Source organism: Lithobates pipiens, unplaced genomic scaffold, assembly GCF_037356315.1.
Source record: "Lithobates pipiens isolate NorthernLeopardFrog02 unplaced genomic scaffold, aLitPip1_a1.2 Scaffold_30, whole genome shotgun sequence".
In the NCBI taxonomy this organism is placed as follows: domain Eukaryota; kingdom Metazoa; phylum Chordata; class Amphibia; order Anura; family Ranidae; genus Lithobates; species Lithobates pipiens.
The window spans coordinates 150,548,387-150,692,565 of record NW_027507791.1 but is presented as its reverse complement, the minus strand read 5'-3'; the positions used below and the strand labels follow the sequence as shown (position 1 = coordinate 150,692,565).

The 144,179-nt window shown below is 43.6% G+C and overlaps 2 protein-coding genes across 2 annotated transcripts; one reads left to right on the top strand and one right to left on the bottom strand.

Annotated features, from left to right (window-relative positions):
* Window positions 1-32,431: 32,431 nt before the first annotated feature.
* On the top strand, window positions 32,432-97,338 carry STX7 (syntaxin 7). Its single transcript, XM_077464947.1, has 10 exons — window positions 32,432-32,581; window positions 44,371-44,505; window positions 47,901-47,970; window positions 51,280-51,370; window positions 61,754-61,891; window positions 66,497-66,549; window positions 70,352-70,445; window positions 72,965-73,037; window positions 85,918-86,000; window positions 92,177-97,338. Exons 2-10 carry the CDS (start codon window positions 44,430-44,432, stop codon window positions 92,270-92,272), a joined length of 774 nt encoding a protein of 257 aa, XP_077321073.1. The 5' UTR covers window positions 32,432-32,581; window positions 44,371-44,429; the 3' UTR covers window positions 92,273-97,338.
* A 32,242-nt stretch (window positions 97,339-129,580) lies between these two features.
* On the bottom strand, window positions 129,581-138,303 carry LOC143943295 (olfactory receptor 11L1-like). Its single transcript, XM_077464945.1, has 2 exons — window positions 138,182-138,303; window positions 129,581-131,747 (listed from the first exon to the last, which is right to left on the bottom strand). Exon 2 carries the CDS (start codon window positions 131,737-131,739, stop codon window positions 130,801-130,803), a length of 939 nt encoding a protein of 312 aa, XP_077321071.1. The 5' UTR covers window positions 131,740-131,747; window positions 138,182-138,303; the 3' UTR covers window positions 129,581-130,800.
* Window positions 138,304-144,179: the final 5,876 nt, after the last annotated feature.

The window sequence follows — 144,179 nt, the reverse complement described above, 5'->3', positions numbered from 1 at the left end:
ACAAGCATTTTTTTTTTATTTGGGAAATTGTTCTGACAATTCAGGACTATGGAGCTAATGAAGGCAATGGAGGAGAGGGAAGGTCAGGGACCAGGGTAGGCAAACAAGAGGGTGCAGGAGATACAGAGCACTGACAGCAGCACCGTAATACAGAGCACTGACATCAGCACCGTGACATACAGCGCTGACAGCAGCTCCGTGACATACAGCGCTGACAGCAGCTCCGTGACATACAGCGCTGACAGCAGCTCCGTGACATACAGCGCTGACAGCAGCTCCGTGACATACAGCGCTGACAGCAGCTCCGTGACATACAGCGCTGACAGCAGCACCGTGACATACAGCGCTGACAGCAGCTCCGTGACATACAGCGCTGACAGCAGCTCCGTGACATACAGCGCTGACAGCAGCTCCGTGACATACAGCACTGACAGCAGCTCCGTGACATACAGCGCTGACAGCAGCTCCGTGACATACAGCGCTGACAGCAGCACCGTGACATACAGCGCTGACAGCAGCTCCGTGACATACAGCGCTGACAGCAGCTCCGTGACATACAGCGCTGACAGCAGCTCCGTGACATACAGCACTGACAGCAGCTCCGTGACATACAGCGCTGACAGCAGCTCCGTGACATACAGCGCTGACAGCAGCACCGTGACATACAGCGCTGACAGCAGCTCCGTGACATACAGCGCTGACAGCAGCTCCGTGACATACAGCGCTGACAGCAGCTCCGTGACATACAGCGCTGACAGCAGCTCCGTGACATACAGCGCTGACAGCAGCTCCGTGACATACAGCGCTGACAGCAGCTCCGTGACATACAGCGCTGACAGCAGCTCCGTGACATACAGCGCTGACAGCAGCACCGTAAGCAGCCCCAGGAGGAAGTCAGCACAGCACAGGGATGGTGTGATCCCCTCATAATAAGAACCCCCAGGAGGAAGTCAGCACAGCACAGGGATGGTGGGAGCCCCTCATAATAAGAACACCCAGGAGGAAGTCAGCACAGCACAGGGATGGTGGGAACCCCTCATAATAAGCAGCCCCAGTAGAAATATGACACCGCTCAACCTCTTCAAAGAGGAGGGTAGGGGCATATAGTACGGTGTGCTTTTTTGGGTCAGGGAAGTGAGCCAAATGAATTAAGAAGGTCTGTGTGCTTGATTCCAAAAATTGTTTATAGACATATACATGGTCTACTGATCACATGTGTTGAATTCCTCCGAGATCCATGCCTCATTCATTTTTAGAAATGTGAGGTAGTTAACACTGTGGTGAGCTAGGCGAGTACGCTTATCGGTCACAATCCCCCCTGCTGCGCTGAACGTCCTTTCGGACAGGACACTGGATGAGGGGCAAGCCAACAGTTCGATTGCAAATTGGGCAAGCTCTGGCCAGAGGTCAAGCCTGCCCACCCAGTAGTCTAGGGGTTCATCACTCCTCAGAGCGTCCACATCGGCCGTTAACCCAATGTAGTCGGACACCTGACGGTCTAGGCGTTCCCTGATGCTGGATCCGGATGACACCTGTCGATGGGTCGGCTGAAAGAATGACCTCATATCCGAAGTCACCAACACATCTTCAAACCGGCCTCTTCTTGCAGGCGCTGTTGGATTGGTACCCGCAAATCCTTCTCTGGGAGTGGGAATTGCTCCTCTGCCAGCGCACGCAAAAGCAGAATGCAGCATTTCTCGAAGCAAGGCCTGGAAGTGCTGCATTCTGACAGCCCTCTGCGACGGCGGTAACATTTCCGCCATTTTGTGTTTGTACCGGGGGTCTAAGTACGTTGCCACCCAGTACTGGTCCTTGACCCTCATGCTTTTTATACGGGGGTCCCTATTAAAACACTGGAGCATGAAGGCCCCCATTTGCACTAAAGTGGAAGCGGTGTGGTGGCCTGGCTCCTGCTCATCATCCAGGATAATGTCGTCCTCTTCATTCTCCTCTCCCCATCCTCGCACAACAGGGATCCCAGAAAGGTTTAAAGCATGCTCTTCTTGCTCCTGCTCATCCGCCCCGGCACCATCCTCCTCTGACTCCTCATCAGACTCCTGTTGTTGACTTGTCTCAGATAGAGTAGCCCCCCCTGGGAATTCATCCAGCATTGCGACTTCCTCATCTTCCCGCTCCTGCTCCTCCACAGCCTGATCAATGACACGACGCAATGCACGCTCCAGAAAGAAGGCATAAGGTACCATGTCACTGATGGCGCCATGGCTGCGACTGACCAGTTTGGTGATCTCCTCAAATGGCCGCAGAAGTCTGCATGTGTCGCGCATGAGCAGCCACTGGCGCGGTGAAAAAAAACCCAGCTCCCCAGAACCGTTTCTTTCGCAGAGTTCATACAGGTAGACGTTAACTGCACGTTTCTGCTGGAGCAGCCTATCAAGCATATAGAAGGTTGAGTTCCATCGCGTCGGGCAATCGCAAATAAGACGTCTGACCGGCAGATGGTGTCGCCGCTGAATGTCAGCAAGGCGAGCCATGGCCGTGTAAGATCTTCTGAAATGGGCCGAGATTTTCCTTGCCTGCCGCAAGATGTCCTGGACCCCAGGGTATTTGACAAGGAATCGCTGCACGACCAAGTTTAAGACGTGTGCCATGCACGGCACGTGCGTGATTTTGCCCTGTTTCAATGCGCTAAGCAGATTGGCACCGTTGTCACACACCACTTTACCAACTGTCAAATTGAGCGGTGTTAGCCACTCATCTGCCTGTGAACGCAAAGCTGAAAGGAGTGCCGGGCCAGTGTGGCTCTTTGCTTCCAGGCACAACAGACGCAGCACGGCATGGCAACGTCTCACCTGGCATGTGGAATAGGTTCTGGGGAGCTTGGGCGGTGCAGTGGAAGAGACGCTAGCAGCGGAAAAGGAGGAGGCAGCTGAGGAGGAGAGGGAGGAGGATGGAGTAGGAGGAGGAGAAGAAGAGTCAGGCCTGCATGCAATCCGTGGCGGTAAAACCAAATCTACACGGGTGCCACGGGTTACATGCTTGACGGCCGTCAGAAGGTTCACCCAGTGGGCAGTAAAACTGATATACCTTCCCTGCCCGTGTTTGCTAGACCACGTGTCTGTGGTCAGATGTATCTTGGCACCGACACTGTGTGCCAGAGATACATTCACTTGCCGCTGAACATGGCCATATAGCTCTGGGATGCCCTTCTCTGAGAAATACTTCCTTCCTGGGACCTTCCATTGTGGTGTTCCAATGGCCACAAATTTGCGAAAGGCCTCCGAGTCCACCAGTTTATATGGCAGTAGTTGGCGGGCTATGAGTTCTGACAAGCCAGCCGCCAACCGTTGGGCAAGAGGGTTATCCGGCGTCATCATTTTTTTACGCTCAAACATTAGGCCCACGGAAGCCTGCCTTTTTGCAGAAAAATGTGAGCTTGGCGTGATGGAAGGTGGAGTGGAGGACAATTGTGAGGAGAGAGGAGAAGGAGAAGTAGAAGACGAGGCTGGACGGTGAGAGCCTGCAGTGTGGCTTTGTGTGTTCCGTTGCTCCCACTGGGCTCGGTGATGGCTGCTCATGTGCCTTCTTAAGGCGGTCGTCCCTAGGTGAGTATTGGGCTTACCGCGACTAACGCGTTGACTGCAAAGATTGCAGATGGCAACGCTATTGTCAGCAGCGGACACGTTAAAAAAAGCCCACACTGCGGAGCCATGTGCCGGTGTCCTGGGAGCGCCAGATGTGACCGTACATGGTCGATGACTCGCTCCTGATACATTTGCAGTCTGCTTTGTCCCTGCTGTGCAATGTAAGTCATTGCTGCTTCTCCTCCCTATCTGCTGGTCCATATCTCCCTCTGAACTCCCCTCCTCTTCCTCTCTTGTGGGCACCCACGTGACATCACTAGACACGTCATCATCAACGTCACCTTCCCCACCGCTATAAGTAGAGATCTCGGAGTAGGCAGCAACACCGGGGACCAACCTCCTCCTTGGGCTGATCTGGGTACTGGCGTCAGACTGCTGAGTAGCGCTTGTTGCTACCTCCTCTTCCTGATCCAATACCAAGAGTGGCTGCGCATCAGAAATGTCCTCTTGATATGGATCGGAAAATAATTCCAGTGACTCAAGCGGAAGGTATGTGGTGGTGGTGGTGGTGGTCGTGTTGTTGGTGGTAGTGTCTTTGGGGGTGCACATAGCAGAGAGTGAAGAAGAGGGTGCAGATCGAGAGGATGAGGAGGGTGCAGAAGAGTAAGGCTGAGCGAGCCACTCAACCAAGTCTGGTGCATCCTTTAAAGTAATTGAACGCACCTTCTGCAACTTCCCACTTTGGCTCAAGCCTGTTGCTCCTGCCCTACCCCTACCACCCCTGCGGAAGGGCCTGCCTCTTCCTCTGCATGTCATTTTTTAAATGACCCTGTGACAAAACTCTTAGTCCCTATACCGCTGAAGGACTGCTGCAGTATAGGTGAGCGGTCAGCAGTGGTGCACGTCAACCCTATCTATTGTGGACCTATAGCGGTCCTTACAGAACAGCAGACTGTACCGCACTCAAGCCTATGTACCGTAGCACCCTATACCAAGTTACCAGTCCTTATAAGAACTTTTGTGGACCAAGCAGGTTGTGTATTAGTGTTTAGCAGACTGTACGTCAGTCCCTATACCAATGAAGGACTGCTGCAGTATAGGGCAGCGGTCAGCAGTAGTGCACGGCAACCCTATGTATTGTGGACCGATAGCGGTCCTTACAGAACAGCAGACTGTACTGCACTCAGGCCTATGTACCGTAGCACCCTATACCAAGTTACCAGTCCTTATAAAAACTTTTGTGGACCAAGCAGGTTGTGTGTTAGTGATTAGCAGACTGTACGTCAGTCCCTATACCAATGAAGGACTGCTGCAGTATAGGGCAGCGGTCAGCAGTAGTGCACGGCAACCCTATGTATTGTGGACCGATAGCGGTCCTTACAGAACAGCAGACTGTACTGCACTCAGGCCTATGTACCGTAGCACCCTATACCAAGTTACCAGTCCTTATAAGAACTTTTGTGGACCAAGCAGGTTGTGTGTTAGTGATTAGCAGACTGTACGTCAGTCCCTATACCAATGAAGGACTGCTGCAGTATAGGGCAGCGGTCAGCAGTAGTGCACGTCAACCCTATGTATTGTGGACCGATAGCGGTCCTTACAGAACAGCAGACTGTACTGCACTCAGGCCTATGTACCGTAGCACCCTATACCAAGTTACCAGTCCTTATAAGAACTTTTGTGGACCAAGCAGGTTGTGTGTTAGTGATTAGCAGACTGTACGTCAGTCCCTATACCAATGAAGGACTGCTGCAGTATAGGGCAGCGGTCAGCAGTAGTGCACGTCAACCCTATGTATTGTGGACCGATAGCGGTCCTTACAGAACAGCAGACTGTACTGCACTCAGGCCTATGTACCGTAGCACCCTATACCAAGTTACCAGTCCTTATAAGAACTTTTGTGGACCAAGCAGGTTGTGTGTTAGTGTTTAGCAGACTGTGCGTCAGTCCCTATACCGCTGAAGGACTGCTGCAGTATAGGGCAGCGGTCAGCAGTAGTGCACGGCAACCCTATGTATTGTGGACCGATAGCGGTCCTTACAGAACAGCAGACTGTACTGCACTCAGGCCTATGTACCGTAGCACCCTATACCAAGTTACCAGTCCTTATAAGAACTTTTGTGGACCAAGCAGGTTGTGTGTTAGTGTTTAGCAGACTGTGCGTCAGTCCCTATACCGCTGAAGGACTGCTGCAGTATAGGGCAGCGGTCAGCAGTAGTGCACGTCAACCCTATGTATTGTGGACCGATAGCGGTCCTTACAGAACAGCAGACTGTAACGCACTCAGGCCTATGTACCGTAGCACCCTATACCAAGTTACCAGTCCTTATAAGAACTTTTGTGGACCAAGCAGGTTGTGTATTAGTGTTTAGCAGACTGTGCGTCAGTCCCTATACCGCTGAAGGACTGCTGCAGTATAGGGCAGCGGTCAGCAGTAGTGCACGGCAACCCTATCTATTGTGGACCGATAGCGGTCCTTACAGAACAGCAGACTGTACCGCACCCAAGCCTATGTACCGTAGCACCCTAGACAGACCAAGTTACCAGTCCTTATAAGAACTTTTGTGGAACAAGTGAGTTGTGAATGATTAGCAGACTGCAGCAGAAGGGCAGCAGTCAAGTATAATATTCTTTCTATATTTGGAAGAAAGAATATTATACGTGTACAAGCCTATTACCGTACCACTGATACCAGTCCTGAAAAGAACCTTTGTGGAACTAATAGTAACAGCAAGTCTTTAAAATTATCCTCACTGCCTGACACACTGCTTCCTGCCTGTCCCTATACAAATTGGCAAAAAAGAGTAGGCTGGAACGATTAGCTGGAACAGCTCTTTTGTGGACCTGATAGTAACAGCTAATGATGATGATGATGATGATGATGAAGAAAGACTAATCTGGCTGAGCTGTCCCTAAAATAGCAGCATACAGCGCTCTGTCCCTTTATCTAAACTGACAAAAGAAACTCAGGCTGCTGACCTAACACCTATACCAGTCCTGAAAAGAACTTTTGTGTACCAAATAGCTAGCGTTTTCTCTGTCCCTACTCCACACAGGATCCTTTCCCTACAGTGACAGAAGAAAGAATGTAAAATGGCCACCGGATCGGGTGTATTTATAGGTTAGGGGGAATGTCCAAGTGTCCATGAGCTGTCATGTCTCAATTGGTTGTCCTGTAACACATGATAAACGTGTCACGAAAGGTTAAAGTTCTTGTATACATTAAACACGTAAGTCCGCCGGGGCGAACGACGGAAAAAGGCGTTCGAACCCGCGGACGGCGAAAGTCGGAAATTCGCCGCGAAACGACCGCCGGGCGAACCGTTCGGCCATCACTACTTATAATACGCATTTACCCCCCAAAAAAGGTAGGGGCCAACATGAGAGGGGTAATAACTCCACTAATCGCCAATATAGAGGGCCACCAAACAGAAATGGGCCCAACAACCAGAGGACACCCAGTTATAATACTGGATCTCATAATAGGGATATTAGTTATCAACATACCACCCCAATACATACTGCAAATCGTTATGCAGCTCTCCAAGATGAGGACTTTCGAAATGTACAATATGAACAAGCATACTGGAACAGAGAGGAGGAATACATGCAGACTCCGTATAATCATGGATTTGCGGGTCCTGCTTACCCCTCGGGTTTTCACGACCCCAGGCAAAGTTACATTCGAAGTCCAAAACCAAAAGAGGGTGCAGAGGGGGGTGGCGCCTCCAATGGAGGAAAACGCAAAAGAGTTCAGTAGGTAAAGGCATTTTCAATTTGAGTCAAGTTGTCCTATCAGAGAACGAAAAACGTATCTTGGAGAAGGGACTCAAATTTGTGCCTCCCCGACAATTGAATAAATTCCACACATTTGTTGATATACACAAATATGTTCGGAAACTCAACATACAAAGACATTTTCTATCAAACCCTTCTAATGGTTCGAATAGAGACCAATCACCTGATGTTTTACACTCTGGACTTTCGAATCCATCTCTTTTTAACCCCCCCCAATGTTTCTGCACATTCTATTTATGTATTTAAGAATCTGGTCCTTCAGGACTTAGATTCATTGCCTAAAAAACGTATCCATCAAGATCCAGCTATCCAATCGGGTCTTCGGTCCCTTTGTGATAAGAAGGACCTTATTATTCGCCCTGCAGACAATGGTGGGGGAATAGTTGTCCTAGATAAAATAGATTATATTACCGAGATGAAATCCCTGTTAAGCGATCGTGCTACATATAGGGTCCTTTCCAAAGATCCTACATCAGAATACAAATCAGCTTTAGTTGAATTGGTCAATGAGGGCTTTTCTTTGAAGATTCTTAACAAGAAGGAACAGGAACATTTAGTACCGCTAGCTCCTAGGATCCCAGTTATATATTACCTTCCTAAAGTACATAAGGACCCCGTCCACCCGCCAGGTAGACCAATTGTGAGCGGGATTGACTCGGTTACTTCAAGGATTGGAAAATATATTGACTTTTATTTACAGCCTTTAGTTAGAGATATACCTTCTTATTTGAAGGATACTCGAGATACTATCAATAGGTTAGAACAAGTTGAATATCACGATGACCTTCTTCTAGTAACAGCAGATGTGTCATCTTTATATACATCTATTCCGCTAGATTTAGGTTTAGCTGCAGTGGAATCCTTTCTTTTTAGGAAATCCGCCTTGTCATTGATCCATAAGAATTATATTATGGAATTATTAAAATTCGCAACTGACCATAATTATTTTTGGTTTCAGGGCGAGTTTTATTTTCAAACCAAGGGCGTGGCTATGGGGGCGAAATATGCCCCCAGCCTAGCCAATTTATTTATGGCCCAGTGGGAGGAGGATGTCGTCTATGCCCATGAGAGACTGGAGCTGGTCCTATGGGCCAGGTATATAGATGACATCCTCCTCCTATGGAGGGGTGATAACTTGTCACTTTCCAATTTCATAGCCGAATTGAATGCTAATGATCGAGGGATCTCACTTACTTTTGAAATGAGTACTGACACCATACATTTCTTAGATTTAGAGATTTCAATTTTGAATAGACAACTGGTGTTGCGGACCCATTTTAAATCCACCGACCGTAACGGATTTATTCCGGTAGATAGCTGCCACCACCAGCAATGGTTGAAGTCTATTCCCAAAGGACAGTTTCTACGTTTGCGGCGTAATTGCTCGAATATAGAGGACTATCCGTCACAATCTACAATCTTGAGACAGAAGTTTCTAGAAAAAGGTTATAAACCAGACACCCTGGACAGGGATATTGCTGCCGTACAACAGGTGGACAGAAAATCATTGCTGGTCCCCAAACAAAAAATTAGAGAAGTTGACCATTGCAAATGGTCTTTTTTTACTTCCTTTTCTGTTCAGCATCGAGAAATTACTAAGATATTGAACAGACATTGGAAGGTTTTACGTAATGATAAAATATTGGGACCAGCTCTACCAGAACGAGCTGGAGTTATTTTTAGGGGAGCACGTTCAGTGAGGGGAGAATTGGCTCCTAATGTTATCGATCCTCCTAGGAAGCCAATTTTCTTCCCAGAGTGTAAGGGGTATTTCCCTTGTAAAAGGTGTAATGTGTGCTCACACAATGTTCTGAAGCGTAAATCGGATTCTTTTACATCAAGCACCACATCACGTGTGTATGATATGAGACATTTTGCTACCTGCACCACCAAATATGTGGTGTATTTAATCACTTGTCCGTGTAAAATGCAGTATGTCGGTCGCACCAAAAGAGAGTTTTCTGTTCGCATTAACGAACATATTGCGAAGATCAAGAAAGGATGTGACAAACATACTGTACCTCGTCATTACCTGGAACATCATCAAAAAGACCCTAAAGGGACTATGTTCCAGATAATTGATAAGTTTACCCCCCATTGGAGAGGTGAACCACGAGTTAGAGGTATATCTCGCCTTGAAACCTACTGGATACACGAGTTGAGGTGCTACTCACCCCACGGTATGAATGTTGAATGGGACATTAATTGTTTCATTGACCGGGGGTGAGTGGCACCTCAAGAGCCCCCTTTTCTTTCTTTCTATTCTTTAATTAATAAAAATATATATATATAAGTCTTTATTTTTATTTTATTTATTTTTATTTTTATATTTATTTTTATTTTCACATTTATTTTTATTTTCATTTTTATTTTTATTTATTTTATTTTCATTTTCATTCTTCTTTATTTTATATTTTAAATTTCATTTTTATTTTATTTTCATATTTATTTATTTTTATTTTATTTTATTTTTATATTCATTTCTATTTCATTTATTTTTATTCGTATTATTTATTTTTATTTATATTTATATTTTTAATTTTATTTTCATTTATTTTTATTTTATTTTATTTTATTATTTTCATATTCTTCTTTTTCTTTTGAGAGAATTCTTTTCGATATTATAGCAATAATATATTGTTGGCATGCCGATTTCAATATCAGGTTGATTCCCTCCTTTGTGGGCATATTATGGCAGCCGATCATAGGAAATGGACGTCTATTGTTTACTATGGACGTCATTTCCTTTGAAATGAAAACGAGGCTTGGGTTGTTTTAGGATATGGCGTCGCTGGCTGTATTCGCTGGCGACGTCATTTCCGCTGATGAAAACGAGGCTTAGAGCGCTTGCGGATATGGCGTCGTTGGTTGTGTTTACCTGCGACGCCATTTCCGTTATTGCGGACGCCCGCGTTGAAAGTTGAGGGCGACGTCACTTCCGCAATTGGATGTGAGGCTTGAAACGCAAACCGGAGGTTTCAGCCTCGTAAATACATCCATTTAGATTATATGGGGATAATTTCTCTGTATATGTTGGAGGAGACAAGTAGAGACAGCTGAGTGGTGCAGTCTGTAGGTGTGTGATGACGCCGGTTAATGTATATACCGGCGTCACCTTATGAGTATACTGATACACTTCCTGCTTCCGGTTTCAAGCTGGAACGCAGGAAATGCGGGAATTTTGTAACATTTTGGTCCCGAGTCAGTTTGCTGGAGAATGTCATATAAGTATCATGCGCTGGGTCATTGGGTATGTGATCTGAGTGTACTGAGATGTATTTGGAGTCCTGTTTGTTCGCGCCCTTAACATTGTGTAAACACATATGGGGTTAATTCTGGGGGGGTGTCTTTTTCCCATGAGCCTCTGGTATTTTTAATTAATTATTTAGTTTATATATTGCAGCAATGTGGGGGAGTCAGGCTATGCCCCTGTTGAAGACTTTGAGGTCGAAACGCGTAGGGCCAGCAGTTGTTTGCTCCCCACATTGCTATTGTTTTTATGTATCACGTGATTTTATAATTTTAAGTTCTGTTTATCAGAATTTTTTCAATAAACCATCATTGGTTGTATTTCACCATGCGAGGCATTTTTTATGCTTTGTTCCTTTTATGGTGAACCCTCACGAGACTTCTGGCACCAAGCTCTACAGTAGTTTATGGTACGGAAACCCTACTCACCTTCCCCATCCGGATACCGTAAGGAACCCTGAGAGGAAAATAACATCTGGTCGGTGTACTGGGGTGAGTGGCTGGAGCCCCCCCATAAGCTTGCAAGACACACTACTATACGGTGGATGTGTCCAACCCATCTGGTAAGAGTATCTACTTTCTCTAATTGCCTATAACCCATTTTCAAGAGTTTTTGAGATCTGAGAACGTGACAAGATATTTTACCTTGAATGCCATCTGAGGACTTTTAACCAAGCTCTAGATGCACCAGAGTGATTAATTTTGGGACTGTTCTTAAATATTTCATGGACTTTCCATTCACTTGTTTGTTCGTTAGTTATGCACATTTTTTTCACCTATTTAAATAGGTGCCTTTAAGCGCAGCACTAATTTATATTTGTTATGTGAACTTGGTTTGTTTGTCTGCTAGCAGCTGGGCTGTGTTTCCCACAGAAATTTTGTAGTTTCACTACTTTTCCTCACTTTTTAAATTTTGAAATAGCGCGGTGTTTTTTCCTTTTTGTTCTGTAATACATACATTGAACTTAAGGGTGATCCAACTAGGGAATATAAAGAGGAATTACGTGGACTAGTACTAAGAGGCAGTATGAGGAATATTCTAACAAAAAAAGGAAGAAAAGTATTTGGTACCTGATGTTTGTTGGGTGGCCATTATATATACGGTACTGAAAATACATAAAAACCCTATAACACCAGGGAGACCTATAATAAATGGGATTCAGTCAATAAATTCAAGACTTGGCCAATATGTTGATAACTTTATACAGCCACTAGTGCCCCAAACACGGGCATTCTTACGATACACCAAACATCTGATTCAGATATTAAATTCAATGGAGTTAGGATTGCAACAAAAGTATCTGATAGCGACAGCAGATCTATCATCGATTTACATAGTTACATAGTTACATAGTTACATAGTTAGTCAGGTTGAAAAAAGACGCAAGTCCAACCAGTTCAACCTTAAAAACAAATAAATAAAATAAAAAAATAATCGTACAATCCAAATACCCAATTTTCTGCCCACAAGGCATTGATGTACGTTTCACTAGGTGTCCATATTTGCACTTTAGTATTTTTTTAGCAGTTAATAACACACCATTCTTTTCACTAACTCTGGGTCAGGCAAAGGGGAACGAAGGTAAGGCACACATGGCTCCAGGGATGGTGGTATCTACCTGTCCAAGTCAAAAATTTGATTTGCACACGAGATCCCTTTGGGCCGGTCTTGAGAGTGCATGGCTTGTGGGACCATTGGGGTCTCATCGGGGGGGGGGGGGGGCAGTCCAACAAGGGAGGGATCCGTAAATCCAGCAATGGAGAATCCAGAAGAGCAACAGTGTCAGAAACCATGAATCAGACTGAGACAGAAATGCAGTAAAAATTACATCTTTTAATGTAATGGTAAAAATGGTACAGATCATAAATGTAGTCAAAACTTAAACCAGGGACCGGTAACCAAAGTGGGTAGTTAGACAAGCCAGTAATCAGGAAACCAGTGATCAGCATAGTTGGAGGCAGAAGAACAGGATCAGCAACCAGAAAGGATGTCAGTTAGGCAAAGTCTTTCACAGGAACACAGCAGAGAAACTGCTATGTTCACAAGCTGAAGACAGCAAAGGAATGAACCAGGCAGTTTAAATAGCCAGAAGGGGCTGACTGTAGGCAGGACTGACGAGCAGATAAGGATATCCAGATGAGCCACTGAGGAATCAATGAGTGCTGACAATTGTCCAACAGCTGAGTAGCCTGAGCACAGAAAAGGAAGCTGCTAAGAGCCCAGCCATGACAGCACCCCCTCTTCAACGACCCCTCACCCTCGGGGGTGGCACCAGGTTTGAGGGGAAAACATCCATGGAAAGCACAGAGGACAGGAGCATATACGTCTGAGGATAAGACCCAAGAGCGTTCTTCCGGAACGTACTCTCTCTAATGGTACTTGTCACATACCTGGTGGTAGAGCCTGATATGCAGAGGATGACCTCTCTTACACCTCTGACTCGAGGCCCCTGGTAGAGCAGACAGGAGGCACAGGAGTGCAGAGTGGCATAAGTGCCTGGCAAGATTGCGGACAGTGGAGCTGGGTTGGAACATCTAGCGGGGTTGTGGAAGAACACAGCTGAAGACCAGGAACAGTGGGTGGCTGGAAGCTGGAACAGACTGATACTGGAACACCACAGGCTGAGAAGCAGATGCAGCTGCAGGTGGGATGGATGCTCCCAGAGGGCTGAAAAGGAGGCAGGCTGGGTCATACACAGGCAGGCAAGTCAGTAGCTGATGCAGAGGCTGGAGCAAAGTCAGGGTACAGGCCGGGTTGGTAACAGGCTGGCAGCGGGGTAGCAGAAGGAGCAAGCCAGGGTCGGATGCAGGCAGAAAGCAGGGAACATCAGGAACAAGCCGGGTCAAACAACTGGAACAAGTATCAGGCAACGGATAGCAGGAACACGGAGGGAACACTGTAGACTAGACAGCATTGATTCTTAGTGCTGACCCAGTTTAAATAGCACATTTGGCACCATGAACTGTCACCGGCGCGCACAGGCACACACTTTGAATATGTGAGATATGAGATATCATCGAGATTAACCACCACACATTGCTGCAACATATCTCAGAGGACATCGTTGATGAATTCCTGAGAAAAGCTGCAGGAACATTGCAGAGACCAAATAGCATTACGAGGTATTCATAATGTCCACCTACTATTATTAAACTCCGTTTTCCATTTGCCGCCCTCCTAATGTCGCCCCTCTCAAATCGAACTTTGTGAAAACCGTTCCTTCCTTGAGTCTGTCAAATAATTCCATAATCAATGGAATCGGATAAGCTTTCTTAATCGTGATGCGATTGACGATACAAGGTCTCAGTTCACCACTCTTCTTTTTCACAAAGAAGAAGCCAGCACCGGCAGGATATGAGGATTTGCGGACGAACCCTCGAGAAAGTGAATCAGCAACATAGTCCTCCATGGCTTAATCCTCCGACACAGACAAAAGGTAGACTCGGCCACGAGGGGGCGTGGCACTAGGTTGAAGGTCAATTGCGCAATCATACGGCCGGTTTGGAGGCAATATACCTTCTTGAACTCTATCAAAGACATTGCTAAATTTGCGGTACTCCTCTGGCAAAGAGGAGAGTGAAGACGTGCACAGGACCTTAACCACTTTCTGAAAACATGTTTTGCTGCATTGTGGCAACCAGGAAAGAACCTCAGCATGATGCCAATCCAAAGAGGGAGTGTGCCTCTATCACCAAGAATTACCAATGACCACTGGGTAATGAGGTGAGGAAATAACTTGAAATTGGATTATCTCATGGTGAAGAGCCCCTATGGCCATAGTCAATGGAGCAGTCTCATGAGTCACATGGGAAGGTTGTAAAGGTCTCCCATCAATAGCCTCAATGGCAAGTGGAGTACGGGGACGCAACAACGCCACCTAAGGTCCTGTAGGGGACAGACCTTAGGCGTTTCCTGGGACGGGTAAGACAACACTTCAAAAAGTGACCTGCCTGGCCACAATAAAGGCACGATCTCTCCCTCCTCCTAAAGGTCCTCTCCCCTGCAGCGATATGTGTGAAGCTCAACTGTATGGGTTCTGCTTCACTGGCGGACTCAGTACCAGGAGGCATGGCAGGTGAGGGAGGCAATGGTGGGAATACAAAGCTCGGAGCCAAACATACAGGAGGCTTCCGCAAGCGCCCCTTAAAGGAAGGTCTCTCTCTGCGTCTGGAGTCAATGAGAATGGCAAACATAATTAACCTCTCCAGAGCCATATGTATGTCTCGGGCTGTTATCTCATCTTATGTTATCTAAGAAGCCATGAGAAAAAGCAGTCACAAGGGGCTCGTTGTTCCAAGCTACCTCTGCTGCCAGAGTTTTCAATTCAATGGTATAATCAGCAACAGTTCTCGTACTCTGATGGACATGAGGCTCCTGGCAGCAGAAGTGGAGTGAGCAGGAACGTCAAATACTTTTAAAACTTTTTTTTTTAAAGGAAGCCACAAACTCTGGGTAACACAGGACTATGGGTTTTTGCATCTCCCATAGAGGATTTGCCCAGGCCAAGGCTCTATCAGAAAGAAATAATGAAGCTTACTTTGTTTCTGTCTGTGGGGAATGCCTATTCGAGATGGGTGCCTGCACAGAGACTGGAGCAGCAGTATGGCCTGCAACACTGATTGTACCGGAACAGCCACAGTGGGAGGATCCAGGTGAGCAGTGCGAATCAGGAGCATCTGTAATGCTATGGCAAACTGATCCATGCGGTGGTCCTGCTCATTCAATCTGGAAAAATATTACTACTTGGTGGATTGCCTGGATCTTCAAAATTCATGGCAGTCGCCTACCATTCAGGAACAGTAAAAAAATCACACCTTTTCATGTAATGGTAAAAATGGTAAAGATCAGTAAACATTGTCAAAACATAAGCTAGGAATTGGAAGCCAATGTGGGTAGTCAGACAAGCCAGTAATCAGGAAACCAGAGATCATAGTTACATAGTGAGGTTGAAAAAATACATAAGTCCATCTAGTTAAAAAAAAAAACACAATCCCATATACACAATCCTTCACCCACAGTTGATCCCAAGGAAGGCGAAAAACCCCAGCTTAGCATGCTCCAATTTGCTACAGCATGGGAGAAAATTTCTTCCTTATCCCCTGGGAGGCAATCGGATTTTCCCTGGATCAACCTTACCTATAAAGGTTAGTACCCAGTTATATTATGGACATTTGGGAAATAATCCAGGCTTTTTTAAAGCAATCTACTGAGCTGGTCAGAACCACCTCTGGAGGGAATCTATTCCACATTTTCACAGCTCTGTGAAAGAAAGAAAAGAAATACTGTGAAGAAACCGTTCTATATTTGGAGATGAAATCTTTTTTCCTCTAGATGTAAATAGTGCCCCCTTGTCCTCTGTGATGACCTTAAAGTGAATAACTCAAACACCAAGTTCACTATATGGAGCACTTATGTATTTGTACATGTTGTTCATACCCCTTAATCTCCTCTTCTCAAGAGGGAATGGATTCAGTTCCTCTAATCTTTCCTCTCCTCCATGCCTCTTATCAGTTTAGTTGCCCTTCTCTGCACTTTCACCAGTTCCCCGATATATCCTTTTTATAAACTGGTGCCCAAAACCGAACTGCATATTCCAGATGAGGTCTTAGTAATGATTTGTACAGGGCCAAAATGACATCCCGCTCTCTGGAGTCCATACCTCTCTTAATACAAGAAATGACTTTGTCCGCTTTGGAAACTGCAGCTTGGCATTGCATTCTATTATTGAGCTTGTGATCCCCAGTTCCTTCTCCACTATGGATTTCCCCAGTTGTACTCCCCCTAATATGTATTCTTTGCCCCCAAGTGCATAACTTTACATTTATCAACATTAAACCTCATTTGCCAATTAGTTGCCCAATTAGACAGTGCATTGAGGTTGGTTTGTAAATTGGAGACATCCTATAAGGACGTTATTCCACTGCATAGCTTAGTGCCATCTGCAAAGACAGAAATGTTCATTTTAAGTCTCAGACCCTATATCATTTATAAAGATATTAAAAAGTAAGAGTCCCATCACTGAACCTTGGGATACACCACTGATAGACCATTCAGAATAATGCCGCGTACACACGAGCGGATTTTCCGTCTGAAAAATCTTGGATGGTTTTTCAGATGGAATTCCGCTCAAGCTTGGCATGCATACACACGGTCACACAAAAGTTTGCTGAACCTTCGACCATCAAGAACGTACAACACGACGACATGCTGAGAAAATGAAGTTCAATGATTCCGAGCATGTGTCGAATTGTTTTCGAGCGTAGGAATATTGCATGTCGGAATTGCTACAGACGATAGGAATTTCCGATCAATACTTTTTCTGACTGAAAAATTGAGAACCTGCTCTCAATCTTTTGCTGGCGGGAATTCGGCCAGCAAAAATCCGATGGAACAAACACACGGTCGCATTTTCCGACCAAAAGCTCTCATCGGTCTTTTGCTTGAAGAATTTCCGATCGTGTGTACGCGGCATAAAAATCATTAACCACTACTCTCTGAATTCTGTTTTTTAGCCAGTTTTCTATCCATTTACAAATTGATCTTTCCAAGCCTGTAGACTTTACCTTACACATGAGGCATGTGTGGGGAACTGTGTCAAATAGTTTTGCAAAATGCAGGTATACCACGTTCACAACTACCCCTCTGTCCAAGGTTTTACTTGCCTCCTCATGAAAAGAAATCAGGTTTGTTTGACAACGTCTGTCTTTCATGAATCCATGCTGTCTGTTGCTTAAAATATTTTTTTCCCAGCAAAAACTCGTCTATGTGGTCTTTTAATAAACTCCCCAGTACCTTCCTGACTATAGAAGTTAAACTAAAAGGTCTATAGTTACTTGGTAAAGACTTTGATCCCTTTTAAAATATGGGCACCACATTGGCATTGCGCCAATCCAGTGGTATCATTTCAGTCATTAATGAGTCCCTAAATATTAGAAACAATGGCCTTGAAATGACCAAGCTAAATTATTTTAGGATCTGTGGGTGGATGCCATCTGGTCCAGGTGCTTTATCCACCTTTATTCTTTGTAAAAATCAGCATAGTCGGAGGCAGAAGAACAGAATCAGAAACCAGAAAGGACATCAGTCGGGCAAAGTCTTTCACAGGAACCCAGCAGAGAAACTCCAGATATGTTGACCAAGGCAAAGGCACAAAAGAAATGAACAAGGCAGTTTAACTAGCCAGAAGGGGCTGGCTATAGGCGGGACTGACTAGCAGGTAATGATCACCAGACGCATCTCCCCTTGTCCTACATCTACATGTAGGACAAGTTTAATAACACTTTAAATACAGTTAACTTACATTTGTGAAGTCATAAGTAAGCATTTTTTAAATCCCAGCATGGGGGTAGTCATCAGTTCGTCAGTCTGTTCCTGCTTAATGGGCACACTGTGCTCGATACAACACCGCTGGATGGTAAGAAGCCAGCTGCAGTGGAGAATGCTCAGAACGAGGCTAGTCTATTATTCCACGCAGTGTGTGCTCCAATAGGTGGACAAGAGGTACAGTGTCACTGATGCATGCACTGTCACTGCTCACCATTCCCGTGGCCTCCTCAGATGGTGACAGGACAGTGCATGCATCCCTGATCATGGCCCACTGGCGTGGTGAAAAAAAGAAGGCTGCCCTGACCCTGTCCTGGTGCCGTAGTTGCACAGGTACTCATTGATGGCCATCTGCTGCATGTGCAGCCGCTGCAGCATGGCCAACGTTGAAGTTCCACCTGGTGGGCATGTCACAGATAAGGCGGTTCTTGGGCAGGTTCAACTCCTTTTGGAGCTCAGCCAGCCGAACACTGGATTTATATTACAGCTTTCCTGGCCTGCCTCAGACATCCTGTAAGTCCGGGTACCTGCCCAAGAACTGCTGCACCACCAAGTTAAGGACGTGAGCCACACAGAGCATATGGGTCAGTTGTCCCTGTCGGAGGGCAGAGAGGAGGTTGGTGCCATTGTCGTAAACCACCATTCTTGGCTTAAGCTGGCGTGGCATCAATCACCTCTCAGCCTGCTCCTGCAGAGCTGACAGAATATCTGCCCCAGTGTGGCTCCTGTCCACCAAGCACACCAGTGCAAGCACGGCATGGCATCTTTTTGCCTGCGTACTTGCGTAGCCCCTTGAACGTCTACGGAGAACTGCTGGTTCCAAGGACAAAGCACAGGAAGAGGCCATGTAGGAAGAAGAAGAGGGGGGGGGGTGGAGGAGAGAGGTGTGTCACAACCACTAGTAGCATTTTGGAGGCGTGGTGGAGGAACAACCTCCAACACTACTGCACCTTGTCCTGCATCCTTCCCAGTTGCCAGAAGAGTGACAAAATGCACCGTGAAAGATAGGTAACATCCCTGTCCATGCCTGCTGGACCATGAGTCAGCGGTAATATGCACCTTACCGCTGACCGCATGAACATTGCCTTCCATGTGACGGTAGAGAGCCAGAATCGCCTTCCACAAGAAAAAGTGGCGTTTGGGAACCTGCCACTGAGGAACCGCACATTGTACAAACTCACGGAAGGGGGCCGAGTCTACCAACTGAAAAGGCAGCAGTTGAAGTGCTTGCAATTTAGCCAAGCTAGCATTCAACTGCTGGACATGTGGATGGCTGGGAGTGAACTTCTTTCGACGGTCCAGCAGCTGGGGCAGGGAAATTTGCCTGCTACAATCGGATGTCCGTGTACTGCTAGCAGAGTGCCCGCAAGTACTTGACTGTGACACACCTAATTCTACACCTTCATTCCTCTCGGTGTAGGTTTGGTCATTGTAATATTAAGATGAGCATACTACCAAAATGTATGTATTTGTTCCAGACATTACCCACTGACATTCCAGCAGCTTTCTTCCACCAAATAATTTTTACTTTTCACTAAGTTCATATGGGCCCAGAAACAACCCAGGCTGTCCAGACAACTTTTGACGATGCTGAAATGCTATGGTGCTAGGTACCAGATGCACTTAAATATTATCAAGCTCCTCACCTTGGTAGAGTGGTCGATTGGTGCAGACACAGAGATTTTAAATTATGGACGGCTCTTGAGCAACAGTCTAGACTAGCCTTTCTCAACCTTTTCAACACAGAGGAACCCCTAAAATAGTTCCCTGGTCTCTGGGAACCCCTGCTAAAAATTTGATATCTACAACTCATGATACATTAGTGTGATGGTCAGTGGGAAGAATAGTCTTTACACTTGTGGTCATTGGGAAGAATTACCTCCTTACAGATAGCTAAAAAGATCAATGGTGTCTGTGGGAACTTATCTGAGATTCAGAAATTTCCCAATGCTGAAGGAACCCCTGGCAACCTCTGGAGGAACCCTGGTTGAGGATCACTGGTCTAGACCGATCCTGCTATACAGGGCAATGTGGTGTTACATGGATTTACCAGCCTCCCTTAAAGAGGAAGTAAACCCTGATGGGTTTACTTCTTCTTTGTCTCCCTGCAAAGGTAAAGCATAATGGGCTACTAGGCATTGCCTAGTAGCCCATTATGTGTCACTTACCTGACACAGGAGCCAGCGATGTCACCGCTGTCCCCTGTAGTATCATCTTCTTCAGGGTATCGCTGCTCCGGCCACTCACAGCGCTGGAGCAGCAATGACATCACTTAATCCTTAATCTAGGTTTACCTGTAGGTCAAAGTGGTTTGTAAGGGTTTATAACCACTTTAAGATATATCCTACTATAGGCCCTACTCTTAGAATAGGATTTATGGTGTAAGACTTCCAGACTCTCTTCTATACAATCACCATTGTTTCCTATATTGGGAAACTCAAGTTTCCCTCCAGGTGTAGAGACAGGCCCTTTTCGTAGCTTATTAGAGAGGGGACTTTTTCAAGCCTCCCACTTTTTGGAGGCTGACAACTGGCCCACGATCGCTATATTGATACAACCAGAGGGTCGATACAGATTGAAATTCTGGCAAGCATTGCAGCTATGTCATTATTTTCGATCATTAGGACGGCTGGAGAACTACAGATGACAGCAGACACAGTATGGAATATACTACTGCGTTTTTAGGACTGCTCTAACATGATTTTAGGGCATTCAGACAACAGCCCATAAATTCCCCTGCTGAGAAACGTTCAAAAACTTCCATGTGTGCATATACACATAGGGAAACAGAGGAAAGTTTAAGAGCTGTTGGAAAAAACGGGGCTTGCTATGGGAGGACCCGAGCAGATCAGCAGCTTCCTGTGTCCATTCAGGCCCAGCCCCGTCCCCTATCGCTCCTCAAATAAAATAAAAAATAAATCGCATTAAGCGTATATTGATTGGTTTGTGCAAAAGTTATGGCATCTACAAAATAGGGGATACATTTATTGCATTTTTATTATAATTGTTTTTTTTTTTTTTTTTTTTACTAGTGATGGCGGTGATCAGCGACTATTAGCAGAACTGCAACAATGTGGCAGATACTTTTTGGAACCATTGACATTTATACAACAATCAGTGCTATAAATAGCCACTGATTACTGTATACTGTATGTCACTGGCAGGGAAGGGGTTAATACTAGGGGCGATCAAGGGTTTACGTGTTCCCTAGGGAGGTGTTTCTAATGCCCGGTACACACGATGAGATTATCAGACAATTGATCGTCTGTGTTTGTTTTTTTTTTTTGGTTTTTTTTTTTTTGCATGCTAATCTCAGATCGAATCTGATGAGTTTACTAAAGTCACGAAAATTTGTGTACAACAGATTAAAAATTCGGAAGTGATGTAATGTATTGTAATGCCTTTTTGAACGACCGTTGTACTGATTAAACGAAAATTGTGCGATCTGGCATCGTATGAAAAAAAAATTTGTGCATGTCCGATCAAATAATATCGGAATGACCTGTTCTGATCGGCTCTCAAAGCTCTGTACTAACGATCAGATTATCATACGATCGAACTGAAATCTGTATTTTTCCATACGATTTTCTGAACGTGTGTACCGGACATAACTGTGGGGCAGTGTACTGACAGACAATAGTGAGAGAGCACCGTTCCTAATCCATAGGAACAGCAGATCTCTCATTACCTCCCTGACAGAAGGGGGGTCTGTCTATTTACATTGCCAGATCCCCGTTCTTGCTCTCTGAGGAGCGATCGCGGGTTGCCAGCTACCGCCGTACACTCGCATCGGCTCCAGTGTCGCACGCGTGCCCCCTATAGCTCTTAAAGCGGCTGACGTACACCTAGTGTTGCCACCTGTCCAGGATTCACCCGGACGGTTCGGGTTTGTAATTATGCATCCGGGTTTCAGACTGCCTGAAACCCAGACACATTATTCAGACTGGACTATGGCTTCCCAGCAGGGTTGTTGGTGTGACGGACTGGGGTTTATATGGTCACAAAACAGACACCCCAAAGCAAAGTACATATTCATTTTTTTTTATATTTCTAAACATCGCCCTTCTATTCTATTAATAACCAGTAGATGGCAGAAAAGGTACACAAACAGAGTCTATATAAGGCCACACACCATGTGACTGGAAATTAAACTACTTCCAGCCATAAAGTCAGTGGTCATATCTCATGCTGTTTGTGTGATTCTTTGCAGTCCACGCCAAGCTGATCACCTTATCTCATCGCGTCTACAATCATCGGCTCTCTTAATTCACATTTTGAGGCCGGTAACATTTTGGGGGCTCGTGTGCCGGGATTCGTTGTGTTACCAGTGAGAAGGAAGTGCGAGACAAGCGTGAGCCTGCTACAGAGCTACAAGGAGAGTCGTGAGAGTCGCCTGCCTCGTGAGTGCAAGTCTTCAGATTGCAACAGAGATGGCGTCTCCTCGTCGTGCGCTGATGTGGGATATCCAGAAACAAATTCATCTGCTTAATGAAGAACAGCTGCATAGCCTCGCTATTACGCTGGAAGATGAAAGAGACGTGGACGTTCCATCAGTGACTGGTACCAACGAAATGGAACTTGTTGAATTTATTAAAGGCTACTTGAGAAGTGATCAGCTGGAAAAGTTGGAAGATCAAGGTATGTCTTACCTACTCATTATCCAAGACAAGATCAATGAACTAAAACTTAACAAGGAAAGTACACCAACTGTGGACATTGCAACCGCTGCAAAAAAAATAAGTAGTGGGACTGCAAGGACTGAACAGGTATTGGAGGTGGTGAGATTAACTGATGTTGTTGCTTTATTGCCACGTAGAGAATTTAAAATGCATGGTGGTGTAATTTCAGATCATGGTTCGGACATGAGTTACAGTAGCGTGTGCAGACAAATTGACGAGGGTCTAACAGAAAAATTCCCTGAATCTGAAATTATACGCACAGTGTTGAGAATAATCAAACCTGGTAATTTTAAAGATATGTTGACTGACAAAGATGATCTTACTGTTGCTGAATTGAAAAGGTTTTTGAAGTCACATATGAGAGAACGAAGTGGTAATGAGTTATTTCAGGACCTTAGCAATGCTGCCCAGCAAGAAAGAGAAACAGCACAACAATTTGTTTACAGGCTAGTGGGGTTAAAACAAAAAGTTCTGTCTACATCACAACATGATAGGCAAGAGTTTAACTATGACAAAAAACTGGTGCAAGGCATATTCCTTCATACACTGTATCAGGGACTAAATGAGAAAAATTCTAATGTTAGACGAGATATCAAGCCTTATGTGTCTGATTTGACAGTAACGGATGACTTTATCATAGAGCAAGTCACCAGATCAGTTGATGAGGAAACAGAAAGGCAGAGACGCTTAAACAGTGCTCCTAAACATAAACCTCTTACAGTTCATTCATCACAGACACCAGGGAATAGTGAAAAAGACACCTTGCAAAAGAGAGTTGAGGGAGATGTTAGAGCAAATCACACTGCATTAATGGAACTAACAACACAGGTCTCTGTTCTCACAAAGAACCTGGAAAAGATGATGAAGCTAACTCCTCTTGTTGGAAACCAAATGACTAAGCCACTAACCAATGTTCAAGTTCCAGATACAACTCACTGCAAGCCCAGGTGTGATGATTGCATTAAACGAGAGAGTCAGAACTGCTACCATTGTTTCTACTGTGGTTGGACAGGACACAGAGCGGTTGATTGCTTGAAGAAAAGAAGGCAGTTGGGAAACGACAGACGGTCACTGGAAAAGGGACAACCAGTGACCACCTCAAATGATCTGTCCCATGCTAAGGTAAACAGGGTATTCACCCACCGGTCAACTAGAACACTCCCAAAAGAGAATGGATTCTCCAAACAACACGTAGCACAATTAATTGGAGGAAAATGCCTACTGTCATGTCAGATGAATGGTGTTCCGGTTGACATGTTGATGGATACAGGAGCTCAGGTCAGCATTGTCGGGAAGGCATGGTTAGAAAAGTTTCTACCCAGCGTCTCCATTAGGCACATACAAGATTTACTTTGTGATGACAACTTATCCATTACAGCTGCAAATGGTTCTATCATTCCATTCATCGGGTGGATTGAAGTCTGCCTGGAATTCGAAAGTAGTGGACATGGAAACTCAACCATTTATGTGCCAATGCTGGTGAGTGACTGCTGTAATGACAATCCAATTCTTGGGTTTAATGTTATCGAAGAATTGATCAGAGAAAACTGTGACCGACCAAACAGCACCCAAAACCTGACTATCTTGCTGAGTGAAGCTATGAAAGTAAGACAGAGTGTAGCGAATAACATTGTCAATGCTGTCAGTCAAGCAACTGACCCAGGAGAAATATTCGATAGTCGTATGGTCAAAGTGGGGAAGAAGGGACTCCAGATTAAAGGAGGCGAGCTCTGTGAAGTCAAATGTAGAATTAGAGCGTGGCCAAAAGGAGGAATCATGCCATTTGAACCACTTCCCGAATATCCAGTCGAGGAAGGACTTGAACTATTTCCTTCAGTGGTAGATGTGCCAAATGGGTTCTCTAAACTGGTGAAGATACCTATACTGAACCGTGCTCAACATGACATCTACCTTCCACCCAGAACAGTATTGGGTACCATTTCTCCAGCAGCTGAGATTCTGCCATTGTCTCCAAACAAAGACGATGGAAAGGGAATTGACCAGAAGAAAAGGGTGTTTCATGTAAACCAGTTGAATCAAGTGGACACTGGAAATCAGCTACCCACTAACAAATCTGTTAAGTGGCACCCACCTGTCAATTTGGAAGGTCTCTCAGAAGAAGAACAGGAGATAGCGAGACAAATGTTATATGATGAATCAGATGTCTTTGCTCGAGATGAGGGAGACATAGGATGCATCCCTAACCTGAAACTGAGGATAAATCTGAAAGATGAAACTCCTGTCCAGAAACGCTACAATTCGATACCGAAACCCCTATACAAAGAAGTGAAAGAATATATCCAAAACCTTCTTGACCGAGGTTGGGTAACAAAATCTTCTTCCGCATACTCATCACCAGTTGTTTGTGTTCGAAAGAAGGACAGTAGCCTACGACTATGTGTTGACTTTAGGGAGTTAAACCGAAAGACTATCCCAGATAGACATCCACTACCCAGAATACAAGATCTGTTGGATAGCTTAGGAGGATTTACGTGGTTCTCAATCCTGGACCAGGGTAGTGCGTATCATCAAGGCTTTGTGCATGAAGATTCCAGACATCTGACGGCTTTCAGCACCCCCTGGGGACTCCTGGAGTGGAACCGTATTCCATTTGGATTAACGAATGCCCCAGCAGCTTTTCAGAGATGCATGAAGAATGTATTAGAGGGCATCAGAGACAAATGTTGTTCTCCATACTTGGATGACGTACTTTGCTACTCCAAAACTTTTCAGGAGCATGTCAATGATATTAGGCAAGTGCTTAGTCGAATGCGTGAGCATGGTATCAAACTTAGACCGAAGAAGTGTGAACTCTTTAAACGACAGATTCGATACCTTGGACGAATGGTGTCAGAAGAAGGCATAAAAATTGACCCAAAAGATCTTGAAGCGGTATTACATTTGAAAAGGAAAGAACCCAAAACAGTGGGAGGGGTCAGATCTTTGTTAGGATTCCTGAGCTACTACAGGTCCTTCATTCAAGATTTCTCTCGACTTGCTAAACCACTGTATGAACTTTTGCAGAACACTGAGAAAGAATCTGCTACATCCATCCCCAAAAACAATAGGATGGAATCTATGAAGAAAAACGGGAACAAAGCACAAGTGCCATCTAAAACACTGATTCAATGGACACCCAAACATCAAGTTGTAGTATCCAGACTGGTGGACATGCTAACCAATCCACCAATTCTAGCATACCCTGATTTTGATTTACCCTTCGTCTTACACACTGATGCTTCCAATGAAGGCCTAGGTGCTGTACTATACCAACGACAAGGAGAAAAACTTTGTGTTATTGGGTTTGGCTCCAGAACATTGACACCAGCAGAGCGCAATTACCATCTTCACTCTGGTAAACTTGAGTTTTTAGCTCTCAAGTGGGCAGTCTGTGACAAATTCAGAGATTACTTGTACTACGCTCCAACATTCACCGTTTACACAGACAACAACCCATTGACATATGTATTGAGTACTGCCAGACTGAATGCTGTGGGTCATCGCTGGGTTGGCGAGTTGGCTGATTTCCACTTCGATATCAAGTACAGGCCAGGTAAACAGAATGCAGACGCAGATACACTGTCACGATTTCCGGTGGAACTCACAAAGAATCTGAGTGAGTACACAGAGCTTGTACCATCTGAGGTTGTGTCAGCTATGTGGCAAGGGAGCAAAGCTGTTGACGAAGAAGAGGCATTATGGGTGGCTTCATTGACTCTTCACTCAGAAAGTGATGTGGCCGAAGAATTGCTGAAAGGACAGACAATCTGCCCAATGACTCAGGAGAATATCAGAGCATTACAACAAGACAATACCAACATTAGAAAAGTGGTCTGGCTTAAGGAGAACGACTGGATTCCAAACCACAAAGAAAAGGAGAGTATGACCAGCAAAACAAGACGTTTGATACATGAATGGAATAAACTCAGAGTCGATGAAGGAATCCTCTACCGACACTCTGGAACCCGAAAACAGCTAGTTCTACCAGAAAAGTTAAAACCATTGGTCTTAAGAAATCTTCATGATGACATGGGTCACATTGGTACTGACAAGGTAACCCACCTAGCACGTGAACGATTTTACTGGCCATTTATGCAAAAAGACATTGATGAATATGTGCTGAAGAAGTGCAGCTGCATCAAACAAAAGCGTCCAAATATCACCGAAAGAGCACCTATGGGTTCGATTACTACCAGTTCACCTTTGGAGTTAGTATCCATTGATTATCTTCACTTGGAGAAAAGCAAAGGAGGATATGAGTATATACTTGTAATAGTTGACCATTTCACACGCTTTGCACAAGCGTATCCAACTAAGAACAAATCTGGAAAAACGGTGGCAGAAAAGATCTTTCAAGATTTCATACCACGTTTTGGCTATCCAGAGAAACTCCACCATGACCAAGGAAGAGAATTTGAAAACAACTTATTTCAGACATTGCAACGATTGGCAGGGATTTCTCATTCAAGAACTACTCCATACCATCCACAGGGTAACCCAGTGGAGAGACTGAACCGTACTTTGTTACAGATGCTTCGCACCTTAGAGGAAGAGAAAAAGTCAGATTGGAAAGAACATCTTCCACATATGGTTCATGCATACAATTGCACCAGGCATGAAGCCACAGGATACTCGCCATTCTTTCTATTGTATGGAAGATCTCCTCGTTTGCCAATTGACCTAATGCTCAACCTAAATTTGGAAAAGGAATCAGAAAGTCAACCAACATTTACTCAGAAATGGGCATCTAGAATGCAAGAAGCTTACAAAATCGCATCCGAGAATAGCAAAAAATCATCTGCTAAAGGGAAGAAGTACTATGACAAAAAGATAAAAGGAGCACCTCTTCAACCGGGTGATCGGGTCTTAGTACGAAATCTCTCTGAAAGAGGAGGACCTGGTAAACTTCGTTCATACTGGGAAGAATCAGTACACAAAGTGGTAGAAAGAATCAAAGATGGGCCTGTGTACAAAATTCAGCCTGAAAGTGGTAAAAGGACTATTCGAGTACTGCACAGAAATCTTTTACTACCAGTAAATGACCTACCAATTGAAGGACACATTCCAAGAGTACCGATGAAACAAAGACAATCAAGTAACAGAAAGGATACCAGAATGGATGTGGACCAGGAGGAGGAATGTTCAGATGAAGAAAGATGGTATTATCCTTATATACCAGAGACTACAGAAAGTCATGATTGTGTTGTGTCTCAACCAAACTCTCAAAACGTACAGAAAATCCCATTAAGAGTTTCTGCTGAGGAGTTCTATCCTACAACTACCACACCCAATCTTGAACAAGAACAAAATGATGGAACAGTAGTTGGCGACCAAATCTGGGCTACAGACATGGTGGGACTAGACACTGCAGAATTACCCTCATTAAGTCAAGACTTACCTGTGAACCAAGATATGCAAATGAAGAATGATGTTGATGGAGAAGACTCAACTCCTGTCAGAAGATCTACCAGACAAGTTAAGCCTAAAGAGATCTTTACATATGACACACTAGGTCAGCCAAGATACAGACCAAGTCAGGTTCACACCATACAAACTCATACAATGCTAGCTACTCCCATGACATGCCAGGTAGTTAACGTAGCTCCTTGGTGGCAACAAGTACCTATTTGGGTTACTTAAATCACTAAATAGTGTTCAGATACCAATTGAGTTTAATGTCGGGAGCCATTAACTGAAGGAGGGGAGAGTGTGACGGACTGGGGTTTATATGGTCACAAAACAGACACCCCAAAGCAAAGTACATATTCATTTTTTTTTATATTTCTAAACATCGCCCTTCTATTCTATTAATAACCAGTAGATGGCAGAAAAGGTACACAAACAGAGTCTATATAAGGCCACACACCATGTGACTGGAAATTAAACTACTTCCAGCCATAAAGTCAGTGGTCATATCTCATGCTGTTTGTGTGATTCTTTGCAGTCCACGCCAAGCTGATCACCTTATCTCATCGCGTCTACAATCATCGGCTCTCTTAATTCACATTTTGAGGCCGGTAACATTGGCTGCAGTTGGCTAAGCTGAGAGTGTCTGTTACAGTCTTTTTTAGACTGCCCAAAGCCAGCACAAACAAAACTAACAATTCTCCCACCCTGATAGGAGATAAGAGAGGGGTCAATCTGCACCTCTTCCTCCTACTCCTACCCCTCTGTGTCTGCCCACCCTCCAATCCCCAGCACTATGCCTCAGAAAAGGAAAGTGGGAGCTGGAAATTGGAAGTCTAGTAGCCTCAGATACATCTGAATGAGTGGTGCTGACTGCCAAGGGGTGAGTGAGCTCACCATCCATCCTTGTCTGTGACTGAAGTCTCCCTCCTTCCCTCTCCTGCCTCTGAGTGCGTACACCAAGGTAAATCAGGGTTCTCAGAGCACCCCTTACATCAGAGTTCACCAGAGGCCACAGTGTTCACGCTTACAACAGAGTCCACTCCTTACATCAGGGTGCTCAGTGTTCCCCCATAAATCAGGGTTTTCAGAACATTCCTTAGAGTCTGGGAAAAAATACTGCGCTAAAGAAATCTCTCAAAAATCAGTCTAAATATCTAAAGGCTGCGATTGATACGATGTGATACACATCTATAAAGCATATAAGTCAGGAATTTCAACCGCGCTCGCAATTACAAAAATCTAAAAAAGTATATATAAAACCTATAACAGAATAATATGTGTACACTATAACTAGTCAAAAATTATAATGCAAAAACCCAACTAAGTGAATAATAAAAATATACTCTATAATTCATACAATAATCAAGTGTACAAAAAAAAATATATATATATATATATATATATATATATATATATATATATATATATATATATATATATAAATATATAAATATAAAAATTATATATAAGAAACAGTTCTTCATCAAGATGTAATCGTGGGCATAGCAGTCCAATGATCATAAGTGTTTCTTCTCAAGAAATCCTATGGGGGTGCAAGAGAGAGAATTTCCTTCACCAACACCGTGCTGATAAATGGTAAAAATGCGCGCTTACCAAATCCCAGAGTCAGAAAGGCATTTGATATCAGAAATCTTAGGGGTCATCACACAGGGACATCAACTCCTTTTCACGTGGTTGGACCATTCATAAAAGGCAAGCAAAGACTCCCATAGCGTAAAACCATAAACCAAAATCACAAACATAAAGGTCAAATCAGCGTTAAGAAAAGCCGGCCGGCAAAGCGGACGCCCAAATGTCACGTGATTTGCGTCAAGCACGTCAAGACCACCCTACGTACGTTTCGCCATATGTGGCGTCGTCTGGGGCATGGGCGACGCTCTGACGCATCACGTTTTATATACACAAACTAGAACCAAGCCTCGTTCTGAGCTGAGGGGAGGAAACCGGAAATGATGGAAAACGGGAAGTACATCACACCAACATGGCCGCCACGTGACACCACAGGCTCCATATTGGGTGAGAGCAAAAATTAACTGATACAAAAAAAAAAAAAAAATGTTAATGATATTGTTTTTGTGGCCATTACGATATTTTAGCATTTTTTAATCATTTTCATATTTACTTTTATTTTTACGGTTGCCCTTAGACAATGTGGGGCTTTTGGTGTTTCGTGGCCGCCATGTTGATGTGGTGCACTTCCGGGTCTGTGTGACCTTTGACGTGCGGCTGTGAAGTCGGTCTGGTTTACTACCAGGTTGATATGATGCACTTCCCAATTCTCTCTCTTGCACCCGCATAGGATTTCTTGAGAAGAAACACTTATGATCATTGGACTGCTATGCCCACGATTACATCTTGATGAAGAACTGTTTCTTATATATAATTTTTGAACACTCTATTCATAATATCTCTGATTGTTCACAAAAATTCTGTGCACTTTACCACTGTATGCTCATTACTACGTCTTTATGAGGAACTGTTGCTTATATATAATTTTTGAGCACTTTATATATATATATATATTTTTTTTGTACACTTGATTATTGTATGAATTATAGAGTATATTTTTATTATTCACTTAGTTGGGTTTTTGCATTATAATTTTTGACTAGTTATAGTGTACACATATTATTCTGTTATAGGTTTTAGATATACTTTTTTAGATTTTTGTAATTGCGAGCGCGGTTGAAATTCCTGACTTACATTCCTTAGAGTCCCCAGAGTTCTCCCTTACATCAGAGTCTGCAGAGCCCCCCCTTACAGTGAAAGGGAACTCTGCGAGTTCAGATGTTAAAGGGAAACCCTGTGTATTCAGATATAAAAGGGGAACTCTTGTTATTAATGCCATATGATTAGAAATGTTATTTAATAGTATAAACTATACATATATCTATTTTGCTATTAAAAAAAAAAATTGCTGTGCGCCGCTAAAGTGTTCGGGTTTGATTTGAAGAAAAGTTGGCAACCCTATGTACAACCAGGGCTTTTTTTCAGCGGGAATGCAGTTCCAGCACCTTCACCACTGGCAGCAAGTGGTGCTGGGGTGTGCTACAGGGTCTAGTGATAGTCACTGCTAGGGGATCCATTCTAGCTGGAGGGTATCTATTTTTGCATGGGGGTCTTTTGTTTCTGAGGAAGTCTATTGTTGCTGGTGGAAGACCTACTGTTGCTGGGAGAGATCTACTGTTGAGGGAGGGGTCTATTTTTGCTGGCTGCCGGAGAATCTATTGATGTTGGCTGTGGGGAGATCTGCTGTTGCTGCTGGGAGTCTATTGTTGCTGGGGGGGATTTTTTGTGGTGGGGTGGTCTATTGTTGCTGGCGGGGGCTTTATTTTACTGCTTTTCTTGTTATAATTATCAAATTCCTTACGGATTACTTGGCACCACAAATTGATACTTGCTTCTGTGTTGTCTAAAAGGGCAGTACTGGGAGGTGGGTAGGGGATGGAACCAAGGAATGGTGCTTGGTGGTGGGTAGGGTGGAGAAAAGGGGTGTCTCAGAAAAGGGGAATTCCTGCACCTATGAGAAAAAAAGCCCTGCGTACACCTACGGCGGTTAGCGCAGCTGTGCCAACCTGCCGCAGTATAATGACGGTGGCTGGTCGACAAGAAGTTAAAGGGGTTGTAAAGGTAAATATTTTTTCACCTTAATGCATTCTATGCATTAAGGTGAAAAAACATCTGACAGTGCCAGCCCCCCAGTTTTACCTACCTGACCCCACGAAAGTCCCGCGCTCGCCTCCGACATCCTCTTCGCTGCTCAGCCTGGCCGTTGATTGCCTAGAGTGGATGGATTAAAGCAGCGCAGCCATTGCTGTCAATCACATCCAAAGGGGCGGGGCTAAGTGATACAGTGAGCGCCTATAGTCGCCGGCTGTATCATGGGAGCGCACCCACAAGCACTTCCCACCATGCGAGGGAGCTCGCATGAACGTGAGAAGTACTTGCGGGGGGAGCCAAGAGAGCCGCCGAAGGACCCCAGAAGACCAGGTTCGGGGCCACTCTGTGCAAAACGAGCTGCATGGTGGGAGGTAAGTATAACATGTTTTTTTTTTTTTTTTTTTATTAAATAATTCCCTTTACAATCCCTTTAATCTGCCCCCCCCCCCCCCCCCCCCAAAAAAAGCATAAAAAAAATGCAAAACGTGTCAAAAACGTGTGTCTAAAAACGCAGAAAGCACAGCTAAAACGCTCAAAAGCAAAATGCATAGGTGTGAATCGAGCCTAAAAACGCATTGATGTGCATCTAGCCTAAAACAAAGCTAGACGGAAGAAGAAATAAAAAGAAGAAAAAAAAAAAACCTAGGCGTATAAACAGTTGTATACCAACACAAGACAATGTGTTTTCGCTTCTGCCCTGAGAAAACCCCCACCAGGAAGAAGCAGCAGGCTTGTTGTGCTGACAGCGAGAATGAAATGAGTTGCTTAATGCAGAGCACACTTCCTAAAGTGTGACACTGGAGATCAGCAGGCTGAGCCCCTCCTTCCCACTCACACTGAGTATGCGCTGCCTGTCACTGGGGTGTGTGGAGCAGACTGAGGCCGCAGGACACAGGCAGGTATGACATTGCTTTGTATTAAAGGGGGAAGGCAGGCAGTGATCAGCATGGAGGGATCACTTGATCCAGCAACCATTGATCTGATTGTTGTGTTGTGATCTCAGCCCAGCACTCAGATTATCACAAGGAAGCTGTCACCTGATCACACAAGAAGGGATCACATCTACACACTGGGGACATTCTGATTTATGTAATCGCAGGCGATCCATTGTAATCTATTGGTTCTGGATCTATAGAGGGTCTATTAGACCACATGACCATCCATTGTTAACTCTTCTAAAGCTGCACATTCCATTGATGTGGCGGAGAGGGAGTCTCCCTGTTGTTGCTCGGGAAATCCAGACTGAACTCTGATCATGTGATGGCAGGAGGAGGCAATGTGAGTGTTTTCCTGTTCACACACTTCTGGTGACACGCCGGCCTGCTGGGACTTCTGGTTCCACCGCAGAGGGTCGGTGATATGGCAAAAAATCTGTATGAAAGATCCCAGCGTTGTTTACCAATGGCGTGTTTCATAAATTCATGTAATCGCTGGCGAGGCCATTGCTGCTGTTTGCATTATGGGTGGACAGTAAGGATGAGGTCAGGCGTGTCCGCATGGTCCACGTGCAGAGCCCACCAGGAAGTTGGCGCAGTGCTGCGCTAATCACAGGCAGTGAGACATTGCCCCGATGTGTAGCTGCAGAGATCAGCAATGTCTCACTGCCTGTGATTAGCGCAGCGCTGCGCCAACTTCCTGGCGGGCTCTGCACATGAAGCATGCGGACACGCCTGAGCTCATCCTTAGTGGACAGGTGAACCTGGAGTTCAGAGCCAGTGTGTCCATTCTAGGAGTCAGATATTTGTTAGGAGCCTGCAACATTGAAAACTAAAGAAAAACGCCAACGTTAGGGACCACCTGTCATTTTAAAGGTTTAGTTCGGCTTTAGCGCCCAATCACAGCGGTTGCGACTTGTTATGTGATTTGACAGCTTTAAATCACATGACAAGTGGCACCCCATTGCCGACAATAGAAGGTTCCTGCACTACAATTTACTGATTTTCATTGTGACTTCCATAGACTTGTAGCATTTCAAAGCCACACCAGTGTGACCCAGGGCTTACAGAAAGAATGTAAACCGCACGCCGGACACCTTCACCATCCCCTGTACTTACCTCCGGGGTTGCTGAGCTGTCAGCACCCCCGCAGTCGATTTGGCAATTTAAAACCCTCCGCTCTTCTCCGTGCAGCATTTCCAGGATGGACCAGACCAACTCTTTTTTGTTTCATAAAGCAGATCAACTCTGATTGGTCAGCACCATCACATGAATCGATCTGATCGGTCTCTAAAGTGGTGCATGAAGAAAAGTGGGGATTGCTGCAGGTGTGCTGATAGTTCAGCACCCCCAGAGGTAAGTACAGTGGGGACCAGGGGAGTTGGAAGGTTGTCCGGTGTTAGTTCCCCTTTAAATTTTTTCTGGAAAGGTGAACTAACTCTTTAGGGTCAGTTCACACCAGAATGCAGTGCTTGAAACCCATGTACAACGCACGCTTCCGCACTGCGTTCAAAACGCAATGCATTTGGATTCTGCAGCGGGTGCTAACTTAAAGGGGTTTGTGTTTTTTCACCTTAATGCATCCTATGCATTAAGGTGAAAAAACACCTGTCAGTGACTGGCCCCCCGTTTACTTACCTGAACCCTCAAACTTGTCCCACAGGAACGTGCCGTCTCTCTGCTAGGGCGCTCTCGGCTGTTGATTGGATAGATTGATAGCAGCGCAGCCATTGGCTCCCGTTGCTGCCAATCAAATCCAATGACATGGCTCCTGGGGGGGCTGGACTCGGGAGCGTGCCCGCAAGGTAACCCCCCAGCGGGAGGTTATCTGATGCGGAGAGGAGCCGAGAGACCCCAGAAGACCAGGTTTGGGGCCACTCTGTGCAAAACGAGCCGCACAGTGGAGGTACGTACATATGAAATGTTTGTTATTTAAAAAAATAAATAAATTAACCTTTAATGTCACTTTAAATATACCCCAAATACATTATAAACAGAGTGTTTGCCAGCACCGGATCGCATGGTACAGTACAGTAGTACCATGCGCTCCGTTTGCTGTGCGTTTTCTAAAGTAGTGCATGCACTACTGTACATTTGGTGCGGTCCGGTGCAATTTCTGCCCATTCAAATGAATAGGCAGAAATTGCACTGCACCCAGATTGCATGTGAATTGCACACTTGCCTGCATCCAGTTTGCATATATGTGAACCCAGCTTAAAGGCCTGTCCACATGTAGTGTGGTGATCTGTGCTTCTCTGCAATGGACCTCCGCCGGTCACAGCCGAGGCTGGGAGGTACGGTGAGCTGCACTAAAATGCAGACATGACGCATTTTACCATAGCACTAGAATGCATGTCACTGCACTGTTGTGCAGACAGATGAAATAAAAATGTAAGCAATGTATGCGCTGAAACATGTATCACTCTGCAGTAGGGATAAGCTCAGGCGTGTTCGTACACTCCACGTACAGAGCCCGCCAGGAAGTCGGCTCAGCGCTGTGCTAATCACAGGCAGTGAGACATTTTCCCGATGCGCGGCTGCAGAGATCGGGCAATGTCTCACTGCCTGTGATTAGCGTAGCTCTCTGCCGACTTCCTGGAGGGCTGTGCACGTGGAGTGTGCAAACACGCCTGAGCTCATCCCTACTCTGCAGCATTGCTGCCCCTGAACTGACAGCAACCCGTACGCTAAGTGTGGTTATTTTAGCTTGCAGTACTGTGTGAATGATCCCTCTGCATTCACACTTTGAGGCTGGGTTCACACTGCTTCACAGAGCGGCTCACAGCCAGGGTCCAGTATGTCCCTGTTCACCATTTCAGATCTGATTTCAATCCACATTTTTTTTGTTGAATTTGGACCTGAAACAGATCAGAAGACGCATGGGACCTCTGTGCAATTCGCTCCGTAGATATGTTAAGCGGCTGCACAGAGCCAGTCACAATCTCCTGTCATGCGAATTGGATACGGAGAAAATCTGCATCTAATTCGCAATAAATAGTGTGAAGCGAGCCTTAAGAACCAAAAGCATTTTAATGCTTGACACTGAATTTCGATTATAGTTAATGAGCCCATTCACACCTGAGTGTGGTATCGCTTGATACTCGAGGTACAAAAAGTATACAAGCTTCTTTTGGGCAGAATCGGTTATTTTAGCTGCCATAGGCTTTGATGGGAGCATGGTTTCCTGCATAGTAACTAGCTAAAAATAACATAAAAAACACAGAAGCCTGAAACATATGTGCAAACGTTCCTAAAAATGGCCAAAGACTCTCAACTCAAGTGTGACTGGGGGCTTAAAGAGGAAGTAAACCCTGGTGGGTTTTACTTCCTCTTTATTTCCCTGCAAAGGTAAAGTATAATGGGCTACTATGCATCGCACAGTAGCCCATTATTAAGGATGATTTCCGGTGTGTTTACACGCTGCACCTGCAGAGCCCGCCAGGAAGTTGGGACGGCGCTGCGCTAATCACAGGCAGTGAGACATTTCCCGATCTCTGCAGCCGCACACCGGGAAAATGTCTCACTGCCTGTGATTAGCGCAGAGCCGTGCCAACTTCCTGGCGGGCTCTGCACGTGGAGTGTGCAAACACGCCTGAGCTCATCCTTACCCATTATGTGTCACTTGCCTGAACCTGATGCCCGCAATGTCACTGCTGAACCCACTAGCAGTGAATGTTCATCTTCACCCCTCTCCCTTCCAGGGCTGCGAACTCCGGCTCTGTGACTGGCCGGAGTCACGTGACATCACAGGAACCACCAGTCACAGCATGACCCCTATTAGAACGATGTGCCCTTTCTAAAGTGCGCATGTGCTGTAGACATCGGTGACCACCTTTTTTGTAAATATCTCCTAAACCATGATACCTAGAGGTAAGCCTTAATATAGGCTTACCTGTAGGTAAAAGTGCTTGTACAGGGTGTACAACCACTTTAATGCCCTGTACACACAGTTGGAAAAGGTCCGATCGGATTATGTTGTTGGGAAATCTGATCGTATGCGGGCTCTATTGGACTTTTTCTGTCAGATTTTCCAGTGCCCAATGTTTGAGAGCAGGATCTAAAATTTTCCGACAACAAAATCCAATTGTAGACAATTCCGACGGACAAAGTGCCACGCATGCCCATAATAAACTAAGAGACGAAAGATATTGACTACTGGCCCGTTTATAGTCCCGACGTACGTGTTTGACATCACGTCGTTCAGAACAATCGGATTTTCCGACAACTTTGTGCGATCGTGTGTATGCAACACAAGTAGCGACCGTGTGTGCAGGGCATTAGAAGCATTGACTTGTGAATGGGATTAGCCCAGCCCTGCATCATGGATGTCAATATTGGGCCTCATGGGTGGTTTGTAAGGTTGCCACCTCATCCCTTTAAACCCGAACACATATTCATTACACAGGTTCTGAAGCTAATTTAATGCAGATAAGGCATTAAGTGCATTTAATTACCACCTTAATCAGCCACAGAACCTGTGTAATGAATATGTGTTCGGGTTTAAATGGATGAGGTGGCAACCCTGGCAGTTTGGCTTGCATCAAATCCTGGAGTTTTTGGGTGTCCAGGAGGCACAGGTGTAGCCTCCCACCCTGCTGGCAGTAGTCTGTCCAAGTCTATGACAAGCAAATGGACACAGCTGGACAATGAATGAGCAGTACTTGGGCCTCATTCATACCTGGGCTTAGCAGGAACTCATGCAACAATGAGAGTTTCTGCAAACGTGCGAAATGCATGCCAAAGCATGCATTTGCTGTGCTATTATTTCATAATGGTGACCTAAAAGTGCAAAAAACTCTCAAAAATGCTTAATGCAAAATGTTCTTTTCTTACGTGTAAGGGCCAGTTCACACTGCTGCTGCGGGTTCCTGCATCGCATGTCTCCAGGTGGCAGTTCACACTGCCCAATGCGAACTGCTGGGAGTGTCAGGTAAAATTTAATGACACCCCCAAATCATTTTGCATATAGCGATATGCAAACTCTGACAGGAATCGGATGGCATGGGTGTGAGCACCCATGCCATCTGATTCTGCTGCAGACAAAAAAAAGGGGGGCCTGTGCGAGTTTGATGCAAATTCAGCCATACGATCTTTATGGCTGAAATCGCATTGCACAGAGATTGAATGTGATTTTCACTGCAGTGCGGTGCGAATCACATCCGATCTCTGACATCGCACCAGTGTGAACCGGCCCTTAAATTTGATACATGAGTTTCTTTAGCACATTTTTGGAGCACCATTCTAATAGATAGTGCAGCTCCAAAAATGTGCTATAAAAACATGCAAATAAACGCAACGCAGTACTAGTAGTATCGCTCAAGTGTGAAGGGCTTTTAAGGTCCTAAACACAGGAATTCTGCACTCATGGCTAAGGATGAGCTCCGGCGTGTTCGCATGCTCCATGTGCACAGCCCGCCGGGAAGTTTGCACGGTGCTGCGCTAATCACAGGGAGTGAGACATTGCCCCGATGCGTGGCTGCAGAGATCGGGCAATGTATCACTGCCTGTGATTAGCGCAGCGCTGCTCCGACTTCCTGACTGGCTCTGCACGCAGAGCATGCGAACACGCCTGGGCTCATCCTTACTCATGGCATATGTCCCTGAATGCATGCAGCCTAAAACACAGGTTGTGCTCAGTATACTGTGCAGCCTCCTTGTTTGATGCCTTAGATTTTGACTTTTTTTTCGGTTGATTAGGGAGAGGTTGGATTCACATTGTTGCACTTCGTTAGCCTGCATGTGTTATGTTGAACATTAACCACTTGCCGACCGCCTCACGCCGATGTACGTCATCAGAATGGCACGGGCAGGCATAAGCACATATATGTACGTCCTTTGCCTCCCGCGGGTCGGGGGCCCGATCGGGCCCCCGCCCGGTGCCTGCGGCGGTCGGTTTTCGTTCGGGAGCGATCCCGGACGAGGGGACGGCCATTCATTCATGGCCACCCCCTCGCGATCGCTCCCGACGAATGGAAATCCCCGGTGACATCACTTCCTCTCCTGTAATGTAAACACAGGAGAGGAAGTGATGTATTCTCTCCTCCGTGTCGGTATTTTTCGTTCCGACACGGAGGAGAGCGGATCAGTGAGTTGCACCAACACATCCCACACACAGTAGAACATGCCAGGCACACTCACACCCCCCCTTTACCCCCCGATCACCCCCCCAATTACCCCTGCCCCCCAGTCACAGTGACACCAATGTCATTTTTTTTTTTTTTTTTTGCATTGGTGTCATTTGTGACTGTAATAACTGTTAGGGCAGTTAGGGTTAGCCCCCTTTAGTTCTAATGTACCCCCCTAACCCCCCCAATAAAGGTTTAACCCCGTGATCACCCCCCGTCGCCAGTGTCACTAAGGCTGGGTTCACATTGCAGCGGTTTATGAGAACGAATGTGATTCGCACCGCACTGCAGTGCAAATCACATCCGATCTCTGTGCGATTCGAGTTCAGCCATTCGCCGCACCCGCCGCACCCGCCACACCCGCCGCACCCGCCGCAAATTCGCACGGGACCCTTTTTTTGGCCCGCAGCAGAATCGGATCGCATGGGTGTTCACACCATGCGATCCGAGTTTGCAGATCGCACTGCGATATGCGAACTGATCTGGGGGTGTCAGTAACATTTCACTGACACTCCCAGCAGTTCGCATAGGGCAGTGTGAACTGCCGCCGGGAGGCATGCGATGCGGGAACCCGCCGCGGATTCGCGGCGTTTCCGCATCGCTCCAGTGTGAACCCAGCCTAATAAGCAATCATTTTTCTGATCGCCGTATTAGTGTCACAGGTGACGCTAGTTAGGCAGGTAGGTATTTAGGTTCGCCGCAGCTTTTTATAGCGCTAGGGACCCCCATATACTACCGCATAAAGCCCCCTGATTGCCCCCTAGTTAACCCTTTCACCAGTGATCACCATATAACTGTTACAGGTGACGCTGGTTGGTTAGTTATTTTTTTATAGTTTCAGGGCACCCGCCATTTATTACCTAATAAAGGTTTAACCCCCTGATCACCCGGCAGGTGTCATTTGTGACTAATAACTGTTAGGGCAGTTAGGGTTAGCCCCCTTTAGTTCTAAGGTACCCCCCTAACCCCCCCAATAAAGGTTTAACCCCGTGATCACCCCCCGTCGCCAGTGTCACTAAGGCTGGGTTCACATTGCAGCGGTTTATGAGAACGGATGTGATTCGCACCGCACTGCAGTGCAAATCACATCCGATCTCTGTGCGATTCGAGTTCAGCTATACAGATAGTATGGCTGAATTCGTGTCGCACCCGCCGCAAACTCGCACGGGACCCTTTTTTTGGTCCGCAGCAGAATCGGATCGCATGGGTGTTCACACCATGCGATCCAAGTTTGCAGATCGCACTGCGATATGCGAACTGATCTGGGGGTGTCATTAACATTTCACTGACACTCCCAGCAGTTCGCATAGGGCAGTGTGAACTGCCGCCGGGAGGCATGCGATGCGGGAACCCGCCGCGCATTCGTGGCGTTCCCGCATCGCTCCAGTGTGAACCCAGCCTAATAAGCGATCGTTTTTCTGATCGCTGTATTAGTGTCACAGGTGACGCTAGTTAGGCAGGTAGGTATTTAGGTTCGCCGCAGCTTTTTATAGCGCCAGGGACCCCCATATACTACCGCATAAAGCCCCCTGATTGCCCCCTAGTTAACCCTTTCACCAGTGATCACCATATAACTGTTACAGGTGACGCTGGTTGGTTAGTTATTTTTTTATAGTTTCAGGGCACCCGCCATTTATTACCTAGTCTCACTAGTGTACCCCTAAATTTAGGGGTGTCTACTTTCTAAAATGGGGTCATTTGGGGGGGGGGTTTGTGCCATCTTGGCATTTTATGGCCTTCAAAACTGTAACGCCCTTAGAAAGCCTGAAGGCGGTGCTTGGTTTTTGGGGCCCCGTACGCGGCTAGGCTCCCAAAAAGTCCCACATATGTGGTATCCCCGTACTCAGGAGAAGCAGCAGAATTTATTTTGGGGTGTCATTTCACATATGCCCATGGCATGCGTGAGCAATATATCATTTAGTGACAACTTTGTGAAAAAAAAAAAAAGTTTGTAATTTTCCCGCAACTTGTGGCAAAATATAAAATATTCCATGGACTCAACATGCCTCTCAGCAAATAGCTTGGGGTGTCTACTTTCTAAAATGGGGTCATTTGTGGGGGTTTTGTGCCATCTTGGCATTTTATGGCCTTCAAAACTGTAATAGGTAGTGAGAAGTGAACTCAAAAAATTACGCCCTTAGAAAGCCTGAAGGCGGTGCTTGGTTTTCGGGGCCCCGTACGCGGCTAGGCTCCCAAAAAGTCCCACATATGTGGTATCCCCGTACTCAGGAGAAGCAGCAGAATTTATTTTGGGGTGTCATTTCACATATGCCCATGGCATGCATGAGCAATATATCATTTAGTGACAACTTTGTGAAAAAAAAAAAAAAAAAAAAAAAGTTTGTAATTTTCCCGCAACTTGTGGCAAAATATAAAATATTCCATGGACTCAACATGCCTCTCAGCAAATAGCTTGGGGTGTCTACTTTCTAAAATGGGGTCATTTGTGGGGGTTTTGTGCCATCTTGGCATTTTATGGCCTTCAAAACTGTAATAGGTAGTGAGGCGTGAAATCAAAAATTGACGCCCTTAGAAAGCCTGAAGGCGGTGCTTGGTTTTCGGGGCCCTGTACGCGGCTAGGCTCCCAAAAAGTCCCACATATGTGGTATCCCCGTACTCAGGAGAAGCAGCAGAATTTATTTTGGGGTGTCATTTCACATACGCCCATAGCATGTGTGAGCAATATATCATTTAGTGACAACTTTGTGTAAAAAAAAAAAAAAAATTTTTTTTTTGTCATTATTCAATCGCTTGAGGCAAAAAAATAAAATATTCAATGGGCTCAACATGCCTCTTATCAATTTCCTTAGGGGGTCTACTTTCCAAAATGGGGTCATTTGGGGGGGTTTTGTACTGCCCTGTCATTTTAGCACCTCAAGAAATGAGATAGGCAGTCGTAAACTAAAAGCTGCGTAAATTCCAGAAAACGTACCTTAGTTTGTAGATGTGACAACTTTTGCGCAAACCAATAAATATACAATTATTGACTTTTTTTTTACCAAAGACATGTGGCTGAATACATTTTGTCCTAAATGTATGACTAAAATTGAGTTTATTGGATTTTTCTAATAACAAAAAGTAGAAAATATCATTTTTTTTCAAAATTTGCGGTCTTTTTACGTTTATATCGCAAAAAATAAAAATCGCAGAGGCAATCAAATACCATCAAAAGAAAGCTCTATTTGTGGGAAGAAAAGGACGCAAATTTTGTTTGGGTACAACATTGCATGACCGCGCAATTACCAGTTAAAGCAGCGCAGTGCCAAAGTGTAAAAAGACCTCTGGTCATTTACCAGCAAAATGGTCCGGTCTGAAAGTGGTTAATGTGTGTTGCGTTAGGGCAACTTGTTCCTTTACATGGACTGCCTTGTGCACCACAAAATGCCTGTGCTATGTTTGGTAATGCAGTTCAGGTTTGCTGGTAAGGTATGTTGAGGTGTCATTATAAATTAATGGCACTGCAGTGCACCAATGGACATTGACGCAGTGCAATAGGCCTTAGGCCCAGTTAGACCCCTTTCACAATGAGGCCGCGGCCACGGCCACGTTCGCGGTAAAGCACTTCTCGTTTTAGTGCCACTTTTCGGCCGCTAGCAGGGCGCATTTTACCCCAAAGAAGGGGTCAAAAACTCCAGTGTTGTGGCGCTTCCGAATTGCTGCTAATTAATTCCAATGTGTAGCCAGTTATGGGATACAGCGTCCCAAAGATGCTGCTGGCAGGACTTTTCGTAACATCACGCAAGCGCACCACGCGAGTGTGAAAAGTCACACTTGAATGAATAGGAGGTGGTTTTCAGGCTATTTTCAGAGCTAATGTGTCTGAAAACCGCCCAATGTGAAAGGGGTCTTAACATGCTGTGTGTGTTTCACATGTGTTACCTTTGAACTCTATATAATGCAAGTTCTGATGAAGCTGGTCCATCAAAGATACAGCAAGAAGGTATTTTTTAATCACATTGGTGTGAACAGGGGCATTTATGTGTTCAAATGCTCGTAAACAACGCCCTAAATCTGCCGAAGTCCCAGGAATTGAAGTGACAATATGTTGCTGTGGTTTTTCTGCATATTTTAATAAAGAATAAGGCCCCATCTCACACTCGTGAATGGGGCCATGTATGATTACATATGAGAACCCCAAGGCGGCTTCCCAGTGATGTGCAGTGGGAGGCAGGCCCATTGAAAGTAATGGGAGGCTGACAGCTCCTGTAGCTAATTGCGGCTGCTCACATATAATAGGTCATTACTTTACTTGCAAGTGATGAGAGTTTTCATCCAGGGCCAATCACCTGCAGGTAATTGCTCCTTGAGCCATTGCATTTCAGCGACCACAATTAGCTGCAGGAGCTTTTAGCCTCCCATTAATTTACATATGGCTGCCTCCTGCATATAATCGCTGAGAACCCCCACTGGGGTTCTTTAAAGTAATGGCTCCATTCACAAGTGTGAATGGGGCCAAATTGTTTATATTTACTCCCTATTTCCTGGTTTCCTTCTGTGCTCAATGGTTCCTCCTGCCAACACCTACTCACTACAGGATACAGTGGTGACATGCTGGTGGACTTATCAGTTGCATTCATTGGCATGGGCAATTGAATAATAAAGTACATGTTTACAGGGACACAATAGCTTTAACACAGTAAACCTGATAAACTTTTGTTATTCTAACATTTTCCGGTGCACAGTCAACATGCACCAAATAAACAACACAGTGGGCCTTGTTGCAGAGGATTTGCAATGTGTGCGATAGAAATGGGAAAACGCAAATGGTGATTTGTTGCAGTAGCTGCGCTATAATGTGGTGCAAATATTAGATGCAGATCTCAGTCTGATCAGGTACATATATGAACATCACAATGACTCCCTCTGATAAGCGTTTGTACAAACACTTACCAGAGGGAGACTGAGCTGGGACAAGCTGCCTCCTCTCTTGGCCCATAGTAATCACCTGACCCCCAGGCCAATTTTGACTCTTCTCACACACATTCGAAAGACCCATACACACAATACGAAAATGGGAAGTGAAATTTCGTCTGACGAACAATCTGCCCATATTTGGATCGTTAGTATGGTGCTTGCCACAGCTGATTTTTGGACATGCCGATAGCCCCAAGTGATTGTACACATGTTTGATAATACAAGAATAGGAAATCAAGTTCTTGTTACTTCACAAGTGATCTCTGTTCAGTTACTGCAACATTTAAGGCCTTGTTCACACCTATGCAGGTTGCAGTTTGCATATTGCATTTTTAAATGCACGCTTTTGATCCATTGAAGTCTCTGGCCCTTTCCATAAATTGCACAGATGTGAACTACACCATGTTAAATGGACTGTAGTGTGTTTCTGAAAATGCACTAAAAAAAGGCATAGGTGTAAACCAGGCCTTAGGCTGGATTCACATCTATGCATTTTTAGTGCTTTTTGCATTTTGCAGATTTGCACTACAGAACGTGTTTCATATAAAACCATGTTAAATGTTCTGTAGTGCAAATCTGTAAAATGCAAAAAGCACTAAAAATGCATTGGTGTGAATCCAGCTTTAATGTCCTGGCTTTGGGCCATGGAATTAATTTAGCGTTGCTGTGAACCTCATTTTGATTTACTCTTTTTTTTTTTTTTTTTTTTTCCAGGTACCATCCCATTTCCTGGATATTTTTGATGTGAACAAGATCTCGGGTACAAAGCAACCATGGCTTATGATACAAGAGACCCCATGCAGCTTGTGCAGACCATATCCACGAATATCCAGAAGATAACACAAAGCAGTATGTCCCAGCCTTTTGTTTGCTTGTTATAACCTTCTAGGGCTTGCTTCTTTACATTTGAGGCTGCATTCACCCCTGAGCGTTTTCAGCTCATAAAACTCCAGAAAAATGCCCAACAAGCAAAATCCCATTCATTTCAATGGCACCTGTTCACATCTGAGAGTTTTGTCACCTGAAGCAAAATGCCTACAAAATGCCCTAAGCTCAAAAAAAAGAACATGAGCTTCTTTGGGGCAGATTACAGGTGTTTTCATGGTAAAAATGTGCGACTTTGAAATGCTCAGGTGGGAATGCAGCCCCTGAGATATGCACTTTATAGGTCAGGCTAACCCTTTTTGAGCCAGCGTGTGAAAATTCCTAGTACATTTAAATGTCATATGAAAGTATTCCAAGATTTTTGCTTTTGGAGTGAATGGACTTTATTGAACGAAAACCACATATATTGTTAGAAATTTGAACATTTCAGAAATTTTCTATCCTGTACCTTCAAATTTTCTTGTCACTGTGGTCGAAACTGTACTTACAACTAAAAATGTAAAATCAAATTCTACTAGTGTGTATACCCAGCTTTGTCCAGGTTGAAAAGGGTCATCTAGTTCAACCAATCGAGAAGAAATGAATAAGGTTGCTTTAACACTGCTTTGCTAAAAAAATGCATCAAAAATGCATGTAGACCCTTTCACACTGGCGGAGTCTGCCAGCTCAGCAGGGTATCGATCGCTTCGCTGATCCCAGCTGAGCAGGCAGATGACAGGTCCGTGTCCGCTCCGCTGATGCGGATGGGCTTTGGGCTGTTGGATAGAAACAGAACACCTGTGTGTTTCCATCCGACTGTCCTTTGATCCGCCAGATGGCTGGGGAACGGATTCCCATCCATCTCTTTTTAGCAGACAAGATTGGATCGGATGTCGGCGGCTGTCTACGGACACAAGTCCATTGACATCTGCCACTCCATAGAGCACAATGGAGGGTCAATCCGTGTGAAAGGGGCCTATGTGGTTTTTGGTGCGTTGGTTTGGTTCCCTGACCCCCAGCATGCATGAAATCATGTGACTTGATTTGAGGCGTTTTCCATTTATTTCAATGGGGTGCTGTGTTTTTGCTGTGGTTTTGAAAAACTACAGCAGGCATGACTTTTCAAAACGTACCACACCCACAGCGCAGTGGAGTCCCATAAGATTTAAAGGTAAAAACATTTCTTGCATTTTTAGCAAGGTAAAAACGCAGCAAAAACTCATCAGTGTGAAAGGCCCCATACTAACTAAAATAAAAGCCATACATACTGTAACCCTATACCCACGGTTAGCCCAGAAGAAGGTAACCCTCCCCAAAGTATGATTCAATTTGCTCCACCAGATGAAAAAAAAAATCCTTCCCAACCCCCCAAGGCTATACGATATTCTCTGAATCGACAATCTCTAGTGTTCTCGCTTGGAAGGAGTATTTCCATAATTTCCCATCCCAGGATGGGTAGTCTCTTCGGAAACACAGACAGCAATTAAAAGGCTTTTTTTGTATGAGAGGTTGTTATTGTGGGGACACTGGGGAGTAGTTGCTGGGTCAGAAATTGTTGAGAAATCTAACCAATACCGGTGTTCTGTTGAGAAGTGCCCCCCATCAAATAGTGCCGGGATGTACTGCGCATGCTCCATACGGGACGGCACAACAGCTGACTTGCCGATCAGCTGGGCTAACGTAACCAGGGCACATGCGCACATCGTAGGAGGTATCTCTCAATGGGAGCTACCATTTCACAGGCACTATTTAAACCTATACAAACAGCGGGGGAGAGGCAGCTAGTGGCTGTGTTGAAGAGCTGGTTTTGTCTGTGTTGCAACCCATCCTTTCACACAGGCAAAGCTAGCCATTCAACACAGAAAACACCAGACCATCAGCACACTGTAAAGCCGCCCCGCAACAGCGAGGCACAACGTGAGAACTACGGTCCCCCCCGCTGTTTGTATAGGTTTCAATTGTGGCCGTGAAATGGTATCTCCCATCGAGAGATGCCTCCTACGAAGTGCGCTTGCGCCCTGTGCCCTTGCACCCTGGTCACGTCACTCCAGCTGATCGGAAAATCAGCTGAAGTGCAACTCCATCCTGCGCATGCGCACTATTTGATGGGGGGGGGGGGGCACTACTCGACAGAAAACCAGCGCAAGCGAAGGTTTAAAGCATTCTGCACACTGTCCAAAACCAAAAAAAAATTAAAGTTGGCTGGAATTACGCTTGGTGTTGACTGCATTTTTAATGATGATTCCACAATGCAGATTTCAGTAGTAAGTGACACATTGTCCATTTTATGACCTCCCCGCCCTGCCAGATTGATGTGAGACCCAGTCCAATAATTTCTATTTCCCTGTGAAGACGAGATTACACCAAATTATGCCGCCCCCTAATCCATGCACCCGGCCCCTAATCTACATGCAGGGCACCGGAAGCATGGATTTCAATGGGATTTTTTTATTTTATTTTTTAAGCACAGGATTAGAGCCGGAGGCTCTAATTGGCTCAAAGAAAGGCTGGGCTCAGAGCACTGCGCTCTGAGCCCAACCAGTTGTGTAACATTAGCAAATTAATATTCGCTAATGTCTTCCTGGTTTCCCTTCCAGCCAATCAGGAAGCAGATCCTGAGACCCGATTGGCCAGGTTGTCTTAGGACTCCAGGCCAACCGCGTCTTGGGACTGAATGGCGCAGGAATGCTCGTTCATGTGTGATTCAGGTGTTTGCTGGCCCTCAGGCCTATAATAAAAGAGTCAAATTACATTTTTGCATTGCATTAAAAGGGTTCCGCCCGTTTTGGGCAATCTGGAGTGTGTCGGCAGCCCAAAATGAATGAACTGCTTTTACAAATTAGTGTATGACATAACGCACATATTTCCTATGCTCTTTATCTCCTTCTACTGTCCATAATGTGGTATTTTTCCAAATCATTCTTCTAATTTTTTATTATTTTTATTAATTTTTATTAATGAATAATGCTCAACCTGTAGACCAAATCTAGTAAAAACATTGCTTTTGGCACAGAACAAATGTTCCCAATTTTTATGAGTACACCCCTGTGTGCTTAGGGTTAAGTGTAAAGGAGGGTAGAGTTTAAGTGTTAGGAATATGTTAAAGTGTTCGTACTTTAATTCTGACCAGTGCAGATCTGCAGGCCCTGCAGCCTGGGTCTGGGATCCAAGACACTCCACAGGGGAACACAATCACAATAGGCAATATTTGGCACTTGCCAGGTTCACTTTCTGATTGTTCGCCATTACAGTGATCTCATTGTTTGCCATGTTAATGGATTGCTTCCTCTTATAAATGTTGTTTAATTCCAAAATGTTATTCCTGCATGTTATAGCACACACACTGATAAACATCCATTAATAATTAACTTCTCGTGCAGCTTCTGAAATACAGAGGATAGTAAATCAGCTTGGAACTGCGCTGGATACTGCAGAGCTCCGCCATCAACTGTGAGTACAAAACCTTGTCATATCTCTTGACATTGCTAGTACAGCAAAAGGAGACTTATCTTGTCATTAATCAGCATATTTTTGTTTGCTTTGCTAGATAAATAAGCACACAACTTAGCACGGTTCAATGTATAAAGCCACAAATTGCAAAAAAGGATAGTGTTACCTGACTGTGAGATTATTAAAGAGGAACTGCAGTCTGCTCACGTAATTTGTAATAGAACTACCTTTGCCATTGTGAAGCTTCCTTCCAACCACTTTGCATATTATTTTATATATACTGTGATAATCTCCCTCCGCTAAGTCTGGATGCAACCATTTTAACTGTGGGCAGCTGAAGCTGCTGCCTGTCCACTTCCTGGATTTACACAGAAACACACCTCCAGCTCTGCAGCTCTTATTGGCCCTCTTATGACTCATCTCCCCTCCCATCCTGGCAAACTCTCACAAGAATGTGCATGATGTCATAAGCCTAGGCTTTTTACCAGAAAAGGAAGTGGGCTGTATAATGTATTTACTATCCAACATTAAAACAAGGGCAGAAGGGTTAATAGATTCCACTTTAAATGGTCATTTTGCCACATTGAAGAGAATTCAACTGCTAATGACTTTGTAACTCCTCCATATATTAAAACCACATTAAGGCCTCTTGTACACTGCTGCTGGTAAACGGATGTTTAGGAGCAGTTGGACATTTTTTTCAACTGTTCCTGAACTCTCCTCTGCTATCTTATCAGTACATATATACAGCATAGTTTATAGTCCTTTCTAGGCAGTTGCATTTAGAGGCTTTTTATGGAACCCACAAAAATGCATTCAGAAGCTGTGTTTAGAGGCATTTCAAACGCCAAATGCATTTAGTTTGCAGGCGTTTTTAATTTTTGGCTATTTAAAAAAAAGTATATATATATTTTCGAATGCTTCTAAACGCAAACGCAGCATGTAAGCGCGGCAAAACGGACATTTTAAGTGTGGCTTACTATCTGTCAAGTTAAATTGTTCAGGAGAGGTTGTAAAAACGTCCCATGTACATGAAGCTTTAAATGTTTTCTGGTTACAAAATATAACTTTAACTATATTTGGTACCATATTTGAAAAAAAATATATAAATATTTTAATGTATTTATATTTAGAAAAAAAATGAAATATTTGAAAACTAATTTTTTAATGTCTCCTATAAATTGTCAACAGTGCTTTGCTGCCCGGATATAATGTAAAATAAATCTCCCCTTTGCTCTGATTACAGATATAGCAAACTTGTAGATTGTGTGTGTGTTTATTAGGCTGCATCCACATATGCGAATAGAGCCATGTGGGAACCCAGCAGGGGGTTCCTGGCGATTAACTATGGGAGGCTGACAGCTCCTGCAGCTAATCATGGGCTTGCGTGTGCGTGTGTGTGTGTAATCACTGATGGAACGATTACCTGCTAATCGCTCCATTAACGATTAAATGGGGGAGGACGCAGACTAAGTAGATCCAGGGCTAATCACTCACAAATAATCTCTCCATGAGCAATTACATGTGAGGCACAGCGATTAGCTGCAGGAGCTGTCAGCCTCCTGTTGCTTTCAATGGGGCTTCTTTTCTCAGCTAATCACTGGGAACCCCCACCGGAGTTCCCACATTTGATTGCGCATGGCCCCATTTGCAAGCATGAATGGGATCTTACTTGGTCCCAGAATTACTTGCTAATTTCAATGTAGTACATGTGTAGCATCCTCCTAGTTGGGCTGCTAGGTATGGTAAGGCAAATTTTAGTTCCTTGGCTCTCCTGTAATCAGCTGAGCCATGTGTGATTGCTTTGGGCTTCTTTGGGTTTTGCTGGCTGCAGGTTTGATTGCTTCCCCCTGTTTTCTGGAGAATCCAGTGGGAGGGAGAATTAAACAAGCAGCCTGAATATTTATGAATCTCCGGTCAATCACTGGGGTGGTGTGCTCAGATGGTGATTGAAGGAAACATACATAGTCTAGAACCACAGAAAGAGGGGGGGCCCCTGGAGGAGAGGTTCTCAGCCAGGAGGGCCCATCCTTCCTTGCCATCCCACTGAAAATCCAGCCTGCTCATCGAGGTCCCAGAGGATCTGCCCTGGGAGCTTCACAGTGTAGTCTAGTGGAGAAATCCCAAGCTTGGGGGACACTGTGCAGCAGCCTCGGATATCTTTCCATTTAGGTCTGTAATCACTGAGTAGAAGGCTTGACTGACCTGAGACATTGCTACAGGTGCCCCTGTGCTGTCCATTCCATTTCCTACTTTTAAGGGGACTGGGTCAAGAAGCTGGTATAAGGAAGAGTGTCTCCATTGTTCTGGTTAGTGTTTTGGGGTATCACACCACTGCTGAAACCCATCCAAGTTAAAGCAGAGCTCCACCAAAATAGAAAGCTCCATTTGTCTGCCTCTACCCCCCCCCCCCCCCACACACACATTTGGCACCTTTTGGGAGGGAGCGAGTACCTGTTTTTGACAGGTACCCACTCTCACTTCTGGCTCAGTTTGCCAAAGTTTGGCCCCCTCCTTACCCCGCAGCCTTCTGGGGACTGACTGCGGCCCATCCACAAAGCATAGCGAACGCCACGCATGTGCAGTAGGAAATCATCTGTGAAGCCGCAAAGCTTAACAGCTGGTTTCCCTTAGTCAAGATGGCAGCGCCAGCATCCGATAGCAGATTGAAGAATCAGCTCGGGTGAGAACGCCGCTGGATGCCTGGACACGTAAGTGCCCTAATATTAAGGCTACCTTGTTGAGTGTAAAATTAGTGCAAATATTATAGATGTTTTTAATTTAGGCGTTATTGCTGTGGCCAATAGAAACCTGTGTAAGGTGTGGAATGATGCTAGAAAACGGGAGGGAGCTGGAATCACCTGGAAAAAAAAATCACTGTTCAGGCGTTTTCCATTGAAGACTTGAGATTGAGGGAACATGGAAGAATATAGGGTCTTGCTAAGACTGTCCAACCTAGTACTGAACAGGAGGGGAGAAAAGTGGGAAATGCCTGGCTATGTCAATGAGGGAATTGTGTGCATTTCTCCTGCAACCAGGATATATGGGCTGCCTAACACTGGATATCAGCAGAGATAATAACATTAATACAGCACATAGCAGAAAATAACTTCATAGGTGAGATACATTAAGGGCTAATGTGAGTGTACAGTATGTAAAGTGTTGTATAAATTGTTGGTGGTATATAAATGTCAGTAATATATTAAGTGCAAGCCAATTATTATTATTTTGGGAATACGAAATGGTTATATAACAATTACAAAACCCTTTCAGTATAGTGACCCTATAATGATGTCATTTTTGTTGTAGACAGCAGAAGATACAGCTTGTGAATAAACTCGCTAAGGACACAGACGCTTGCCTCAAGAACTTTACATCGCTTCCTGCAGACAGCGATCAGGTACTGATACTATCTTACCACTCAGCTCCAGACAAAAGCCTTTTTATAGACTGGTGAGGGGTTAATATACAGTATCACCCCCTCTCTTTAGAATGTAAGCTCTACGAGCAGGGCCCTCCTGTACCTTTTTGTATTGAACTGTATTGTAATTGTGCTGCCCTCCCCCATACATTGTAAAGCGCTGCGTAAACTGTTGGCACTATATAAACTGTGTATAATAATATCCGTTGTCTTTTTATTTCCCTGAAACAAGTAACAGCGGGGTGCTAGAATAAAAGCATCAGTAGATCAATCAAATTGTGCTAAGGCACATTGGCTCTGGCGAGGCTGCACTAAACAAAAGCTGGATGTCCCAAAAGCAGAGAGCCCAGTTTTGATGAGTCGCATGTCCAAAATTCAGTAACAGTGCTAGACAAAAGGCCCGAGAGTCCAAAAGCTTTTATTGTTGATATTTGCTCATAAGGGGACAACACGTTTCAGGTGGGCTTCCCTCCTTCTTCAGGGCTTTCATGTGACAGGGGACTCCAAAAGGCACCAGGGTATATTTTTTTTCTGCAGAAAAAAAAATCAGGTATGAGAAAGAAAGAGCTCAGCATAGATACATTACACTTAAGCCCTGAAGAAAGGAGAGATCTTTAACCTGTAAAGCACTGCGTGAACCGTGGGCGCTATATAAATCCTGTATTATAATAATAATAATAATTACCTTTTCACTGCCAGAGCCATTTTTGCATTTTTTTTGCACACATTTAAAAAATAATTTTAAGCCTGAAGGTTACACAAAACCCCCAAGCATATATTTTCTTTAGGCACTCTAAAGAATAAAATAGTAGTAGCTTCAATTTTTTATGTCACGCGATATATTTCCGCAAAGGTCTAGGAAACATAAATACACAAACACGCTAAGGTGAAGTTTAGGGCAAACAAACATAATAAACTATCCAAATTGTTGGTATAATATAAAAGACAAGGTTGCACTGAGTAAATGGATATCCAACATGTCAAACCTTTAAATCTGTTTGTGCCCCATGAAATGGCAACAAACTTCAGTAACCTATGTTTTCTATAGGCGACGCATCAAAGGCCCACCTATAGGTCATCAGTTTAGTGTTATGGAGGAGGTCTTGTGCTAGAATTATTGCTCTCACTTCGTTGTGTGTGGTGATATATAACATGTAAATGGCATTCAGCGTTTTTGTGCGTAGGTGCCCTCGGCAGGTGCTACGTTTACATTCGTGTCTGTATATAGATGGGGGGGGGGCTCAATGTTTTTTGGGGGTGATTGTATGTGTTTGGGTGTAACTTTATATATTTTTTTGCTTAACTTCTTTTTAATCACATAGGTGACTTTTTGGCTCCTATGTGATGATTTTTAGGTGAAGGCTCTCTTTAATAAGACACGCAGGATCTAAAAGACTATGCTAGCCAGGGGAAGTGACAGGGGACACAGAAGTGATCTCATACCACGTCACTTTCTGGGTTGCAGCGAGAAGAGGAGGAGAGCGGACGTGTGTCTGCTCTTCTACCTCTCTCCACACACCGGCAACCCCCATGTCAGTCCTGGGCCTGCAGATGGGCAAGCGGAGCCTGGAATACATGGCAAGGGGTGCCTGTACCAGGGATGTGTGGAAGCAATTAGCGCCAGTGCAGCCAACCAAAACGCTTCCAACTTACAGGCAGTAGTCCTGCCTGTCAGTTTTATACACGATCTAGGTGACTGCAGCCACCGCATGTATGAAACCTCCCGCTGTCAGGTTCGTATGACACATGGACCTGGTAGTGAAAAGGTTAAAGCAGAATTAAAGTCTCCTCTCCTTTTCAGGGAAGGCAGCTGCCATCTTGGCCTTTGTTTGATCTACAGTTGTCATGGTGCTGCACATGTAATCAGCTATGACACCAGCCATTTGATGACTTGATAATGGGGGCTAGTTGATAGCTAACCTAAGCATACTAGCTTCTGGATGCTGCTGCTAGGTTAACACCTACAGAAATGACCAAGCGTGTATACTTTCCACCTGTCACATATAGGGCCTTCCATTCATTTCAATAGGCTGCGGTACGCACAAGAAATTTAAAATAGTAGTCCCTGACCCCTTTTCCAAAAATGTACTGCCCCAAACCACATGGTGCATGGGTTAGCAGATGTGTAGGGGTGGCATTAACAATTAATGGCACCACCATGTGTCTGCTAAAGCACAGTACATTTCTATGTGTGTCAAGAAAGCGAAATGCATGCATTCCCGACACACAAAGATGTGAACCTAACCTCAGACGTTTGTCTGGTGCTCTCACTGGATTTTGTACAGGTAAACTTTTTTTTTTTATTGCTACCCCTGTTCCCACACCTCACTTCCTGTCTGTTGAAGGGTAACAGAAAGAACAGGAAATCTTGTCAGGATGTTTTTTCTGTCTGTTTCCCCTTTGAGGGAGATTTTCCCTCACTTCCTGGCCAGGTAGCAGACAAAATAGGAAGAGTAGCTAAAAAACTGAAAACAATTTGGTATTGACAGAGTTGGGTTGTACCTCCTAAAGGCGAACATTTTTTTTTTTATTATTATTTTTATTTTTATTTTTTTTAGCTTTTGAATAGAGTGTGGAAGAATCCTTTTTAGATTTTTATTGCTGTCTGAGTCCCCCTGAGGAAGACTTGCTCTCTCTATTTGTTTTGGTGACCAATGTCACAGAGACTGAAAGTGAGGAAGAGTTTGAATTGCCACCACAATAAGCAAAGAAGTGAAATTATCCAGTAGGCATATACTGTACGTTTCCCTTACTTTGGAGAGATTTGCTCTCACTTCTTGTTTCTACAGGACAGGAAGTGAAGAGAAATATAATGATCAAGACACAGGTGTAAAAACAAAACAAAAACAGGGATTTTAAATATTCCCTACTCTACCCAACAAAAAAACCCTGGGCTTCAGATATACTTCAATTGTATATGTATGTTTTCCTTATAATGTCTACATGGTTCATTTTTACTATGATGGTACTTTAAGGGCTTTGTGGTCTTGGGTACCTGTGGTATTTCCCCGCCCAGGAGCCACAGGTGCTGTATACAGCTGCCCATTGTAATCAATGCCTTTACACAGATGTACACACTGTTACATGGAGAGCCCAAGATCTTGAGCCAGTCACTTGTAAAAATAAATAGTCTTTATTGGTCCCTCAAACAAGCAAACACAAATGGCTTTGTTCAACAAAATAAAGGCAAACAGTCCATAGTCCTGGTATAATGAAGACCACAAAAAATGGCTCACCACCTGGATCTCAGTCCCACCCAAGATAAGCCACAATTGTATTTTTAAAAATGTAACAGGCAGGTTGAAAAATATACAGTCAGTTTTGATTGGGTTACAGTATACGGTATAATACAGGCATTTGAAAAGAGGGCAAAAGTCCCTGGAAACGCGTCATGCACACCCCCTCCCCCCACATCCTACAGGCATTTTGACAGCTGTCAGCCTCGTGTGCAGCTTAGAACGCCGCCACTAATATCAATACGTTGAGCTGGCTGGCTCCCTGTCATCCTGTTGCTCAGTGAGGCCTACCGCCTCACACTGGTTACAGCGGTCTCAGGTTTTCCCTATCCATGTTGTTTTATGCTAACTTCAATGTAATGCCCTGTACACACGGTCAGACTTTCCGATGACAAAATCCGTCAGATTTTTTCAGACTGATTTTGGCCCAAACTTGTCTTGCATACACACAGTCACACAGAGTTGACGGAAAATCCGATCGTTCTGAACGCAGTGACATAGAACACGTACGACGGGACTATAGACGGGCCAGTAGCCAATAGATTTTGTCTCATAATTTATTCTGAGCATGCGTGGCACTTTGTCTGTCGGAATTTTCTTCACACGATCGGAAATTTAAACAATCGGATTTTGTTGTCTGTAAACTTTAGATCCAACTCTCAAACTTTGTGTGTCGGAAATTCCAACGGAAAAAGTCTGATGGAGCCCACACACGATCAGATTTTCCGATAACACGATCCGATCGCACATTTTCCATCAGAAAATCCGACCGTGTGTACAGGGCATTAGTGTGCTGCTTATTTTAATAAAGTGTTTTTTTTATTTGATACTGATCTTAGTGCCCTGCTGTTTGTTTTCTTTTATAGTATATCATGTATGTTGTTTTTCAGTTTAATCTGGTGCAATTGTGGCTGCTTTTAAGGTTCCATGGTGGTTTACATAGCATGCACAGTGTTCTTCTTAATATAATTCGTAGCTATGGCTTTTTTCTTAAATTTGAAATGCTTTTCCAAAAAAGAAACAATTAGAAATTGCAGCACTATAAAAAATAAAAAAAATCATCCAAGTCCAAATGCGCTTTTCCTATCGACTGTCCAAATCCATATGAGAAATGCACATTTGGACATTTAAGAACAAAAGTCATAGTTACTAGTTTTATTAAGAAAAATGCTGTGCACGCTGCAATTTTCTATTTAACTCACTAATGGACTTCATATATTTTTTTTTTGATAGCGTGGTTCTTGTATTAGCACCGATTGTTTTGTTTTGTTTTGTTTTTAGATTATTTATAAAAAATGCTACATAAAATATTGGCAAGTCATCATATTTTTTTATTATTTTTTTTTTTTTTTTTTAATGGCTTACTCTACCTTTTTTGTTTAAATTAAGTTGAATTTTTTTTAATTCTTTAATAAAGTTTAACCAGATAACCTCTTACTTGAAATCTTTGTAGCAGTGAAGAGGTTTGCATTGATTTATTTGCATAGGCTTGTGCAGTGAGGCATACTACATAAAAAGGAACAGATACTTTTGTTTTAAACACATTTCCCTTTTTCTCTTTTATGGTGCTTTTTTCATAAAGGGAAGTTTCTGAATGATGCACGTTTCTTTTAATGATAACAAATGTAAATTGGTACTTTTTATATTTATGATGGATGAGTAGACAGGATTATTAGCTACCCATTTTTGTGATTCATTTACCTCTGTCAGGATTGTAAATATCACATTCTCTGTTAGCCTTAATGTACACAAGATGTTTTTACAACCTCTCCTGAACGTTTTAACTTGACAGAAAGTAACCCACGTTTAAAACGTCCTCTTTGTCGCGTTTAAATGCTGCGTTTAGCCACGTTTGTATTTAGAAATGTTTGAAAAAAAATTTTTTTCTTTTTTTTTTAAATAGCCAAAAATGAAAAACGTCTGTAAACAAAACGCGGCTAAACGCGAGTCACTAAGTTTAGCGTCTGAACTAAATTTTTTGAAAGAAAAGCCTATAAACGCAACTGCCTAAAAATGACAATAAACAAACCTGCGTACATGTACACGTAAGATAACATTGGATGAGTTCAGGGGCAGCTGAACAAAAAAGCATTCAACTGCCTCTGAATGTCTGTTTACCAGCAGCAGTGTATATGAGGCCTATACCTTGAGGCACACCGCTGCAAGAGAATGTACAGAATGCACATAAATCCAGCATAAGGCGCTCCTCGCAAGGGCAGCCAGGGAATGGTACAAACAGGTTACATAGTTAGTAAGGTTGAATAAAGACACCAGTATATCCAGTTCAACCTGAGTGTCTACAATTGTCCCTATCCCTGTACATTACACACTCACATCGGTCTCAAGGAGCCCACAATCCAAGGTCCCAATTCATATACTAGGACCAATTATGGACAGAAGCCAATTCACCTACCTGCATGTCTTTGGAGGTGGTTGAGGGTGCAGGATATGCATGTTAACAAACAAGACGTTCTTACTGTGCCTATCACAGGGAGAGCCACTTTGACAGATACCATGGGCCAGCTATGCTTTTAAAGTGATTATTCACCTGTAAAAATATAAAATACATTCATACATTAAATAGTTTATAAATAATGTTATAAGCTGTTACTGTGACAAATGCATTTTTTTTTGTCTTTGTCAGCTATGATACAAAAAGCATTCAGCGTATTTATTAAAACAATATATGCCCTTAAAATATAATGTGGCACTTGCCTGCAAACGAAGCCTGCGTCCTCCCCGGAGCAGGCCACATCCATCTTTGCCCGTCTTCCTTTCAGAGCCACGGACTCCGGCTGTGTGACCAGCCAGAGCCGCGTGACGTCACTCCTGGTCACGGCAAACATTCCTGAAGAAACATCATGGGTGACCGTTTCTTCAGAACACATATGCCGATTATATCATCGGCACGGTATACAGTAAATATCTCCTATACGGGGCACGTTCAGAATTAAAATTAAAAAATATTTACAGTACTTATAGATAAGCCACCTACTTTTTATTTTCATTAAATGTTCTCATTTATATAGCATAAGTGTGAAAAAAAAAATGCTGCTTACATTTTACTTCTTTTCTTTTTGAAAACTCCAAATCTGAAGTTTTTCTTCTGCTGTGCCGAGGGGGCTTGGGAGTTAAAGTTAATCGTAATTAACCCTGTCTGTACTGTACTGGCACGTCTTCTTATTATTAGTTGTAAACTAGATTTGAAAAATATCTGTCCTAACAAAGGGTTAATGATCTAGAAGCTTGCATTCTATGATAATGAGGCGATACTTGATGTTGCCTTTTGTCAGTGGAGACAGTTACATAAACAAGTCCATCCAGTTCAACTTGAGTGTGTGTGTGTGCTCGTGTCTACAATTGTCTCCATCCCTACACAAGATGCTCATCTATTATTATATTTAAGGTACCCATATAGCTGTCAATTTGCTCTTCACACATACATCACCTTGAGGCGATTCAGTTCGCATTGTGCGCTATACAAGTATTTCATTAATTCATTCATTCATTCATCACGCACTCACATCCGTCCCTACCCTCAAGGAACCAACAATCCATGCCGACAAATTGCATTTCCTCTCATTTCAAATTGTTCAGAATAGTGGGCAGTCTCTGCCCAAGCCCTACTCCAAACAAACGCCTAGAAAGGTAACAAATATTTGTTAAATTATTATAGGTATGCTGTGTGAGTGGGAATAAAAAAACAAAGATGTATTGGAGTTTTTCTGAACTTTGACTGCAAAAGAGGAAATTTACCACCATTTTTTATTAAAAAATGTAATTTTAGATGATCTCTATTAGAGGTTGACCGATATATCAGCCGGCAGATATATCGGCTGATATTTGCGGTTTTTAATTAATCGGCATCGGCTGATTGTGCTGATAAAAAAGGCAGATTAGCACCACTTGTAAAAGACTTCTGTAATAGAAATCAATGCAAGTTGCATGAAGGCTTGTTTCCTCTCTGGGCAGTCTGACAAGAAAATATCAGAGATACAATGTTTATAGTTATCAAAGAACTAAACTCCCTGTGTAGAGATCTCAGTTTAACCATTTAAAGACTAAATCTTTTCTGACACTTGTTGCTTACAAGTAAAAATCCTGTATTGACTGCTAGAAAATCACTTAGAACCCCCAAAAATTCTATATATATATTTTTTTTTTAGCAGAGACCCTAGAGAATAAAGTAGCAGTTGTTGCAATATTTTATGTCACACGGTATTTGCGCAGAGGTCTTTCAAATGCAATTTTTTTGGAAAAAATACACAAATGATTTTTTAAAAAAAATCGAAAACAGTAAAGTTCATTTTTTTTTTTTTCGTTCAAAAGTTTTGAGTACCTGTTTTTGTGTTTTTAATATTTAATATATAGTTTTTTTTTTTTATTATTCTAAATTATACATACAAGTGAACTGATGTTGTTTTGTTTAATAAATGTTTAAATATAAGACATTTTCTGTATCCCTTATTACTTAAGGCTGCTTTCACACTGGAGCGGGTAGGCATTGACGGTAAAACGCTGCTAGTTTTAGCAGTGCGTTACCGTCATTTTAGTGGTGCTCTTCGGCTGCTAGCAGGGGAACTTATAGCCCAGCTAGTGGCCGAGGAAGGAGTTAAATGTGCACCGCTCTAAAGATGCTGCTTGCATCTCGCCGCGGCCTCTTCTTCCGACTTCTGGGGTCTTGTCCCCCTCTTCGGTTCTTCTGCCGGGCCACCGCGCCTTCTTATAGCTCTTTTACAGGCGGTGGCACAGTCTTCTGTCGCCGCCGCCTTCCGTACTTCTCCTTCTCCTGGAGATGTTGACTCGACGCTCTCTCCGGCCGCAATGCCAGGGACGCGCTGCGCGGTGACTTATATAGGGACAAGGAGCGGGGTCATCGGTTGATGTCACATGGGTTGATGTCACATGGCGACAGTCCCAGCATTCTCCGGGACTGTGACATCGTAAGGGGGCGGGGGTCACCATGTGACATCAACCCATGTGACATCAACCGATGACTCGCCCCTTGTCCCTATATAAGTTGCCGCGCAGCGCGTCCCTGGCATTGCGGCCGGAGAGAGCGTCGAGTCAACATCTCCAGGAGAAGGAGAAGAACGGAAGGCGGCGGCGACAGAAGACCGTGCCACCGCCTGTAAAAGAGCTATAAGAAGGCGCGGTGGCCCGGCAGAAGAACCGGAGAGGGGGACAAGACCCCAGAAGTCGGAAGAAGAGGCCGCGGCGAGGAAGAAAGCCGGGCTCCTCCACTAGCAAAAGAGCTACAAGAAGATAGCGGAGGAGTCCGGCGAGAAGACCCCTGAAGACGGAAGACCCCCGGAGCTGTGCAATAAACTATTTTATCTTGTGTGTTGTGTTGTGTGTTTTTTTTTTTTTTTACTTTTTTTCACAGGTGAATGGGTAGGGGTACATTGTACCCCATACTCATTCACATAGGGTGGGGGGCCAGTATCCGGGGGCCCCCTTATTAAAGGGGGCTCCCGGATTCCGATAAGCCCCCCGCCCGCAGACCCCGACAACCAACGGCCAGGGTTGTCGGGAAGAGGCCCTTGTCCTCATCAACATGGGGACAAGGTGCTTTGGGGTGGGGGGACCCCCACGCCGATTTTTTTTTTTTGCCGTTAGGGTTCCCCTTTAAGTCCATACTAGGTGGCGGGGCCAGCAACGTCTCCTTCGAGGGCCCTGCCTGGATACGCGCTCGAAATGAGCGGACTTTCCTCCGCGTGTGTGGGCGAGTCCATTCATTTCAAAAGTAGGGCGGATAGTACGGCAGACTTAGTACGCCGTATTAGTCCGCTGAAAAAGTGCCGTGTGTGGGCAAGTAGCCCGTTCGGAAAGTCCGACGGACAGTTTGGCGGGAAGTCCGCCAGACTAAGTCCGTCGGATAGTCCGCTACGTGTGTACGCGGCACAAGTCCGTTCGTTCAGAAAGTCCATCGGACCTCTGCCGGAAATCCTTTTGGAAAACCGTCGGACCTAGTCCGTTGAAGTCCGGTCGTGTGTACGTGGCATTAGAGTTCCCTGTTTATTTGATGTGAGTTATTTTTCATATTTTTTTTATTGTATATATTTAGATTACAGCTTCAACAAGAGTAGGATAGTACTTACAGTATGTGTTTCTTTGCTTAAAGTGGATCTTTAGTCACATGTGATCCCACCTCCCTCCCTTTTACACATTTGACATTTTTATTAAATTTTTTGCATATGGAGGTAGGATAGCAAGCACCTTTTCTAACAGGTATTTGCTCCCATTTACTTATTTCTTAGCAAGGAGAAGATGACACCTGCTTGTTTCATGCCCCCCCCCCCCCGGCCTGTTTCCTCCTGGAATACAAACGTTACACGTCCCAGAAGGCTATGGGACCAGTCTCCCCATTGTCAGTGCCTTTCACAGTAGGGGGCTTGCTGTCAGTCATAGCTGATCCCCATATCCAATATAGCAGCTTGGGATTTAAATGGACCTGTGAGGACTTCAGGTTAAAGGAAGACAGCGCTGGACTTCTAGGTAAGTACATGTTTATTTAAGGTCAGCAGCTACAGTATTTCTAGTTGCGGAATTTTCATTTTTTGTCAAAGTGCGTGAAGGTCCTCATTTAGCTTCATGTAAACTGACTTTCAGGAGCAATTGGGTGTTTTTTCAGGTGCCTCTGAACTGTCCTCTGTTATCTTATCAGTACATGTACACAGGGTCGTTTATAGTCTTTTCTAGGCAATTGTGTTTAGAAGCATTCTTTGGAAAGAAAAAAAAAATGTGTTCAGGACGGATGTTCAGAGGCGTTTGAAACGCCAAATGCCCATAACAGCTTGTAAACATGGTTACTTGCGTTTAGCCGCGTTTCGTCTAATGGCGTTTTCAATTTTTGACTATTTGGGAAAAATTTTAATAAATACGACTAAACGCGGCATGCAAAAAAAGCAGCAAAACAGACACTTTTAAACATTGGTTACTATCTGTCAAGTTAAATTGTTCAGGAGAGGTTGTGAAATGTCCCGTGTACGTTAAGCCTTAAAAACACGAAAAGGGTCAGTAGAGGTTTAAGATCTGCAGGAAAATTTTGTGTCAAATGGTGAACTTTTGTACAGTAGAGATTTTGAATGCATTTCTATAACCTTGTGCTCTCCTTGTTTGGCAGAGACAGAGAAAACTTCAAAAAGACAGACTCCTGAATGAGTTCAGCTCTGCACTAACAAACTTTCAGAAAATCCAGAGACAAGCTGCAGAGAAGGAGAAAGAGTTTGTGGCCAGAGTCCGTGCAGGTTCCAGGCTATCCGTAAGTTAAACATCATTGGTATAGTCTTTGGCTAATGGATGGGCTGTGTAGCACTCCTTCCAAACCTTGAGCCTGCAGACTAGGCACTATCATTGAGCATACGATGTTTGCATTCCATCATTCAGCTTTATGATTTGTGGGGTCCTTCCAGGATCATTGGTGTAATGTATAGATGGAATGTAATAGTCTCTTCTATGGTTGGTCCATTTTGAATCCACTTATAATAACAGGATCTGCCAATTTCATGCACTCTGCTAATGTCTAGGCTTTTACGATCACAGTGAAGGATCTAAGAGCCAAATGCATCAACTTTTAGCTGGTGTTTGAAAGCCATAATAGAGCCGTGTTGCCTAAATATTGTTTTGTCAAAGTTTGTCTAGTAACATGATTCCCATGGTTAGAATGTAATCGCCATATGAACATAGATCATTCCCTTCTCTCAATTTGAAACTTCTCTCCAAAAAACTAGGATGCCATGTGCCTAACTGGACCCTACTGGCCACCTTGTTTCTGCTCCCCCCCAACTCTTTATTCTTCCCTTGCCTCTAAATCCCTCTACTCCCACCTTCCTTTTTCCTTTTCCTTTTCCTTCTCTTTCCTTTCTCCCATCATAACTTTACTCTTCACTTCCACTACTCCTTTTCCCCACTCTTCAACTAACTTTTCTCAGTCCATGCCTTATCCTATTCTTCTTCCATCTGATGCTAGCAACAGAAAAAAGAAGTGCCATATACTGGTACAGTTCTGCAACATAATAATCACCCTCAATGACCTTCAGCTCACATGATCCCAGCATAGTGTACCATTTTATTCTAACTGTAAAAAAAAGTGGCAACCACCCCAACCTATAACTGGCATTTGCAGCAAGGTGCACATGGAAGGGTAATGCACATCACAAACAAAGGATTTCCTGCAAAGCAACCAAGTTGGCCCTGTCTAACAGTTTACAGTAAAAACAGAGTCCTTTGCTTGCACACCTATGCAAATATATGCGTAAGCCACAGTACCCACGCCAAAGGACCTCTGTACGTACTGCAGACCTCCTAATACGCACGGGCCAAATGTCGGGTGGCATCAGCCGGTTCAATAGAAATCGCCCGACATTTGTCCTGTGTGTACTGCAGTCAGTCCAACAGAAGCCGGCCGTTCGGCCAGGTTCTGTCAAAGGGGCATGACCAAAAAAGGTCTGCCGATTGGCTCCCGATTAGCATTCTCAGCCAATGGCTGAGAGCACTCACCAGAGTGTTTTGGCGGAGGAGGAGGGGGGAGCAGGCAGTCTACCTGTCAGAACACAATAGAACAGCAGGGAAGATCGCTGCACTAATATCGGATCGTTTTTACAGTTGCTCCTCCTGATCTGTCAGTTTTTTTTCCTTTTTTATCATTCAGCCCTACTGGGTTGAAGGAAAAAAAATACTAGTATGTACTAGGCTTAACTCTAAATTTCCAGAGCCTCCATAGTAGGAGTACATACAGGGCATCTCATTAAATTATAAATCAAAAAGTTTATTTCACGAATTCAATTCAAAAAGGGAAACACATATATGTTATATAGATGCGTTTACACACAGAGATATATTTCAAGCAGTTATTTCTTTCACTTTTGATGATTATGGCTTACAGCTAGTGAAAACACAAAATTCGGTATCTCATAAAATTTGAATATTGTTTAAGGATTTGATTCAGAAATGTTGGCTTACTGAAGAGTATGTCTATGTTCGGTATATTATGCACTCAATACTTAGTCGGGGCTTCTTTTGCATGAATTACTGCATCAATACGGCATGGCATGGAAGTGATGAAGCTGTGGCACTGCTGAGGTGTTATGAAAGCCCAGGTTTCTCTGATAGTGCTTTTCAGCTCATCTGCATTGTTGGGTCTGGTGTCTCTCATCTTCCTCTTGACAATACTCCACAGATTCTCTATAGGGTTTAGGTCAGGCAAAAATAGATACTAAGGTGGTAGTAACGGCGCTCGCCTGTTGTTAATTATATCTGCAGGAAACCCACCTGCTATTACTTATGCCTAATTCTTTGCAGAGGTATGTATCAAATTGAAAGTATAACACAATTGAAATTTTGTGCATTAAGTGCTTTAGTGACAATATCTCTCCTAAAGGTTGTAAAAAATTGTTTTTATGAAAAACAAATAAATAAATGAATGTGTGAATCTCTACCAGTATGAAACAAGCAAGAAGATGCTATAACAAATCCTGACTTACATTTTTTAGAAACTACAATCCTCTTGTTGCAATGTTAAAGTGCTTATATAAGTTTGTGCAAAACATACAATAGAAAGTGCTGCGTGCTTAAAGTGCCATAATAACAATATCAGCTGGGAAAAAAGTGCCACGTGCTCCTGAAGGTGCCACAATATGTAAATCCAGTCCTTTTATGCTTATAAAATCGCTAAATGGTAGCATGCAATTTTTTGCACATTTGAAGTTGATATAAAAAATCCCACGGCAGAAAAATAATAATGCTTAAATTAGAAAGTTCTGCTGAAAGAAAGTGACAGTGTGCTTCAATATTAGTGGATTCCTGGATTGCAACCGGTGCGATTTCCATGTGAAAGACAATTGGCTGCACTCACCAGCTCCCTCTCCCCGTAACGGGTTAATGCGCCTTCACAGTGTGAGCCCCTGTGTCGCTTTGCAGAGCTGATCCGGTTACCATCCAGTAATTTTCAGTGATTTTTCCTCATAAAAAACAAAATAGGGCAAACATAGTGTAATCCAGTTTTCAATCACGTTTTATTAAATGTATAAAATGTTACTCACACAGTGGAAAAGGAAAATTGCGTCTCTGTACATGTGCAAGTCACAGCGTTTTTTGAATCCGCCGCCGCCGCTATACGAGAGTGTATTCACCTTAGGCCACACCCTCTGTCATCTTCCTCTTGACAATACTCCACAGATTCTCTATAGGGTTTAGGTCAGGCAAGTTTGCTGTCCAATCAAGCACAGCGATACCATGATCATTAAACCAGGTATTGGTACTTTTGGCAGTGTGGGCAGGTGCCAGGTCCTGCCGGAAAATGAAATCAGCATCTCCATAAAGCTGATAAACAGAGGGAAGCATGAAATATTCAGGAATTTCCAGGTAGAGGGCTGTGCTGACTTTGGACTTGATAAAACACCAACACCAGCAGATGACATGGCTCCCCAAATCATCACTGATTGTGATTCCGTGCCTCTCCACTCTTCCTCCAGACTCTGGGACCTTGATTTCCAAATGAAATGCAACATTTTCCACAGTGATGATTTAGGGAGCCATGTCATCTGCTGGTGTTGGTCCACTGTGTGTTTATCAAGTCAAGTCAATGCAGCCCTCTACCAGGAAATTCTACAGCACGTCATGCTTAATTCTGCTGACCAGCTTTAGGAGATGCTGATTTCATTTTCCGGCAGGACTTGGCACATGTCCACATTGCCAAAGGTACCAATACCTGGTTTAATGATCATGGAATCACTGTGCTTGATTGGCCAGAAACCTCATTTGACATAAACCCCATAGAGAATCTGTAGGGTATAGTCAAGAGGAAGATGAGACACCAGACCCAATAATGCAGATGAGCTGACACATGCTATCAAAGTAACCTGGGCTTCCATAACACCTCAGCAGTGCCACAGGCTGATCGCCTCCATGCCACGCTGCATTCATGCAGTGATTTATGCAAAAGGAGCCCCAACCAAGTATTGAGTGCATACTATACTGTACATGGATATACTTTTCACAAAGCCAATTATAAAAAATCCTTTTTTCTTTTTAAATTGGTCATATCTAATATCTAGTTTTCAGAGATGCAGCATTTTGGGTTTTTCGCTAGCTGTAGGCCATAATCGTCAAAATAAAAACGAAATGTCTATAATCTATCACTCTGTGTGTAATGAATCTGTATAATATATGATTTTCATTTCTTTTCATTGAATTACTGAAATAAATTTTTGGATATTCTAATTTTATAAGATGCACCTGTAGAAGAATAGATAAAGGGCATGTATGCCTGGAGGGAGCCCACCCCTGCTTAAAGGCACAGGGACGCAAGTGACGCCCAGTAAGAGCACAGAGGCAGCAAAGGCATCCAGTGAGTCCCTGCACACATGTATTTACAAATGTGTCTAAACCAAACCCCCTGTTTTTCAGTAAACTGTTAGACTGGGCCAATTTGGTTGTTTTGCAGGCTGGCAAGTGTAAGTGTGGTGGGACACCATTTTATTCTAAACTACAGTTGTTCTCTTACAATTGTCCACTTTCTTTTTAAATGCTATTATGAAAGGATGATGGCACCTCCCCATGTAAGCGTCATTGCCTCCTATTTTTCTACGGCATGCTAATCCTTACATAAAAAGCCTTACTGAAAAATTTTTCTTTTTTTTTAGTATAGGTTTTGTTTACTTAAAAGTATTAATAGCTCAGTGATTGCTATCACTTATTGTCTGGAATTGCCATTGAAAAATATTTCCTTTTTAAAACTAGGGTTTTGAAATTTATGCCTCTATTTTAATAGCACCATTTGCTTCCAGAATTGACATGTGGACTGTTGGCAATGCAGAGCTTGTTTATTCATACAGATGTTTTTTCTTTGCTGTTTTCTACACATTAGGCTGGTGGGGCAGATGATGGTCTCAGAGATGGCGCCCTGGTCAACTGGAATAAGTAAGGCAGAAAATTTTCTTTTTTTACAAAAAGTTTTATAAAAGATGATTACTGTAACATTCTTTGATTTGGGGGGGTTTAATTTTTAAGTCTTTAGCCTCCCCATATTGGAAATGTTCTATACTGATAGACATACAATAGATTGTATTAAGAACTAGCAAATGCCATACACTAGTAGAATTTCATTTGAAATGTTTCGTTTTTCCAGTTGTTAATGGGGTTGAAACACCTTTTTTTTTTTTTCAACCACAGTGACATGAAAATTTGAAGGATCAGCGTGGAAATCTTTCTATAATACGTTCATTTCTAATGCTATGTACACACGATAGGATTTTCCTACAACAAAACCATGGATTTTTTTCTGAAGGATGTTGGCTCAAACTTGTCTTGCATACACACGGTCACACAAATGTTGTAGGAAATTCCGAATGTCAAGTATGTGGTGACGTACAACATGTACATCAAGCCGAGAAAATGAAGTGCAATACTCATGCTTGATTCCGAGCATTTGTGAACTTTTGTGCTTTGGAATTGTGTGCACACGCTCTGAATTTTCGACAAATCTTGACTTGCTCTTAAACATTTGGCGGAAACGCAGACAACAAATGTTCTATGGACCATACACACAACAACAAGCTCACATCCAACATTTGTTGCCGGAAAATCCTATCGTGTGTACAGCCCATAACTGTGTATGTGCTTTTTGTTTAGGAAAGTCTATTTGTTTCAAATTAAATGTTAAAAGAAAATTTTGAAGTACTTTCGAACAACATTCATTGAGTCTTTGAATGTACTGCAAATTTTCATATTAACGTTCACTTTGAAAACCTACTAGTGTACGGCCAGCTTTATTGTATGTAGAGTGAAAGGAGAGTGAGTCTGAGGCTGGGTTCACACTGGTGTGACAAACGCTCCGATATTGGGAGTTCATGTCGCATGACGTGTGAAAATCAGTGTTTCCCTATGGGAACCATCTTAACTGGTCCGACACAAGTCGGTCCGAATTTGAAAATGCTCCCTGTACTACTTTGGTCCGACCTTGATCCTACTTCAGCCCATTGACTATCATTGAAGTAGGATCAAAATCAGATCCTTGGCATCCAACATTGTGTTATTTCCTGCCCCCTGCTATAGCCCCTCCCAATGTGTGTTAGTTTTGATTGGTCAAAGGACAAGCTGTTAGTATACTGTTCATGAAAGTCGGATGGATGTAGGACTGATGTCCCAGAGCAAAGTAGGATGGAAGTCGTACTACTGTCGTGTAGTATAGTGTGAACCCGGTGTCATGTCAAATTGTGTCCCCCATCGGATAGTGTCCGCTGTGTACTGCGCATGCAGTACACAGGACAAGGTGTACTGCGCATGCAGTACACAGGACAAGCAGATTTCGAAAATATCCGAAGATGAACGGCGCCTGCGCCATGAGTCCAGGTTCAAGCCCCACCATCCAAATGGACATAGAGTTAGAATAAAAAGAGCCGAGCGAAGCGAGGCCGTGCCTGAAGCGTGGCGAGCGAAGCGAGCCCGCGAGGGGCCCTCTAATATGTGCAGCCCTACAGTGCCTTGCGAAAGTATTCAGCCCCCTTGAACTTTTCAACCTTTTGCCACATTTCAGGCTTTAAACATAAAGATATAAAATTGTGAAGTGGAATGAAATCTATTGGATTTTTGAAACTTTTTTTAACGAATAAAAAAATGAAAAGTGGGGCGTGCAAAATTATTCGGCCCCCTTGCGTTAATACTTTGTAGAGCCACCTTTTGCTGCGATTACAGCTGCAAGTCACTTGGGGTATGTCTCTATCAGTTTTGCACATCGAGAGACTGAAATTCTTGCCCATTCTTCCTTGCAAAACAGCTCGAGCTCAGTGAGGTTGGATGGAGAGCGTTTGTGAACAGCAGTTTTTAGCTCTTTCCACAGATTCTCGATTGGATTCAGGTCTGGACTTTGACTTGGCCATTCTAACACCTGGATACGTTTATTTGTGAACCATTCCTTTGTAGATTTTGCTGTATGTTTGGGATCATTGTCTTGTTGGAAGATAAATCTCCGTCCCAGTTTCAGGTCTTTTGCAGACTCCAACAGGTTTTCATCCAGAATGGTCCTGTATTTGGCTGCATCCATCTTCCCCTCAATTTTAACCATCTTCCCTGTCCCTGCTGAAGAAAAGCAGGCCCAAACCATGATGCTGCCACCACCATGTTTGACAGTGGGGATGGTGTGTTGAGGGTGATGAGCTGTGTTGCTTTTACGCCAAACATATCGTTTTGCATTGTGGGCAAAAAGTTTGATTTTGGTTTCATCTGACCAGAGCACCTTCTTCCACATGTTTGGTGTGTCTCCCAGGTGGCTTGTGGCAAACTTTAGACAAGACTTTTTATAGATATCTTTGAGAAATGGCTTTCTTCTTGCCACTCTTCCATAAAGGCCAGATTTGTGCAGTGTACGACTGATTGTTGTCCTATGGACAGACTCTCCCACCTCAGCTGTAGTTCTCTGCAGTTCATCCAGAGTGATCATGGGTCTCTTGGCTGCATCTCTGATCAGTCTTCTCCTTGTCTGAGCTAAAAGTTTAGAGGGACGGCCAGGTCTTGGTAGATTTGCAGTGGTCTGATACTCCTTCCATTTCAAAATGATCGCTTGCACAGTGCTCCTTGGGATGTTTAAAGCTTGGGAAATCTTTTTGTATCCAAATCCGGCTTTAAACTTCTCCACAACAGTATTACGGACCTGCCTGGTGTGTTCCTTGGTCTTCATGATGCTCTCTGCGCTTTCAACAGAACCTTGAGACCATCACAGAGCAGGTGCATTTATACAGAGACTTGATTACACACAGGTGGATTCTATTTATCACCATGAGTCATTTAGGACAACATTGGATCATTCAGAGATCCTCGCTGAACTTCTGGAGTGAGTTTGGTGCACTGAAAGTAAAGGGGCCGAATAATTTTGCACGCACCACTTTTCAGTTTTTTATTTGCTAAAAAAAGTTTAAAATATCCAATAGATTTCGTTCCACTTCACAATTGTGTCCCACTTGTTGGTGATTCTTCACAAAAAATTTAAATTTTATATCTTTATGTTTGAAGCCTGAAATGTGGCAAAAGGTTGAAAAGTTCAAGGGGGCCGAATACTTTCGCAAGGCACTGTATGTCCACTTGGATGGTGGGGCTTGCACCTGGACTCACGACGTAGGCGCCGTTCATCTTCAGAGATTTTCCAAATCTCCTTGTGCTCCGTACTGCGCAAGCGCTGCGCCTGCGCAGTACACAGCGGACACTATTCGATAGGCGGATATTTTTGGACAGAACACCGGCCTAATATACAACTCCCATCAAAACTTTGTTAGTTTTGAGTACAGTCCTAAATGTTTAGAATGCCTCTCATATTTATATTGCTGTTCACATCCCCATTGCAGAGATTTATCCTCCCTTTTTGTCTCATTGATAACATGGGTAGTGATAATCTTGCGACTGGGTCATGAGCAGCAATAAAAATTTGATACAGGTTCTAAACTATCTATACTCTACTAAAAGGAGATCCAGTAGGGTGGGGAAAAATTGTATTCTTAATAGAAAATATATTTTAGATTTATTGATTATTGTATTCACATGCTAATCTGACTTTAGAGTGAAATGCTTCCTGTACTTTTATAGTATTCACAAAGTGTATGTTTAAATGACATTTATCGAAGTTCTACTTGTCATTTGCTATGTACTTTTGCAAAGATTATCCAAAGATTAGCAGTCATAAAGCTGAACTTTCAATGTATTTTATTAACTTACATGTGATGTTTTATTACAGTGAGAGCCAATCGCAGGTCATGCAAGAAGATGACATTACGGAAGATGACCTAAGGCTTATAGAAGAGCGTGAGTCTGCAATACTTCAACTTGAGGTGTGCTTCTATTCATTTTTTTTTCCCACAAAGGATTTTTTATTTTGTTCACAAAGGAACGAATAAGAATTTTTAGAGACAATAAAATGTCATAGAAAAAAATAAAAAAAAAATAAAAGAAAGGTGAAGCAGGAAGCAAATATTTATTCAGCAGAGATATTCTATAGCAAAGCACAAAAAATATTTACTGCAATTAAAAGGCCGGTTAACTTAAGCTGAGAAACTCAAGGATTCAGGCCGTCACATTAAGTAGTGATACAATCCTTTAAGTGTGTTTTGTAAATGCAAGTATATAATATTTTTAATGAGCACATTTTAAGCAATTTTACATTTACCTAAAACAATTTTTGTGTAACTTTCAAATTTTTAAAGAATTACTTCTCAATGTTTTATTTGTAGATTAGCCTGAATCAGGGTAAATAAGCTACTACAATGAATCTTGGCTGCCTGAAAACCCGAACAGTGACTTCATCTGATTGGATGCAGTCACTATTTAGCTGACACTTTTCAAATTGTGTAGTACAACAGTGGTTTATAAAGCTGTCCATATATGTAAAGAGTTTTCTCATTCAGCCCAATGAGCTCTTTAGATTCCACCATCCATGCTTAACAGTGTGGATGGACAAATCTGCTGCTGGCTTTTGTATTTTGACGCCAGCACACACAGTTGTCAGAAACTGAACAGTGACTACAGCTGATGGGATGCAGTCATTGTTTGGCCACCATTTCTTTTCTTTTTTTCGTCCAACTCCTTTGATTTCTCTATTGAAGTTTGTTGAGGCTATTAGTGTTGGCAGGGCCACTCATAGCTTGGATTTTACAGGAATCTTCTAAGTTCTTAAAAAAAAAAAAAATTACACCCCCCTAGGAGGGTTTTTTCTAAGACTCCGAACTGAGCGATCAAAGAAAGCTGATCGCTCAATTCTCAGCCTTCAGTGAACAGAGAGCATGTGACTGTCAGTCACCAACTCTGTGCTCTGCCCTTTACAGGAGAGCTGTGGTGTGGAGGGGACGGGAGTGGGTGGCTCAGTCTCCCAGCAGCTTGCTGAGAGGCTGAGCTACCTGCTGGTCCAGGCATCCGAGTTTATTCCGATATTAAAGTCGGGATCTTTCCAAGCAACAACAAAAAGTGGGTGCACTGACCTAGTGCATAACATTTTTTTTTATTAGGAATGTGAAAGAGAAAAGTATTTTACAAATGAACTGCTCACATGCATTGGCATATAAAAGGATGCAGATGCGATAGCCTCCAGGCTTGGTTGTATAAATGGCCGGAGCTGCGGTGATGTCACTCTCGCACATGTGCTCAGGAGCCCTCGGCTCTGGCACGAAGCTCTGAAGGTACGGCACGGGTATTCTGTCCCTTCAAAGCAAATGCGTCAGTGACGTGGCAGCATCACTTGTGAATGTCTCTTAAACAGTGTAGATTGAGAAGATATTCACTGTACCTACAGGTAAAGCCATATTATAGGCTTACCTGTAGGTACAAGTTCAAAAAGTGGAGTGTACCTTCACTTTAAGGATAGATTTTGCCAGACACTTTGGTTAGTCACAAATGCAGATTCTCTAGCTAACTGTAAATATGCATTTTAAATTGAGATATTCATATTATCATTATTTAATGCTATGTATTACTTAACCTACAGTGTTTCCTACAGGAAGGATATATCTTGAGTATGAAAGAACCACATGAATGCAACCTGTTAGAACACACATAGAAGATGCAAATGATGATTTGTGTTTAAAGATGCAGACTCTGACTATTTTCTTGTTTCTGATTTCATTATATGTTAAATAACTCACCATAAATTAGTGACATAGATCATTAACTTGGTGAAGGAAGGATAAGTATGATATTTCCATAGCCTGCACCCTGAATAACAAATGAGCAATGGCCTATATGATCTGTCCTGACAGGCTTGTTTTAATCCCCATCACTAATGCCCCCTACACAAGGTCAGACTTTCCAACGGAAAATGTGCAATCGGATCGCGTTGTCTGAAAATCCGATCGTGTGTGGGCTCCATTGGACTTTTTATGTCGGAATTTCCTACACACAAAGTTTGAGAGCTGGATCTAAAAGTTTTCGACGACAAAATCTGATCGCTTAAATTCCGATCGTGTGTAGACTATTCTGACGCACAAAGTGCCACGCATGCTCAGAATAAATTACGAGACGAAAGCTATTGGCTACTGACCCATTTATAGTCCCGTCGTACATGTTGTACGTCACCGCGTTCAGAATGTTCGGATTTTCCGTCAACTTTGTGCGACCGTGTGTATGCAAGACAAGTTTGGGCCAAAATCCATCGGACAAAATCCAACGGATTTTGTCATAGGAAAGTCCGACCGTGTGTACAGGGCATAACACACATGGGTAGGCAACTGGGTGTGTATTTAAAATTTGTTCTGATGTTCTACTGATTTTATACAATGTGATGTTTAGGTAGGAACACCATCATTTAGCAAATGATTCACGTATAATTTTATAGAAACTTTTCTGTATTTATTTCCAACAGGAAGATATTAGAGGAATAAATGAAATATTTAAAGACTTGGGTATGATGGTTCACGAGCAAGGAGACATGATTGGTGAGTTTATATTATAAGTAATGATTATTTTACACTTCACCATCAGCAGATATTTACTGCTTATGCGATTAAATCTGAAGGGGAAGCTCTTCTAAAATAAAAGTTCCTTTACCTGCCATTGCATTTTGTTTGAAGCTGCAAAGTTACATTCTGCCAAAATTATTATATTTATTAATCAAGCTTGTTTTGACTTGATAAATATTTGCTGCAATTAAACTGCAGTTCTAATGTAAAAAAAGAGCGAATAATGGCCACAATGCAATTTATGATAAAAAAAAAAAAAAAGCATGATCCAAATATCCTTCAATTTTGCCCATTAAAGCAAAAATACAAATAATTGATCAGCTGGCACTTCCTCCTAAATGGATATCGAGGGTGATGAATCTTTTAGTCATGCTGACACCACTAGTCCTTCCCCCAGTGGGATAAACTTTCACGCACTGGATGGGGCATAGACAGTTGCTTCTCTAATTGGGAGCTTAATATTTTATCTGCATTCCTTTTTTCTTTTTTTTTGGGGGAGATACTCATGTGTGGCTAAGGACAGAGGCTGATGACTGGCATTAGAGCTGGACATTGCTATTGCAGGATTGCAACTTATGTTGTACTCATGCTGGGACCAGTTACACTGAACCGTGTCAGGGGTTTTATTGACCTCTACTTCCCTGCTGGTCTGCATTTACATTGGGCTATTAGGAAGTGTGGGCACGCTATCATGACCTCTGCCTACCAGACCACAGTCATCTGCACTCACATTCAAGTGAACCATGCCTGAAATGACCCCTTCTAAGGGTGCACCCACACTGGCAGTTTCACCCGTTCCCAGATTTTTTTTCACTACCTTGGTATGGTTCATTGTGTAGTGTGAGTACTCCCAACAGCGCCCTGGGATGGTTAAGCATACCATGCTGGTGACCACTTGGAAGAGGTGGACCTGGGAATGGTTTACTTGTGGTCTGGTACAGATTTCATCAGTGTGAGTGTACTGATGCACAGGTCACTGGTCTGGCTGGCAGAGGAGTGTGCCCAGGAACACTTCCTTACAGTCCAGTGTGAGTGCAGACCAGTGGGGGAGTGGGGAGAATTGAACTCTGGCATGGTTCAGTTTAACTGGTCCCAGTATTTGTGCACCCTTAGAATGCACACACACTGGGCACAATTGAACTAAACCAAGTTCAATTGTCCCCAATTCCCCACTGGTCTGCACTCACACTGGACTGTGAAGAAGTGTTCCTGGACAAACTTGCAGCATTCACAATACAAGAGGGGGGCAGCGCTAACTCAGTGTTCAAAAAGTCTCAGTAAGCATCACATAAATGTCCACAAATACATAATGGAAAAAGAATCCCCACACCAGCTGAATGCAGTCATCACCACTGTGAGGAGAAGGGCAAGTCTGCTTTCCGGATCATATTGACCCTCAAATTATAGCGAGGTCAACAGCAGAATGTAAAGAATCAAGTGCTGGATGGATCACCAACACACTCACTAGGATAACAGCATCATCCGCCTCTACAGATCTCTCAGGTAAGCGATCCTTGTATTCTTAGGCAGGTATTACCCACTTCCAGCGGTACGTACAGTGCCAGCAATGTTGCTTCTACAAGTCATATCTGGGGGTGGGTGACATTGCTGGCATTGTATGTACCGCTGGAGGTGGGTTATGATGTCTTCAAATACCTTTTGTGAGATACCAACGACCCATTATTATGGTGACATCCTGGTTTCTTACCTTCTTTGTGACCTGGTGGGCAAACAAAAAAAAACATAAAGATGTAAATAATAAAGAAATTAGTCCAAATGAAAATGTGACAAATGTCTTAATTCATTTAGTGAACATCCATCCTCCAATAAAGCGCTCAGTCCTCAAAAGTTCATATTGAAAGTGCTGTAGTGCTCCAGGTAAACATGGTGTGCAGTTTGGCACACACCCCTCTTGTTCCCCTACTCCCCAGAGTAAATGGACCCTCAGCTTTCAGTCTGGGGGTCAAACTCTTATATCTGATTGTGGGGGTACCACAGATCTTCTATTTTCTTTCTATATTCCCAACTTTCTGTTTCTATATAAACCTCAAATTTCCAACAGGATCAATGAAGAGAGAGTTCTCTTAGTGGAGTGTATTAGACTTTAAAAAAAACTCAACCAATAAAAACCCACTTACAGAGTTTCAGATAGAAAGGCGCTTTGCATAGTGATAGGGTTCTTCCAGGTTAATTGTGAGTCGGCGTGCGTTCCACGCCTTTGTATCTGAAATTCTGTAAGTGGATTTTTAGATGTTGTGTTTTTATTAAAGTCTAATATACGGTACTACACTATGAGAACTATCACTCTTTTCTTTGAGCCTGGTGGAAATTTTAGCTTGACATAGAAGCAGCAAGTTGGATATATAGATAGAAAAGAGTTCTCTGGTACCCCCACTGCCAGATATACGGTAAGTGAGTTTGACCCCCAGACTGAAAAGCGGGGTCTATTTCTTCTGGGGAGTAGGGAAACAAGAGAGGTGTGTGCCACAATGCACATTTACGTGGAGCACTTCAGCACTTTCAATATGAAATTTTGAGCACTAAGCACTGTATTGAAGGATGGTTGTTCACCAAATGAATTAAGATTAATTTCTTGTATACATCTTTGGTTTAGTAGAGAATAGGGTGTACACTGTATGCGCTGTGGTAAAATGGATGATTTTGTTATGTGTGCTTAGCACACTTGGTGAACAGCAGCTACAGGGCAGTAGATACTGTATATTAATCTGAGCACATAGTGTGAGTGTGTGTGTGTGTGTGTGTGTGTGTGTGTGTGTGTGTGTGTGTGTATATATATATATATATATATATATATATATATATATATATATATATATATATATATATATATTATTACATACATTTTTTTATTACCTTGCAACTTATGTTAGGGATTCGTTCCTTAAAGCGGAAGTAAACCCATCCATTAAACAGTTTCTTTTCTGGCATGTGCATGTACCATTGGTTGTGCTCTCAACCAAACTGTCAAGTCATCCAATGGCTGGTGTCTAAACTGATCACATGTGCAGCATCATGGTAGTTGTCGATTAAACAGAGGCAAAGATGGCAGCTTCCTTGGCTGAAAACAATAGGGGGGTTTACTTACACTTAAACTTGAGAATGCCTACAATTCCTATTTCAATTTTCTTTACTACATACAATGTTGGTGCCACTTTATTTTGGTTTTGGATTGTCACCATTTTTTTCAACCCATGTCTTGACTTATGTAAGCTTGCAACTACATTTTCTCAATTGTTTGCAGTATATTCCGCCTATGTTGAGGACTTTGACCTGCTCCTATATTTGGCCAATGCCTATTTGACTGTAAGGCCCCTTTCACATGGGTGGATAGAATTGTGCTTTTAGCTGCGGACAGATGAAGTTATCTCCTGCAGCTAAACCCACACAATGCTTTCCTATGGCCCCATTCACACAATGCATTTAGTGACGGTTTTGTTGCATGCGGTTTTGTGCAGATAGAAAAAATAAAGTTGACTGCATCCAGGAAAGATTTAGCGCAGCTATCTGCACATAAGTAGAAAATAAAAAAATAAAAAAAATAAAGTGCAGCGCTTGTTCAATAAATAATGATTAAATAATCGCACAAGTGAAATGTGCAAAAATGGTGACAATCCAAAACCAAAATAAAGTGGCATTCAAACGAAATCAATATTAACATGTAAGTGTGCAATAAAAAATTAATAAAAATTAATTCCTATGTCCATAAATCATAAATGTCCATAGAATTATCAAAGAAATCCAACAGATAGTGTGACTTGATTGAATAAAAATAATCTACTTGACCACGTGGGACCCGTCACCTTTAATCACCGCTAATAAGATGGGGGCTTACCAGATCATCAGCGACCCCCTGTTTAAGGGAGGTCAGTCAGTGCGTATAATGTCTCAAATTCCGGCTCCGGCTTTTTTCTTTATTGCATAAAGTCAGATGCTGTAAAAAGGACTCCACCGAGTCTCCAATGTACAGATAGCGTTTAAAATACAAACAGCGTTGAAAATAAAAATAAAATTGCTAGCAGATAAAAAACCTGTATGTGATTTTAAATTGCGATCGCACATGCGCAGGATGTGTGGATGTGGGTGTGTGGGTAGCCACGTCCACACATCCTGCGCATGTGCGATTTGCAATCTGTACATTGGAGACTCGGTGGAGTCCTTTTTACAGCATCTGACTTTATGCAATTTTTGGTGTTAAAACATGAGCCTTCGCGCTGGCATATATTTGGGACGTTTGCGGTGACTGATCACCTGAGCTGCGGAGTCTGCAGATGGGAGACACCCGTTTTTTCACATCTGGTCGTCTGGAGCCAGAATTTGTGACTTTATGCGCGCTGACTGACCTCCCTTAAACAGGGGGTCGCTGATGATCTGGTAAGCCCCCATCTTATTAGCTGTGATTAAAGGTGACAGGGTCCCACGTGGTCAAGTAGATTATTTTTATTCAATCAAGTCACACTATCTGTTGGATTTTTTTGATATTTCTATGGACATTTATTTATGATTTATGGACTCGCATATGAATTCATTTTTATTCATTTTTTATTGCACATGTTAATATTGATTTAGTTTAAATGCCACTTTATTTTGGTTTTGCACGTTTCACTTGTGCGATTATTTAATCATTATTTATTGAACAAGCGCTGCACTTTATTTTTTTTTTCTTTGTGTAGCACTAACCCCCGAAGGAGCTGCTGGTTATTTTTGGGCTTACCGTTACCCTCTGTTCTCCTTGTGGCACGTCTAGGGGATGTCCCGTGGTAAATAGCCCAGTATCTTGAGACTGACAACAGATCCAATTGAATGGATTTTATTTGCAAAACTCAGTCAATTGAACAGTCTTTCAGCTTGGGATCAGAGGGTTGGGAAGGAAGTTCAGGTACTCTTGGTGTCAAAGTCAAAAAAACATTGAAGAACTTGCTTTCTTTGACTGCATCCAGAGAATAGCTATTCACTGCTGGATGGTTACCCAGGTTGGACAGTCCCTCTCACAAGGCCTAGCAGCCAACAAGGTGCTTACTCGGGAACAATTCTCTGCCACAGACGTTGTAGAGCGTACAAAATAATGTCTCTGCCACAGACGTTGTTGTAGAACATGTAGGGAAACTAAACTTGAAACACTTGTAGGATACCTGGATTTTTCAGCCTGCTTGGCGATATCCACAAGACCGGATTCTCTCGGTTACTTCGGCCCTTCCAGGCTCTTGTTAAGAAAACCAACCCGTATGTGGTGTTTTTCTAAAGAGTCCTCCCCTGGAATGCTTGAAGTACTCTGGTTCTCTCCCGAACCAGAGACAGCACCCAACCATCTCAGAATCCTCCTTTAGTTTCCTCCTTTAGTTTGCTTCGGGCTAGCCTGCCCCGAGGCATTAAAGTCAGGTGGATCCGCACCCTAGGCCATAGCCTTCCTGGGGGCTGGTCAGGAGGACCAGGACCATGAAGTCAGCACATCATACTGGACTGGAACCCCGAACCACGTGACATCCGCATCTTAAATACCATCTCCCAGAGGGCACAGCGAGAGGGCCACTCCCACTGACCTGGCTCGGAAAAAGAGTAACTTAAGCACCTAACCAGACCATAGTTCCACGCCTGCCACAAGAGATGGCGCCCCCTGTGGCCAGGCTGAACATCTCACGGTCCAATCAGACTGATGCAGTGGTCCAATTTAGACAAACCCAAACCAAACTGCAGTTTAGGCAAAGTTTAACTTTGAAAAACGCATAGCGCATGCTCTTCAGGAGCCGCCACTACATTTGCATTTCTGTGCCCAGTATCTGGGTTATGGTGTTCAGCTGCTGTTAGTTAAGTTTAACTGAGCGTGGATGTTTATCGACTTACAGTACATTATCTGCACATAACTGCAGGTAATCACAGTGTACTATTTCTCCAATGTACAACTGCAAGTGAACGCTGTGCCAGGATTTTATGAATTTCAAAATTAAAAAAACATGCTTTTAAACAGCGGCAGAACAGCCGCCCGTGTGAAAGGGGTCTTTGCTCTCTTTGTGGAAAATTTCAGGAAACAGAAAACTGCCATTGTGAATGCACCCTTAGATACTGTATACAGATCTCCGCACCTGAGTAAACCTCACCATTCTACAACAACTGATTTTTCAGCCAGCCAGTGGCACAAGCTGAAAAAGTTTTGCAATACACTTGAATACCCTGTTTATGTCTTTATTTTATATGTGAAAGTTTACTCTGCTGTGAAAAGGGGCAACTGAACTGGACCGTTTTTGATCCATTTATGGCCAGTTTTACAGAATCATCACCTTTGATATATACTTAGTTTATAGGAGCACCAGATGATCTATTATTTGTATTGCAGTCCCAATGTTACTGCCTCCCCAGACCCTGAACTGCTAATCTGTAGCTTTTCTTGGCTGTACAGGAGCAGGAGAGCTTGAGGAACAAGTCATATGATCTCACCAGTACAACTCGTTTTTCATGTGGTCATTGTTGTACTGGTATAGTGCAGTAAATACTGTTCTAAGGGGAAGAAAGAAACAATGGTTTTCCAACGTGGTTACAGGAAAGGGATGTATTTAGCACTACATGGTTAAAAAAAAAAAAAAAAAAAAAAAAAAAAAGCTTAGTCATGGTTGTGAAACCAATTTTTCATAATTTACTGTATGAAGTCATAGTGATGAAATCATTCTCTTGGAATCCTTTTAGTGAAATATTGTAACATAAATATACTGCCTCTTATAGCATATTACCTAACATACTGCATTTTCAGAATTTATTATACACTCATTTAGAAGCATTGTTTGACTTTAGGTTTGCAGTAGGAGCAATACAAAATTATTATTTTGTAATTATTATTATTGTAATTCTGATTATTATTAAGAATAACGTGGAACTAAACTAAAAAAATTAAGATATGCTATGTTTTTAGGGACTATTTAGAAAAGTTATAAAATGAATCTAAAGGCTGAAGTTTTTTTTACTATAACGCACTCTATGCATGAAGGTAAAAAAAAGCTTGTATGTGCAACTCACTCCACTTAAGACATACGTGAACTTGATCTGGATCCAGATATATGCATGAGAGCAGCTGCTGTCCCTCCTCATGGACTCAGACACAGCAGCCATTGGCTCCTCCTGCTGTCAATTGCAGCCAGTGAGGAGGAAGCAGGGGATGGGGCTGAGCCCTATTGTGCTTGTCAATTGATACACAGAGCACGGCTCAGGAGTGAGCATGCACGTGTACACCCATAGCAAGCGGCTTGCTATGGGGCACTCAGCAGGGGAGAAGGGGGTAGTAACACTGGCGGGCGACCCAAGAAAAGGAGAACCGGTGCTGCTCTGTGCAAAACCATTGCACAGAGCAGGTAAATATAACTCCCCCTTTAGTATCACTTTTATTTATTTAACAGTAAATAGGTTTTTATTTAAAAGTATTGAAGTTGACAGTGACACAGTACATGGACATTGGATATAGACAGACGGTCAAGAGCAGAAGCAACAGATAGAGTACAGCTGGTATTGAGTGTCTCAAGTATAGTACAGTCATATTTAAATTGAGCAGCATGACAATCACGTCCAACGTGCTATCCCCGGGTAAGATGGGAGGAGGGGAGGTTAAAGGGAGAAAGAAGAACGTTAGAGTCAGCATTTCAACATCACCAAAAATATAGTGCAGGACACAGTAGTATCACCTAGGACATCCCAGTGAGCCCTAGGGCTCCAAACCATTTTTGCGACCAAACCTTATCAAATTTTCTGGGACAATTTCTACTCTCATACGTCAGTTTATATAATGGTAGAACAGAGTTATATTTTTTGCCATATCTGTTTCAAACCAGCTACGACTAAGGTTATGGCCGAAACGCGTCAGTAAATTGTTTTACTGTTACTCTGATGTACCAATAAACGAAACTTCAAGGATTACAGTGTTGCCGGCACTTCTTACTACTGTTGCATTGGAGTGTGTTTGGACACATTGAGCCTCGGCACCTGTGAGTGGACCTGGTGTATGGATTGAGTTGTCCCTGCAGAGAGCGCTGTTACTTTTCTTCTTTTCCATGCAGAGTTAATTGTGGCTGCCCACATATGGCGTGTAGGAGGGGTGGGTTGCTTTCGCTTGAGGATAATCTCTCATCTAGCATAGTATAGAGCAGTGGTTCTCAACCTTTCTAGTGACGTGAACCCTTTATAAAATTTCCCAAGTTGTGGGGACCCCTAACCATAAAAATCATTTTCAGATCATGGGTTGTCATAACCAAGGCAAGATTTTTTTTTCCCCCCATCCCTCTCTGTAGCCGTCTTTCTTGTTCTTTCTCTTATTCTTTCTCTCCCTTTTTCTTTATTCCTCCCCCTCTTTTCCTCTCCCTTCCATGTTTTCTCTATTTTTATTTCTTCTCTTACTACTTGGTGGGGGGAATGGGATCAGTGGCAGTGCTGGTCGGGGAGGTGGGATCAGTGGCAGTGCTAGCGGTGAGTTGGGATCAGTGGCAGTGCTGGTGGGGGGTAGAATCAGTGGCAGTGCTAGCGGGAGTTCTGATCAGCCAAATTTAGGTGCTCTTAATCAAGGTCATCTGCTGATCTAAGAACTGTAGTGGGGACTTTTAATGGCAACTGTAATCGCAGTTATTGTTACTCACTGTTACTCCGACTTTGTGGTGTCTTGCAGCAGTGACACCTATGCCAAAAGCAGGGGATGGGTTCTTCTCTAGCCCCTCCCACTTTACATTCCTCACCAGTCAGCTGACCTCTAGTCTCTGCCCCCAGCCATGCCGTAAAACTGAATGGGCAGATGCGAAGAGGCTGAGTGGGCGGCAGCAGGCTCCAGGTACATCCTAGCTGGGTGGCCACAGGCTCCAGGGACAGCCCTGCTGGGTGGCCGTGAAAAGGCTGGGAGGGGGTTGTGGGATTCAGGAACAGCTCAGGATTCGGTGACTCCTGGCAAATCATCATTCGACCTTCGAGGGGGTCCCGACCCCCAGTTTGAGAACCACTGGTATAGAGCATAAAATAAAAACAGTTTTTCATGCCTTGGGGCCTCAATACTCTCCAGATTGCCAAGCAATGCTATGGCAGGATCTAATCTGAGAGAACAATCACCAAAGGATCCTAGAGCATCCAATACATTCTCCCAGAAGGGTTGTATTAGAGGACATGACCTTATCATGTGAAAGAAAGTGCCCGGAGAGGAGCTACATCTGGGGCAAACAAAAAAGAAAGTCCCCCTGTTGGAGTGGGATTTGAAATGACCCCCAACACCACAAAACAATTCAAAACATAAAAAATGCTTTATTGGCAATTACAAGACAAAAACAGACTTAAACCAGAGGGACCCCTCAACTGACGGGTCCCTGTGGTATATCTACAAATGTGTGTATACATGATTGCATAAAATAAGCCAACCAATGAGTGTTGAACATATTCTTAACTTATAACCCACACCCGACGCGTTTCTAGTTGCTGGTATCACAGAACTTTCATCAGGGGTGAAGAGCAATAATTAGATGGGATGTTGATATTTCTGAAATTATTCATCAATAATTGATATGGTAGAAACATTGCATGGGGTGCCTGTTGCTCGTATGCATAGCTCTGTCTCAAGCTAGTGTCTGGCCACGGCCGCTTCCTTTTTTGGCCCACCCTACTCTTATCTGTAGAGGGAAAGGGGATTGCTACAAATCTGTAGTTGTCTCTGTTGTCATATGGTAACAAACCTTGCTTCAAATAGCCGGTAGCCTCATTGGGCTCAGAGTTTTCAAAAAGACCTTTCCCGCAGAGTGGGCCAGACAAAGGGCTGAAAAATGAAGCCCGTGGATTTACTAACGGATAAATCGGTGTTCCCACATGCAGGGCGTAAGGGTATAGCATCTGGGGCAAAGGGCACTTGCCTCAGGGTATATACTGGCCAATCTCACAGGGTTGTAGTACCCTGTTTCCCCCAAAATAAGACCTAGCGTGATTGTCGGTGATGGCTGCAATATAAGTCTCCCCCCCCCAAATAAGCCCTACCCTGTTTCCCCGAAAATAAACCCTACCCTAAAAATAAGACATACAAGGACTTTAACTAGGGCTTATTTAGGGGGTAGGGCTTATATTGCAGCCGTCACCGATAATCACGCTAGGTCTTATTTTCGGGGAAACAGGGTATGCCCGATGTAGGAATTTAAGTTGGATGAAGTGATCCTTTGCTGAGATCATCTTAGTAATATAGTCAGTCACAATTTCCTCCCATCCCTTCTCAGTCAAGTCTGGGATGTCAGTCTTCCATTTATTATAGACTTTGGTCAGAGATGTCATGTGCGTGAGGTAAAAGTAGAGGGAGGAGAGGGGCTTATCCTTTTAGTATCACTTTAATTGGGCCTAAGCAGTACCCTTTGTCCCGAGTTCCATCATAATAGAATTGCACTCCCTAGTTTGTGAGGGTGCCCACACCTCCCTGTACCTACACCTTCATAGCTGTATATCTGCAGTGTGGGATTTAAGGCCTTCCTCTGGCTGCTAGTCTTGGGAGATTTGAAGTGAGGTTTGGTGTTGTCACGAAAGTGCTGCTCAGTTTTCTTCTTGATGGAGGCTCTGACATGAGGACATAAAACCCTGCCTCTACCAAGATGACCACCTCTATAAAGAGATGCAGTGCAGACAAAGGCAAGGAGACCACAGGCAACACTGATGACTATTCCTTTGCCCTCTGCTTGCCCTTTTTGGGGTGATTCCAGACTTCAGTTCATTTTTAAAAATGATAGGTTCGGCAAGGACAAACAGCAGTTGGTTAAATTACCCACTGGATTCTTATATTTCTTGGAGAACCCAGCTGCAATATCTCCAAGTCTTTAGCTGTGCCCCAATTTTTGTCAGACGTGAGGAAAGAAGTATTGTGTTGGAAGTATTAATAGTTTATTCAGCTTGGCATCTTCAACCAAAAAACTGAAGTACCACTTTTAAGGGAACTGACACTTTTGATCTTATGCTGTCTAAATGAATAATATCTAAAATAGATATATTTTTTGGATCTCATTGTACTATACTTTATTTCGATTCCCTTTTAGAATATACTGTTTGGAAGTCATGGACAAAGCTACAAATACTGTTCAAAAGTGGTGAAAGGCATTTAAAAAATTCCTGGTATGACATCTTTTACATTGTTACATTTATCCTGCTTGGACTAAAATAACTATGCATATACTATGAATATGGGATCCATCTAGAAGCTGGAAATCATTGTAGTACATACGGCTACTCCAGAGATCTCCACTGGATTCTGGGTCCGATGCCGAGAAGCTGCCTTGTTGCATTCTGAACATAGGTCAGCCACTGAACACAGGCACCATTTAGAGAATGCTTTGCATTTTCTCAGTGAATGCAAAGCATTCCCTAATTGGATGATAAAATGCAAAGCGATCTCTGAATGGTGCCCATGCCGAGCGACCAACTTTCTGTGTTCAAAATGCATCAGGACAATCACTTGGCATGGGACCTGGAAGCTAGTGAAGATCACTGGAATAGTGGTGTTTACTACAGTGATTTCCAGCTTCCAGAGGAATCCCACAGATGTGGCATATATGCATAGTCACGTTGGACTAGGACGGATCGATGTAACTATATACAAAAATGGCCAGACCTATAATTCTCCTAAAAACACGTATGATAAAGCAGAGTTAAGCTTTCTAAACAAAAATTTACCTGGAGGTAGAAGAGTCTTTATTAATCCCAGTCACTGAGTGTCTGTTGTTCAGTCCCTGGTTGGGGAGGGAGAAGACCTATAAATGCAACTTGACTGCAGCAACAAAAAGCTTAAAGTGGAAGCCTGATTCATGAAATTTGAGCTGGACACATATAGCTGCAGTGTTTTCTTATCTCTCGTTAAAGCACTAAGGCCGCGTACACACGGGCGGATTGTCTGCCCAACTAAGTTCGTCAGACAATCTGACAGACAATCCGTTCAAAATTTGCATGAACGGACTTGACCACACACGATGAGCAGACAGTCCGCTGAAAGCGTGTGTGATGACGTGTACAGCACGTACGACGGGACTAGAAAAACGACGTCCTATACACTGCAATGCAACCTTAGGCCGTGTAAATCCTTTCTGAGCATGCGCCATACTTAGTCCGTCCAACTTGCCTACACACGAGCGGACTGTCCGCTGAAACCAAGTTTGGACGGACAAAACCAAGTTTGAACGGACTGTCTTACGGAAATTCCGTAAGACTTTGTTTCTACAGATTGTCCGCTGAAAAAGTCCGCTGAAGCCCACACACGAGCGGATTGTCCGCTGAAACACGGTTCAGCGGACTAAGTTGGACAGACAATCCGCCCGTGTGTACGCGGCCTCAGTCTAATGGATTTCTCCTGCCCAGTTCTTCTGTTATCAGCATGATAACTTCTGACAGGTTCTCCAACACGTGATGAAACCAGATTCAAATTTGTGTCGTGGGAAGTTTCTATAAACAGATTAGGACAGGGCTGAGCTATTCACGAAACCACTCTGCCTGTCTCTGCCTATGTGGAGTGAGGTTGTGTGCCTTTCCTCCAATCAGCTGTCTTGGCTGTGTGCCCAGGCTTCATACTCCCTGCTGAACAGGAAGAGAAAATCTGTAACAACATGTGCACTTTCTAAAGAATATATAAAGCTGAAGACAGCAGATATACATGTAAAACTTAAGCAGGGAGATTTGTTTCATTCCTGTCTATCATTTTAGGCTGTTCACTTCACTAGGTATATGTGAGGATTTACATCCACTTAACCTGGACAGACATACTGGATGAACAGAAATACGCCATTTTATCTTTTTTTTTTTTTTATGTAATGAACAGGGTAAAAAGTGCAAAATATATACATTGTATTTATACATCTGTTTTGTTACACAGACAGCATAGAGGCCAATGTAGAGAGTGCTGATGTCCATGTCCAACAAGCTAACCAGCAATTGGCCAGAGCAGCTGAATACCAGGTAAGGGAACTTACCACAAGCAGCCTTTATTGAAAGTGTTGGTCTCTCTAGAATTGATTTTGGGCTAGTTGAAGCCATCGGTTTGTGACATATTTTTGGAATCACTTAATTACATGGATATTTTAGTGGGCTTGGCTATAATAAATAAGATATAAATACCAATATAATTTTTCTGGTGCCAAAGATGGCAATAAAAAAACATGACAGTGCTTCTAACTGCTTTGCCACTCTATCCACATTTTTAAAAGAAAATGTTTTGCTTTTAGTTACACTTAGCCCATAGTTCTATTTTAAAACAATATTTCTGAGACCGGAGGAGATGAGGTTGTGTCACAGTTTATCCACCTCTCATCCAATCAGGAGGAGATGGAGTGTGAGCGGCCCCAGGGGCGGACTGACCATTGGGCTACTCGGGCACTGCCCGAGAGGCCCAATGCCACTAGGGGGCCCCATCTGGGTTGCCAGCCTCAGTAAAACCAGGGACAGTATGTAAAAAATGTGTGTTTTTTTTACATCTGTCTTTGAAATGTCCCTTACCGACATCCTTTTGGCCTAAAAATCCAGAGGTTATAGCTGCCCCACCTCTCCAGTACCTTCTCAGCCAATAGAAACATGTCTGTGTGTACTGTGTGATTGTATAGTGTGTGTGTGTGTGTGTGTGTGTGTGTGTGTGTGTGTGTGTTTGTGTATACTGTGTGGCCCCATAATCTCTGATTGCCTGGGGGACCCATAATCTCCTATTGCCCGGGGGCCCCATGAGTTGTCAGTCCGCCCCTGAGCGGCCCACATAGCCTTCAACTGTGTGTAGTGTTCTAGAGCTGGGAGTGCAATCTTCAGAGCCAGACGTTTGGCACTTACAGCGGTATCAGAATGAATAAAAGTCAAAGTACTTATGTAACGCAGCACCACCCACCAATGGGCACACAAAATTAGGGTTTTTTTTTTTTTGCCTTGGGAACAAGCTGCACATGCTCAGTTTGGTGTGTATTGCCAGAGCGATTTCTTTTCTTGGAAGAGTGCATGAGATCAGCATAGGGCCAGACAGCACTGTACAGATAGACAGCTTTATAGGACAGTCAGAGGAGAATGAAAACTCTTCCTACAAGCTTTAACCAGACACTGATAGAAGTCACAAGACTGCTATATACTGCTAATGAAAAAAGGTATTTGGCAGTTTTTATATTTACAAAAATACACTGCTCTTAAAAATTAAAGGAACACTTTCTTTTTTAAATCAGAGTATAGCATAAAGTCAATTAAACTCCTGGGATATTGATCTGGTCAGTTAAGTAGCAAAGGGGTTGTTAATCCATTTCATCTGCTTTGATGTTAATGAAATTAACAACAGGTGCACTAGATGGGCAACAATGAGATTATCTTTAAAACAGTAATGGTTTTATAGGTGGAGGCCACTGACATTTTTTTTTCCCCTACTAATCTTTTCTGACTGTTTTTCACTAGTTTTGTATTTGGCTAGGGTCAGTGTCACTACTGGTAGCATGAGATGATACCCGGACCCTATAGAGGTGGAGCAGGCAGTCCAACTCCTCCAGGATGGCACATCAATACATGTCATTGGCAGAAGGTTTGCTGTGTCTCCCAACACAGTCTCAAGAGCATGGAGGAGATTCCAGGAGACAGGTAGTTACTCCAGGAAAGCTGGACAAGGCTGTAGAAGGTTCTTAACCCATCAGCAGGACCAGTATCTGCTCCTTTGTGCAAGGAGGACCAGGATCAGCGCTGCCAGAGCCCTACAAAATGACCTCCAGCAGGCCACTGGTGTGAATGTCTCTGACCAATCCAAAACAGACTTCATGAGGGCCCAGCGTCCTGTAGTGGGCCCTGTGCTCACTGCTCGTCACCATGGAGCTCGATTACTATTTGCCATTGAACACCAGAATCGGCAGGTCCGCCACTGGTGCCCTGTGCTTTTCACAGATGATAGCAGGTTCACTCTAAGCACATGTGGCAGGCATGAAAGAACCTGGAGAAGCCTTGGAGAATGTTATGCTGCCTGTAACATCATTCAACATGACCGGTGTGGTGGTGGCTCAGTGATGGTATGGGGGAGACATATCCATGGAGGGAAGCACACAGGGGAGGGCTGGCAGCCTTAGGCCTGGGGGGCAAGTCCAGTCAAGTGGCCCATTGAACCACTGAATCAGCTCACCACCCATCTACACCACATTCCCCATACAGAGAAAGAGGGAGACTGCTCCACATTGCCCCAAAGAGAGAGAGACTGCTTGACACTGCCTGCACAGAGAGAGACTGCTTGACACTGCCTGCACAGAGAGAGACTGCTTGACACTGCCTGCACAGAGAGAGACTGCTTGACACTGCCTCCACAGAGAGAGACCCTGCTTCACACTGCCTCCACAGAGAGAGACCCTGCTTCACACTGCCTCCACAGAGAGAGACCCTGCTTCACACTGCCTCCACAGAGAGAGACCCTGCTTCACACTGCCTCCACAGAGAGAGACCCTGCTTCACACTGCCTCCACAGAGAGAGACCCTGCTTCACACTGCCTCCACAGAGAGAGACCCTGCTTCACACTGCCTCCACAGAGAGAGACCCTGCTTCACACTGCCTCCACAGAGAGAGACCCTGCTTCACACTGCCTCCACAGAGAGAGACCCTGCTTCACACTGCCTCCACAGAGAGAGACCCTGCTTCACACTGCCTCCACAGAGAGAGACCCTGCTTCACACTGCCTCCACAGAGAGAGACCCTGCTTCACACTGCCTCCACAGAGAGAGACCCTGCTTCACACTGCCTCCACAGAGAGAGACCCTGCTTCACACTGCCTCCACAGAGAGAGCAGTCACTTTCTGTGCAGGCACTGTGAAGCAGTCAGTCTCTGTACAGGCAGTGTGAAGTGGAGCAGTCTCTCAGAAAGAGACTGCATGATTGCCCCCAGAGAGACTGAGTAAAAGAGCTGGCCCCTTCCCCACACCCAGTACACAGACCAATGAGACTGCAGGAAGATGAAGACTAAAGACTGTGCTGTCACTGCCACCACACTAAGCACTACCTGTGGAGTCTTGAGCTTCTCTGGTGAGTGAGTACCACACCACTGGGCAAGCCAAGCAAGAAGAGTAGGTGAGAGTCACAGTGAGCGCAGCAGGCTAAACACGCAAGTCCTGCTGTCTCCCGGCATGAACACCAAATTCACCAGGGTGCATGGATAGTAAGAAATGCACATGCAGGCGCATGCCGGAGCACAGGCCAGATTAAGGGCATTGTGGGCCTGGTGCTGCAGTGGAGCAGGTTTAGGAGTGGCAGGGATATGAGGTAAGTAATGTCATATCCCAGCTCTTGCCCAGACGTGGTCACAGCCCCACAGGGCTGTAATGTTAGGGAAGCCCAGAACTTGAATTACCAAGCTTCCGTAAGAGCCGTGTGTCGGTGTGTGCTCTGAGGTGAAAGTTTCCAAGCCATCAGAATACAGTGATCACTGCTGGCAGCTATAGCAGCCAGCACTGATCGCTAAAAAACATAAAGACACGCTGGTTGTACTGTCAGTTGATGGAGTCAAATTCTGTACAACCAGTCTGCACAGAGATAGATTGAAATGTCTGCTGAACCAGCAGAATTTCAATCTGTCTATTGTGGCCTAAGTCCACCAGTCTCTGGGTTTAATAATATCCTCAAATCTTCTGAAAGGGGGGCTCCACTTAGGTGTAGAAATTCACTTTGAACTCCACCTTATTTCCAGAACTCTCTTTAGGGGCCTTTAACACTGAAGGCGCTGTACAGGCGTTTTAGTGCTAAAAAATAGCACCTGTAAAGCGCTCCTTATGCCACCCCAGGTTTCCCACTGGGGCGGTGCGCTTGAAGGACATTCTGAAAAGTCCAGCAAGCAGCATTATTGGAGCGGTTTGGGAGAGGTGCCCAGCCCATTGAAATGAATGCAACACGGCCGTTTTTAACACTTTCTTTGGCCACTAGTGGGGGTTAAAAGTGCCCCGCTAGCACCACTAAAACAATGATAAAGCGCCACTAAAACGAGCAGCGCTGTACCACTACCGCCCACATCACCCCAGTGTGAAAGTAACCTTTGGTATTAGATGTGCAAACAAAAAGGTGAGACGACATCTAATACCTACAGAGAGTAATGGAAATAAGGTGGAGTTCAAAGTGAACTGTGTCATTACCTGCAGGGATTGGCATTTAGGGGGGTTAAAGCAGGCAGGGATGAAATGTGATATCAACTATTCACTGCCTGTCAAATGTCTCTGAAAAGTGACCTGAGCATGGATCCTTTTCAGAGGAGTGGCAGTGGCTGCTGCAAGTGAATACAAGCATTTAGGCTCACACTGGTGTGCTGCGGTTTGGCTGCAGTGCGAGTGTACTGGCGGATGTCACACCCCCTCAGACTTCTTTTAGGTTACTCATTGTTGCTGCATGTTCTGAAAGTGCACCAAACATGCAGCATGCAGGACGTTTTGTGCCCTTTCAGAACATGCAGTAAAAATGGCATCCTCTATGTCCCAGGGGCAACATGTAGGATGACTGCCAGTACACCAGCACTGCAGCCAAACTGCAGCATGTCAGTGAGAGCCCTCATCATACCACCTAGCCCTAGGAGGGCAAGGTACTGGCACAGGCTGCTAGAAAAAAACTCTTTGGCTGCAGAGAGGAGGAGCTCACTTACTTGGATGGTCCCAGCCTCCCAGGAGCCTCACTGGATTCCAGCCAACTGCTCAGATTGAGCAGAGAGCAGGTCCAGCCTCTGCCAGCCAATGGTGTGGAGTAGGGAGGGGCTGGGCGGGGCTGTGCTGTGTAACACAGACTGTCAGCCCTGACATGAAGACATCGCTGGCTCACGGTACTGGACTCGGCCAGCTCAAGAACTGTGCATGTTGCGGTTTTGAGCTGACAAAACCGCAGCCTTTGCCACCGCATATCAGAGAAGCCCAGGGGGCAATTGCATCCCTGCCCCCTGGCCCAGCCCTCCCCTGGACGCACAGACCTCTACAGGCTAGACAATGGCACCCTGACTGCCATTAGGCATCGGGATGAAATCCTTGGACACATTGTCAGACCCTACACTGGTGCAGTGGATCCTGTGTTCCACCTGGTGCACAACAATGCCTGGCCTCATGTGGTGAGAGTATGCAGCCAGTTCCTGGAGGATGAAGGAATTTATACCATTGAATGGCCCCCACAATTGCCTGACTTAAATGCAATAGAACACCTCTGGGACATTGTTTTGGCCCATCCGACGCCGCCAGGTTGTACCTCAGTCTGTTCAGGAGCTCAGTGATGCCCTGGCTCAGATCTGGGAGGAAATACCCCAGGACAGCATTTTTCATCTCATTAGGAGCATGCCCTGACATTGTCAGGCATGCATACATGTACATGGGGGCCATACAAACTACTGAGTACCATTTTGAGTTGCTGCAATGAAATTTCAGCAAAATGAACTAGCCTGCTGCATATTGTTTTCACTTTGATTGGGGTGTCTTGGAATTCAGCCCTCTGTAGGTTGATGATCATTGATGATGATCATTGTCTTTGAATTCAGCCCTCTGTAGGTTGATGATCATTCATGATGATCATTTCCATCAAACAATGTAGCATCCTTTCGTTACTAACACATTGCCCAGTCCATATTAGTATTGATATGTTTCCCCATTGAGATCTGATGTGTTTTCAAAGTGTTCCTTTATTTTTTTGAGCAGTGTAATTCCATTTCCATGTTATGTGTACTGTGGGAGGCCATATCTAGTGAATGCAGGGTCCTGGCTTTAGTAACACTTTAATTTCCAAATTGGGGTATTGCCAAGGACCCTGTGATTGATAATACCATCATGGCTAATAGTCCGAGCTGTGAACTCAAAGTTTAGTATTGATATGCTGAATTTGTATAAATACATACAGTAGGTGGTGAATAGTGAATTTGGTGTTATTTACTTTCAGGTCAATTACAAAGGACAAGGGGGCACTCTTATTGTTTGGAGAAAAATAATTAATCTCCATCATATGGAAAGGCCTCTTCACTATAGGAACTGTAAAAATGTGGAATAGACTTCCTCAATAACTAGTTCTGACCAGATTGTTTTAAATTTCCAGCTCACATTGGATTTTTATTTAATTTCATTTTTGGTAAGTGATGAAAAATGACTATGATATGGAAATGGTTTCTGACATTACTTTTTATGTATTTAAGCGCAAATCCCGGAAGAAGATCTGTATTATCATCACCGTGCTCATTATAGCTGGCGTCGTTCTTGGACTGATTATCTGGGGAGCAACAAAAAATTAGAGAGGTGTCCTTACAAATGCCTTTAAATTCCATCTCTTCTTAACAAATCAGTGAAGAAGTAGCCCTCACAGTGAAAATGAAGAAATTGAAGTGTATATTATAAATATGAAATGTCTTACTTGCACTTTAACAGCACTGCACGCTGTTGGGTTTAATGATGTGTTAGCAGTGATCAAGAACTGTATATATTGCTTGCCATGGAATTAAGTTTTTAACACATAAGGACACATTTATAACAACTGATGTTGTTTGTCGATACCCATAGCATCCAACCTGAATTCTGCAATATTTTGTATTGCAGGTTAGAAAACTCAACCCTGCATATGATTGCTTGGATGACAGTCCTGTTTTTCTCTACATCAGTCCTTATAAATCATCCTGTACATATTTTGATTCAGAGAAAATTCTACAGTTTCACAGCTGGCTGTCTTCGGTACCCGACTATGCTGCGGCCCCTAGCTGTCCCTGCTGCAGCTGAGTCTCTAGCAGGCAGTGGTTAACAGGTGCTAGAAGCTGAAAGATAGGAAACCGAGCAACAGGAAACTGGGATCAGAATCTTAGGGAGGTCACTACATAGGCAATTCTCCATTTCATTGAAAAAAGTCTAAATAGATTTCATATACATGACACCAGAGAAAATGCACAGCTGCACTTCACAATATGATCCAGAACAAGTGCAGTGATGCCTAAACACACACAGTAAATGTTGCCACAAGTTTACAGGGAAGATGAAATCCTTTGTGTAGTTAAAGGACTCAGTCATGGGACCCAGGTAAGAAACAGACTAATTTTGAGGAAACTCAGCAAGCTGCAACATGCTTATAACCCAATGTGATTATGTGCTTTTATAATACTGTCTAGTGCAAAGAAAATTCATGAAGATAGTTGCCTACACAGATAAAGGCTAAAGTTTAGGTTTTTAATTTGGCACAAGTACTTTCCTATAATTTGGCAAAGTTACAAATCTGAACTTCACAGAGCACATGAAAGAAAATGCAGAGTAGGGGAAGGAAGAAAAAGAGCCACCAAGTGAAAAGACCAAGATACAGTAAAGATTTTTAATTTATCATCCAATTTTCTAATGAAAGATGAGGACTCTCTGCCCAAGAAGGGACTGGACTACTGTCTAACTAACAAATTACTGTCTATCCAAAGCTTATTCTTAACTACCAAATTTACTTGATGATATCTGACCATCTGACCTCTGACCGAAGGTGATATTCTAAATAGATCTATTGCTTCAGTGTTTAGGCCCAGTTTTACCATCTTACACTATCCAATGGTAAGGAATTGTAATGGTTTACCAACTATTGGTAACCCATTGGTGTCCAACATATTTAAGGGAGGAAAAAAAGCTAGGCAAACAGGCAATGCTGATTCAAACATTGTAATCAAAAACATTTATAAAGCAGGTTGAATCGTGGTCCAGAAGAGATCTGAATATACCCCAGAGCCAAACACAAAGTTTTCTGCAGAGAGTTTATATCCCCAGAGAGGGTGGGTTTGAGAGAGTCATCACCAGAAGTGAAAAGAAGTGTCTTCAAAAATCCAAACATACCACATTTTACCATCTACCAAAAGGTCCAAAAATCTTTAAGCCACCTGGACACTATAATTTCAAGCATAAACTCATTCACGTCTAATATTTCAGAATATGTTGATTTTGTACCTTCAAATCTTTGTCAAACACCTTTTTTCTTTCCTAATGGATACATCAAAGTTACTAAATCATGAACGGAGTATCCACTTGACTGCAGGCTGCCATTGGCTTATTCTGGACATTTCATCCATCTTTTCAAACTTTCCATATGTCTTACTTTTTAAGTGCAGACTTTCTATGACTGAGAAACAAGTAGATTTAATTCATACAATCACTTTTTTTTTTTTACATTTTATTGGAAAGGATGTAGATACAAATAAAATACACAACAAGATAACACAGTGTCATAGTAAACACATAATTACTTTATTTTTCTTGATACATTCTTTCTCCAACTGATTGAATTTTCACGGGTACACATTTCACAGTTCATTTTTGCTAACCTCTATATGGATGAATTTGAGGAAAGATTTCTCTCATCACCACCCAATCCCTTTGTCTTGAAAATAAACTTTTACAGGAGATTAATAGATGCTCCTCCTATAGTCATATGGGAAGAGGAACTTTCAGGTTTTTCATTGTTTGTAGAATATCCAAACCGAAATACATTAGGTCTTAACTTCATCTGCCATCATCGCCATTCTTCTATTGAATACTTCGATGTTTTTTTTAATGTGTAAACCAGGTGGCTTAATCAGCATAAAGATATTTTTTATGAATGTGGATAATAACAGCTCTCATAATTGTAGGAGCTGTCGCCATAAACCTTGGCCAGAAAATATTAGTTTTGGACACTTTAGAAGACTAAAGAGGAACTGCACCTTAGAACCAGATTATAATGACCAAATAGACATTTTCAAGCAGTGCTTTATTTACAAAAATGACCAAGAAGTTCTAAGAACTTGTATCTGATGAATGTTTTTGTCTGGAATGTCATTTTCTATTGATGATTAAGAATTTAGAATACGTGCCATGAATAGGGTGAACAAATTCACCAAAAAGTTGTGTCTTTAGGAAATAGTTAAGAATTAAACCTTTTCTTCTCAGAGATACAGTGGTCAACATAAGAAATAATGTTATTCTTTTTAAGCATTGCCAACTACTTTCACTGAACCCTCTTCTAAAGAAAGAGCTTTCAAATAAATCAAGAGCTTTTTTCTGCAGGACACTCACCCTTAAAAACACGATCGCACCAAACAAAATACTCTTGCCAAAGTTGGTTTCCCTGCCCGCTAAACGTCATTAGAAATGGAATACCTTAGATACAGTTCCCTCATGTGTCTGAGCCTTCTTTCAATTAGTCATAATTCTATCAACAGTCCTATAGAACATTTGGCCCATGAAATCCAATCTGAATTGCTCAACCCAATATGTTATCGATGTACTTGGATGAAGTATGTTGGAAGGGCAATTCAAACTTTTAGACAAAGGCTGAACAAGCATTGTTTCAATTTGATCAGGCTTTACACAGAAGGACCATTGCCTTTTCAGGGGCATAATTATTAAGAGAAATACAGTAATCCAGGAATTATAATATATTGGAAAGGTTGTGTAAGAGAGAGATGTTTCATAGACTTAATTATGGGGTCCCGATGGTTAAACAAAACCACTGAGGCTCTGTGACTTTCATCGTTATTCTACTAGCACACTCCTTTGACAGTATATTATACATGTTTTGATCTTGTTGACAGTTTTCTAACCATCTACCTTACAAGCACAGTTTATAATCCCCATTTTCTTTTCCTTCCATATTTTGCATTATCATATTTCTTGTCTGGTAAACACTAGTCATTAGTCTCCTCCATTATTTCAGCTTTTGCACTTCTATATTATTTTCCCCCCTACATTTTTTTCAATATGTAATTTTATTAATTTACTTCATACTCAAGACATTCCTTTCCTTGTGTTACATATTTCAATATACCCTTCTCCTACCCCAATTCTGCCTTTATATCATTATGTGTTGTTTGTTTTCTTTTTTGTTTTTTTTATTCATCTTATTTTTTTTATTTTCTTACCTTCTTACTTCTGCATTAAATTGTGCCTTCAGTTATTTCACAATTTTACAGGCTGCTTTTCCCTTTTCCCTCTTCCCTCTTCCAGTTATTTATCACATGCAGTACATATATTGGCATCCTTATTTCTCTTAGCTGGCTTTCAAGGCACCCTTTGTTTCATCATGTTTTGCACTGTCTCTCAAAGTCGTGTCTCATTTAAGCATTTTTCACTACCCCTACCCCATCTCTGTTAAGTTCCTTTGCATCTTTGCTTCCATTCCCAAGTCCATTCAGTGTCTTTTGCGTCACTAACTCCAGCCGTTTTCCTAGTCTGACATTTTCATTCAAGTCTTCATTGGCCTTACACCCTGTTTTTGTGTGATGCCCTTACTGTGTCTTGCCTCCTGTCCTCGCTCATTTTGGAGGTGGCTCATAGTGATTCAATGCATAGGAGACAAAATCCCATCACTCGGCCATAGAGACAGACACAATTGCATTTCAATTCTTTCTCCGGTCAGAGAGTTATATTCAGAAGCTGATTCCAACTGACAATATTTTGGTTTAAGCTTTGTTAAAAGGAGATTGTTGGCTTGCAAAATGTGTTGGATGTATTTTGTAATCCTGTTGTTGTGTGCATTTACATTGTTTTGGACTTTTGAGACGGTTATTTGGTACTTTCTTTCTTATTTTGCATAGACTTCTCAAATTGGGTGGCCACTATTTTTGCCCCCACCCAAACAAATTGTGGAGAGCTGGCAAAGCTAAGCCAATAGACATTATTAATTATTCCTCATTACAGGTTAGGGATTTATGTCTAGTGCCTCACCGTCATCTTCCTTTTGGAAATCTGAACATATGGCGCTTTGAAAATTAATCTAAAGAAAACAGAGAAGCATAATACAAAAATAGCACAAAGATCTTTTATGTATTTTGTTTTTGTTAATATTTTAGTGCCAAACGTAGTTGCTGCTGCAGAGTTTCCCCAAAAATATAATTTTTTTTTATACAGTTTTGTGTTATGTAATATCTATCTGTATTTTCAACATTACTGTAACAAAACATAATTTTGGTGTATTCCTGTTCAGGTCCATATACCATGCACTGTTGCCAAAACAATGTAAAGGTTGATGTTATGTGTAATTGTTTTGATACATCGTGTAAAGAACGCGGTAGCATTAAAATTGTACACCTTTTATAAGATTCTACCCTCTAAAACTCATTGTATTCCATTAGTAGTCGATGGAAAGACTCCTTGTTGATATCTAATACTAAAGTTAATGTGTTGTGTTTTTTTTTTCTGCGAAACAAACTGTAATTATTCTGTGGGCAGATCTGTACAGTCTACTTTTTTTATAAGAATTTAGAGTGTAGTAGATTGTCTATTGAACTTACATTCCTACTTTTTGGTGACCTATATGTTGGAAAACCTCTTTACAGTCTTTTCAAAATAAACTGATGTTGGAAACTAAGTGAAATAAACGGCTGTTTTTTGTTCAAACTCCTCTCCTTAAAATACTTGGGAAGCAAGTGGTATTTATAATATACAATAGGTAAGTAAAAGAGCTAAAATTCGGTGTATATTGCACTCTAAAATGTATATTTTATATAACATTTTTAAACCTTGGTGTCTCAGTTTTGCAGCTGCGATTACCACGTCGCTTCCAACAAAGTGGGTGCAAGGTAGCCCAGGAGCTTGTTCCCACACGCTATTTGTGGCTTGTTAATAACTCAACAGTGTTTCTATGAATAAGTCAGGTGTTGGGTGAAATGTGCCATACTGGGAGGGCTAAGGCTGGGTCTTGTCTTGACCATCTAGATCAACCATTTTCTTAAGGCCTCTTTCACACGAACGATCCATTCAGGTCCGCCTGTCAGTTTTTTAGGCGGACCTGAACGGATGCTCCATAGACCTCTATGGAGTGTTGGGTGTCAGCAGTGACACGTCCGCTGACATCCGACCCGCTCCGATCCGAAAAAGTGTGACGGAGGAAAAACCTACTTTTCTATCCATCATCGGATCGGGTAACGATAGACTCTGAGTGAAGCATGAATCTATCCATGGCCATCGCTGCCACCCCCTATTCAGGCACGTGGCTCATTTTCGGGAGCCAGAATTACAGTGGCGGGGGGTGTTTTTGAAGCACCTGATTAGAGCCATATGCTTCAAAATAGGTGAACTGTTAGCGCCACAAATCAGGTGCTGGGGTCTTTTACCCGGCACCTGATTGGCTGAAACAGGCGCTGTGATTGGACGCCTATCAGTGGGAGAGGACGGGAGGAGATGCATGGAGTCCACCGCTCACCGCCATCACCCACTGCCTCAACGAGACAGGGTAAGTGGCGGGCAGACGGCGAGCGGGCTGGATCACAGTGGCGGCAGTGTTTGGGCACAGTGGCTGCATTTGGCACAGTGGCAGCGTTTGGGCAGTGGCAGCGTTTGGCACAGTGGCAGAATTTGATGGGCACAGTGGCTACATTTGATGGGCACAGTGGCTGTGTTTGATGGGCACAGTGGGGGTTCAATTGATGGGGTTTTTTTCAGAATTTTTCAGTTTGTTTGCACTCCCCTAAAATTTTTGAGCACCAGCCACCACTGGCTGGGAGCACTTTATCCACATTACCAGATGCTGTACTTATTTTCCTGGAGTGTTACTACTGTAGTGCTACCCCCACAGGAGCCACTGGTAATGCAGGCCTATTTCCTCCTCTCACAGCATGCACTGCTCCTGTCTGCATCAGACACTCTTAGCCCTTGCACACACGGTCGGACATTCCGACCACAAAATCCGTTGGATTTTTTCCGACAGTTTTTGTCCGAAACTGGTGTTGCATACACGCGGTCGGACAAAGTTGTCAGAAAATCCAATCGTTCGGAGCGTGATGACAATTGTTCGTTACGACAGGACTACGTTCAGGCTAGTAGCCAATAGCTTTGGTCTCGTAATCTGATCTGAGCATGCGTGGCACTTTGATCGGAATTTTCTGTCCGAAATGTCCGACCGTGTGTACAAGGGCTTAGACAGATCTGCACTGCACCGTAACTTCCCCACTGTGTAGCAGGATTAAAGTGGTTGTAAAGGCTCAAGTTTTTTTACCTTCATGCATTCTATGCGTAAAGGTAAAGAACCTTCCGTGTGAAGCAGCTGCCCCCACCCCCCCCATACTTACCTGAGCCCCATCTGGATCCAGCAATGTGCACAAGAGCAGTGGCTCTCCCGGGTCTCTTCCTCCTCATTGGCTGAGAGAGCAATGAGAGCCATTGACTCCTGTTACTGTCAATGACAGCCAGTGAGCCAATGAGGTGAGAGCAAGGGCAGGGCTGAGCCGCATTCCAAGTGTGAATGGATACACAGAGCAGTAGCTCGGGTGCTCCCATATAAAGCTACGTGCTATGGGGAAACTCAGGAACACAGGCTGGGGACCTGAGAAGAGGAGGATTGGGGTTGCTCTGTGCAAAATCACTGCACAGGGCAGGTATGCCTTTAATATCACTTGAAGCACTCAAATAGGGGAGTTCCTTCACAGCTGCTTTGCTGGCTCTACCTCTCTCTCTGAAAGGGCTCCCAGCTAAGCCTACCTGGGGCCTTGATATTTCACATGACTCCTGGGGCTTCTCCTTTGTCACTCTCTGCCCCAGGGGCAGAGCCCCCAGCAGAGGGGTCTCCTCCAGCAGTCTGGCTGCCAGGCCTCAGAATAATTAGAGGGATTGGCCAAAGACCCATAAATATTCAGGCTGCTTGTTTTTCTCTCCCTCCCACTATACTTCCAGAAGACAGGGGGAAGTAGCAAAACAGCAGCCTGTGAGACACTTAACAGTCCAAAGCAATCAACCCCTGCTCCACTGCTTACAGAGAAGCTGACTAAATTTGCCTAGCAGACTACTCCGAAAACAACTACATGGAGATCTGCACAGGGGGGGCATAAACTTATAAATGAGAAGAGAAAAGAGATCATATACAAAAGGGTTGGGGGTACACTAGGGACGCTGAAGGCGATATGGGACCAAAGCTCGCAGATAAGTCTAACATATAAGGGAGCCTGAAGCAACATTTTATCAAGGAAAGTATTTCAGCCTTTCGAAAAATGGAACAAGTTCCCCCCACCAATGGGGTTTTTAGGCAGCAAAAAACAATGATAAATGCATGTCAAATTAATATGAAAAATGTTTTAATATTTGATAAAAACATGAGCACTTAAAAACAAGCTCTTATATGCAGAATACAATATTATCAATGGACATACACTGAACAGACTTAGCTATAAATACACTGTATGAAATAATAACAGTAGAAATATAGTTCTAACGCGTTTCAACCACTCAGGGTCTTCTTCAGAGGTGGTCTGTTAATAAAAACAAAATTACACTAAATGAATCTATCAAGTGTTATTTGTATTGGGATTATCTTATATTTGTTAATATGATTTACCCAATAGTGTACTTCCAAAGGAATAGAGTAAGTTGTAAGTTATAATACTTAGTGGTGGAGTTCCCCCATAGGGTAATGTTTCAGTTTCCTTCACACATCTGGAATGTTACCCGGTCCATATGTTCTGCCAAGATGCCAAGGAGAGGGAGTAGAATCAGAGAACCAGAGGCGTGGCTCGCGGGAAGTCACACGAATACCATACCCCCCATAAATATAGGAAGTAGGTGCAGGTATAGGCGGCCGGCCAATGTGGTAAGCTACATCTGTGAAAAAAATCCCAACATGAATAGAATCAAAAACATATATTTGATATATAAACACAGGGTGTATATATGGTATGAAAATATTGTCATACACATAATCTATATATATAGAAAAAACCTCCCCAAATATCTAAATACACATCTGGGATGCTTTGGGAAGGGGAAGCCTTTATTGGAATCAAACATCCAAGGGCAGCCACCTTCTACAGTTTACCGAAGATTCATAAATGTCAATCCCGACCTCCAGGTCAGCCGATCATTTCAGGGAAAGGTGGAATAGCTGAAAATCTCAGCAAAGTTATTGATTCATTTTTACAGCCATTTGTCATGTGTATGCCCTCCTATGTGAAGGACACTACACATCTATTACAGACAATTGAGAACTATACTTTAACTGCAAATTCCATCCTGGTGGCCATTGATGTGGAGGCGCTATATAGCTCGATCCCACATAGTAAGGGGATCGAAGTTATACAGAGCTTACTTCAAGCAAGTGGGAGATACAAACATGAAGTGAACGAATTCATAGTGGATGGATTGGACTATATTTTACATCATAATTTCTTTCTATTCAACAACTCCCACTACCTCCAGGTGCAGGGCGTGGCCATGGGCACCTGTTGTGCTCCGGCCTACGCCAATCTGTACCTGGGGGAGTGGGAGAAATCCCTCCTGGCTGATGGGGACCTTGTCGGGTACACGTGCCACATCGCTATGTGGCGACTGTATATCGACGATGTCCTCATCATCTGGGAGGGATCGGAGACGGCTTTACTGGAATTTAAATCCTGTATCAATATAAACAAATACAATTTGAAGTTCACTATGACATATGACACCCAGAACATCACATTTTTGGATGTCATAATAGGTCGCACCCCAGAGAATTCAATTTTCACCTCACTATACCGTAAATACCGCGGGCAACACGGTACTGCACGCGGACAGTTTCCACCCCATGGCCTTAAAACGCTCTATACCCTATGGCCAGTACTTGCGTCTCCGCAGAAACTGCTCAAATGACAGTCTCTTCAAGGAAGAGGCCCGCAAACTTCAGACCAGATTCCTTGCACGAGGATACAGTCGTTCATGCCTTCGCAGGGCCTATAACAAAGTTGTGGTCTTACCGCGTAGGGACCTCCTGTTTTCTAAGAGGGAACGCAGTGATCCTACCGTGGATTCACCTAGGATCACTATGCGTTTCACTAAACAACATAATATTATTTGTAATATTATTCAAAAACATTGGCCCATTCTTAAAGATGATCCTAAAATTGGATGCTTTGTTCCAGCATGCCCCTCGATTTCTTTTAAAAGGGCTTCTTCGCTATATGACAAATTAGTGCAGAGTGAATACAAAAGTGAAACTAAAAGGTCCAAACATTGTTCAGTCTTCGGCTCCTTTCCTTGCAATCACTGTTCGTGTTGTAAATATATTAGACGTGATAAGACCTTTCGTTTACCAAATGGTGTTACTTTTCGACCCACCCACTTTGTAAATTGTCAAACACAAGGTGTAGTATATCTTTTGGAGTGTGAATGTGGGGCATACTATGTGGGTAAAACCAAACAAGAATTCCACCGCCGTATGTCCAAACATGTGTATAGCATGGAAATTGGTAACTATTATTTGCCAATTGGACGACATGTTGTATTAGCACACGATTACAGAATGCCCAAATTCACATTCACTGCCCTAGATCGAATACATATACCAGCTCGGGGGGGGGGGGTGATTGGAATAAGACCTTATTACAACGTGAACAGAGGTGGATACATAAATTGGATGCCACCTCTTTTCCAGGTCTAAATGAATCGGTCTCCTTTGCTCCTTTCCTAAAGGGGTTTTCCTCAGGAAGGACACAGTAGAGACCATCCATCGAACCTCTCCCCCCCCCTCCCCCCCTGTTTTTTGACCCTATTTTCCCCATCACTTCTCGAGTAATTTTTCCTCCTTAGTTCTTTTCTATTATCTCTCAAGTAACTCTTTAGCAATATTTCTTGGCCATGCCTTTTTGCAAACTGTTGGAAACTCCCAGCTACTGTGATCACATGGGTTCTAAACAGGGTACTATATATGGCTATTAGTGATGGCCGAACGGTTCGCCCGGCGGTCGTTTCGCGGCGAATTTCCGACATTCGCGGTCCGCACGTTCGAACGCCTTTTTCCGTCGTTCGCCGCGGCGGACTTACGTGTTTAATGTATACAAGAACTTTAACCTTTGGTGACACGTTTATCATGTGATACAGGACAGCCAATTGAGACATGACAGCACATGGACACTTGTACATTCCCCCTAACCTATAAATACACCCGATCCGGTGGCCATTTTACATTCTTTCTTCTGTTAAGATAGGGACAGGTTCCTGTGTGGAGTAGGGAGAGATAAACCACTAGCTATTTGGTACACAAAAGTTCTTTTCAGGACTGGTATAGGTGTTAGGTGTTGATAGGTTTGCTGTGCTGCTGATTCTTGCAGCAGCCTGAGTGTCTTTTGTTAGTTTAGAGAAAGGGAAAGGACGGTGTATGCTACAGGGACAGCCAGATTAGTCTTTCATCATCATCATCATCATCATCATCATTAGCTGTTACTATCAAGGTCCACAAAAGAGCTGTTCCAGTAACCACTAATCGTTCTCTTTTTTTGCCAATTTGTATAGGGACAGGAAGGAAGCAGTGTTGTCAGGCAGTGAGGGTAATTTTAAAGACTTGCTGTTATTATTAGTTCCACAAAGGTTCTTTTCAGGACTGGTATCAGTGGTACAGTAATAGGCTTGTACATGTATAATATTCTTTCTTCCAAATATAGAAAGGATATTATACTTGACTGCTGCCCTTCTGCTGCAGTCTGCTAAACATTCACAACTCACTTGTTCCACAAAAGTTCTTATAAGGACTGGTAACTTGGTATAGGGTGCTACGGTACATAGGCTTGAGTGCGGTACAGTCTGCTGTTCTGTAAGGACCGCTATCGGTCCACAATAGATAGGGTTGACGTGCACCACTGCTGACCGCTGCCCTATACTGCAGCAGTCCTTCAGCGGTATAGGGACTGACGTACAGTCTGCTAATCACTAACACACAACCTGCTTGTTCCACAAAAGTTCTTATAAGGACTGGTAACTTGGTATAGGGTGCTACGGTACATAGGCTTGAGTGCGGTACAGTCTGCTGTTCTGTAAGGACCGCTATCGGTCCACAATAGATAGGGTTGACGTGCACCACTGCTGACCGCTCACCTATACTGCAGCAGTCCTTCAGCGGTATAGGGACTGACGTACAGTCTGCTAAACACTAATACACAACCTGCTTGTTCCACAAAAGTTCTTATAAGGACTGGTAACTTGGTATAGGGTGCTACGGTACATAGGCTTGAGTGCGGTACAGTCTGCTGTTCTGTAAGGACCGCTATCGGTCCACAATAGATAGGGTTGACGTGCACCACTGCTGACCGCTCACCTATACTGCAGCAGTCCTTCAGCGGTATAGGGACTGACGTACAGTCTGCTAATCACTAACACACAACCTGCTTGTTCCACAAAAGTTCTTATAAGGACTGGTAACTTGGTATAGGGTGCTACGGTACATAGGCTTGAGTGCGGTACAGTCTGCTGTTCTGTAAGGACCGCTATCGGTCCACAATAGATAGGGTTGACGTGCACCACTGCTGACCGCTCACCTATACTGCAGCAGTCCTTCAGCGGTATAGGGACTGACGTACAGTCTGCTAAACACTAATACACAACCTGCTTGTTCCACAAAAGTTCTTATAAGGACTGGTAACTTGGTATAGGGTGCTACGGTACATAGGCTTGAGTGCGGTACAGTCTGCTGTTCTGTAAGGACCGCTATCGGTCCACAATAGATAGGGTTGACGTGCACCACTGCTGACCGCTGCCCTATACTGCAGCAGTCCTTCAGCGGTATAGGGACTGACGTACAGTCTGCTAAACACTAATACACAACCTGCTTGGTCCACAAAAGTTCTTATAAGGACTGGTAACTTGGTATAGGGTGCTACGGTACATAGGCTTGAGTGCGGTACAGTCTGCTGTTCTGTAAGGACCGCTATCGGTCCACAATAGATAGGGTTGACGTGCACCACTGCTGACCGCTCACCTATACTGCAGCAGTCCTTCAGCGGTATAGGGACTGACGTACAGTCTGCTAATCACTAACACACAACCTGCTTGTTCCACAAAAGTTCTTATAAGGACTGGTAACTTGGTATAGGGTGCTACGGTACATAGGCTTGAGTGCGGTACAGTCTGCTGTTCTGTAAGGACCGCTATCGGTCCACAATAGATAGGGTTGACGTGCACCACTGCTGACCGCTGCCCTATACTGCAGCAGTCCTTCAGCGGTATAGGGACTGACGTACAGTCTGCTAAACACTAATACACAACCTGCTTGGTCCACAAAAGTTCTTATAAGGACTGGTAACTTGGTATAGGGTGCTACGGTACATAGGCTTGAGTGCGGTACAGTCTGCTGTTCTGTAAGGACCGCTATCGGTCCACAATAGATAGGGTTGACGTGCACCACTGCTGACCGCTGCCCTATACTGCAGCAGTCCTTCAGCGGTATAGGGACTGACGTACAGTCTGCTAATCACTAACACACAACCTGCTTGTTCCACAAAAGTTCTTATAAGGACTGGTAACTTGGTATAGGGTGCTACGGTACATAGGCTTGAGTGCGGTACAGTCTGCTGTTCTGTAAGGACCGCTATCGGTCCACAATAGATAGGGTTGACGTGCACCACTGCTGACCGCTGCCCTATACTGCAGCAGTCCTTCAGCGGTATAGGGACTGACGTACAGTCTGCTAAAAACTAATACACAACCTGCTTGGTCCACAAAAGTTCTTATAAGGACTGGTAACTTGGTATAGGGTGCTACGGTACATAGGCTTGAGTGCGGTACAGTCTGCTGTTCTGTAAGGACCGCTATCGGTCCACAATAGATAGGGTTGACGTGCACCACTGCTGACCGCTCACCTATACTGCAGCAGTCCTTCAGCGGTATAGGGACTGACGTACAGTCTGCTAAACACTAATACACAACCTGCTTGTTCCACAAAAGTTCTTATAAGGACTGGTAACTTGGTATAGGGTGCTACGGTACATAGGCTTGAGTGCGGTACAGTCTGCTGTTCTGTAAGGACCGCTATCGGTCCACAATAGATAGGGTTGACGTGCACCACTGCTGACCGCTCACCTATACTGCAGCAGTCCTTCAGCGGTATAGGGACTGACGTACAGTCTGCTAAACACTAATACACAACCTGCTTGTTCCACAAAAGTTCTTATAAGGACTGGTAACTTGGTATAGGGTGCTACGGTACATAGGCTTGAGTGCGGTACAGTCTGCTGTTCTGTAAGGACCGCTATCGGTCCACAATAGATAGGGTTGACGTGCACCACTGCTGACCGCTCACCTATACTGCAGCAGTCCTTCAGCGGTATAGGGACTGACGTACAGTCTGCTAATCACTAACACACAACCTGCTTGTTCCACAAAAGTTCTTATAAGGACTGGTAACTTGGTATAGGGTGCTACGGTACATAGGCTTGAGTGCGGTACAGTCTGCTGTTCTGTAAGGACCGCTATCGGTCCACAATAGATAGGGTTGACGTGCACCACTGCTGACCGCTCACCTATACTGCAGCAGTCCTTCAGCGGTATAGGGACTGACGTACAGTCTGCTAAACACTAATACACAACCTGCTTGTTCCACAAAAGTTCTTATAAGGACTGGTAACTTGGTATAGGGTGCTACGGTACATAGGCTTGAGTGCGGTACAGTCTGCTGTTCTGTAAGGACCGCTATCGGTCCACAATAGATAGGGTTGACGTGCACCACTGCTGACCGCTGCCCTATACTGCAGCAGTCCTTCAGCGGTATAGGGACTGACGTACAGTCTGCTAAACACTAATACACAACCTGCTTGGTCCACAAAAGTTCTTATAAGGACTGGTAACTTGGTATAGGGTGCTACGGTACATAGGCTTGAGTGCGGTACAGTCTGCTGTTCTGTAAGGACCGCTATCGGTCCACAATAGATAGGGTTGACGTGCACCACTGCTGACCGCTGCCCTATACTGCAGCAGTCCTTCAGCGGTATAGGGACTGACGTACAGTCTGCTAAACACTAATACACAACCTGCTTGGTCCACAAAAGTTCTTATAAGGACTGGTAACTTGGTATAGGGTGCTACGGTACATAGGCTTGAGTGCGGTACAGTCTGCTGTTCTGTAAGGACCGCTATAGGTCCACAATAGATAGGGTTGACGTGCACCACTGCTGACCGCTCACCTATACTGCAGCAGTCCTTCAGCGGTATAGGGACTAAGAGTTTTGTCACAGGGTCATTTAAAAAATGACATGCAGAGGAAGAGGCAGGCCCTTCCGCAGGGGTGGTAGGGGTAGGGCAGGAGCAACAGGCTTGAGCCAAAGTGGGAAGTTGCAGAAGGTGCGTTCAATTACTTTAAAGGATGCACCAGACTTGGTTGAGTGGCTCGCTCAGCCTTACTCTTCTGCACCCTCCTCATCCTCTCGATCTGCACCCTCTTCTTCACTCTCTGCTATGTGCACCCCCAAAGACACTACCACCAACAACACGACCACCACCACCACCACCACATACCTTCCGCTTGAGTCACTGGAATTATTTTCCGATCCATATCAAGAGGACATTTCTGATGCGCAGCCACTCTTGGTATTGGATCAGGAAGAGGAGGTAGCAACAAGCGCTACTCAGCAGTCTGACGCCAGTACCCAGATCAGCCCAAGGAGGAGGTTGGTCCCCGGTGTTGCTGCCTACTCCGAGATCTCTACTTATAGCGGTGGGGAAGGTGACGTTGATGATGACGTGTCTAGTGATGTCACGTGGGTGCCCACAAGAGAGGAAGAGGAGGGGAGTTCAGAGGGAGATATGGACCAGCAGATAGGGAGGAGAAGCAGCAATGACTTACATTGCACAGCAGGGACAAAGCAGACTGCAAATGTATCAGGAGCGAGTCATCGACCATGTACGGTCACATCTGGCGCTCCCAGGACACCGGCACATGGCTCCGCAGTGTGGGCTTTTTTAAACGTGTCTGCTGCTGACAATAGCGTTGCCATCTGCAATCTTTGCAGTCAACGCGTTAGTCGCGGTAAGCCCAATACTCACCTAGGGACGACCGCCTTAAGAAGGCACATGAGCAGCCATCACCGAGCCCAGTGGGAGCAACGGAACACACAAAGCCACACTGCAGGCTCTCACCGTCCAGCCTCGTCTTCTACTTCTCCTTCTCCTCTCTCCTCACAATTGTCCTCCACTCCACCTTCCATCACGCCAAGCTCACATTTTTCTGCAAAAAGGCAGGCTTCCGTGGGCCTAATGTTTGAGCGTAAAAAAATGATGATGCCGGATAACCCTCTTGCCCAACGGTTGGCGGCTGGCTTGTCAGAACTCATAGCCCGCCAACTACTGCCATATAAACTGGTGGACTCGGAGGCCTTTCGCAAATTTGTGGCCATTGGAACACCACAATGGAAGGTCCCAGGAAGGAAGTATTTCTCAGAGAAGGGCATCCCAGAGCTATATGGCCATGTTCAGCGGCAAGTGAATGTATCTCTGGCACACAGTGTCGGTGCCAAGATACATCTGACCACAGACACGTGGTCTAGCAAACACGGGCAGGGAAGGTATATCAGTTTTACTGCCCACTGGGTGAACCTTCTGACGGCCGTCAAGCATGTAACCCGTGGCACCCGTGTAGATTTGGTTTTACCGCCACGGATTGCATGCAGGCCTGACTCTTCTTCTCCTCCTCCTACTCCATCCTCCTCCCTCTCCTCCTCAGCTGCCTCCTCCTTTTCCGCTGCTAGCGTCTCTTCCACTGCACCGCCCAAGCTCCCCAGAACCTATTCCACATGCCAGGTGAGACGTTGCCATGCCGTGCTGCGTCTGTTGTGCCTGGAAGCAAAGAGCCACACTGGCCCGGCACTCCTTTCAGCTTTGCGTTCACAGGCAGATGAGTGGCTAACACCGCTCAATTTGACAGTTGGTAAAGTGGTGTGTGACAACGGTGCCAATCTGCTTAGCGCATTGAAACAGGGCAAAATCACGCACGTGCCGTGCATGGCACACGTCTTAAACTTGGTCGTGCAGCGATTCCTTGTCAAATACCCTGGGGTCCAGGACATCTTGCGGCAGGCAAGGAAAATCTCGGCCCATTTCAGAAGATCTTACACGGCCATGGCTCGCCTTGCTGACATTCAGCGGCGACACCATCTGCCGGTCAGACGTCTTATTTGCGATTGCCCGACGCGATGGAACTCAACCTTCTATATGCTTGATAGGCTGCTCCAGCAGAAACGTGCAGTTAACGTCTACCTGTATGAACTCTGCGAAAGAAACGGTTCTGGGGAGCTGGGTTTTTTTTCACCGCGCCAGTGGCTGCTCATGCGCGACACATGCAGACTTCTGCGGCCATTTGAGGAGATCACCAAACTGGTCAGTCGCAGCCATGGCGCCATCAGTGACATGGTACCTTATGCCTTCTTTCTGGAGCGTGCATTGCGTCGTGTCATTGATCAGGCTGTGGAGGAGCAGGAGCGGGAAGATGAGGAAGTCGCAATGCTGGATGAATTCCCAGGGGGGGCTACTCTATCTGAGACAAGTCAACAACAGGAGTCTGATGAGGAGTCAGAGGAGGATGGTGCCGGGGCGGATGAGCAGGAGCAAGAAGAGCATGCTTTAAACCTTTCTGGGATCCCTGTTGTGCGAGGATGGGGAGAGGAGAATGAAGAGGACGACATTATCCTGGATGATGAGCAGGAGCCAGGCCACCACACCGCTTCCACTTTAGTGCAAATGGGGGCCTTCATGCTCCAGTGTTTTAATAGGGACCCCCGTATAAAAAGCATGAGGGTCAAGGACCAGTACTGGGTGGCAACGTACTTAGACCCCCGGTACAAACACAAAATGGCGGAAATGTTACCGCCGTCGCAGAGGGCTGTCAGAATGCAGCACTTCCAGGCCTTGCTTCGAGAAATGCTGCATTCTGCTTTTGCGTGCGCTGGCAGAGGAGCAATTCCCACTCCCAGAGAAGGATTTGCGGGTACCAATCCAACAGCGCCTGCAAGAAGAGGCCGGTTTGAAGATGTGTTGGTGACTTCGGATATGAGGTCATTCTTTCAGCCGACCCATCGACAGGTGTCATCCGGATCCAGCATCAGGGAACGCCTAGACCGTCAGGTGTCCGACTACATTGGGTTAACGGCCGATGTGGACGCTCTGAGGAGTGATGAACCCCTAGACTACTGGGTGGGCAGGCTTGACCTCTGGCCAGAGCTTGCCCAATTTGCAATCGAACTGTTGGCTTGCCCCTCATCCAGTGTCCTGTCCGAAAGGACGTTCAGCGCAGCAGGGGGGATTGTGACCGATAAGCGTACTCGCCTAGCTCACCACAGTGTTAACTACCTCACATTTCTAAAAATGAATGAGGCATGGATCTCGGAGGAATTCAACACATGTGACCAGTAGACCATGTATATGTCTATAAACTATTTTTTTAATCAAGCACACAGACCTTCTTAATTCATTTGGCTCACTTCCTTGACCCAAAAAAGCACACCGTACTATATGCCCCTACCCTCCTCTTTGAAGAGGTTGAGCGGTGTCATATTTCTACTGGGGCTGCTTATGATATCCCTGTGCTGTGCTGACTTCCTCCTGGGGGTTCTTATTATGAAGGGATCACACTATCCCTGTGCTGTGCTGACTTCCTCCTGGGGGTTCTTATTATGAGGGGATCACACCATCCCTGTGCTGTGCTGACTTCCTCCTGGGGCTGCTTACGGTGCTGCTGTCAGTGCTGTATGTCACGGTGCTGCTGTCAGCGCTGTATGTCACGGTGCTGCTGTCAGCGCTGTATGTCACGGTGCTGCTGTCAGCGCTGTATGTCACGGTGCTGCTGTCAGCGCTGTATGTCACGGTGCTGCTGTCAGCGCTGTATGTCACGGTGCTGCTGTCAGCGCTGTATGTCACGGTGCTGCTGTCAGCGCTGTATGTCACGGTGCTGCTGTCAGCGCTGTATGTCACGGTGCTGCTGTCAGCGCTGTATGTCACGGTGCTGCTGTCAGCGCTGTATGTCACGGTGCTGCTGTCAGTGCTCTGTATTACGGTGCTGCTGTCAGATGCCTCTATCACGGTGCATGTGTCATTCCGGTATGTCACGCTGCTGGTGATCATCTCCTGCACCCTCTTCTTTGCCTACCCTGGTCCCTGACCTTCCCTCTCCTCCATTGCCTTCATTAGCTCCATAGTCCTGAATTGTTAGAACAATTTCCCAAATAAAATAAAAATGCTTGTAGTTATCGATCCCAAATTCACCTCATACATGTATTATGTCATTGTCCAGATGGTGGGACTACGTTTTACCCCCTAATAATTACCACGTGGCCGCAAATTCGACATGAAGGTTTGCAAAGTTCGCCTCCCATTGAAGTCAATGGGGCCCGCGGCGAACGGTCGGTTTCGCGAACGTTTGGGTCCGTTCGCATTTCGCGTTCGCGAAACGTCCCGTCGGAAGTTCGTCCATCACTAATGGCTATTTTGTAATAGAATATATCTCCATGTGACCAATTATTTAGAAATGTTATTATATTTTCTGTTGTTATATATTTATTGTAGTTGTAGATCTACTATGATCGCCTTTTAAGTAAAGACATGCGTCTGTATGTCGGGAAATGCATGTCATATATATATACGTAAAATAATATGAAACTACATAATATGATCGGTGAAACAAATGTATGTTACTGTGATGTTGTGCTGGGATCTGCCGCCCCCCCCCCTCCCCGGTCTTTTTCTTCCCCCTCCCCCCCTTTTTTTTTTTTGTGTGCCTCCCCCCCCCCGATGTCCCTCACTCACACACCCCTACCCTATTTAAGTCCCGGGGCCGGGGGAACTTTTTGGACAGTTGCGGCATGCCTCGTTATTTGCATTACAGGGTTTCGTTCCTTTCTTCTCTTCCCCCTGACTAATGTTTATTCCTCACTAATATGGTCTTTCTGCCATTTGCCTCTTTGTGGTGGGGGGATGGGTTGGTGCTCTGGCATGACTCCCCGGCAAGGGTAGGAGAGGCCCGTGTTTGTTTTCATACATGGCCCTCTCCACATGCCTCCCTTTGTGTTATTGGGCGGGCTGGCCCCGCCCAGCTATAAGGGACACGTATTCCCTTGCCGGCGGCATCCCTGGATACTTCCGGACGTACACCTCGCGTGCGTCCGCATCTCTGCGGACGCACGCGACGCACTGACGTCACGCAGTTGCGACGGAAGTGACGTCATTTCGGGGCCACTTTGCGGCCTTCCGGGACGCCGGGGCGGCCACACGTGGTTGACCTAATTAGGCGACCACGCGGCAAATAGAACCCATGGGTGCTATATCAACAGCATTTCCTGTAGGAAGGTCACATTTACTTTATGAACAAGGACTCTGTTAACCTTCATTTGCTGGATGGTAAGTTTGGCTATTTCCTACTCGATCTGTAATTACTGATCTATTGCATTCAAGTAATATCTTGAAACCCGTAAAGGAGCATCCTGATTGTCTTACTTAATTTCAGATTGGGTGACTTCATAGAATATGAGTTTGTGACTGTGCCTGGTACTTCTCCCGGGATAGGTCTCCAGTAGCAGTCCTTCTCTTCCCCACCTGGGGAACTTTCTATCAAGCCCATTAACTCAGGTAATAGCCTTTATTCTTACCATAAATACTGTTCACTAAATTAGGTTAGCATACCCGTTAGTTTTTTTTTAAAAAATGTTCTCCTCCTCACTTGTCACTCTGACAGGTACTTCACATGTCACACTATTTTTGTAACTATTCATGTACACCTCATCATTTTCTTTTTACACGCATTTCTCACTTTTACACGTATTCACCTCACTCATTCATTTCATTTACCAACACTCTGATGTTGACCTATACACACCGCTCACCCTCTTACTGCTTTTCCCTTTCTTAGATGTTTTTTCCTTTTTAGCATGCAGTTTTTAATTTTCATAGTTTGTTCCACTACTTGGAGTTTTTTGTTCACCATTTTTTCTGCTCTTTTTTGTTCACTAACTGATCCATTGTCCTCACTGATGCACACAATTTACCCTTTTTCATACCAAACAAACATAGTTTTTTTTTTCTCCTGAAACCGTATCTGGGTAGGGTGTCTTTTTCTCTATCTCTTCCCCTTCCCAAAGCATCCCAGATGTGTATTTAGATATTTGGGGATGTTTTTTCTATATATATAGATTATGTGTATGACAATATTTTCATACCATATATACACCCTGTGTTTATATATCAAATATATGTTTTTGATTCTATTCATGTTGGGATTTTTATCACAGATGTAGCTTACCACACCGGCCGCCTATACCTGCACCTACTTCCTATATTTATGGGGGGTATGGTATTCGTGTGACTTCCCGCGAGCCCCGCCTCTGGTTCTCTGATTCTACTCCCTCTCCTTGGCATCTTGGCGGAACATATGGACCGGGTAACATTCCAGATGTGTGAAGGAAACTGAAACATTACCCTATGGGGGAACTCCACCACTAAGTATTATAACTTACAACTTACTCTATTCCTTTGGAAGTACACTATTGGGTAAATCATATTAACAAATATAAGATAATCCCAATACAAATAACACTTGATAGATTCATTTAGTGTAATTTGTTTTTTATTAACAGACCATCTCTGAAGAAGACCCTGAGTGGTTGAAACGCGTTAGAACTATATTTCTACTGTTATTATTTCATACAGTGTATTTATAGCTAAGTCTGTTCAGTGTATGTCCATTGATAATATTGTATTCTGCATATAAGAGCTTGTTTTTAAGTGTTCAGGTGGAGCTCATGTTTTTATCAAATATTAAAACATTTTTCATATTAATTTGACATGCATTTATCATTGTTTTTTGCTGCCTAAAAACCCTGTTGGTGGGGGAATTTGTTCCATTTTTCGATTTGATAGGGGTGAGCAGCACCTTCCGAGCTCTTTGTAGCACTGTGTTCTTCCTGATTATCAGTATTTCAGCCTTTTAGATTGTATTTAGATGATTAAAGTGGTTCTAAATAGTTTTTGTTACCTTAATGCATCTTCTAAAAAATGAATTCCCACCTGCCGAACATATCCAACACCATCCCTAAACACTTCAAGGGGCACATGAGCGGGTGCCTCCATAACACTCCAGCTTGCTAAGGAGACACCTGGGGGAAGGAGGAGCAGAAGAGAAAAAAGAGGTAGGGGACTGCTGTGTGCAATATCGTTATCGTTATATCGTATAACATCTTTTTTAATTTAATCATAATAAAAAAAATAACCTCTTAGTTGTGGTGGTTTTTATCAAAGGGTAAGATGAACTGAAAAGTGCCACTATGCAACATTATTCTTAGGCCAGAAAACTGTACTGAGTTTTGGTATAGACATATGTTGTGTAGCACCTTCTAGTGTGTGCTAGAAGCAGGAGTAGAAAAAAACACAAATCTGGCCAGGAATAACCTGCGTCATGGAATTGGGTCAGGGTTATTAGAGGCCAGGGCTGGATGGATCCTGACAGCTCTCTAATACCTTCATCTGGTCTAGAAGGTTGAAAAATCTTCAAGAACTAGAAACCTCAGCCAATCTCCCAAAGTGGGTTGGCAGGGGACTCAGACTACCCCATAAATAGACAAGGGCAATGTCAGCAGGGCAGTCGGGTGGAAGATTGAGTACCCCCTACTTTGGGTGGGGGTGACTGCTTTGGGCCTCCTCCCACATGTATCATCATGTGGTATTCTTCTGATCGTGATTAGACCTGGAAAAGGTCTAAACTGGAGGTGAGCGCAGTGGTGAAAGGTGGTTGGGAGTCACTACACAATTGTATTAACTAAAATCCACAAGGGTGAAGGTGGAAATACTCTGGGATATGAGAAGTCTTTAGTTTCCATTTTATTTCCTGTTCATATTCAGGAAGGTAGATGATTAGATTAGGGGATGGCTGACAACGTCCATGATCCAACTTAGAGATATCTAGACATGGAAGCTGCATACATGCTCTTTGCCCATAATGGAATAAATTAATACATTTTTCACACAAGATTCACACACCTTTTACCCAGGAGTCACACAGACCATCTAGTTCAACCAATAGAAAATATAAATAAATAGAAAACCTCCATATACACTATGTTATACCCACAGTTGATCCAACAAATAAAACATAATCAAATTTTCTCCAGTAAGGAAAAAAAAAATCCAGATTCCCTGAATGCAATCGGATATTCCCTGAATCAATTACCCCTGACAATATTACCGCTAAAGATTTGTATCCAGTTGTGCATTTAGAAATCCATCCAGCCCTTTTTTTTAAATCCACAGAGCTGGCCAGAGCTAGTTTTTGAGGGAGTCTATTCCACATTTTCACAGCTCTTACTGTGGAGAAGCCTTTCTATATATTGTGAGGGGGTTCGCTCGGTAGCGGGTGTGTGTGACCCCCTGGATGGGTTCACAACACAAAGTCAGGCACAGCAGACAGCGGTGTAGGTGCAAAAACAAAAGATCCGGTTTATTTAGGCTACATGCAGTGATACATATAACAGCCAAACAAAATAAAACAAGAAAATAAATCCTGGTCAGCTTGACCTCTAACTACACACGTAGACTCCCTGTCTAACAACTGGGTGCAGCCTTGTGCTGCCCCAGTCCCTGTCTCTATTGTAGGGGTTTGCCACATAGGCGTTAACTCACCGCACAGAACAGATCTCAGACTCCCCAGTCTATACACACAAAACTGGTTCCAGGATGGAGCATCTCCCTATGCATGCTGGGGTTTTTTGTAGAGGTCTTAATGAGCCCACTTACTACAGCTGGGCTCATTAACTCTTCCCCTCTAATTGTAAAAGTCTGCATAAAGCCTGAATCTAGGACACACATATTTCCCATCCTGAATACAACCAGGTGATTTTACCTGCGTGCTGCCACATACCCCCCCCTCTTGTTTCAACCTTGGGGTTGTAACACAAGCAGCCAGACACGCATGTATCCGAGACAAAGCATCCACATTCCCCATTTTAACACCAGGGCGATGCTTAACTGTAAAGTTAAATTCCTGTAGGGCCAGGAACCACCTATTTACCCTTCTATTGGTCTCCTTGTTTTGAGCCATCCACTTTAAAGGAGCGTGATCAGTCACCAGGTCAAAGTGCCTACCTAGCAGATAGTACCGAAGGGAATCTAGAGCCCACTTCACTGCTAAACATTCCTTCTCAATCGTGGAGTAATTTACCTCATGGGACTTTAACTTCCTGCTGAGGTAAATGACTGGGTGCTCTTCCCCGTTCCAGACCTGGGATAACACTGCTCCTAACCCAACGTCTGATGCATTAGTTTGTACAACAAAGTCCTTAGAGAAGTCTGGTGAGTACAACACTGGCTGGCTACATAAGGCTGTTTTTAAGGACTGAAATGCTTCCTCAGCCTCTGGGGACCATTTAACCATAACCGACTCTTTCCCTTTTGTCAGGTTGGTGAGGGGCACAGCCTGAGAAGCAAAATGGGGAATGAATCGTCGATAATAGCCAGCGATTCCCAGAAAGGCTCGTACCTGTTTCTTGCTGTTGGGACGTGGCCAACTCTGTATGGCCTCGACTTTATTGACTTGGGGTTTTATCACCCCCCTCCCAATAGTGTACCCAAGATATTTGGCCTCCTCCTGTCCAATGGTACACTTCTTTGGATTGGCCGTAAACCCAGCTTCCCGGATAGAGTCTAGGACTGCTTGTACTTTTGGCAAATGTGAGACCAAGTCTGTGCTATGGATAATCACATCATCCAGGTAAGCTGCAGCATATTTATGATGGGGCCTCAGAATCTTATCCATTTTCCGCTGGAATGTTGCCGGTGCATTCTGTAACCCAAACGGCATTCTCTTATATTGGAATGCCCCATCTGGGGTTACAAACGCAGTTTTCTCCTTGGCCGACTCGGCCAGGGGAATTTGCCAATACCCTTTGGTGAGATCAAGAGTTGTCATATATCGGGGTGTTCCCAGCCGGTCAACCAACTCATCTATACGTGGCATGGGGTAGGTGTCAAATTTTGTAACTTTATTTAATTGTCTAAAATCGTTACAAAACCGCCAGCTCCCATCAGGTTTGGGCACTAGTACAATAGGACTGGACCAGTCACTCTGGGACTCCTCTATCACACCCAATTCCAGCATCCTTTGAACCTCCCCACGTATTGCCTCCCGTCGGGCCTCTGGTATTCTATAAGGTTTTAGTTTTACTCTTTCTCCTGGCGGGGTGATAATGTCATGCTCTACGCCAGATGTTTGTCCTGGAAGCTCAGAGAAAATCTCTTTGTTACGAAGTACAAACTCTTTAACCTCCTGTTGTTGGGGTTTCGATAAGGTGTCTGCTATTCCAACCTCAGGAACTAAGCAATCAGGCTGTACTTGTGACAAAGTCTCTGCGACTAGGGATTCCCTATCCCTCCAGGCTTTCAGCAGATTGACGTGATAGATCTGCTCCGGCTTTCGCCTTCCTGGCTGTCTAACCCTGTAGTTCACCTCACTAATTTTTTCAATTACTTCATATGGACCTTGCCATTTGGCCAGAAATTTGCTTTCAACCGTAGGGACTAGCACCAAGACCCTATCCCCCGGGGAAAAAGTACGTGTCTTGGCCCCACGGTTGTACACTCTCTGCTGTGCTAACTGCGCTTGGGTTAAATGTTCCTTTACAATTGGCATTACCTGTGCAATTCTATCTTGCATCAGGGCGACATGCTCAATCACACTCCTGTGAGGAGAACTCTCATTTTCCCAAGTTTCCTTGGCGATATCCAGCAGCCCTCTTGGGTGTCTCCCATAGAGCAACTCGAAGGGTGAGAAACCCGTAGAGGATTGGGGTACCTCCCTAATGGCAAACATCAGATAGGGTATTAGACAATCCCAATTCTTTCCATCTCTATCCACCACCTTCTTTAACATTTGTTTTAGGGTTTTGTTGAATCTTTCAACCAACCCATCTGTTTGGGGGTGATACACAGATGTACGCAATTGCTTCACTTTGTACAACTTGCATAATTCTTTCATAACCCGGGACATAAAGGGTGTACCTTGGTCCGTAAGCAGTTCCTTACAAATACCCACGGCTAAAAACAAGGGATAGCTCTTTGGCTATGGTTTTGGCCGAGGTATTTCGGAGAGGAATTGCTTCCGGATAACGGGTGGCATAGTCCAATATAACCAAAATGTACTGATGCCCCCTAGCAGACTTCATTATCGGACCTACCAAATCCATTGCGATCCTCTCAAAGGGGACCTCAATGATAGGAAGAGGTACCAGTAGGTTACGGAAATGTGGCATAGGTGCCGACTTCTGACACACAGGGCAGGAGGAACAATACTTTTCTATTTCCTTCATGACCCCAGGCCAATAGAATCTCTGCAATACCCTCTCTCTGGTTTTCTCTGTCCCCAGATGACCTCCCAGAATGTGTCCATGAGCCAATTCTAACACCAACTTCCTGTAAGGTTTGGGCACTACAAGTTGCTCAATGGTTTCTTCTGCCCTTTGAGCCACTCGATATAGCAGGTCCCTTTCCATAGTGAAGTAAGGATAAGGGCAAGTCTTATCTGGGTTCACAAACTCGCCATCTATTTTCACCACATTTTCCCGTGCCTTTATTAGGGTGGGGTCTTTTAACTGTTCTGTGGCAAAATTTTCCCTGTGAACCTCAAGATCCGAAAACTCCACAGACGGCATGTTTTCATCTGAGGATGTTGGCTCCTCCCCAGTTTCTCGAGTTTCCCCCGCCAATACCGACAAGGGAAATTCAGGAGAGTCCTCACCACTCCCAGAGGAATTCTGGTCATCTTCCTGGTTTATAGGGGCACCAATGGGGGCCTCAGGACAATCCCAGAGTTCCCAGAATTTTGGAAAATCCCTTCCCACAATAGCATCATGTGGTAACTGAGACACTAACCCCACCTGATGAGAGAGGTTACCTTTGGGGATCTCAAAAAACACTGAAGTTACAGGATACTCTCGGGTGTCCCCATGCACACAAATAACAGCCACCCTGTTCTTCCCAGAGACCTCTGTAGTAACTAATTCAGCTTTTATCAATGTTACCAGGCTACCTGAATCTAGCAACACATCAACATGTCTACCATTAATACACATTTTACATAAATGTTTCTCAGGTCCCCGAATGGCAGTGCATGCAACTGTCGCAAACAGCGACTAACGTCTCTCCCTTATAAAGTCACATTGCATAGGCTCATCCACAACTGGGCAATTGGCTGCAATATGTCCCTCTTGCCGGCAGTGGTAGCAAATAATTTTTTTCGCTGCCTCTTGCAGCATGGGCTTCCTGGGCTGCTCCCGCCAGACCTTAGGTAGAACTCCCACCCTCTCACTCTCTCCACCCTCACCCCTTGGAGTCATCTTACCCGCCACTGGGGATGATCTGGTCTTAGGGTGGAAAGTCCGTGAGTCCCTGGAAGAGGTGGTCAAGTTCTCTGTATCCAAGTACCTCTCAACCAGATCCACAAGTTTATCTGCATTTTCTGGGTCTCCATGGCTTACCCATCTTTGGATGGCAGTAGGAAGAGCTCTCAGGAAACGATCCATAACAACACGTTCCACAATGTTTGGTGCGGTCAAAGTCTCTGGCTGCAGCCACTTCCTGCTCAGGTGAATGAGATCATACATTTGAGACCTGGGAGGTTTTCCAACCTGAAAAGTCCAGTTATGCACACGCTGAGCCCGGACTGCCAGGGTGACACCCAGCCGTGCCAATATTTCTGCTTTTAGCACCACATAGTCTTTTGCTTGGTCAGGCTCTAGGTCATAATAAGCTTTCTGCGATTCCCCAGTTAACAGAGGGGCCACCAGTCCAGCCCATTGCTCCTTAGGCCACTTTTCCCTTTCAGCAGTCCTTTCAAATGTGGTCAAAAACACCTCCGGATCATCCTCTCCAGTCATTTTTGTCAGTAAACGGCTCACACCAAAGGTTGCGGTATTATTGTACCCACTTGCTTCATTGGTCTGCGGACGTTGCTGTATCAATGTCTCTATTTGCTGTTGAAAATTCTGCTCTTGCTTCTGCAACAGGTCTATGAAGCGGGCTTCAGATTGCTGCTGGGCTTGTTGCTGAGCTTCCAAACTCTGCTGCAAAGTTGCATTTGTCTGCTGCTGATTTGCATTTGCCTGCTGCTGGGCTTCCAAACTCTGCTGCAAAGTTGCATTTGTCTGCTGCTGATTTGCATTTGCCTGCTGCTGGGCTTGTTGTTGAGCTGCAAGGCTCTTTTGTAAAGCTGCATTTGTTTGCTGCTGGTTTGCATTTGCTAGAGCCAGCTGTCTCAGTATCTCCTCCATGCTGGCCTTAACAACAAAAAAAAAAAAAACTGCCAAAATTCTCCACCAACTGTGAGGGGGTTCGCTCGGTAGCGGGTGTGTGTGACCCCCTGGATGGGTTCACAACACAAAGTCAGGCACAGCAGACAGCGGTGTAGGTGCAAAAACAAAAGATCCGGTTTATTTAGGCTACATGCAGTGATACATATAACAGCCAAACAAAATAAAACAAGAAAATAAATCCTGGTCAGCTTGACCTCTAACTACACACGTAGACTCCCTGTCTAACAACTGGGTTCAGCCTTGTGCTGCCCCAGTCCCTGTCTCTATTGTAGGGGTTTGCCACACAGGCGTTAACTCACCGCACAGAACAGATCTCAGACTCCCCAGTCTATACACACAAAACTGGTTCCAGGATGGAGCATCTCCCTATGCATGCTGGGGTTTTTTGTAGAGGTCTTAATGAGCCCACTTACTACAGCTGGGCTCATTAACTCTTCCCCTCTAATTGTAAAAGTCTGCATAAAGCCTGAATCTAGGACACACATATATCCCATCCTGAATACAACCAGGTGATTTTACCTGCGTGCTGCCACAATATGAAGGTTAAATCTATTTTCCTCCAGAAGTACACAGTGCCCCCACTTTACTCTTTTAGCATTTATTTTATTTTATTTTATTATTTTTTTTAACAAAAACTGTTTAAATATATGACTTCCCATTATGGAATAAAGCATTGCTTCTTAATACAACTCAGATTCCTGTGGTTAATAAATTAGACTGCATGGTAGATTGTTATTTTCTGATTATATAAGAGCCATTCAAAACTCTTTCTATTTTCATATTTTATACATTCTGTATTTGGTTCAAATATAAATTATTTGAGCAACTCAATTTCTTGATTTTCTATTGAGGTTAACGCATTACGTAAAGTCAGTGGAATATATATTGCTTTAAAATGGAGTGCATTTTATAAACAGAGTGTTTTTTTTGGCACATTTACTGTATCTCTGTACTTTCAATTAATTCAATTAACTTTAATAGACCCCTTTTGTTGGAAAATCACTTATTGGTTTTACATACAGATGGTACTATGCTATATATACTTCAAAGATTTTGTTAGCTATACATAGTTACATAGGCTAAAAAAAGACACAAGACCATCTAGTAAACTAATAGAAAATATAACTAATAAAAAACCTTCATACCCACTGTGCTCTACCCACAGTTTGATCCAGGGGAAGCCAAAAAATAAAATAAAGCATGATCAAATTTTCTCCAGCAAGGGAATAAAATCCTTCCCGATCCCCCAGGAGGCAATTGGATATTCCCTGGATCAATAACCCCTGGTGATATTACCTCTAAAAACTAGTATCCAGTAATATTATGTGCATTTAGGAATCCATACAGCCCTTTTTATTTATTTTTTTAAATCCACTGAACTGGACAGAACTAATTATTGAGGGAGTCTTTTTCACATTTTCACAGCTCTAAGCCCTTGTACACACGGTCGGACATTCTGACCACAAAATCTTTGTCCGAAACTGGCGTTGCATACACACGGTTGGACAAAGTTGTCGGAAAATCTGATTGTTTAGAACGTGATGACGTTCATTCATTACGATGGGACTACGTTCAGGCTAGTTGCCAATAGCTTTGGTCTCGTAATTTGATCTGAGAATGCGTGGCATTTTGTCCAATCAGAATTCTCTACAAACAAATGGACAAAGTCCGATCGGATCATGTTGTCGGAAAATTTTATATCCAGCTCTCAAACTTTGTTGGTCGGACATTCCGACAGAAAAAGTCTGATGGAGTCCACACGGTCGGATTATCCGACAACACGGTCCGATCGGACATTTTCCGGCGGACTGTCCGACCGTGTGTACAAGGGCTTACTGCGGAGAAGCCTTTTTTATAAGAAGGTTACATTTCTTTTCCTCCAGAGGTACATGGTGCCCCGTCTTAACCATTTATTTTATTTTTTAACAAAAACTGTTCAATTTATTGATGACATGAATCTGAGTTGTATTAGGAAGCAATGCTATATTACATAATGGAAAGTCATATATTTAGACATGCATGCTAGATTGTGCTTCATTTTCTAATTACTGTATATAAGAGCCATTCAGAACTGTATTCCTATTTTTTACATTCTATGTTTGGTTCAAATATAAATTATAAGAGTAACCCAATTTGCGTTCTTGATTTTTTTATTGAGGTTAACACATTACGTAAAGTCAGTGGAATATATATTGCTTTAAAATGGAGTGTATTTTATAAACAGAGTTCCCGAAACGACGTACCCGTACTTCATTGCTTCATCGGTGGCTAGGCGGCGCGCACACGATGTCTGCCGTTGGCCCATGATCGTGACACGGAGGGGCAGATGTTCTGCCTAGCAACATGACAGAGATCTACTGCTCCCAGTGATCGGGAGCAGTGATCTCTGTCATGTTCTAGTGAGTCCACCCCCCCTACAGTTAGAATACACTGAGGGAACACACCTAACCCCTTGATCGCCCCCTAGTGTTTAACCCCTTCCCTGCCAGTGACAAACATAGTAATCAGTGAATTTGTATGGCACTGATCGCTGTATAAATGGCAGTGGTCCCAAAATAGTGTCAAAAGTGTCCGATCTCTCCGCCGCAATGTCGCTGTCACAATAAACATTGATGCCATTACTAATTTAAAAAAATAATAATAAAAATGGCATAAATCTATCCCCTATTTTGTAGACGTGATAACTTTTGCGCAAACCAATCAATATATGCTTATTGCGATTTTTTTTTCTTGTTTTTACCAAAAATATGTAGAAGAATACATATTGGCCTAAACTGAGGAAGAAATTGCTATAATATATATCACAAAAAATATAATAAAAGAAACATACAGTAAAAAATATTACTTTTTTGTCAAAATTGTCGCTCTTTTTTTGTTTATAGAGCAAAAATTTAAAACCGCAGAGGTGATCAAATGCCACCAAAAGAAAGCTCCATTTGTGGGAAAAAAAGGACATCAATTTTGTTTGGGTACAACGTTGCACGACCGCGCAATTGTCAGTTAAATCGACGCAATGCCGTATCGCAAAAAAGGGATTGGTCAGGAAGGGGGTGAATCCTTCAGGGGCTGAAGCGGTTAAAAGCAATAAAATGAATAAATAATTATTTACACATTTGCTCTGCTGTCTGTCATAACATCTTATAGTATATGTGCAATTTATTGCAATTGACCTCAGTGTAGAGAACATGTTCCATTTTCCCAATACTTCACTTGGTAAGTGCATTTGTCCACCCCACTCCTTTTGCATAGCAATCTGGTGACCTTAGAATGTCTTTGAATTTGTAACTCAGATGGGGTGTTTTCACAACTATCCAATGTAGGCTTCTTGCTGTCTCCCAAAAGAAAATGTCAATATGAAGAATTTTCTTGTTTCAAATGTTTTAAATATACATCTGGAAAACCTTGCGGAAACAGACGTTCTTATCCCAAATCTGAAGCCTTCCTGAAACCAGTATTGGATTATACTAGTATCCATTTAGCTACTCTAGTGCTTGACAGCTCTTTTCTTGTTTGGTTAAGTCAAAGCCAGAGCTCTGCTTTAAAGCTGAAGTTTAGTAATTTATTAATTTTAGAATATTGCACCAAATACATTAGATACATGTAATAACGGGTACCCCATCTCCTGCAGGCTTCTGCATCTTGTAAAAAATCTTCTCTCGAAAGGGAGGTGGAGATCCTGTCATTCATCCACTTCCCCATTCACAGAACTCAAGGCATTGTAGGAGAATAATACTACAAGCTCTGTGAATGGTGGAGAGGGTGGGCAGCACAACTCTTCACACTAGTATAACCTATACAGCATCAAAAGATAACCGCTCATGTCGCCTTAATAGATGCCAGATATTGGCATCTATGAAGGCGACATTAAAAATTATTTTTACAAGAAGCAGCAGCCTGTATGAGATGGGATGCACAATGTGTTTGAAGCTGGAGCACCAAAAAAGACTAAACTTCAGCCTTAAGAATAATTTATGCTCAAACTATTTTAACATGCACTCTAAACATAAAATGTTCATTTTGGTGGGGGTTTGTGATTTTTTGGTTATATCTTATTGGTGGTAATATTGAACATTTATTGTACTGTCATTAATGAAAACAAACTATCCCCCCCCCCCCCCCCCCATGACTCCCATACTAAATTTCTTAAGGTGTGGGCCCCTATGGTGGTCTTACGCTCTTCGAACCCAACCAGCCTGGGCCTCTCTAATTTACCTCTTTCACCTCCCAGCCTGGGGAACCCACCCATTCTTTGCTTCTCTTCCCCCTTCTTTTGTGTCTACTCTCACCTCACCTCTCAGTTCCTCCCTCGTTATCTGACCCCTTCCCCCTCCCGTATTTTTTGGTCTTGTGTGTCCAGTTTATGTTTTATTTATCCCAATTTTGGTGGGTTGCTCCACACCCCAGCCCCTGAGCCCCACGGCTCAGGCACCCTGTGTTGACCCCCCGACTCTGGTCGGAGGGTTACTGTTGTTTAACAGTTTACGCCTTAAAACAGGATTATTACACTAACCGCATCAAAAACCTGGAGAAAGCCCATAAACTCTCTTTCGCCCGAGATACTCTTTCTGACTTAACTCAAACCAGACAAGAACTCTTACAATTACTAAATTCCAAAATTAAACAAAACTTTGTCTTATCTCGTAAACTATTCTACGAATATGGCAATAAATCGGGCAAACTATTGGCCAGAGCACTCCGAAAACAACAAGCATTTAAAACTATACACTCTATCACGGACCCCTCGGGTAATAAAGTTTCGTCGAACCACTTAATTGCTACTCAATTCGTCCAATATTACACCAAATTATATAACTTAAAGGAGACCTCCCTGCATAAGGAAAGCACATCTAGGTCTGAACGAATCTCGGCTTTTCTTCAGTCTTATGCACCAGGCCCCATCTCTCCGGAAATAGCACTTCAGTTAGAAGCTCCCCTATCGTCGCTCGAATTTGAACAGACCCTAAAACAACTGAAACCCGGCAAAAGTCCGGGTCCCGATGGCCCCACCGCAGGTTATTATAAATCCTACATGGCTACCCTGAAACAATATTTCCTGGCTGCATTCAACTCTTTAGCGTTAGGCAATCCCTCCCCGCGAGATCTTTTGAGAGCTCATATAACAGTAATTCCGAAACCAAATAAAGACGAGTCTCAAGTAACAAATTACAGACCCATATCATTGCTTAACGTGGATTTAAAAATATTCGCCAAAATACTGGCTAATTGTATCCTTCCTCTCATACCCCAGCTCATTTCTCTCGAACAAGTGGGCTTTGTTCTGGGGAGAGAGGGTAGAGACAATACGATTAAGGCTCTCTCTATTCACCATTGGCTCTCCACCTCCAAACAGAAGGGTTTCTTCCTTTCGTTGGATGCGGAGAAGGCGTTCGACAGAGTGGCCTGGGACTACATGGCCGAGGTTCTTCGGAAATTGGGCTTCCCAGACAAGCTGTTATCCTTTATTATGGCCCTCTATGCTTCACCCACGGCCCAGGTCCGCGTTAACGGCCAGCTGTCGGACGCCTTCTCCATATCCAACGGAACTCGTCAAGGCTGCCCGCTTTCCCCTTTGATTTTCATCCTTACAATGGAGCCCCTCCTCAGAAAAATAAACGCAAATCCAGATATTAAAGGAATAAAAGTTGGAAACACCACTCATAAAATTGCTGCCTTTGCGGACGACGTTCTACTCTTCCTTTCGGAACCGCATACCACGATTCCTAACCTCCTCAAAGACCTGGAAGATTTCCGGGTTCTGTCCAATCTGAAAATTAACTTCGTGAAATCGGAGGCCCTAAACATCTCTCTGAGTACAGACACTGTAGCCGCTTGTCAACATAATTTTCCCTTTCGTTGGAATAATAAAGCTATTACTTACCTTGGCATCAAATTACCAACACGATTAGATGATCTTTACTCCCTCAATTATGTCACTCATCTCCAAACTATTCAGAAAGACCTCAAGGCTTGGTCGACAGGTATGTTCTCTTGGTTCGGCAGGGCTTCAATTATTAAAATGAATGTCTTACCACGCCTGCTATACACTTTACAAACTATCCCCATAAAACTCCCTCCTGCCTTTTTTAAGTCTTACCAATCCACATGTTCCAATTTTATATGGAATGGTAAACGAGCCCGGATTAGCTTTGCCAGACTGACTCTACCTAAAACGAAAGGTGGCATCGGTTTATCTGATATCAAGAAATATTTTCTAGCCAGTCACCTATCTAGAATAGTAGACTGGAATGTACATGCTCACACCAAAGCTTGGACGCAAATAGAAAATATGTTTTCCCCAATACCTCTAAAACTTTTACCTTGGATTGATCCTACATATGTCCCAACTCAGTGCAAACTGAATCCTTTGACCGCTGGCACGCTACATGCCTTTCACTTAGCCTGCCATTATCATCGTATCTCGGCCCATCTCGGCCCATCGCAGCCCGATGACACCAATTAAACATAATCCTGCATTCCCAGTAGGCCAATCAGACACATTCTTATCAGGCATATGGCCAACGCCGGACATCAGAACCCTACAATTTTTCTCGAACAATCAGCCTAAGTCTTTACGAGACCTTCCTTCCCAGTCCTCAGGAAGTCCTTTCCCTCAATGGGTTTATTTCCAAATAAGACATTTTCTATCACACCGAGGTGCGAGTTCAGACTTTGCCCGCACTCTTACTCCTTTTGAATCCCTGTGCAATCAGAAAGAACCTCAACGACATGTCATCTCTATATACGCTCTACTCTTTGCCGATATTTGTCCCAAAGCCAATTTGGCAACTGCCCACTGGGAAACTGATTTATCCGTTTCCCTGTCAGTCGAAGATCGGTCAAACATTTATTCCTACTTACATAAAGGCTCTGTAAATGTTTCCGTGCAAGAAAACAATTTCAAGATATTTTCCAGGTGGTATCTAACTCCAGAAAGGCTTCATATTTGTAAACCACACATACCCCCTACTTGTTGGCGTTGTTCAGAAAATGTAGGTACTTTCCTACACATATGGTGGTCCTGTCCTCGTATCCAGCCTTTCTGGAGAGAGATTCACCGCCTGGTAAGACGCATTTCCTCCACCCCCATTGATTTCTCCCCTGCCCAAATGCTTTTACATCACTCTAGTCTTCCCAAGAAACTTTATCAAGGCTCGTTAGCTCAACATCTGTTAAATGCGGCCAAGATGTGCCTCCCTGTAGCTTGGAAATCTAGCTCTCCCCCTTCCATCGCTGATTGGATTAAGCGATCGTCTAAAATAGCCGAGATGGAAGAATTGATACATCAATCACATGATACCCCAACTAAATACTGGGCGACCTGGGCGTGTTGGCTTCATTTTCGAGCCTCGGATGAGTGTCTTCATTTGTTAACAGGTTCTCTACCGCCCTGAGGTAGAGTTTCCGGTATTTCCCTGCTTCTCCTTTTTCTCCAACATTTACATCGTACACAGCCTATCTTCCATAAAACCTCCTATCTCACCTGACTTATTATGGGATATGGAGGACCATTTCCCTCTTTGTTACCGTTGTCTCATTTTCCTACCATTTTATTCAGTTATGACTCTATTATCTTCATTACCTTGCTGTTCCGTAAATTGTTTCATAGTATTATCCTTCAGTCTGCTTGTGATATGCAATTAATGGTCAAGATTGTGTTTTGCTCATTTTCTTGTATTATTACTTTACTATGCAGCATTATTGTATTTGAATGACTATTATCTTCTATAAAAGAATTTGGAAGAAAAAAAAAACAGGATTATTACAGCTGTTACAGATCACCATACAAAAGTACACCAAGAACCACTAATACCCCTGTCCCTATACACATTTATTGTCCCAATAAAAAATCTGTCTGTCCCCCATCACTGCCAACGCCAAATAAACACTGATTTGGGGTATTTTTACCAAAGAAATGTAGCGGTATCATTTTTGGTCAAAATTTATCAAGAAAAATTACTTATTTGCAAAATTATTTTAACAGAAACGAAGAAAAATGCATTTCTTTTGAAAATCTTCGTTCTTTTTTTATTTGTAGCTTAACCAGTTGAGATCCGCGCTATAGCAAAATGACGGCTACAGCTCGGACCTCCTTTGCCGGGACTACATCTATTGATGTCGTCCCATGCACGAGCGGCCTGCGCGGCACGCTCTGTGATCGGCGAGTCTATGAGACTCGCCTGATCACGGATCCGAGCAAGGGGTCGATCCCGACCCCTTACCACGTGATCAGCTGTCAGCCAATGACAGCTGATCATGGGATACAACGGAGCCGGTAATTGGCTATTATTCAGCGCAAGGAGAAAAAAAAAGAGCCGATCACCGGCGGCCGTGATCGGGACATCAGTTCCAATCACGGCCAGCCCTGCCAGTGCCCACCTGCCCCCTGCCAGTGCCACCTTATCAATAAATAAGTGCCCCCGTCAGTGCCACCCAGCAGTGCCCATAGTGCCACCCAGCTGTGCCCATAGTGCCACCCAGCAGTGCCCAAAGTGCCACCCATCAATGCCCACAGTGCCACCCATCAGTGCCCACAGTGCCACCCATCAGTGCCCGCAATCTGCCTCAATAACGGTGCTGCACCCCAGTGCCACATATCCGTGCCCATCAGTGCCGCCCATCAGTGCCCAGCAGTGCCACCTATCAGAGCCACCTATCAGTGCCACCTATCAGTGCCCATCAGTCCCATCTATCAGTGGTACCCATCCGTGCCACCCATTCGTGCCACCCATCCGTGCCATCTTATCTGTGCCCATCAGTGCCGCCTTATCTGTGCCCATCAGTACTACCTTATCTGTGCCTATCGGTGCCACCTTATCTGTGCCTATCGGTGCCACCTTAACTATGCCTATCAGTGCCCACCAGTGCAGCCTATCAGTGCCCACCAGTGCAGCCTATCAGTGCCGCCTCATCAGCGCACTTCAATGAAGGAGAAAAATTACCTGTTTGCTAAATTTTATAACAAACTATTAAACATGATTTTTTTTTTTTTGCATCTTTTTTTGTTTGTTTAGCAAAAAATAAAACTCCCAGCTGTAATTAAATACCACCAAAAGAAAGCTCTATTTGTGGGAAAAAAAATGATAAAAATTTCATTTGGGTACAGTGTTGTATGGCCGCGCAATTGTCATTCAAAGTGCATCAGCGCTGAAAGCTGAAAATTGGTCTGGGCAGGAGGGGGGTTTAAGTGCCCAGTAAGCAAGTGGTTAAAAAAAAAAAACCCCAGCAGTGATTAAATGCCACCAAAAAAAAAGCTCTATTTGTGTGAAAAAAAATAAAAAAAATGTCATTTAAGTGCAGTGTTACACAATCGCGCAATTGTCATTCAAAGTGTGACAGCAGAAAATTGGTCTGGGAAGGTAGAGGGTGAAAGTGCCCAGTATTGAAGTGGTTAAAACAGGCACATCTAAGTATGCAGGCATCCGGGGTAAAGCTGTCCACATAGACTATCTTCCTCTCCGAAATTGACATTGTCCCTTCCACACTGCGCTCCATGAGCTCTTCAAGTCTCACTTTCAGATCGCTCTATATGCAAGGTAGACATTTCCGGACACAATTGCAGACTGACAGCGGTGAGGAGGATGGTCTATGTGGACCTCTTTACCCCAGGTGCCTGCATACTTAGATGTGCTTCTTTTAATCATCAACCATGTGAGTTGCTAAATGGTGTACCTTCATTAAATGTAACCATATTGCTACACTTAAAGGCACCTCTCTTCTCTTTCATACGCTGTAGCTCCTGATCGATTTTGCTTCTAATCCTCTTGTGGAGGCTTTCATTTGTGGATGGATATTTTATGGTTATACAACCTATCACATACTGTATAAACTGAAGGACTTATGAATAAATGGTTGTGGAACAAATCATTTGAGTTTCCATTATTTCTTATGGGGAAATTCGCTTTGATATACAAGTAAGCATGCTTCTGGAACAAATTGTGCTCGCAATCCAATGTTTTAGTGTATCTCAATAACAAAATTTGTACCAGAAAACAAATTACAGTATTCCCCACCCTATGGCAGCATGTAAAGGACACCAATGCTCAAAAGCCATCTGCATCCCTCTCATTAGCTCCCTCCCTACACTGGGTGTTGGTCCATTCATGAGCACATCTTGCTCTGTTCATCCACCACCAGCGTTAAGCCAAGGACCGCACTCCAGATAGATTAACCACATCCCTTGGTAAACATGCAGGATTCAATGACCGTACCTGTATATTAGCCATGCCCTTCTGACGTGTTTCACCCTGACTGGGCTTAGAGGAGCTCTACAACTATGACTAAGTCCAATTAATGTAAAAATGCATCAGAGTACAATGGCTATGATTCAGTGACTGTAGCTGAAGTCTGCAAGTTTACTAAGGGACGTGGTTGATCTATCTGGAGTGTGGTCCTGGGCTAAAAATCCCCTACCCTAATAGCATTTGTAAGGTCTAAGAAGGGAGAACACACCTGTGGGATTGCCCAATGAGGCAGCAAAGACAGTGCTGTGTTTTCTAATCAAACAATACGCTTTTCCAAATAATAAAATCATATTGAGACTCTATATTTGCCAATCCTCCTAAGAGGATCGCAAGGCAGCATTATCGGGCCACACAGTTACAATGACTGGTCAGAGATAATATATTTTAACAGCTATGATGGCATGGTAGGGTTCTGTATCTAATGTAGGGCACCCATTTGCCTGATCCCATAGCAGATATGTGATTGACTATGGCAATTATTCTACCATTGTTACATACAATATACGGTACTGTACGTATATCCATATATTAGTATCTTTTCTGATTCCCATAGATGTAAGACTCTAGTACTTTCTTTATATCCTGGTTTCTAAGACTGTACACAATTGGATTTAACAATGGAGTAATCACAGTGTACAAGAGAGACAAGATCTTACTCATATTTAGAGAGGAGAGGTTTGTTGGTACAACATACACAGCAAAGAGGGTTCCATAGTATAGGCATACAACAATCAGATGAGAACTGCAGGTTGAGAAGGCTTTCTGTCTACCGGTAGTAGAAGATATCTGTATAATATTCACAAATATGGAAATGTAACTTCCCGTAATGAACAGAAATGGAAAAAGTACTATAGGAACGGAACACACATATATCTCCAATTTTACTATAGATGTGTCTGAGCAAGAAAGTTCTAGAATTGGAGCCACATCACAGAAAAAGTGGTCAATGATATTTGAGCCACAAAACTGAAGCTTGCTTATAAGAACTAGGGAGACCAGGGTCACTAAGAAACTTAGCAACCATGATGTAGATAGTAGTAGAGCTTGAAGGGTTATATTCATAATTACACTGTACCGTAATGGATGGCAGATGGCCAAGTATCGATCATAGGACATCACAGTGAGCAGGAATGATTCAGTAGTTGCACATAAGCCAAAAATGTGGTATTGGGCAATACAGCCTGCAATGGACACTCTGCTGCCTTCTTCTAGTATAACATTGAGCATGTTTGGCAAAATACTTGTAGTAAAGATGATATCACAAACAGACAGATGACAGAGAAAAAAATACATGGGAGATTGTAGGATTCTGCTTAAAGAAACTAAAGTAAGTATCAAAAGATTCCCACTGAAAGAAGCAACATAAACTACTAAAAGAAGAGCAAATAATATACACTTGTAAAAGGAGGGATTCTGAAATCCAAGAAGGAAGAAATTGAGAACCACTGTATTGTTGTTTTCTGGCATGGCTCCCCCTGTAGAAGGAAAGTACAGACAAATGTATGAAGTTGGCTAAATTTGTGCTTAACACCGGTCCACCCAGGCTTGGTAGCCCTTTAACTGGATCTTTACACCTGGGGGGGGGGGGGCTAGAAGGGCCAGCCAATCACATGAACATTTTGACTGACTGTCACAATGGTTTCATGATCAAGAGCTGGTCCAGCTGGCTCCTGATCATAGGTACAGACCAGGAGCTGTCCTTTTACAGGTCAATTATTGTGCTGGGGGTACACAATGAGCAGGCTCTCAGCACGGAATGTTCTAGGACTACCACACATGGATGTATTTTGCATGGCATGTGGGCATTAAAACCCAAGCTTTCTGCACATATGCATTACAGGTCCTTCTCAAAAAATTAGCATATTGTGATAAAGTTCATTATTTTCTGTAATGTACTGATAAACATTAGACTTTCATATATTTTAGATTCATTACACACAACTGAAGTAGTTCAAGCCTTTTCTTGTTTTAATATTGATAATTTTGGCATACAGCTCCTGAAAACCCCAAAATCCTATCTCAAAAAATTAGCATATTTCATCCGACCAATAAAAGAAAAGTGTTTTTAATACAAAAAAAGTCAACCTTCAAATAATTATGTTCAGTTATGCACTCAATACTTGGTCGGGAATCCTTTTGCAGAAATGACTGCTTCAATGCGGCGTGGCATGGAGGCAACCAGCCTGTGGCACTGCTGAGGTGTTATGGAGGCCCAGGATGCTTCGATAGCGCCCTTAAGCTCATCCAGAGTGTTGGGTCTTGCGTCTCTCAACTTTCTCTTCCCAATATCCCACAGATTCTCTATGGGGTTCAGGTCAGGAGAGTTGACAGGCCAATTGAGCACAGTAATACCATGGTCAGTAAACCATTTACCAGTGGTTTTGGCACTGTGAGCAGGTGCCAGGTCGTGCTGAAAAATGAAATCTTCATCTCCATAAAGCTTTTCAGCAGATGGAAGCATGAAGTGCTCCAAAATCTCCTGATAGCTAGCTGCATTGACCCTGCCCTTGATAAAACACAGAGGACCAACACCAGCAGCTGACATGGCACCCCAGACCATCACTGACTGTGGGTACTTGACACTGGACCTCAGGCATTTTGGCATTTCCCTCTCCCCAGTCTTCCTCCAGACTCTGGCACCTTGATTTCCGAATGACATACAAAATTAGCTTTCATCCGAAAAAAGTACTTTGGACCACTGAGCAACAGTCCAGTGCTGCTTCTCTGTAGCCCAGGTCAGGCGCTTCTGCCGCTGTTTCTGGTTCAAAAGTGGCTTGACCTGGGGAATGCGGCACCTGTAGCCCATTTCCTGCACACGCCTGTTCACGGTGGCTCTGGATGTTTCTACTCCAGACTCAGTCCACTGCTTCCGCAGGTCCTCCAAGGTCTGGAATCGGTCCTTCTCCACAATCTTCTTCAGGGTCCGGTCACCTCTTCTCGTTGTGCAGCGTTTTCTGCCACACTTTTTCCTTCCCACAGACTTCCCACTGAGGTGCCTTGATACAGCAGTCTGGGAACAGCCTATTCGTTCAGAAATTTCTTTCTGTGTCTTACCCTCTTGCTTGAGGGTGTCAATGATGGCCTTCTGGACAGCAGTCAGGTCGGCAGTCTTACCCATGATTGCGGTTTTGAGTAATGAACCAGGCTGGGAGTTTTTAAAAGCCTCAGGAATCTTTTGCAGGTGTTTAGAGTTAATTAGTTGATTCAGATGATTAGGTTAATAGCTTGTTTAGAGAACCTTTTCATGATATGCTAATTTTTTGAGATAGGATTTTTGGGTTTTCAGGAGCTGTATGCCAAAATCATCAATATTAAAACAAGAAAAGGCTTGAACTACTTCAGTTGTGTGTAATGAATCTAAAATATATGAAAGTCTAATGTTTATCAGTACATTACAGAAAATAATGAACTTTATCGCAATATGCTAATTTTTTGAGAAGGACCTGTATATGGGTGGTAAGAGGTTAAAGTGGATTGTAAAATGTATATGAATCCTGACCTTGTAAAATAACCCATTGAGGTTAAAATAGAAATGAAAGGCAAAACATTTGTGTATACAGGTAAAAAATATCACATACCATCTGTTCTCAGCTGCATAAGGAGCTCAGAGAGCTAAGGGAGGAATAATAGCGGCACACTGAGCTTCCCAATGATGGCCGTGCCACCTGAGCTTCCCAATGATGGCCGTGCCATCTGAGCTTCCCAATGATGGCCGTGCCAGCACAAGTCTGATCATTGGAGGCGAGCAGGCCAAGTTCTCAGCACAGCAATAAAACTGACCACGCTGTGCTCTTACGCCTAGCGTGGTCGGTTTTTAATAGGACAGCAGAGGGACTGGTAGAAACACCAGGAATTTCACACAAAAGTAAGCAATGCAAAGAGGACAGAACAGATTTTCAAACAAGGGCATAGTACAGCATGCACATATCAGGAATATGAAATGTTGGGTTAACATATTCCTAAACCCTAGCTGAGCACCACAAGCTGAAAATTTAATTAATGTTTATATATATTATAGTAAAGTCACCCATCCATTTATGCCTCCATACTGCATTTTGTTGAGAACTCTCTTCTAAAAACACTCCACTAGCATTTCTAGCAAAGATTGCCTTGAATAGGGGCAGATGACTCATGTAGTATTTACTTCCTGTAATCCATCTGCCCTTAGCTTAGGCCGGAAACCAGCCAAGATTCGAACCTTATTGGGCAGGCCGAATATACCAAGTTGATTGATCAATCAACTTGTGTACAACTAGCCTGTTGGATTATCTTATTATACATGTTATAATCACTGTCTTGTCCCATCCCCGCACCCCTGCCAGGAGCAGACAATTGCTCGACAGGAGGGATTCCTGTTGATGGGAGAATGGGAGGGATATGTTGATGAGAGAATTGTGCAAATTTATTTCCTGCCTTAGACCCCTTTCACACTGAGCCGTCCGGGGGCGTGAGCGGTAAAGCGGCGCTATTTTTAACAACATTTTGCCGTCATTTTAGTGGCACTATTGGGCCGGTTTAACCCCCCCTTAGCGAAACACAGATTTGTCGGTGGTATAGCAGCACTGCCCCATTGTTTTCAATGGGCAGGGGCGCTTTAGGAGAGGTGAGTTCACCGCTCCTAATGCTCTCCAAAGAACCTGCTGGCAGGACTTTTTCTGACGCCCTTCCAGCACACCGCTCCAGTGTGAAAGCCTCGGACTTTCACACTGGAATAAATGGAGCCGCTGTTTCAAGGCACTATGCAGGCACTATTTTTAAAGCACCTCAGCATGAAAGGGGTCTTAGCTGAGAAATCCTCTCTTTCCCTCCTCCAGGTGAACGAAAGATATATGATATCATTTTGGCCTAGCCAAAAAACAACTGAAGAAATGTTAAAAAAAAAGTGTAAAACAAATAAATATACATTCATATAGAAACATGCATACACACTGTAGGGGCACGTTACACATAAGGATTGTCATTGAGTATTCTGTACAGGGCAGCTAATGTTCAAGATTTCAGTTTTTTATACTACCATATTTTATTGGGGTTGATTTACTCAAAATGGAGAATTCAAAGTCTTGTGCAGCTCTGCATACAAACCAATCAGCTTCCAGGTTTTCATCGTCAAAGCCTAATTGAACGAGCTGAAGTTAGAAGCTGATTGGTTACCATGCACAGCTGCACCATATTTTGCACTCTCCAGTTTTAGTAAATCAACCCAAATTTACTTTTTATTAATATGGGCCTATTTCTGGAATGGTGTCAGCTTTTAAGCTATTAAAACAGACCCCCCCCCCCCCCCCAAACATTTAAATATACATTTTAAACACTTACGTGTTAAATGTTTTCCCTGACTTACTATATGTATTCCAGACCTAACATCATGGAAACCAGAATGCATGTCTACAGGGTTCCCTGGTGCCATTCTTTTTCTCGGTCCTAGTCTGGAAACCTGTGATTTCAACACATTTAACACATGTTGTGCGCATGTACTGCCTGCTTCTGCCAGTCTCTGATCTCCAGTGCCTACATAAATACACAGCAGGATAAAAATCATAAATTAGGGCTCTTTACTTTATAGAATCAAGCAGGTGTATGGCAAAGATATTCTTTTAGAAAAAATGTAAACTGCGCTAGGATGAATAGTGTGAAATTGACAAAACTAACAAAAATAGGCAGCAGCAATAAATGTGATATGACACCCAACAGTAATAAAGAATATACAAAGCCGCGCCAACCCTCCCTTACAAATATAATATGAATACAAATTAAAAAAATAAAGACTAGTACAATTAAGTAATAGGTTTCAAAAAATGTGAAAGTGACCCAAAAAAGCCAAAAATGGCATAAAAATAAAAATACAAAGTCCAATTAAAGAAAAGTTCACAGGTGAATCCAAATGGCGGACATAAGTGTTCTTAAATGACAGCACCACAGTGGTTCAGCACTTTCCTAGGCGCGTGAGATACCCGTCACCATATATTAAATGCGCTTACCAGAAAATATATGGAATGAAGCATATATAAATGATAAATGGATGACGTCCAAGTAAACCTTCCTCAGCTGGGTCAGCACTCCATCCCTTAGCGGTGATTCCAAGGTAATAATCTGTTCAGTGGTCTCGATATGAAACGCTCAGAGGCCCACAGAAAAGAAAGGGACTGACATAGCGTAATAACGTAGGAACAGTTTAATGAATAAAAGTAATGCACTTACAGGTTTGTAGATAAAATACAGCATAAAGGAGCAAATATAAAAAGCCGGCCGGCAAACAGGAGCCCGTCCTCCTCTCCTACAACGTGGTGGCGTCACTGCGTGCCTTCCCAGATGCGTTTCGTCATACCAGACGTTGTCAATGGGGAAGATATTCTTTTGCTTCTTGCTTTTCGTCTGAAGTTAAGGTGGCCATACTGTAGATGGATCGGAACTTGACCAGTTCAGCAGGGACTGGACGAATTTTGATCCATGTAGGGGCAGGCTGGTTGTGCAGAAGTCGATTTCTGGATTGACATCTGTATACCCAGCTTGTTGGGTTTTTTTGCTTGATCAGTGCCTCAGCCTCTCGCCTCAGCTTTTCAAGAAAGAAATGCAGAGATGAGAGGCTTTATTTTTTTTGTAACCTGGATTTTTTAAATATATAGGAGGTTGATTTACTAAAGGCTGTTCACTTAGCGAAGTGAATTTTCACTTTGCAAGGGAATTTCCCCTTCTTATCGGAACTTCCCCTTAGCTTAGTAAATGAAGTGAAGCTCTGATGATCATCCAATTATGTGCAAGCAAAAATAAACAAACATTTTTAAATGTTCCTTGCTTGTCATTGGGTATGCTTTGCAAAGTAACATTTCTGCACATTTACTAAGCTCCACTCCTTTAGTAAGGTAACCTATAGGGGTAGATTTTCAAAAATGTGGAGCCCTCAGAATCTGGTGCACATCTGCATATTAGCCCATCTTCTTCTAGCTTCAGCTTGTTCAATTAAGCTTTGTCAATAAAACCTAAAAGCTGATTGGTTTTCATGTAGAGTTGCACCAGATTTTGCATTCCCTAATTTTAGTAAATAAAATTGTGTGTTTTAAAAGTGAGAAGGGAAAGGGGAGAGGGTTGTGAAGTAGGGGGTGGAAAGGGTTAGGGTAGGGCAGGCTTTCTTAACCTTTTAACCCTAGAGGAACCCCAAAAATAATTTTCAGGCCTCGAGGAACCCTTACTAAAACAAATTAATCAAGGGTCAATAGAACAATGGCCTTTATAGCGGCGGTCAATAGGAAGAATGTTCCCCTTAAAGTGGTGCTCAGAATGCCACCCTTAAAAACAGCTAAAAAGATATTTGGTGTCATACTGCTGGCTTTGTCAACCTGAACCTTGAACTTTGTAGGCACTATCAAAAAGGTGGTTCATTAGCAACAGCTCAAGGAACCCCTAGAAACCTCTAGAGGAACCCCAGGGTTCCACGGAACCCTTGTTGAGAATGGCTGGGGTAGGGGGTGGGAGGGTTTGAAATTACATTTACTATTATATGTAATGTTTAACATTTAAGGACATTTTTGTATATTGGTATTTTGATATAATAAAAACAAATAAATAATAATAATAATAAAAAAGTGCAGTAATCCATTAAACCGATTATTCTGTCTATTGGGCCAGGTCACACAATTTCTGCATTTTGGACACGTTTCTGCATGTGGGTTATTGATGCATTCTGGTGCGATTTTCTTCTCTTTTTTTCTTCTCTTTTTTTCTTCATCTCAATTGAGGACATTTTCTGCTTTCCAGATGCGTTCCATACAGAAAAAATTGTGCTACTTTCGTTGACTGCAATGGAGCGCTCTGCAGTGGTGTGAACTAGGGCCATTGGAATCCATGGAAAACACTGTCCATGCGTTTTTGATGTAGAATAAAAACACACTGGGCTACATTAGGAAGAACTTACGTTTCCTGGTCTTGTGAAATGTGCCTTTGAATAAATATGCTCATAGGTTGTCCTCTTTGGGCAACAAGTTATTCAGGTAATTCACATGTAGCAGAATAAATAACTCTGTTTTGGTATCACCCTTATTTTGAATTATATATACAGTATTTTATTTTTACTACTATATAAATAATTTTTGATTAGGGAATTTTGGTTCCTTAGAGATCACTGTTCATTTCTCTTGGGAGATTAATAGTGTTAATGAAGATGGAAAAATAAAAACATCATTCTGCAATTATCACAGCAACAGCTTCTTTTTTTTATTGCTCTAAACAGTTGGGCTTGTTAAAAAAAATGCCCCACTAAAAATAATGTCAGTCACTGAAAACTGAAATACAATAGCCTATTTTATGCAGTTGTAGTATGTCATACTTCATACCAAAAGTGGTATATTTTAGTTATTTTCTATTACTTTAATACACTATAAGCATTGACATTGTATTCAAGGCTTTGCATACAATTAATTTTGCATCAGCCCCTACCCTCAAGGAGCTTACAATCTGTGGTTCTGTTAGGTACCTGGGTGGTGAGCCTGACTTGGTGGGAGGAGACCTCTCTTACGGCTCTGGTTCAAGTCCCCCTGGAGTGGAAACAGTGGGACAAGAGCACAGCGGGGTAGGAGCGTCTGGCCGGATGCAGCAGCGGATGCAGGAGAAGCAAAGATCTTCCAGATGCAGGAACCACAGGAGCAGATGGCAGTAGAAGACGGCTTGGCAGAGCTGTCTGTGGCGGCAGAGTAGATGGCCTGAAGAACCTGGAAGGCTGCCGCGGATTCAGGAAAGCCTTAGAGCAGGGTATATGCAGGACAGGCAACAGGCAGGAACTAGCAGGCAAATGGCAAAAAGAACAACGTTAAACAGGCAGAAGTTCAGCAACGTAGGTCAGTCCGAGACAAAGTCAGGCAAGCCGGGGTCGGGACAGGAGAGAGCAGCGAAGTCAGACAGGAGCCGGGTCAGATAATCAGGTAACAACTTAGGCAGAAAACAGGGTGCTTCAGGTACTAGCTGCAGACGAACAGCACAGAGCATCTGTAGCTGTACCCTTAAAAAGGGCCACTGGCGCCAATCGCGCTAGCACGCACACGTGCGCCTGGGGCACCCGGTGGAGCGTGCACACGCGCCGAAGTCCGGGCCGACCCGCGGCGCGTGTACGCATGCGTGAACGGCGGTCCGCTCGCAAAGTATGAACGGAACCCTGACAGGTTCTTATCTCATATGCATACCTACGACCAAATTAGACAGGAGACATATAAACATCAAGCATGTCTTTAAAGTGAAGAAGAAATACACACAAAGGGAGTACAAGAAAACCCCAGGCAGTGAATAAACTGGCCAAGATTTGAGCTGAGGACCCCATTGCTACAGGCAGAAGAGTTAAAGTGTTTGTTAACCCATAAAAAAAAATAATAATGATATCTTGGTCTCTTAAAGCAGATTAAACATCACAGTGCTTGTGTTGTGTAATCTGCCCCCTCTAAACTGTAAAAAAAAACTCTCTGTTCCTGCCACTTCCTGTATGCCCTCTCTATACTGACCACAAAAATCAGGGCTGCTGAGCCCTGATCACCACAGTCACTTTTCATCCCTCCGTCATCCGCAGCCCTGTTCTGCTCTCATCTCTCCCCCTCCTTCCTGCCTGTCAGTTCCATGCCTGTGTCTGTCTCCGCCCCCCGTCGCCCGCCATTATCAATATACATTAAAAATTCTTAATGCTCAGTGCCAGCCCCTCGAATATAGCCTGCCATAGTTCCATGGCTCATTGATGCTCATCCATGCCTCATCTGTGCTCATCCATGCCACAGCAGTGCTCATCCATGCCACATCCATGCCATATCAGTTCTCATCCATGCTGCATCCTTGCCACTACAGTGCCCATCAGTGTCTCTTTGAAATGTATGTCTCTGATGGTGCTCCCTGCATGTTGGGCTTCTGTATATGGCCAGGCTGTGGAAAAGTCTCCCACATGTGGTATTGCCATATTAAGGAGGAGTAGCAGAATATATTTTGTTGTGTCATTTTTGCTATGTACATTCTATGTGTTAGAAATATCTTATAAAGTGACAACTTTCTTTAAAAAAAATGTGTTTTTATTTTCTTTCTACGTTTTCCAAAAACTTGTGGAAAAAAATTACATGTTCAAAAGACTCATTATGCCTTATAGAATATACGTTGGGGTGTTTAATTTTCAAAATTGGGTCATTTTGTGGACGTTTCCATTGTCTTGGTGCTCCAGGTCCTTCAAATGTGTAAGAGGTAGTCAAAAAATGAAATGGGTAATTTATGTCCCTAGAACGCCTGACGTTGCTCCCTGCATGTGGGACCTCTGTATGTGGTTAGGCTGTGTAAAAGTCTCACACGTGTGGTATCACCATTAGGGATGGCCGAACGGTTTGCCCGGACTATTGCCGCCGTTCGCCCGACGAACTTCCGTGTTTAATGTGTAAAAGAACTTTGACCTATGATGACACATCCATCATGGGGTACGGGACAGCCAATTGAGACATTACAGCACATGGACACTTGGACATTCCCCCTAACTTATAAATAGACCCGATCCGGCGGCCATTTTACATTCTTTCGTATGTCACTTTAGGGAGAGGTTGCTGTGTGGAGCAGGGAGAGACTGCAGTGACCCAAATCGCTAGCTATTAGGTCCACAAAAGTTATTTTCAGGACTGGTATGGTATAGGTGTTAGGTGTAGTTCAGGATATGGGTTTGAGGCACTGCTGTGCTAGTGATTGTTGCAGCAGCCTGTCTTTTGTCAGTGTAGAGAGAGGGACAAGACGCTGTGTGCAGCAGGGATAGTCAGTTTAATCATTAGCTGTTACTATTAGGTCCACAAAAGTCCTTTTCAGGACTGGTATGGTAAAGTAGTACAGGATATAGTTTTGAGTGCTATTCAAGTTATTGTTCCAGCAGCCTGTCAAGGAGATTTTTGGAAAAGGGATATGACCCCATCTCCCTTGACGTGACAATGAAGACCGCCCGAATAAGAGACAGGTCTTCACTGTTGGCAGATAGACAGGATATGAGGGCTAATACTCAGGGTGGTGTACCGTTTATTACGACTTTCTCAGTGCAACACCTTGGTGTAAGAAACCTGATCCAAAAACATTGGCATTTACTGACTAGTGATCAGGTTCTTAACACGGTCTTGCCGGAAAAAACACAAATCAATTTTAAAGGGGCTTCCTCTCTGGGGAGCAAAATTGCCCCCAGTGTACAGGACCCACCTAGGGCTAACAGATGTTTTTTTCAAAATCTAACTGGTTACTATAAGTGCAAAAATTGTCAAGTTTGCAGTTTGAACTCCCATAGGGGTTCTAAGATTTCTAATATTGAATCCTCAAGCACCACCAGAACATATGAAATAGAACCCTTTATCACCTGTTCCTCGGAGGCTGTAGTTTATCTTCTACAGTGCCCCAGTGGCCTCCAATATATAGGGCGGACCAAAAGGGCACTCCGCGTCAGGTTGAATGAGCATATAGGCAATATCAGGCGTGGGTTTGACAAACATCCCGTGTCCAGACATTATGACCAAACACATAAGAGAGATCCATCAGGCACCTTATTTGTCGGTATAGATAAGTATAGGCCCCATTGGAGGGGTGGGTCCCTGGTCAGGGAAATATCCAAGCTCGAAATGGCCTGGATCCACAAATTAAAGACGTATGTTCCATTTGGCCTTAACGTGGATACTGACGTAAATGCCTTCATCAACAATTCTTAAGTGGATAGCTTTCTGGTGTTATGTTTTTAATTTGGATTCTGTATATGTAACTGTAGAGTATATTTTTGTTGTGTTCTGTTCTCTGTTGTTCTGGTTTTAGGGGTAGGCCTAGCTTTGGGTCGGCCAGCTTTCTAGATGAGGGGATTTATACCAACTACATTTTATAACATCAGTTGGAGATGTCCAATGTTTATATTGGGGGAAGCGGGGGTAATGTGAGACTTAGAATACACATTCTCCCGTATTTGTCTTTCCTTCCCTGTATTATCTTGATAGAGATGTTATTACATAAATTACTTTGGTGTATTTCTCTTAGTTATTTGGGATATTTTTATTCAATTTTATTTTTTAATTTATGCTTATGTCCTATTTTTAATTCCATATATCGGGACGCTTTTTTGTTTATTCATAGTCTTTTCAAGTGTATATATGCCCAACTCACAATTTGGTAAGGTTTGTGGTAAGGAACGACACAGACCATTTTTTGGGCAGTGAACGTATACTTTGGTCTAATTTATAATTTTATCGTTCCTTCTTTCTGATATATATATATTTGTTTTTCACAAATTTTTATATATTTTTTATTATTTACTTTTTAGTTTAGTATCGGTAGATTCCATTCCGTGTCCCTATTGCATGCTTTGGACTTACTTCCGGTTTTCTTTGGATATAGGAAAGTAATCTTTATAGTGAGGGCTAATTTTAGCCTTTACATCCCAATTTTTTTGCTCCTCTTAGGAATCAAAGGAGTGTTTTTGAGCTCCTCTAAGTATTTTTTAGTATTTTTTATTATGTTTTATTTTTTATTTTCGTTCCCCTTCTCCCTATACATCTTAATTAGATACGTTCGGGGTTGATCCCGGAATAGAGGAGGATACGAACGATTATGGACCACCGTGAATGAGGCTTGGTTTTTCTTTTACCTTTCACGAGGGTCCATCGGGACTGAGGCTTGGTTTTTAACCACTTGCCATTCCCCTGTAGGATATACACTCACTGGGTGGATGTGGAGAGATAGCATTTTTTGATATGGCCGCCGCTTGAAAGCGAGGCTTGGCCCGCAATCACGGGATTTTTTGCTGGAATACACACACACATGATGTCCGTGGATTGAAAGCGAGGCTTGGTCCGCGATCATTGATTTTTAACGTTGATATGACATCTAAGATGGCCGCTGACCCAAAGCGAGGCTTGGATATGGGGATGGGTATAAAAGGGGTGACGTCGCACGCCGCCCGTGCCCCTGGACGACATAAGTTATTACGAAACGCGTAGGGCGGTGCGACGTGTCGACGTCACCCCAGTCATGTTCGTTCGTTACATACCAGGAAGGACGGGTTGGTTTTCTGTGGCGTGTGTCTGGCCGGCGCACGCTTCTGTTCGAGCCTGTTTTTAAACTCTTTCATGTAAGTGCATACGCTTATTGATTGTGAATTAAAGTCGTTGGTTTTACACTATCTGGAGCCTATGTTTTTCCCTATATGACACTACGTTGAGCTGGGAGTGATATATGGAGTAACAGCTATAGTCCCACTGTGGGGAAGAGCTACCTGGATATCCATTTAATTATAATCTGCTTGTGGTGACCCTCTGTAACGGGGGGTCGCTTGGAGCTGGTAAGGAGCCAATTTATGTGTCTGGTGATGGGAAAGAGCACATCACACTTCTGGAGAGGAAATTTAATTTGTGTGCTTCAAATCCAGTTATTCACATGAAGATTTTCTCACTGGTGTTTGATTAATCATATGGACACTTTGCATTAATAATTTGTCATACAATTATATGGACTTTATATAGAGTTGATAATTTTCAGTATCATTTTTATTTTGTTTCTCATCTCATGCATTTCTCAATTTTTGGGGTGTGTTTAATTTCAGGTGTATATTTTGTTTTGGGCTATTTTTCATTTTTTATGTTTTTTATTTACCACATTAATGACACATAATTGTGTTTCACTTTAAACTAATTTTGCACATTTATGCATATATATTTGAATGCACCATTTCTGAGGTGACTCTAGAGGCACTATATTTGAAGTTTTTTATTCTTTTGTTTAGTATATATATATATATATATATATATATATATATATATATATATATATATATATATATATCATTCATTTTGGGATTCTGAGGTTAGCGCAGTTCTTCTTTTTTTCCTTCTGTTTATTTGTGTATTTTTGATATACATCAGAATTGCAGCTTCCGACCAGTGTTGTTTCTA

What these genes read in the sequence shown, in the direction of transcription:
- STX7 (XM_077464947.1), top strand. Translation starts at nt 44,430, where the DNA reads ATGGCTTATGATACAAGAGACCCCATGCAGCTTGTGCAGACCATATCC. An exon ending in TTCCTGCAGACAGCGATCAG is followed by an intron (nt 51,371 to 61,753) that starts GTACTGATACTA and finishes CTTGTTTGGCAG; the next exon opens with AGACAGAGAAAACTTCAAAA. An exon ending in GTGCAGGTTCCAGGCTATCC is followed by an intron (nt 61,892 to 66,496) that starts GTAAGTTAAACA and finishes TCTACACATTAG; the next exon opens with GCTGGTGGGGCAGATGATGG.
- LOC143943295 (XM_077464945.1), bottom strand. Translation starts at nt 131,739, where the DNA reads ATGCCAGAAAACAACAATACAGTGGTTCTCAATTTCTTCCTTCTTGGA.